We start from the raw sequence: 144179 nt of genomic DNA, 5'->3' as shown, positions 1-144179 counted from the left end.
TGAACCTTTGGTTTCTGAGAGCAGGACTTGAAATCTCAACAGTGGCTGAGGGAATGCTACCTGGGACCAGGGTGTATTAATTCCCCCTCCTACTCGACCAGTCCTCCTGCTGACCTCTGGAACTCTGGGGATCTAAGAAATAGAACGTGAGCAGTTCTACTCCAGAAAGGCATGACCAGGGGATGTTGTGTTGATGACAGACACCCTGACCAGGTCCACAAACACTTTACTGACTCAGAGGCAGTGCCAGTTTGCCCAAATGTGATGGCAATAGAGTTTTGTTTTCCTTTCCTCCTAGATAGGAGATTCACATACCCCTTTTCAGCTATTCCTACTCTTGACAGGACCCTCAGCAGGATTCAGGATTCCTTAAGATTCCAAAAGAGGCTGATTTGTGGCTTTGTCAGAGATTTCACTGAGGGTTGGGTTCTGTCCATCCACTATGGCCAGGATCAACTCATCTGTTCATGAGCTGACTTCCTTCCTCAGCTTTGGCTCAGTGTCCCAGGAGCGGTTGGCCTCCACTCATAGCCAGGATTGGTGTATCAAACCTCAGCGCTCAAGGTGGAAACCCACAGACAAGGAAGCTCTTCTCCCAGACTGGGAATCAGCAGGTGGGTAAATTCCAGCTCTGGCCCCCACGTCCTTGGAAATTATCCTCATGGAGTTGTTCTTCTGAGGTCCCAAGAAGGGAGCACTTCTTATGGATGGTAAAAACAAAATAGCAACCTATCCTTTTACCACCTGGTATTGGAAATAAGTCTCCTGTCCAGAAGAGAGAGGGACTAATGTTCTTGGGATTCAATCAGTTGTGAGTGTCAGGGATCTTTTAAAGTAGGGAACATAACCATTCTCCAAACATGCCCCAAATGACTCACTTCAGTTCCTCTTTCTCACTTAGATTCAGCCTTCAGAGAACATGCTGCCTCTGTCACTGAAGATTTACCAGAGTTACCATGAATGTAGATTTTTTTGCACACAAGTTTGGGGGAGGGGAGAGCATTCTCAGATTTCAGGGAAGAAGGAGCATTTGTGTGTGGTTCAGAGAGGTTATAAAATACACATAAGGGCTGACACCTTATTAAAAAAAAATCATAGCTCAAAGTGACTTTTTTGCTATCGGTAGCACATTTTTTGATATACTTGATACCTTCCTTTTTCTCAATCTTTATCAAATCCAACAACAGTACCTGTTACCCCAGCCTCTAAATCCCATGTGAAGTTCCTCCACTTCAATTGGTCTCCATTACTACCTCTCTGGCTCATCCCTCACCTAGACTAAGACAAACCCTTTTTTTTTTGCTGGTGCCTCTCCTTTCGCATTTAATCCTGTGAAACCCATTCTTTTCTCAGCCTCCTTTTGAAAACCCAATGTGTGGCTGATTTTTAAAACTTTGTATACATCAGAGTTTAGTATAATGAACACTCTTATTTAGTGTAACAAATGTAGAGTCTTACATCTACCACCAAAATGTCGTAGAGATCACTTCCTTTAGCCTAAAATTTTTCTTTGCTTTACCTCAGTAGTCAAACATCACCCCCTACCCAAATCCCAACAACAACAGTGTTTTCTTTATATACTTTTTTTTTTTTTACTATTTCCAGGTTTAAAATGAATAGATTCATACAATCCTGTTTCTACAGTGACTGTATGTTTTTTCCAATTAAAATCAGCAATGACTGAGGGTTCCTGCTCTTTAGACTCCTGTTGAGTGTTTGAAATTTTCAGTTGTTTTGATTTTAGCCACTCTAAAAGGTATGTGGTGGTATCTTGTTTCACTTCGTAATTCCCTAGTGACATATGTTGTGAATCATCTTTTTACATTATTATTTGCAATGTGGATATATCCTTTGACGTCACGTCTATCTATTCAGATCTTTTGTCCATTTTTATTGGATTGCTTTCTTGCTACTGAGTTGAGGGCTCTGAATAAATTTTTGGTACACATCTCTAGTCAGATTTATTTTTTGCAAAATTTTATCCTTGTTTCTGGTTTTTCCTTTCATTCCCTTAACAGAATCTTTTCATTTTTATTAAGCCAAACTTACCAAGTTTTTTCTTTCACGGATGCTCCTTTTTGGATTGTATCTAAAACATTATCCCAAACCACGGTCATTTAGGTTTCCTCCTATGTTATCTTCTGTGTGTTTCATAGGATTTTAAATGTTCCCTTTACATTTAGGTCTGTGACTGACTTGAAGAGTGCAAGCTTTGTGCCTCGCTTCATCTTCCTCCATGTGCATGTCCATTTGTTACAGTACAATTAGCTGAAAGGATTATTCTTCACTGAAATGCCTCTGATTCCTTGTCAAAATTTGGTTGACTATATTTCTGTACGTCTATTTCTGGGCTGTCTATTGCATTTTCTTGACCTTTTTGTCTGTTAGTTCTTCAGTAGCACACTGTCTTGATTACTGTAACTTTATAGTAAGACCTGAAGTTGGGAAGTGTTAGTCTTCCAACTTTCTTCTTCTTTAATGTTGTGTTGGCTATAGTTAATCTTTTTCTTTTCCACATAAAACATATTTTGGTCCTTAAAGTAAGTTTGTTGATATCCACAAAATAACTTGCTAAGATATTGATTGTGACTTTAGGTAATCCATAGATCAAGTTAGAATTGACATCTTGACAATAATGATTTTCTTATCCTTGACAATGGAATATCCCGTCATTCTATTCACAAGTCCTTTTTTATACATACCTTGTGCATACTGTGTTAGGTTTCTAAAATACTTTCAAGAAGATAATAAAGTTGAAGGAGTCACACAACCCAATTATGTTATTTACTATTGACAGAGCAGGAGCACCGTCATCTCGGACAAACACCGCCACTTTAAGTTCCAACTCCCTTTCTAGCCTCATGCATTTCAAGGAAATCATTTCTTTTTTAACAACAATCAGCCAGAAAGAGCAGAGATTATAACACAGATAAAACAGCTCTGGCACGGGTTGTGGGGTGGAGGGTGGGGTGGGAGTCTCTTAGGTAACTGCCAAACTTCAGCCTCATACAATGGGCCCCAGTAAAACAGTGGGCCTTAATAAGTACATCCCTTTTCCTTCAGGTGCACTAAAATAAGGAAGCTAAAAGCAGACTCTGGGAGTATGCCTGCAGCTTCAGGAAGACGTATGGGAACAAATACAAAACTTTTCCTCCGACATAAGCACAACAAAGAAACACAAAAGCAGTCCAAGCCTCTGATAAACTCTCCCTCCCTCAATCCTTAAGAACTCTTGGTCTGTAAGAAAGAGTGCCTCTGACCAAACTCAGCCAGATGCTCCTCTCAGGTTAATTTTCTCTAAAATAAACCTGTCCTTCCCTGTCAAGGTCACCCGGTACGGGTGTTGGGGCAAAGGCTCGCTTGCAACCCAGGAAGCAGTGGGCAACGGCAGCTCATCCTGAGTTAACTCCTGGATCCCAAGGGTCTCTAGCCTCCCATCCCGTCTTTCCTCTCACTTCATTTTTCAAATGATTTGCGTGAGGACAACTAACTTGAAGGGGACTGTGAGGCCCAGGCCAGGGCTACTCCCCAGTGGGCTCTCAAAACCCTCAGGTCTCAGGAGTCCACCTCCAATCACCGGCAACAGGTATTTTGCTCCCTAAACCTTGCTCCCTCTTCCTCTTTCCTCTCTCTCTCTCTTTCTCTCTCTCCCCGCCCCCCTCTCTCACTCTTCCTCATGTGGCTCGAATCTGGGAGGCCCTTTGCCAATTCAAACCAGAACATCCAACATTGGACACTAATTCAGCCAACTGGTAAAACCCGCCTTCTCCAGGCTTTCTGGAGAAAGCCTGGCCTGCCGTCCCGGTCCTCAGAGGGCCAGTGGGACTAAGCTAAATGAAATCTTGGGGACACACAGTTTCTTCTCAGATTAACTGTCCTCTTTCAGAAAGAGGATTCTGGGTCTCTGTCTTTTGTCTGAGGATGCTTAGAACAAAACAGAGACCCTCAGCTTTCTCTTAGCAGTCCACAGGGGTGCTAAGCAATCCCACAGGCCTATGTCCTCCCCACTGGGCTGTCTTCTTTGCAATCTCACCAAACTTGGCTTATGGGGACCCTAAAGCCAAAGCATTTAATTTTCTACTGCAACACAGATTGGCCCCAGTACAGATTAGATAAGGACAGCCGATGATCCAAAAATGGGTCATCAATTTCTCAGGGATCTTAACAACCTTATAACCAGGAATGGCAAATGGCAAGAGGTTCTCTATTTTCAGGCTTTTCTCTACCTTAAATCTCGACCCTCCCTATGTCAAGCTTCACCCCTCATAAAATCCTTCTTCTTAATGAAAACCCTCCCCAGGTCTCTCCTTCCTCTAAAACCCCTTCCTCCAAAACTCCTTTCAACCCTGCAGATGAAACCGGTCTATATTCTCAACCCCCTGCACCCACTCATTGCCTGTGTGAACCCTCTGCCCCAGTGGCCCCGCCTGCCCCCAAGCCTTTAGCCCCTAACCTCGTCCCCTCCTCCTTTTCCACCTGTTATCCGTTCAAAAACTACTCCAGCCAGCCAAACCACCTCTGCCATTCTTCCTCTCTGGGAAGTGGCTAGAGTTAAAGGCATTGCTCGAGTTCATGTCCCTTTCTCCATGTCTAATCTGTCACAAATCAAACAGCATTTGGAATGTTTCTCTGAAAATCCCTCTCATTATCACAGGAAATTCCTGTACATAATCCAATCCTTTAATTTAACTTGTCATAACATTTCTACAATTCTAACCTCTGCCTGTTAAAAAAGAGCGTTCAGCTCATTAAAATGACTACCCAAGCTATAATTATATTCAAAAGGCCTTTAAGTTTTTCTCTTCATAAGTCTTGTTTTCGGGAACAGGTTTTTTTCTCAGTCACCTGAATTACTTTTCTCCACTCTGTCCTGCCACACTCTTGGTGCATGCATTAAAAAACCCTAAAATGGCTTCTGGTGGCCTGGAACTCCTTGGGAGAACTGAAGAGACACCACAAATCCCATTTTGGGAAAAATCTCTGTTTTCTTATGCAACTGCTGAAATTAGAAGTAAATAAGTATCTCTCAAAATCTGTCTGTCTTCCATCTACGGCTGCTTATTAGGCCCCGTAAACTGTATTCCTAGCTCTGTTCTTAAAGGGCCTCACCTGAAGGCCAATAATCCAATTGGGAAATTGCCAAGTAAAAAGTCTTGTAACTACTGGATCTTCTTCTGGTTGTCTGTGTGGCTATATATGTGTTACCTGTGCAATGTCTATTGAAACAAGCTTTAATTAATTGGCCTAACAAAGATAAGCACTTCGATCAAAGATCTTTGAGGTAAAAATAAAAGTTGTGGTACCTTTCAGTTCATGTAACTTGAATATTTTAAAATAAAAACAGCCTTAGGAATTACTGGTAAAATACTAATGTCCTCAAGATGTAAAAATGTGGTCTACATTATGCAGGTCAAATACTAGGTTTGCTAAATGTTTTAAGGTTGTAAACTGCTTCTTTAGCCTTTAAAAAACTGTCAAGTTGCCTGCTTCACAATTGGTAAGGCCAGAAAAGTATGGAAGTAACTCTGCCCCTAACTATGCTGGAAAAGTCAAACTTGATCTGCATCTAGCGCTTAATTTTAAAAACGTAACACTTTTTACGTTGACGTTAAAAATTGCTAAAAGTTACCATTATAACATGTAATTCAAACTACTAAACGTGGATTTGCATGCAAGGTGTATAAAAACAGTAAAAAGTGTTTTTAGTGAAAAATTATAAGAAGGCATAAAATATACATTTTGCTTAAGAATAAAAAAATTGTCTTAAAATTAAATAAAAAGTGAATGGTTTAAGCAAATTAGAAAAACCTTGTAAAAATTATTCCTGCAAAAAAAAACTGTGGGTAAACATATTAACTAAACTCAAAAGGGTATTATATGGGTTTTTATTCTGTAAATTAACCACTCAAGTACAAGCACCACAAGGTTTTCTTAAAAGGCTAATATACTCTTTAGCAAAACTTGTCAAGGGTTTTAACAGGTATGTAAAAATCTCACTTCATGGTCAAACTGGTTAAACTTACATAGGATTGTCTATAAGGTTTCATTAAAATTTGGGTTAACGTTAATAGCAAACTAATGCAAGGGTAAAATTTAACTTTCTCTCTTAAACAGGAATTTCATGCAATAGAAAAGGCTGATAAACGGTTTCTGCTGTTCCAAATAATTAACTCATCATTTTGGCAAAACGAAACAAAAGAAACAAAGAAAAAACAACAGGGTAATTTAAAATTAAATTTCATAATATCAAGTGTTTTAAATTTTAAACATATTTAACGTGCTTCCCAAAATCAAACTTTAGTCTCAAGTTTGTCTCTCCTAACCCCTGGCTTTTGCATGCTGCACAGGGCCCCTGAGGCATGAAAAAAAACGGTAAACAGAATTATTTAACATGCTTAGGCACATCAAATTGCCAAAATGCGGTCTTATAGGTTATATTTTAGGGAATAATATTAACACATGTTCCAAAACTGTACGGTGTGTCTAAGGTTCTCCTGTCCAAATATGTGCTATTAATCACAATTAAGGTTGTTAGGTTAATGTAAAGCGCAAAAGTAATCACATTTCTTTGTCAATTGTGTTTCTAACTCTATCCAACCTAGACATTTCCTTATTCACAGACAAACGTTACTTTGTTTCAATTCTCTTCACAACATGGTTTATAATCAAGCACTTTAACAAGTGCTCTCAAAGGCAGGTTTCTCACATCAACAACAACAAAAAATGCACAGAACTCATGAAAAGCTAAGATATTTATAAATATCAAGTGAAACAGCAGTTAATAAAATGGACTAAACTAATAAAAAGCAAAAACAAGTTTTTACCTTTTGCTTAAAACACTGCTAATCCTTATTTTATTTTTCAGAGTCAAGAAAATTTGTTTTAAGCTAGCCACAGCCTTTAACAACTAAGTAAAGGATACTACCGTAAATAGAATTTAAAGCGTGTTTGTTTCTTTCTGCCTAGTTCCTCTAAAACTTAAAACCTAGTTATAAGTATTTTTAAATTACAATATAGTTGTTTGCATAAGCACAGTAAGAATCTATTTTCTTTTATAACAGAACACACACACACACACACACACACACACAGACACGCACACAAACTGGTTATTTTACCAAGGCATTAACTGGAATGGTATGCTATCCTTTAAAACAACAACAACAACAAAAACAACTGGCGCGAGGTGGCTCACGCCTGTAATCCCAGCACTTTGGGAGGCCGAGGCGGGGGATCACAAGGTCAGGAGTTCAAAACCAGCCTGGCGAACATAGTGAAATCCCATCTCTACTAAAAATACAAAAAATTATCTAGACGTGGTGATGCATGCCTGTAATCCCAGCTAATCCGGAGGCTGAGGCAGGAGAATCGCTTGAACCTGGGAGGCAGAGGTTGCAGTGAGCCAAGATTGTGTTATTGCACTCCAACCCCGGCGACAGCTCAAGACTCTGACTTGGAAAATAAATAAATAAATAAACTCATAAAGCCAATAAAGCCCTTGAAAAACTGGCCTCATATTTTGTGTACACAGTCCCTTTACAGGGTTTCGAATCTGTGGTAAGTAAAGAAAGTTACTTTCTAAAAGGCCAGGAACCCCAAGTTATCTTAGAATCTAAGAAAAAAAATTCTCCTCAACTCATAGGTATTTAATGGTACAAATCCACGGCTGGGCTTGGCTTTAAAATGTCTTATCTCAAATTTCTTCTATGAAACAAAGTTCCAACAAAGCCAGTTTGAAAGGCCTATGTAGCAAATAATGATTGTTGCTGCGCCGTACACAAAGAATTAAGCCAAGTATAATAAAGCAAACCAGTCCTACCATAATTTGTGCTTTAATAAAAATGGGAAGATGGAAAAAGAAAATTACATTTCAAAAACTATAGCAGTTTTTAAATTCCTGTTGTTAATTTCTAGTCTTGCCTAATGTTTTTCAGTTTTTATTATTTGCTACAGTTTAAATTATATCCATGACAGAAATCATCTCTTGGTATATCACACTCAAATCAAAGTCTAAAAAGCCAAGAAAGCAACCCGTCACGGCCCAGAAAAACATCCTAAATATTAATGTAAGTAAATAAAATATCTTAAGCTGAAAATAATACAAAATAAGTCATTGAGTAAAAATTACTCATCTTACTCAATCTCACCCCTACCTCACCAACTGTTTTTGCATTTCTACCTCTCCTTTTAAGCCAAATATTAAAACCTTCTTAATAAAAATGATTTCCTATGCCACTCTTGCAGAAATTGCTTTACTCACTCTACTATTTGCAGTAAGGCTATATACTGGAACACCCTCAAAGTAAAATATCGGACAGAAATCTCGGTTACCATAACATTTTGCTTAATTATTATCGTCATAGCAGCTGTAACAGTTACTAACAAAAAATAACGCATAGGCCTTTCCAGGTTTATTTTAGAGAAATACACCTGAGAGGGGCTTTTGGCGGAGTTAGGTTAGAGGCACTTTTTTAAGTTTTTTTTTAGAGTGAGCGTTTTTAAGTCAGGAAAGTTTATCAGTAGCCTGGGCGGCCTCTGTGTTTCTTCGTTGTGCTGGGAGGGAGAGCTCTGTATCTGTTCCTATACATCTTCCTGCAGCTGCAGGCAAACGTCTGCTTTTAGCTTCCCTATCCTAGTGCACCTGAAGGGAATGGAATGTGCTTATTAAGGCCACTGTTTTAATGGGACCCATTGTATGAGGGTGAAGTTAATAAACCTGTCTTTAACTGTCAAGCCACCTTTCCTGTTTCTTTTCCCTTTCTTTGATTCTTACAACTGTAAGGTTACAGTAATAATAAAGAAAGTTTGGCATTGGTTAAAGGATAGATAGATTCTTTTAGTGGAACAGAAGAGATCACCTAGAAGGAGGCCCCAATAAGGTCCATGAAGTGTTTACAAATGTCTCAAGACAACTGAATTGAGAAATTTTAGGGTTTTTTTCCTGAAAACCTTTCCTTTGTTTATAGTTTATTTCATTACTTTCTCTCTTCTTCATCTAACCTCACCTGGCTATTTTCCTTCACTCAAAGGTACCCATTCTTGCTTGTTTTATGAATGCCTATTTCACTATTCTTGTATTTCTTTACACATATGTGAAAGTACATAATATCATTGTGTGTGTGTTGAATGTACAGAAGTGGTATTTGGTCAGAAATGTTGCTTCATTTTTTATTTTGAAGGTAAGAATTATTTGAGCTTCATTTTCATTTCAGCATGTAAATTTGATTTATTTATCAGAAATCTGCATAAATTCCTTTGTTTGTGTGTATACTGTATTTTACTTACGAAATCCCCTAGTGGTTACTTCTTACTGTTTACTCTTTGAAATCATGCTTAATTAATATTCATTTAGATGTTTCCTTGTGCACTTATATGAGAATTTCTGTGGGCCCATATCTAGGAAGGAAATTACAAAGTTGTAGAGCACAGGCTCTGTAGGCTTGATTGCTTTCCAAAAAGGCTGTACTAGCTTGCATTTCTGCTAGCAATACAAGAGTGTTTTCGTTTTTGCACATTGTCATCAGCAGTTGATATTATTTGTTTTTTCTACATTTTGCCAATTAAACTGTGTGAAGTGGTATTTTTTCTTTTTTGTTTGAGATGGAGTTTCACTCTTGTTGCCCAGGCTGGAATCTTGGCTCACCAGAACCTCCACCTTCCAGATTCAAGCAATTCTCCTGCCTAAGCCTCCCAAGTAGCTGGGATTACAGGCATGTGCCACCACGCCTGGCTAATTTTTTTTTTTTTTTTTTTTTTGTATTTCTAATAGAGATGAGGTTTCTCTATGTTAGTCAGGCTGCTCTCAAACTACCGACCTCCAGTGATCCATCTGCCTCGGCCTCCCAAAATGCTGGGATTACCGGCATGAACCACTATGACTAGACTAAAGTGGTATTTTAATCAATGCTATTAGTACAACTGGACACCGATATGCAAAAATACAACATAAAATTTACCTGAATCACACACTTAATATAAAAATTATCTTAACATGGATTATAGCTCCATGGACTGTAATTAAATTAAAACCTGTAAAACTTATGAGAAAACATAGAAGGAAATCTTTGAACTGGACTTATGCAAAGAGATGTAATACCTGAAAATAAATCATGGTTCATTTAAGAAAATGATATATTAGACTTCATCAATTTTAAAAATCTTTTTTTCCCAGGGCTAAGAGTGGAGACAGACTGGATTCTGTGGGGTCCTTTGCGTACTTCTCAAGGTAATCATATTTACTCCCGATCAGGGTCTTCACACCCACCCTTCTGCTGACTTGAGGTTGTCTTCCTCAGGTCAAGGATATCATTCTCCATGAAATGCTCTAAAAGGATTTCAGGGGATGTTGCTACCTGATCCCATGTGTAGAGGCTCTCAGGATTCACACTAGGGGCTGGTTCTTTGAGGCTCAGTCCATCTATAGAGGAAGGTTACCTTGGTCATTTCTCTGGATTCTCCCCTTAATGCATGCTGGGGCTGGAACGCCTCTGTCTGCTGACTTGAGTCTAAGGTGAGGAAGCCTCACCTCCCTCAGGCCCCCAAAATAAAGTCTATGGACCTCACAACTGAGGAAACCTGCCTTGGGTTTCCCAGGGCTAACAGCACAGGGAGGGCAGGGCTAAAGCTTCTTGTATCTGTGGCAGGAGGTCCCCTAAGTACTCCTAAGAGTCCTTACCTTGAAGTATGTGGGGTGGAGGACAAGACTATCCATTTGTTGATCTGAAGTTGAACCCTTCAGAAAAAGCCTCACCTCCCTCAGATGCCCCAGAAGAAAGTCAGAAAAGTCCTTATCTGTGGACTTTTTCTGGGGCTCCTCAGGCCAAATAGCAGGGGCAGGACCAGGCTGGGGCAACCTCTACCTGTGATGGAAGGTCTAGTCTATCCTTCTTTAGTGCCTTTCCCTTTATGAGTGGATGCAATCAGAGAAAAGAAAAAGTCAAATTAAAAAGTATAACATTTTATAAGAAAACATATGGTAAATCTTTTGACCTAGAATTAGGAAAAGAGGTCTGAAAAATAAACCCAAAATTCAAAAAGAAACAATATATTAGACATCCTCAATAATTTTCAAAATTAGTTTTGAGAAAGACACTGTTGAGAGCAGAAAAAGTCAAACCATAGATTGGAAAAAATATTTATAAATTATATATCCAAAAAGCACCCATATCCAGAATACAGAAAGGGCTCTCAAAATTCAAAAATTAGAAAGCATGAAATCCAATATTTAAAATGGGCAAGATACATCAATAGACACTTTTCTAGAATTGACATACAAATGTTAAATAAGCACATGAAAAATGATCCTACATCATTAGTTTTTACAGAAAAACAAATTAAAATCAATGCATCATATTTCTGAGGACTGCTGAAAAATATACTGCAATTACTAACTGCTAGCAAGGATGAAGAACATCTTGAATTCTTTTGTGTTTGTGTGAATATAAAATTGTGCAGTCACTGTAGGAAATGATCTGGTGATTTCTATTTCCCCCAGACTTCTTTTTTCTAAGTAAATACTTTTATTTTAACTTCAGGGGTGCATGTGCAGGTTTGTTACATGTGTAAACTTGTGTCATGGGGGTTCGCTGTACAGGTTATTTCATCACCCAGGTATTAAACCTAGTACCCATTAGTTATCTTTCCTGATCCTCTCCCTCCTCCCAACCTCCACCCTCCGACAGGCTTCAGTTATAATTTAGCTCCCACTTATAAGTGAGAACATGTAGTATTTTGTTTTCGGTTCCTGTGTTAGCTTCCTAAGGATAATTGCCTACAGCTCCATTTTGTTCCTACAAAGAACATGATTTCATTATAAACATACACTTTCCATATGACTCAGAAATACCCTTACTGGGTGAAATAAATTTGAAAACCTTATGTTTACACAAAAACCTGCACATTAATTTTTATTATCTTTTAAATTTTACATTTTTTTTTTGTAGAGATGAAGTCTTACTATGTTGCCTAGGCTGGTCTTGAACCCCTGGGCTCAAGAGATCCTCCTGCTTTAGCCTCCCAGAATGCTGGGATTATAAGCATGGGCCACCATGCCCCAGCCAAAAACTTATACATGGATGTTTATAGTAGCTCTATTCATACTGCCAAAAGCTGAAAAATATGAAATGTCTTTCTGTAAGTGAATGGATTAGCAAAGTGAGGCGCATCCGCAAAATGGAATTCTACAGACCAACAAGAAGGAATAAACTATTGACACGCACAGCAATTTGGGTTGAATCCCCTATGCCTCACCTTTGCAGTCAACTAATAGCCTCCTCCAAGTCCCTAGTAACTGTGATCTGTTTTTTCTCTTTTTCAGAATGTCTATAAATTAGATTCTACAATGCTTTCATTGAATGAGCTCTATATATTTTTTCCAACCACCAATAAATGAGAGTTCTTTTTGTTTCACATTATCTCTTATATCTGATATTGTAGGATTTTTTACCCACTCTAATTAGTATGTAGTAGAATCTTACTGTGGTTTAATTTGCTCTTGCCTGATGACAAATGATGCTGAACATCTCTTCATATATTTTTGTGATCTGTGTATCTTTTTGACTGAAGTGTATTTTTAACAGCTTGCATATTATTAAATTAATAGGCTTTATGTTTTAGAATATTACATTTTACCAAAAAATTGATAAGAAAATACAGAGTTTTCATATCCACTACCCTCCCCACGGTTTTCCATATTGTTTCCATCTTGCAATGTGGTACATGTGCTGCAATTGATGAATGTATGTTAATATATTATTATTAACTAAAATTTACAATTTAGCTAGGATTCGCTCTTGCTTTACATTCTATAGAAAATGACAAATATATAATGTCATGTATCCACTCTTACAGTATCACACAGAATAGTTTCACCCTCCTAAAACGTCCCTGTGTCTCACCTAGTCATCCCTCTTTCTCCTTCCAATGAACCTTCAACAACAACTTATCCTTGCATTGTCTCCATAGTTTTGCTTGTTCTAAAATATCACAGATTTGGTATGACATACTCCATAGGATGTTTTTCATACTTTAAAAACCTTTGTAAATATTAAAAAAATAAACAAAATAGATAAGGTAGTAGTAAAACTCCATTTATCCATTACTCAGATTTGGCAACTTCAAGATTTTAAAAACTCATTTTAAAATTTTTTGACATGAAAGTATACATACATGTTTATGGGTACAAGTGAAATCTGGTTACATGTATGCAATGTGTAATAAACAAGTCTGGGTATTTGGGATATCTATCACCCACGTATTTATCATTTCTATGTGCCAGTACATTTCATGTTCTCTCTTCTAGCTGTTTTGAAAATTATAATACATTGCTTTTACTACAATCGCCCTACTCTGCAATAAACATTAGAAATTATTAAGTCTATCTAACTGTATGTTCGTACCCATTAACCAACCTCTCCTCACCATCCCCAACCCCTGATGAAGCCACTCATTCACACTTCCCAGTCTCTGGTATCCATCATTCCAGTTTTTATCTCCATGTGATCAACACTTTATCTCACACACATGAGGAAGAACATCTGATATTTGTCTTTCTGTGCCTGGTTTATGTCATTTAACATAAAGCCATGGAGTTCCATCCATATTGCTTCAAATAAAACTTCATTCTTTTTATGACTGAATAATATTCCATTGTAGATATATACCACGTTTTCCTTATCCAGTCATCCCTTGGTGGACATTTGGGTTGATTCTATATTTTTGCTGTTGTGAATGGTGCCTCAGTAAACATGAATATGCAGGTATCCCTTTGATATATTTATTTCTTCCCCTTTGGATAAATATCCAGTAGTGGATTTGCAGGTTCATATTATAGTTTTTTTTTCAGTTTTCTGAGAAATATCAATACTATTTTCCATAACATTTGTACTAGCTTACATTATAAGAGTTCCCTTTTCTCCACATCCTCACCAGCATCTGTTATTTTTTTGTCATATAATAATAGCCATTTTACCTAGGGTAAGATAATATCTCGTTGTTGTTTTGATTTGTGTGTTCCTGATGCTTAGAGGTGTTAGCTATTAGTATGTCTTCTTTGGAGAAATGTGTATTCTTGTCATTCGCCTACTTTTTATTAGGATTTTTGAAAATTGTTGAGCTGTTTGAGATCCTTATATATGGTCAGTAGTAGTCTCTTGATGTATAAATCATTTGCAAATATATCATCCCTTTCAAGAGGTTGTCTCTTCACTTTGTTGATTGTTTCCTTTGCTGTGCAAAAACTTTTTAGTGTAATATAGTCCCATTTGTCTATTTTTGTTTTTGTTGCATTTGCTTTTGAAATCTTAGCCATACTATCTTCGCCTGGACCAATGTCCTGAAGAGCTTTCCTTACTATCGTTCAGTAGTTTTATGCTTTCAGGTTTTATCTTTAAGTAAAATCTTGAGTTTGTCTTATCTTGAGTTGATTTTTGTATATGGTAAGAAATAGGGGTCCAGTTTCATTTTTCTGCATCTGGTTATCCACATTTTCCAGTATCATTATTGAAGAGGCTGTCCTTTCCCCATTGTATATCCTTTCCCCAATGCATGTTCTTGATGACCTTGTTGAAGATCAGATGGTTGTAAATATATGGATTTATTTTTGGGTTTTTCATTTCATTTCATTGTGTCTACTCACATCAATGGCACATTGTTTTGGTTACTATAGCTTATGCAGTATTTTGAATTCAGGTAGTGTTATGCCTACAACTTTGTTCTTTTTGCTGAGGATTGCTTTGGTTACTGTGGCTGTTTTGTGGTTCCATACAAATTTTCATATTTTATTTCTAATTCTGTGAAAAATGGCATTGGTATTTTGATGGAAATTGCACTGAATCTATAGATTTCTTTGGCACTTATGATTATTTTATTTACATTAATTCTTCTGGTGCATAAGCACGGGATGTTTTTCCATTTGTTTGTGTCCTTTGTAATTACTTTTAAAAGTGTTTTGTAGAGATATTTTGTCTTGTAAAGATTTTTAACTCAATTGTAATGACAAAATTTTAACGCCCTTTCAATTCAGTGTGTCTAAAAACCTTGGATGGTCTTAGGCATACCAAAATTAATAGACATCTTTGCTCATCACATCTATCCAGGGCATCAAATTCATCTGGCCAGATCACATCCATACATCCCTTCTTTAAATATAGAGTTTCAAAAATATCTTTGTATTTTTACAAATAAAGACATTTTAATTATGGTGAAATATACGTAATAACAATTTTACTATTATAATGGTCTCCAACTCAATCCAGGGTGATGCGAGTGTTATGATTTCTAAGTATAAGTTCATGGCATTAAGTACATTCACACTGTTATGCAACCATCAGCACCATCCATTTCCAGAACTATTTTGTCATTCCAAATTGACACTCTTTATCCATTCAATAACTCCACATTCCCCACCACCACTCCTACTACTTGGCATTTGCCATTTTACTTTCTGTCTGTATTAATGTCTAAGCTAGATACCTTACATATGTGGAATTATAAAGTATTTGTCCTTTTATGATTGGTTTATTTAATTGAGCATAATGTCTTCAAGGTTCATTCATGTGGTAGCGTGTATCAGAATTTCCTTCATATTTAAGGCTGAACAAATTCTATGGTTTGTCTGCACCACATCTTGTCTACTCACTCATCTTTCAGCAGACATTTGAGTTGTTTCCCTATTTTTGCTTACAGGAATAATGTTGCTATGTATGTGGGTGTACACATATCTGTTAGAGTTGCCATTTTCACTTCTTTTAGATATATACTCAGAAGTAGAGTTACTGGATCACATGGCAATTTTATGTTTAATTTTTTGTGGAATCATTCTTTTTTCCACATAAACTGTATCATCTTATGTTTGTAAACATAAACTGTCTTTCCATTTATTTGCATCAAGGGGAAGCAGAGTGCCAACTATACTTGTTTTGAACTGTCTAGATTAGTGTCATCACTGTGGTGGAACTGGATTGGCTTGTCACTGGATCCTGCTGCCACTACCCTGGTCCGGGAATCAGAGCTCATCCTACCTCTGCCAACTGGGGGATGGAAGATCAATTGTCTGCGAGGCTTATCTACACCATCCTTTGGGGAAATTGTTGCCTGCTTCTGCCAGGTACAGATGGAAGGCTATCTTCCTGCTAAACCTTTACAACATTACCCTGAGAAGGAAATTTGAATACCAGTTGCTTCAGCAACACAGGGGTTAGGAGATCATATCCTCAGTCCTCCCTGATAAAACTAAGTGGTAGGAGGGAAGGGGAGAAGAGATTATTTGCATTTGTCTTTTCATATTTGGCTAGAATAGGACACATATTGCAAAAAGGTTTTCTGTCATTAGGCCAAGCTGCTCCTTGTCTTTTGGCTTTGGGCAATACATTTTCCTTGGAAGATTTTTGTCTTTCTGTTGACAGTTTGGGGTCAGAAATGTCTGCAGTGCCTTATCTGGAATATAGGGAAGGCAATAAGAAAACCCCCAAAACTCACTGTCTTGTTGTTCCTTAAGTCCCCAAATCCTTCTGCAGCTAACCTTCTTTACTCCACCTTTTAGAGTCACTTGATGCTTGTTTGAAGTGTTATGTCGTCCAGGGTTTTTAAGTTGGAAGGTGGAGGAGGATATGAGATAAATGGGGCGACTCCATTTTGGTAGCAACAGAAGTTTTGTGGAATATATATTTTTTAAATACAGATAACAGACAAAAGATTAACATCTATAATGTCCAAGGTCTCCTACTGATGCTAATAAAAGCCAATTTAATAGATAAAAATTTAGTGAGTGTATGTGTATAGGGTCTTCATAAAAAAGCAAATCTAAACAGTTTGAAAGCATGTTCAGACTCATTAGTAGTCAGAGAAGTGCAAGTTAAAGCAATATGAATATCACTTTACACTCATCAAACAATTAAATAATCAGTAATGCCAGCTCTTGGTGGAAACACAAATCAAAAGAAAACTTTCAAAATAGAACAGATATATAATTCACTAAAATCTTTTTGGAAAGCTATCTGATAACACTTATTAATATAGAAAGATACAACCCTCCCTTCTTAGCAAACTAATTCACAGAAATCTATCTCATAGATACAAAATGCTCTAGGATTCTGGGATATCTTGGATGTTAATTTTAAAAAAACACAGAAACAAAGTGAATGGTCATTAATTTGGAAGCAGTCATATGACTTGTGATATATCATACTATATAATATTTTGTAGCCATTAAAATAACGAATGAGAGCTACACCAGGTGATTGAAAGTATTTCTACAAGGTAGTCTAATCTGAGAAACTACAAATATAGGAAAATGTATAGAATAATATTGCATTTTTAAAAACAAACCAAAAAACTACCCAGCCACACTCATTACTTATGAATGAAAGTTGTGTGTTGTTATACATATACGTATACACATACACACACACTATATTTATAGTTTTATATATGGGGGTGTGTGGGTACAAATCAATATGCAAGAATATGTATTAGGTTTTTAGCAAGGACTTCCATGGCGTGAGTGTGTGTGTGTGTGTGTGTATCTCATAAATACATACACACATATTTACTAATTTGGGTTACCGGGAAGGTACCAACTAAGTTGGGAGAATTGGAAATCAAACAACATGAAGAATAATTTTTAAAAATAAATATGTGAATAGGAGCACAGACAGTGCATTTATGTAAAATTATATATGTAAATAAGATAAATTCATAAAAATAAAACAAAATGGATTACTTGTAAGAAATGAGGTTTTAGAGATTGTTGATTATATGAGAAAGGCACCCATAGAAGATAATTCCCTCACTTCAATTAGAAATGAAACAAAATGAACTTCCCCATGACCTTAAATCAATAAATTTCACGTGGATTTGAGTGAACAATTAATAATTGGAATTACACAAACTAATATTTTTCAGCCTAAGAGAAGCTTGACTCTTCCGTTGCTGAAGAAGCATCAGATAATCCACCTGAGTTGTAAACGTGGATTCTTTAATCTCACCCAAAAAAGCTGCCTGCATTTTGACATTTTCTGGCAACAACAAACTTTAATGATATTGTTACTTGTTCTCTGTTGAATAATAATTCAATGAAATATCCAGGTTAACTTATATGCTTTTCTGAAAAAGCTTAAATAGTGAATTCACAAAGTATGACTATCACCCCAAATGGGAAATTAGTATCGTCCCTCAAATTAATTAATGTAAATTAATATTGCCCATCATAGTAGTCACTATGCATGTATTCATTCATTAATCATACATTTATTTTTTCAAGATATATACATTAAGAACCTACAATGTGATAGACTCTGTTTAAGGTGCTTAAAATACACCAGTGACTACCTCTCACTCTTTTGAATTGCATAGTATACTGGAGGGCAATACAATTAACAAATGAGCCAGAGAGTTATCAGAGAGCTATAAGTATTGTAAAGAAAAACCAAGGTGAGGAAAATATTGATGAAGTGAGGGTGGTGCCTGTGTCAGGTGTCAAGGAAAGGCTCTGTGGTAGTTAACATTGGAGCAGAGACTTGACTAAAGTGGGGTGGAGTCATCTGGAGTCTAGGGGGAGAACATTCCAGGCATTAAGATCAGCAAGGATCAAAGCTCTTAGGCAGGTACAAGCTTGACATGTTCAAGAAGCTGTGCAACATCTCTATAACTTAAACATCATGCAGGAAAGAGGGAGTTACAGCAGAGGATACAGGAAATAGACAAGATCTAGAAGAAGCAGACACTACTAGGGCATGGAAGGAGTTTGGTTTACATTCCAAACATGACAGGGTGCTACCAGAGACACTCAGAAAAAGAAATAAACTGAAGAGATTTTTATTATAAAAGGATCATATATTTCAAAGATGGGATTTAGAATTCTAAATCCTTTTTGAATTCCTCATTTGAAATTCCCTTCAGATCTTGCATCACATTCAAAATAATATTTTAACAATATCAGATGTTTTTACTTTGAGGATAAATTTGATTTTGAAGAAATATTATATTTCTGAAGGCTACTGAATAAGTTTGGCTAGTCTACCATTTGGTAGATAAATGTGTTTTGCTTTAAAGCAAAAAAAATAAGTTTCCAATGTGTGTATCATAGCCAACTATAACAAAGACTTCCAATTAAAGTCATGTTGATAGTTACTGTGTTTTCCGAGGTCCATATATTGTGTTGTCATGTACTACAAGAAAGAAGATGCATAAGGCACAGAAGTACACAGATGCCCAGACCATGGGTCAGAACCCAAGATCAGTAGAAGAGGTGCAAGCACCTATATGTTTTCTTAAGAGGAAAAGGGAGGCTGTCTAGGGGCAATCGAGATCTGGAAAGGTTGTCAGATGAGACAGAGATTTGGTATATGTTTTTAAGGTGAGTAGGACCTTGAAAGGGGAACTTGTGAACTGCTCAAAAACAGAGAGTTGGAAAATCAAAGGTCTATTAAAGGACAAAAGATAGTCCCAATACCTGAATTATAATTTCAGGGAAAAGGAAGGAAATGCAGTTGATAAGATGGTTGTAAGACATATTCTGAAGGGCCTTTAACATCATGCCAAATGATCTGTTCTTAATTTCTAAGGCAATTGGAAATCGTTGAATTTTTTTTTAAAAAAACAGGTGACTAAATGGAAATGCTACCTTGGAAAGAATAGCAGCTGAGTAAAATGAATGAAAGCAGGGAGAGTCCAGATAACAGACCATTTCTGTAGCTCAGACATGAGCAATCGTGAACCTAAACTGAGGTAATATTAGCAAGAAAGAGAAACAGGCAGAAATGGCAAAAGTTTTCACCACCATTGGCGTTTGATATGGTTTGGCTGTGTCCCCATCAAAATGTCATCTTGAATTCCTATGTGTTGTGGGAGGGACCCAGTGGGAGGTAACTGAATAATGGGAACAGGTCTTTCCCTTGCTGTTCTCGTGATAGTGAGTAATTAAATCATCAATCTAGGTTCATGCAAACTAGATTCAAATCCACTATCACGTTTTATATAAGGTTCGCACACATACAAAAGCAAAGTGACATACATCCTTATTGTGGGATGAATGAGTGACACTAATATAAGTTAGAACCCTCATGGTTTAAACATGGACTAGCCTTGTAACTAAATACACTTAGTCTATTGGCAAAAAAAAAATCATTAACTTCTATTTCTCAGGAAATGTAAGAGGAGGTTCAATTAATCACAACCACTTTTCCTCATCCATTTACCTTTCCTCAGCTCTTACCTCTCAAACCATCACCTTAAAACACCTAAAACCTTACCCTGCATGATTCTTTAAAATTACTTTTCTCTTTCTTTCTATAACAAATTTCTTATGTGCCACTTAATCTCTTAATTCTTCATAGTGAAAGTCCAGAAATTTGTCTCATAAAAACAAGTATCTCAGGAAGAGAAATAAATTTAACAGAAAAATATAATTTTCCTTAGCAGGAGGAATTCAAAGTTTGCCCCTTCCATATAAAATAAAAATAAATCACTAGATAAGAGGCAAATAAAAACATTACCAAAATGTTACTTCAGATGGAGGTCAGATACACAAAAATGGCTCAAATTAAATCTTTTGACAAGATGTCCACAATCAGCACCAAAATACTCCCTGGAGTTTGGTTTTCCAATAGACATTTGCTTCAAAGTACCCACATTTCTCTAAAGGCTTTAGTGTCATGTAAGTCTGTGCCAAGGTATATCAAAAGGAATATATAATTTTAATCAGTGTCTGTGGAAGCGTGTGATGCAAAAATTGACAGGCATCTTGGAGCAAGACTGAACAAGAACCTAGCCTTGCCACTTATTACCTTCAAAAACTTGGGCAAAAAATGTTATCTTTGTTTCTCTTTTGTTGAAAGGAGGACACAATCAGCATGCCACATACTACAAGGGTTGCCTTTAGAATTACAAATAACACATGAAACTCTGAATGAACTGTAATAAGTAAAGAGATTTATTTAGTCATAAAGAAATCCCAAGAGGAAAGGCCCAGGTCAAGTGACTTCACTAGTGAGTTTCACTCAAGATTTAAAAAAAAATTGCCATGAATGTTTTAGAAAATACTTTGTCAAGTAGAAACAGATGAAGTGCTACCTGTCTCATTCTATAATAATAAACCAAACAAAAAAAAATCACATGAAAAGAAAACTACAAACCAACAACTCATGTGACTATATATTCAAAAATCCTCAAAAAATGCTAACTAACAAAATCTAGCAATACAAAAATATAATACAACAAGACCAAATGGGATATATCCCAGGAACTCAAGATTGACTTAACATTCAAAAAGAAATTGATGCAATGCACTAAAAAATAGAATAAAAAATAATCACCTTAATAGAGGTGGAAAAATTTTCACCAAATCTAACACCCTTTCATGATGGAAAAAAAAAACTCAACAAAAGTAGGAATAGAGAGAAACTTTCTCAACTTGATAAAGAGTACATAAAAAACACCTGCAGCTAACATGATACCACAAGATAAGACTGAAATCTGTTCCCCTAATATGAGAAACAAGACAAGGACCATTTCTATTTAACATAGAGCTGAAAGTATAACCTAGTGCAATAAGGCAAGCAAAAGGAGGAAAAGGCATCCAAACTGGAAAGAAAGAAAGAAAACTCTCTATTGCAGACTGCATGATTTAATATATAGAAAACCCTAAAGAATCCACACATACACACAAAAATACCATTAGATATAATAAATGAGCTCAGTAAGGTTTCAGAATACAAGCTCAATATACAAAAACTCAGTTGTATTTCTATTAACTAGTAAAAAAAATTGTAAAATGAAATTAAGATAACAATTCCATTTACAATAGCAACAGTAAAATACATACTTAGGATTAAATTTAACCAAAGAAGTACAATGCTTATACAATGAAAACTATAATACTGATAAAAAAAAAAGACCTAAATAAGTGGAAAGGCATTCTATATTCATGGATTGGAATTAACAATATTGTTAAGAAGGCAATACTCCTCATATTGATCTATAGATACAATGCAACCTAACAAAATTCCAACTATTAATTTTTGCAGAAATGAATAAGCTGATCATAAATTCATATAGAAATGCAAGGGACCCAGAATTCCCATGACAATCTTAATAAAAAAGAACAAAGTTGGAATTTTCATACTTTCTGATTTTGAAACTTCCTACCATGTTACAGTAATGAAAACTGTATGATACTGATGTAAGTATAGACATACAGATCAATGGACTAGAAGTCAGAAATAAATTCATACACTTGTCAATTCATTGTCAACTAGGGTGCCAAGATAGTTCACAATAGGCAAATTCATAGGGATTAAAAAATAGATTAATGATTGTCAGGGTCTGGGACAAGCAGAAAATGGAGAGTGGTTGCTAACAGGTATAGAATGTCCTTTTGGGTTATTAAAATGTTCTGGAAATAGTGGTGATGGCTGAACAATCTTGTGAATATACCTCAAACCACTGAACTGTATACTTTTAATGATTAATTTCATGATAAATAAAGAAAATCTTAATAACAACATCAGCTTAATTTTTAATACTATTAAGCACAACCCACATAAGATAAACCTGCAGTTCAATTTTGGCATTAACAGGAAACACAGCCCCCACAATATGATGCAATTAATAGTACTTAAAATAATAATATTTACTATAATACATTAAAAGTGCCAAACAAGGAGTGCAGCACATAGTAAGAATTCAAGCTCTAAAGACAATTATTTTTATTTTTATTTTTATTTATTTATTTATTTATTTATTTATTTATTTATTTATTTATTTTTGAGACGGAGTTTCGCCCTTGTTACCCAGGCTGGAGTGCAAAGGTGCCATCTCGGCTCACTGCAACTTCTGCCTCCTGGGTTCAGGCAATTCTCCTGCCTCAGCCTCCTGAGTAGCTGGGATTACAGGCACGAGCCACAATGCCCAGCTAATTTTTTGTATTTTTAGTAGAGACGGGGTTTCACCATGTTGACCAGGATGGTCTCGATCTCTTCACCTCGTGATCCACCCACCTCGGCCTCCAAAAGTGCTGGGATTACAAGCTTGAGCCACCGCGCCTGGCCCAACAATTATTTTTATTATTAATTTACCTACCATGTTGACAGAGATGCTTCAATGATCTAGACAGACTGAGACAACTCCCAATATCCAACAGGCCAACTGTGAGAAGGAGTTACAATGGTTAAATTGGAAGTGATGGAGAAATAAAATGAAAACTGAAGAATCACAAGGATTGGAATCAAAACAAACTTTTTTACTTAGTATGTCAAGTCTCAATTTGTAATCACTAACTCTAGTTCTGTTTGTTGGATGACTTTGTGGTGAATTAATATTAATTTTTCTTAAAATACTTGATAAAATTTATTACTGAAGTAATCTGAGCTTCGTCTTTGTGTGTGTGTGACTTTTTCATTAGACACTCAATCACCTGTGGTAGATATATTCAGATTTTCTATTTCTTCTTGAGTCTGAGTCAACAATTTTGAGTCTTTCTGGGGAATTAATCATTTCATCTAAATGTTCCAATTTGGGGCATAAAGTTTTCATATTCTCATAATCTTTTTTATCTTCTTTAAAGTTAATAGTGATGCCTTCTTTACAGAACTGGCTTTGGTAATTTATCTGTGATGGTTGATTTTATATGTCAATTTGTCTGGGGCATGCTGCCCAGACATTTGGTCAAACATTATTCTGGATGTTTTTGTAAAGTTATTATTGGAAGAGATTAATACTTAAATTGGTGAACTTTGAGTTAAACAGATTACCCTCCACAATGTGTGTGGGTATTATTTAACCAGTGAAGGGTCTTGACAGAATAGAGATTGACTTCCTCTGAGTAAGAAGGTATTTTGCCAGCTAATTGTCTTTGAACTTGGCCTATAACACTTTCTTGCATCTCCAGCCTATTTGCCTATCCAGCAGATTTTGACCTTACATCTCCACATTTAAGTGAACCTTTTAAAACAATTTTCAACTTTTATTCTAGATATAGGCAGTACATGTGCGGACTTACTATGTGGATATATTGCACAATGCTGAGTTTGGGGTATAGATCCTATAACCCAAGTACTGAGCATAGTACCCAATAGGTGGTTTTCCCCCCATGCCTCCCTTCCTCCCTCCCTGCTCTAGTAGTCTGCTGTTTCTATTGTTTCCATGTTTATGTCCATGTGTGCACAATGTTTGTCTCCCACTTATAAGTGAGCATATGTACTATTTAGTTTCATGTTGCTACATTAACTCACTTAGGATAATGGATTCCAGCTCCATTCATGTTGCCATGAAGGAATGATATTGTCATTTTTTATGGCTTTGAGGTATTCCACGATGTATACATATTACATTTTTAGAAATCCAGTCCACCATTGATGGGCACCTAGGTTGATTGCATGTCTTTGCTATTGTGAATAGCACTGTGATGAACATATGAGTGCATGTGTCTTTTTGGTAAAATAATTTATTTTACTTGGGGTAGTTACCCAGTGATGGGATTGCTGGGTGGAATAGTAGCTCTGTTTTAAGTTCTTTGATAAATCTCCAAACTGCTTTCCACAGTAGCTGAAGAAATTTTCATTCCCAACAACAGGGAATAAGCCTTCCTTTTTCTCTGCAGTATTGCCAGCATCTGTTATTCGTTGATCATTTAATATTAGCCATCTGATTGGTGTGAGATGGTATCTCATTGTGGTTTTGATTTGTATTTCTCTGATGATTTGTGATGCTGAGCAATTATTAATGTTTGTTGGCCATTTGTACGTCTCCTTTTGAGAAATGTCCATTCATGTCCGTTACTCATTAATAGGGTTATTCAATTTTTGCTTATTAAGTTCCTTATAGATTATTGATTACACCTCTGTTAGATTCATAGTTTACAAATACGTTCTCCCATTCCATAGGCTGTTTACTCTGTTTAGCTCTGTAGTTTAATTAGGTTTTCTTTTATAATATTTATAGTCTGAGGTCTTCCATTTAAGTTTTTTATTCATCTTGAGTGAATTTTTATATACAGTGAAGGGTAGTGGTTCAGCTTCATCCTTCTTTTGCATATGGGTAGCCAGGTATCCCAGCATTGTTCATTGAACACGGAGTCCTTTCCCCATTGCTTGTTTTTGTTGGCCTTGTCAAATATCTGATGATTGAAGGTGTGTGACTTTATTCTGAGTTTTCTCTTCTGTAAGAGACACATTGGTCTGTGTGTCTGTTTTTATACCAGTACCATCCTGTTTCAGTTACCGTATCTTTATAGTATAGTTTGATTCTGGGTAATGTGAAGCCTCTGAATTTGTTCTTTCTATAAATTTATTTATTTTAATTTTTGTAGGTATACAGTAGGTGTATATATTTATGGGGTACATGAGATATTTTGATACAGACATGCAATACATAATAATCACATCAAAGTAAATGGGGTACACATCACCTCAGGCATTTGTCCTTTGCTTAGTATTGCTTTGTCTATTCAGGCTCTTATTGGGTTCCTTATGAATTTTAAAATAGTTTCATCTACTTCTGTAAAGAATGGGGTTGGCAGTTTGATAGGGATATCATTGAATCTGTAAACTGCTTTGGGCAGTATGGCCAACATAACAATATTAATTCTTTCAATCCTTGAACAAGGAATGTTTTCTTCATTTATTTGTGTTGTCATTGATTTCTTTTTGCTGTGCTTTGTAGTTCTCCTTACAGAGATCTTTCACCTACTTGCTTAGATATATTTCTAAGTATTTCACTTTCATTTGGCTGTTTTAAATGGAATTGTGTTCTTCATTTGACTCTCATCCTGGACATTATTGGTGTATAGAAATGCTACTAATTTTTTTACAGTGATTTTTGTATCCTGAAGCTTTACTAAAGCTGTTTATTAGTTCTAGGAGCCTTTTGTCAGAGCCTTCAGGGTTTTCTATTTATAGAATCATATTGTCAGTGAAGAGAGATAGGTTGACTTCTTATTTTTCTATTTGCATGTCTTTCATTTTTCTCTTTTCTGATTGTTCTGGCTAAGACTTTCAGTAATATGCTGAATAGGAGTTGTGAGAGTGGGCATCCTTGTCTTGTTCCAGTTCTGAGCATAAGTGAACCATTCATTAAAATAAATTTCTCTCTATATATCTGCCCCTATAGATATATATGTATGTGTATATATGTGTGTGTATATATTTATACATACATACTACACACACATATGTATGCATATACATAAACACATGCATAGCCTGTTGGTGGTTCTGTTTCTCTGGATAATCCTGACAGTACACTATCCTCTCTCTTAATGTCTTGCTCAGTCCAGCTACAAGGCTGTCAATTTTTTTTAAATTTTCAAAGAACCAACATTTAGCTTCATTGACTTTCTGTATTTACTTTTATTTTGTTTTTTTCTTTTATCAATTTCTGCTTTAATCTTTGTATTTACTTCTTCTGTGTGATTTGGATTTAATTTGCTCTTTTTTCTATTTCTTAAGGTAGAAGTTGAGATTAATTTACTTGAGATCTTTCTTCTTTTCTAATATAAGCATCACAGCTTTACATTTCCCTCTAAACACTGCTTTAGGGAGACTCCATAAATTCCGATATTTGGTTTTGTTTTTATTCAACTAAAGACATTTTTCTATCACCATGATTTATTTTTTAGCCTATGGGTTATTTGAAATGTGTAGCTTAATTTCAAATTGTGTATTTCACAAATTTCTTTTCTTTATTGATTTCTAATTTAACTTTATTGTTTTGGGGAACATACCTCTCAATATTATACATACTTGCTTTTGGAATGTTCAGTCTTCTCTGAAGCATTTGATATCTATAACTGTGACTGGACTATGGCAGTGCATGAGGTAAATCTGCCCAATAAGTGCTCTATAAGGTAATAAAATTATGATGTGAATGAAATCCACAATTCTTTTGGTTGAATCACATGAAAGAGCTTAACAAGTGCCTGTTCTCCTCTCATGCAACAGCCTCAGAAATCCAATGTGTCCAACACAGTTGGAAATCACTAGAATACAGAATTCCCAACATACTGCCCTACTTCTAAATTCTGTGATTCTAAAATTCATCTAATACATAATATAGGTAAATGGGATTTTATTCAGATAGTCTCACTTGTGTGAAACTACCATCTATCAAGTGTACGGTAAATAATGCACTGGGATATTTGCTTTTATTTTATTGTATTTAATTCCATAAGCTCAATGAATCAGGTACCATTATCATTATCTTATGAATGCAGAAAATGAGACTCAAGAATTTGTCCAGTGGAAGTAAACTACAGCTTCCCATAAATTGACAGTAATATGACCTATTCCAGAGCACTAAAGTTAGCAACAACAGTAGTTTATCATGATTTAACAATGGAGCTCATTAAATGACAACACCAGTCGAATTATATATAAAGTCAGTGCAAAAACTTAGGTGCACAGAGTTACATTCTTACTCTTCTAGGTAACACACTCATCTTTGTGTTGTTGAGATATTGTCGAACCAGAGTAGAATTAATATACTGTAAAAGTAAATGATGAGATGCCATTAGTTTTGCTACCATCTTGCAGAGTTGAGAAAGAGAAGGCACAGTAAATAATTAAAATGGGGTTGTGAGTTAAGTGAGAATTACAAGTCTTCTGAGAACATAGATAGCTTCTTTACCTACATTGTTAAATATTTTCATCTCATTGTCCTGTTAGTATCCCATAAGGAGGCAAGACAGTTAAAAACGGTGAGAGTCTCACAGTATTCTGTGATTGGCAGTATTCTGCCAATCATAGAGATTTGTATATTGTAGCAACTCGCTTATTGTTAGATCTCATCACCCACTGCCCCTCTTAGGCCAGGAAATTTAGATGTGTAATCAATCATAATAGAAAGCAACTGTAGACTTCTGAATGCATACATACATTATCCCATCAGTTGGAAAAGGAGTGGAAAGTAACTGAAACATATTTATTAAAAATACTGATGAGGAAGCAACAAGAATCTTTCAATATCTGGGAATTGGCTATTTATTAAATAATACAGATCTGAATCTGAAATGGAATAAATATCAAGGACCACTAAATAGGTGGAAATGAACTTAACCTATTATGTGCTAGGAGCTGTCTGTCCTCTCCATATCATAGCATCTAGTATTAGAACTGAAACACAATACATTTTCAATATATGATATTAGGCAGTTTTAGATGTTTAAAATGTATTATTTAGCTTACATTCACTATACCTCTATCACATAGGTATTATAATATCCACTTTACAAATGAGGGCATTTAAGTGCAGGAAGGATTCCTAGTCATACAGCTAATTTCTGCAAGTGCCAGGATTTAGTCATAAATAGACTTGACCATAAACCCTCTTTCAACTAAAGAATTCTACCTTACAGAGCTTTTTCTCTCCTTACAAGAGCTTCATACAACCATAACAAAATAAGTAACTCTTGCATAATAACTAATTCCATTAGTTTCTCAAAAATAATACAACATACAACATAGCAACTATGATAAAACATTGAATAAATGGGAGTCAGGTTTCTACTGGCAAATTTTTTAGTATTTAAAGATTAGCTAGGTCATAGAAGTTGAATGTCAGTACAGATATATTCACTTAATATATTTACACCTCAAGCATAAATTGCATTTTGTCACCATATAAATTTCTTTATTAAAAACATGACTGGAGCTGAAATAATGATATTTACAACTTTTATTTGGCAAAACTTAAAGCTTAATATTGGCATATAATACTTTAAGATAATTTATCATATATTTCTTACCAAAGCCTTATGAAAGTTTTGCTTTTATGTGTGGAAATCGTTTTCTACCATCATAAAGACTCTTCTCATTAATCACTATAAACATAGTTGTACACAACTAAAATCTGTATGGAAGTTTTACACTCCAAAGAAAATAAGCTTTTTAGCTGTCTTTTAATTTAGTTCTTTATTTGTGTCTAAATAAAATTATAAGTACATTTACAAAATGTCCTCGGCACTAACTGCACAACTTGGGAATTTATGTTTGAAATTTCCTGGAAATCATCACTTTACATTATTCATACATAAATTAAACCAAGTATGAAAAAGTGCCTCAGACTACCTTTTTGTATTGCTCAAAATGCTGATGCAGAAGAACCAGTGAAGGAAATATCAATGAAGCAAATATTGCATCAGTAAACATATACTGTCCTAGAATAGCTGAGAAAATGTTAGCATTTTTAAAAAATTACCGATTACTTTTGAGAAATAAAATGTCTTGCGAGCTAATGAGAAAAAAACATTCAATTATACTGGGGGTATTTCCAAAACTTTCCTGCAAGACTGAATCATACGCTTTGTAATGTTGGCATTGGTTTACATTGCTTCTAAATAAAAATTTCTAGTTAATGCAAATGCTATATATATATTTCAAATTGGAAAGAAAAATAATTTGAAGAAATTATCTCAAATACTGCCTAATAAAAACAGAGATTAAAATATGGAAAGGAAATTAAAAGATGTGGTGTATTGAGTGAGAAGGCCTCATATATATGTAATTAAAATTTCAATAGATAATAGAAAATGGGGATCAAGGAAATAGTCAAAGAGATCATGACTAACATTTTCCTACAATTTTTGAAGACATTAAACTTCAAATACAGAAAAACCAACAAATTTTAAGTGAAATAAAATGAAAATAAATGCACATCTAAACGCATAACTGAAACAGCAGAATACCAAAGACACACAGATGTTAAAAGAATTCAGAGGGAAAAGATAATTCACATATTCCAATTACACCAAGAGCTGACTTTTCACAAAAGGAATAGGAAGGGAGTAGGACCATCAAGCTGGAATCATACACCAAATTTAAATATTTTTCAAATGTGAGGGTTAAATAATGACATATTCAGACAATAGAATGTTTGAAAATTGCCACTAAGCAATGTAAATGCCCACTGAAAGAATATTAATACATAGATTTTAATGTATCATAAAATTGAATGCTGTACATCAGTAAAACTAAATGAACTATAATTGCATATATCCACAGGATTGAATTTCAAAACATTATATTGTACTGGAAAGAGTCAGAAGAACTTATACAGTATGACACAATATGTACAATGTTTAAAAGCAGGACAACTGCAAAATACATTGTTGAGAGATATTAACATCACACACTCCAAAGAGAAGAGCAGGGGACAAATATGACAAAACTCAAGGTGGTGGCAGTCTCTGGATAAGGCACATGCTCGGGGAGAGGATATAGAAAGCTTTTTAATGTAATGGTGATATTATATTTCTTAAGACTTCTGAAGATGTCTGTCTGCTTGTTTACATTGTACTTATATATACTCTTTTGAATATGTATTTGAAATGAAAACAAACTAACATCAAAAACCTTACAGGGGAACTCCTTGTATGTGGGCAAGGCTTACTAATCAGAGGGTTTTGCTTTGTCGGGGTTGGGAGAAGTCATCTAAATGGTAGTCTAGGTTTTGCTCTTGAGTCATTTGATTTCTTAAGAGAATGTCTGATTTTTCTTCTGGAGTTGTATGCCTGCTTGAGGAGCATTCTGTTCATACGGTGACATATATTTTGAAGGAAGTTTATTTTTCCCTCACAGGTATTTCTTTAGAGAAGATGAACTTTCTCTCCAGGTCAAGGTTGCTACAATTGGACAATGTATGCACAATAAACTTATTCAAGTCAGAAACAATACAAAAATATGTAGCTAGCCAGTACTAAGGAAGTATATGGGTTGTCTAAATTAGCTGATAGCAAGTTATTCTCCTGTGTGGAGACAAAAAAATGTACTCCAGTCTAGTTCCTTCTACATCACAGGTTGATGGCCTGACTCCTGGAGAGCAAGGGACAGCCTGCAGAGGCGGTGAATTCATACATTAAACTCAGATCACCCCTCCAACCATATTCTTTGAACTACATAGCCTTGAAAACTGTTGTATGTATAAAGATGGAATTTGTGTGTTTTCAGTTACTCTAATCATCTTGTGAACTAGAGACTTGCTGTCCTTCATTTACATGATAAAGCTTTTTATGAATAAATTCCACATTTCTCTATGCCTGCAAATGCAGGTGCAATAAATTTCAAGAACATAGATTTATTCTCAAAATTATAAATGAGAGAAAAGAGGCAATAATTTAATAAACTCCACAACGTGTGTGTCAAACAACCCTGGCTTTAACAAGTGAAGTTCGGATGACTTCTGTTGCCACCTAGAGTGATAGCAATCAAAGCGAAAACGTAAGACTTTTACTCTAATAAATGTAGAACTCTTCATTATATAGCTAACAATCTAGGAGAGATGAAGTGTTGTAGAGGTGTTTATGAAGTCTACGAGTGTAAATTGAGAGGTTTCATTCCCAGGTCTGCCAGTGATTCATTGTGTGAGCTAGAAGACGACACTTTCATGGAGGTAATTTAAGTCTTTATTTATATTTCCAGGGTGTGATACCTTGAGAGGAGAATCTACCTGTGGAATACATTAAACACAAAGGAAATCACAAGGGCCATGAATAATAGGGGATGTATTTCTTTCTTGAACAAAGAACTAACTTCTCTTTCTTGAACAAATGTGACACCACCTACAACTAACCTCTTCTAACATTTCAACACAAGTTCATTCCAAATTATACAAGATGCTAAAAGTGTATTCAGCTTTGAATTGTTTTTAAAATATATGAAAGTTAAAGGGCTACAGGGAATTCGGAAAAGTAAGAACAAAATCTGAAATCCCATAAAACGGCCCAGCTACTATTACAGTCTCTGTTATAGTTTTCATAATGAAACAAAATCATTGAAACGAAAAATTAGCAAGTTTCATTCCTTGCTAGTTTTCATTGTTGCATATGTTTTCTAAAGTTGTACTTATATTGTATGCATAATATTGTGTCATGCCTTGTTAACTTATGACAAATAATTTATCTTAATAATTATAATTTGTGTGTCCGGGGCAGTGGCTCACACCTGTAATCCTAGCATTTTGGGAGGCCGAAGCCAGCAGATCACGAGGTCAGGAGATTGAGACCATCCTGGACAACATGGTGAAGCCCCATCTCTACTAAAAATACAAAACTTAGCCGGGTGTGGTTGTGTGTGCCTGTAGTCCCAGCTACTCAGGAGGCTGAAACAGGAGAATTGCTTGAACCCAGGAGGTGGAGGCCGCAGTGAGCTGAGACTGCACCACTGCACTACAGCCTGAGCAACAGAGCAAGATTCTGTCTCAAAAAATATAATAATCATAATAATTTGCAATATAATTTTAATAGCTGCACAGCACTCAATCAAGTAATTGTACCGAACATGAACCATTTCCCTATTTCTGTACATTGTGGGGTTACTCATATTTGATTCATTTTAAGATCACCTTTTGTTGAAATAGCAGACCAAGTACCAAAACACTAGAGTTCATAGTGCTAAGCAATTTATATATTCATACACTTCCAAGTTTCTCAATACCTAATTATCATACCAGAAATATTTAGGCATGTCTGTGGCCCAAAAATAGTACTTCTTTCAATACACACCATTTTCAACACAAAATTCAGTTAAGATCTTTCATTCTGAATCCCAAATTGAAGGATGTTGCATGAGTGTTTTGCTAGTCTTCATGTGCCAGCAAATATGCTAATAGCAGTCCCTGTTCTCAAACAGATCACATCACATCGGAAAGTTAGCAAAAGAGACTGAAAAGGAAGGGGACTTTTTCAAAAGCTATGAAGGGAGCATCTAGAAGCAAATGGTCATCATCGATAAATGTTCCAGAGAGTTCATGTAAGAGGCAAATTGATCACTCCCAGTCAGTAAACAGATATTTCTTGAACGCTTAATATGCGTGTACTAAGTATGATTTAGGATCTGGTGGGCAAGGCTGAGTCCCTCCCCTCAATAGTCTTTTATTCTAGTGGGGACAGAAAGAAAATAAACACATAAACAAATATCTACAGTTGATTTCTTATTTTTTGACTGTTATCAGAGGTTCAAGGGTGTACGTGCAGGTTTGTTATATAGGTAACTGTGTGTGGTAGGGGTTTGGTGTACAGATTATTTCATCACCCAGGTAATATGTGTAATAACTGATAGGTAGTTTTCTCATCAAGTGCTAGGGACTATCGAGAATATAAAATACAGTAATATGTTTGAGAATGTCATGAGATTTAACTCAGGTGGTCAGGAATTCCTCCTCAGGAAGATGCAATTTATTTGGAGACCAGAAAGATCCAAAAGGAGACTTTGGATTTGATAATTAGAATGTCTTTGATGATCTTGGAAAGTACAGCTTTAGTTGAGTGGTAGAGATAGGAATCAGAGAGCATCAGATTGAAGGAAGAGTGATTGGTAAGAAGAGACAGACAAGAAGTTTCACTCTTGTGGGGCGTAAGTGGGGAAAAAAAGGGAGAGAAAAAAAGAAGTGAGAAGAAAAAGTAGGGTCACGTTATTATCACATTATTTTTTACAATTCGCCTTTTAAGTAGTGCCTGTTATTCCTCTTTCTTAAATTTTTATATAACATTAAACATATTTATATACTATGGTTAATCGGCCAGTAGAAAAGCAGATGTTGAAAATACAGAAAAAAAAAAAAAAAAGCAATGGAGCAAGGTCCATTCTCAAGCCCCGTGAATAGAATCATTTATTCATTAAATATTTACTGAGCATTTTTGTGTTTGTTTTGCTTTTGTTCTTGTGGGGGTTTTTTGATGTGAAAAACACACAAAAGCATAACTACCCATTGACTCCTTTTGCAGGAGGACTCCTGCTAACACATCAGGCTGGATTTGAGACAGAATGGTATAAGAAAATAAATGCTGAACAGACTACTTTAATATGGTAAGTTAGTGGGGAGAGGCACTCTCTCCCATTTAGAGACACAAGAAAATATTGCTTCTATGAAAATATTCTTAACACGGAGATGTTAGTAATGGTGCCAGATTTATGAAATCCTCTTAAAGAGGTCTGGACAAGGTTTGCTCCATAGAACAAATTCAAAATAATATGTTGTTATATGTTTTCCAATATCGTATACTTTTGAAAAGTGCAAAATCTTGTGCTAAATGTAACTATCACTTTCTTAAATCACTTTGATGTCATTAGTCTTATGAAAATAATTTCTTAAAAACTAAATGGTATTTTAAATTGCAAACTAAAAACTAATTAGCAAGATGAGGTAAAATATCATTTTTCTTTAGTGGTTTGCGATGCTATGAATGAATACTTTCCAGGTTGGGTATTTCCTGGCTGTTAAATATCAGTTAAGTTTTGGCTGACTTCACCTCCCTCTATCAACCTCCCTGCCAAGCACTATAGACAAGCTATAGAATAGGCCTTCTCACACAAATGCTTCAGGAAGTATTTCCAACATGTACATTCTGACCAGAAGGAAAAAATGCAGCAAATTTCTGAGAAGGTGAATCATTTCTAGAGTTCTGAGCATATTATGTTACACTCAGGGTTTCTCATTCTCAGCACCACCGTATTTTAGGCAGTATAATTCTTTCTTGTGGGAGGTCATCTTTTGTCCAATAAGATGCTTAGAAGCATCTCTGTCTCTGCTTATTAAATGCCAGTTGTATTCCCTGCTTCCACCAATTATGACAATTGACAGTATTTCTACATATTGCCAAATGTCACCTAAGTGGCAAAATCTCTTCCAATTAAGTACCACTGAGTTAAGAACAGTAATTATGGATCCAGGGAAAATGGATATAAAAATATGAAAAAGCTAGTAAAGCATTTTATATGTTAGAAATGCATGCAAACAATTCCTATTTAGAAAATAGAATCCACTGAAGATATAATGAATAAACACTTGTTTTAGTGAGCAAGCTTGGGATTGCAGCTGTGGAAGTGGCAGGAGCTGGAAAGCCTGCCCAGGATTAGCTGAAGCCAGAGCAGGAGGCCAAGACAATGGCAAAGATCAATTTGACCTCAAGATAAAATCAAATATGATAGCAGAGTAAATGAAGCTTTTATTTTGCTCCATTCTTCTCCACAATCCTTCTTCTTATGCCCATAATCATTATAATTACATAAAATATTTAAAAACCTTAAAAAATTATTTCTTGGAAATCAAGAATATGGCAGACTAGAATCATTTTGTACTCATTTTCTCCATTAAAAAGAACGAAACAGTGAGTCCATAATGACACTTTGAATACATAATTCAAAAGAAATCACTGGAATTCATTAGAAAAGTGACAGGCAATACTTAAAGTAGAGATGGAGAGGGAACCAAGAAGCCTGCTCATCCTGTGAGCTGAGAGAGACTCCAAAATACAGGGGAAGGATAGGTAAGAGAGCCTCAGTGGTCCACATTCTCACTGTAGACTCCTGTAATCCTAGCCACAGGAGATTCCCTCAACCATCATGTGTCCTGAAACTAACATAGGAAGCTGCCAGGAGACTGTATGATGGCACTGCCCCAGAGAGAAAGCCCCCACTGGTCCCTCACACTTCTTGAGACTTAAACAGCTACAACAAAGTACTATTTTAGAGCCCTGCCCTCAACAGACTGAGCACTGTCCTGGAACTCAGTAGCCCAGGGCTTAGGTATAAGAGAAGCACGAACTACTGTCCTAGGGACATAGGCACCAGTGACTACAGACTACAGCATCTCGTACAGAGGTGGGACTAAGGTGCGGGCTGCTGCTTTTAGGACTGGGGCACAAGTGAGGCACCACTGTAGAGCCTCATCCTGATGAATGACACACTATCCTGGAGCCCAGTGACGTTGAGGCTGAGGTGCAAAAGAAATGTCTGATGTTTCCCTGGAGGTTCCAACATGAGTGACCACAGGCTGCTGCAATCAAGGGAAAGACATGAACATTGAGGCTGGCCAAGATAGCATTTTAGGGCATCAACCCCTAACAGACTACACACTGTCTTGGAGCCAAGCAACACCGAGGCTGAGATGCACAAGAAGAGCTGGCTGTTAACCTTGGGCTTAGACATAAACATTCATGGGCTATCATACCTGGGGCTGAGGTGTGGGCACCACTGGGATTAAAGCACATGTGGCACATGTGTTTTTCACCCACTGGCCTGGACTGCCATCACTGAAGTGGCATCTAACACCCAGTGGCAGGGCAGCAGCATGGCCACTGCCACCCTCTGTTTACCAAAGAGATAGAGATCATACAAAAGAAACAAACAAATTCTGGAGCCACAGAATGCATTGAACAAACTAAAAAAATATATATGAAAGCTTCAACAATAAACTCAACCATATTTGACTCATTTTAAGATCATGTTTTGCTTGAAGATAGTTTTTTTTTAAATAACCCAGTCAGACAAAAATAAAGAAAAAAAAGGAAATAATAAAAGAAACCTTTGGAATATATCTGACAACATAAAGTGACCAAATACAAAAGTTGCTGATCTTTCAGGAGGCAAAGAGAGAAAGCATGCTTTCAAAAACCTGTTTATTGAAATAATAGATGACACTTCCTAAATCGAATAAGACACTTAGACATTCAGATACAGGAGGCCCATCAATTCCCAAACAGATAGAATGTGAAAAGGTCTCCAACACAGCACATTATAGTCAAAATATTTAACTTTTTTTTCTTTCTTCCAAGATAGCAGATTGGAAGCATTATAAGCATACTTATTCCATTTGGTAAGACAAATTGTGTGTAGAGATTCATGCTGTAAAATTTATTCGTAGAAACAACAGAAGAACCTAACAGAAGAACTGAAAGAAACCATAGACCCTTTGAAAGAAGCAGCAGACAACAGACAACACCATAAAACAGAGGGAAAACTGTTAGTCTCCAGAGCATGACAGAGGGACAGATTGCTGTCATGACATACACTCCCACAGGGGAGCCAGGCAACACAAGTCATGAGGGAGGACTTCAAGGCTATTCAACTTTAGACATGATTCAGTGAAAAGTAAGAAAGATATAAGAAGGAGGAGCATCGGGATATGCCTTGTGTGCATTTCCGGGTCCCAGCAGTAATGGATGGAAGACATTCCTGATCCCACCTCACAGGGGAGGTTGCTGAAGTCTAACTCAGGCTTCAGTCACAGGTTGAGAGAAGCGCCCAACTGGGATTTGTGATGTAATCCTTAGTAAGGACACCTGATTGGCCAGAACCGTGGGGCAAGTGAGAAGAGTGCTATGGCCACAGGCACATGAGCTGCATGCCCCTGCTTCACAGGTGGACTGGAAAGGATGTGGCCTAAAAGACATGGTTTCTGTATCCATAGGGAGAGCTTATAGCCTGGGACAGTTTTGAATTCTGAGCACAGGCCACTTGGAATCCAGTTAGCTGCTGCTAGCAGAACACTGAGGGTGTGAAAACTGACTTGCCAAGTGTGTGGGAGCTGAGTGGTGCTTATTGCAACCTGCTGTCTCCCACTTCTCATGCAGATTTTTGTGTGTGTGTGTGCAACAGAGGCATCTGTGTTCCTGCCTGGAACATTATCCCACCAGCCAGGGAACTGCCCTCTGATCCTTACTGGGGACACTGCTTGCACCAGCACATTGGGAACCAGAGTGCAGACTTGCCTGACCCAGCCACCATCCAGCTTTGGCCCCCTACGTGCCCTGGTAGTATAACACAATAAACAGTGACATTTGGAAACTCTACCGCCTTGCCCATTGCCCGAGACACCAGAATACCTGGTTATTACCCTGGGTAACATAAGAAAAGAACAAATTCCACTACTATTACCATAGATGGTGCTCTTTTGCAACACCTTCTGGCTGAAGGCCAACCAGAACAGTCCATTACAACATCTCCAGGCACAATAACACAGTGCTCAGGAAGGAGGAACCTTTTGCATGACCTCAGGTATTACCATTGTCTGCAACACTCTGGTTAACCAAGAGGTCTTGAGTCTGTCAACGTGCCCAGTACATTACTACTACAGCTGGAATTTGTGAAGGCCAACACAGGAGGCTATTTATAACCAAGGAAATCTCAGAGTATATGTCATTCTCTTCCTCCCCCTGTCAGAGTTGGTGCTGGTGTCCCCTGCTGGTAGGTTAGAGGACAGGTCACATCACTGAGTCCCTTGCAGACATTCTGCAACACAAGACTAAAATGTGACCGTCCCACTGTGTGACTAGACCCAGAGGAGTAGCAGGATTTACAGTAATATGACCCTCAGGGACTGCTACATCTAGGGGAAAGGGGAGTGCACCATATTAAGGGAGCACACTGTGGAACACACACACACACACAAAGCAGGCCTTGAGTCCATGGAATTTCCACTGTGGGAAGTTTCCTTCAGCAGAGGCACAGGTGCAGTGCTGGGATCTGTGGGGAAACTCTGCAGTTCTACCCAAATAGCCAGGATGCCCTGGTTTTATAAGGGGCTTTCTCCCCTTTGCTTGGCACTGCTTCTTCCTGCCACCATGTGAAGAAGGACATATTTGCTTCCCCTTCCACCACAATTGTAAGTTTCCTGAGGCCTTCCCACAGCATTGCAGAACTGTGAGTTACTTAAACTTCTTTCTTTTATAAATTACCCAGTCTTGAGGCTGGGCACAGTGGCTCATGCCTGTAATCCCAGCATTCTGGTAGGCCAAGGTAGGTGGATCACCTGAGGTCATGAGTTCGAGACCAACATGGTGAAACTTCACCTCTACTAAAAATACAAAATTAGCCAGGCATGGTGGTACATGCCGATAATCCCAGCTACTTGGAAGGCCAAGGAAGGAGAATTGCTTGAGCTTGAGAGGCGGAGGTTGCAGTGAGCTGAGATCACACCAGTGTACGCCAGCCTGGGCAACAAGAGCATAACTCCATCTCAGTGAATAAATAAATAACCCAGTTTGGGGTAGTTCTTTATAGCACCGTGAGAACAGAGTAATACATGGACCAAACAGATATTTACAGAACATTCTACCCCAAAACTTTGGAATATACATTCTTCTCATCAGCACACTGAACCCATGATATGCCACATATCATGTGACATATGGTAGGCCACAAAACAATTCTCAACAAAGTTTTAAAACTCGAAATCATATTAAGCATCTTTCCAGAACAAAATGGAATGAAACCAGAAGTAAATTCCAAGAGGAGCTCTCAAAACTATACGAATACATAGAAATCAAACAATCTGCCCCTGAATGATCTTTGGTTAAATGATAAAATCAAGATGTAAATTTTAAAATGTTTCACTACAACTGACATTACAACTGACACCACAAAAACACAAAAGATAATTCAAAACTACTGTGAACATTTTTACTCACAGAAACTAGAACACCTAGAGGAAATGAATAAATTCCTGGAAACATACGACTTTTCTAGATTGAAACAGGACTAATTAAAAACCTTGAACAGACCAAAACAAGCAATGAGATTGAATCAGTAACACAAAAAATCAGCCAACAAATATAAAGCAAACAGTGGCTGCTGCTATGCCTTGGTTTGTGTTGCATACAATGCACATTACTTAAGCTTCATCCCAGGCAACTGGGATTTCTACTTATCTCTTCCTTTCATGTTGCTCAGGTGTCACTCTCCTGGGCTCCTACATCACCCCCAGCACATCGTCCTATGTAAGTCTTAATACCACCATTGTAATTGTTCACATATATACTTGTTTGTGGACCCTGTGAGGGCCGAGATGTCATCTGGCCCCTCTTTTGATATCTGGCATGGGTTCTGAAGCAGTTGCTAAGTTATGGTTGAACTATCTACTTGAACTATGACTTTATATCTGGGCCCTGTGGCACACGCAAGGCTTTCTATTTTACATATCCCTTTTTAAAATCTCAGTTCACAAACTCAGTACAAAAAGCAAGATTAATTACTTTCTACAATAGACCTTTTAAATATTATTCTGCTATGGTAACAAAAGCCAATTCAGAGCTCTCTACCACTTTTCCAGGGCTGAAAATCAAGGTTTCTATGCTTCTGTATGTGTGTTTGTGTGTGAAGGCATCTTACTAATTATTTTTCCAGCATCATTTGAGACAACTAGCATCCTGTCTCTCAGTTACAACAGAGACATTCCTAGTGCCCATTCTTGTGGCCTTTTGACTCCTAATAACTTGTTTTATAAATTCTGAGGCATAATGAAATCATCCCCATAACTCCATGTTGTTCAATTTCAGGCACCAACAGGTTCCTGATGTTTTTAACGCATTGCTTTTCTGTGGTCTTGCCACCTCCAGGAGCTTACTAAGAAAATGAAAAAGAGCCACAATCACTACACTCGTCTCAATCAGCCTGTGTTTCTGGTCTTGAGAACACAAAAGTTTCGCATTTACACATGAGAGATCTGAAACTTCTGACATTGCCTGCATCTTTTCTATTCCCTTTACATAGAGAAAACTCTTCTCCTGCCTCCTACCTTCTGTTCTGACATCCATTCACTGACACGTAGGCACAGAAAGGCCTAGTTCACTCAATGGGAGAAAGGGCTAAGGTGGACCTCTCCCAAGCTATGAGCAACATTTCAAAGTGTAAGACCCTATCCTCTTCCAACATAATCTCCTTTTCATTTATCTAGCTCAGTACTGCTCAAATTATGGGTGGTTTTGTACCCCATCCCAAGAAGACATTTTACAGTCTGGAAATATTTTTGGTTGTCACAACTGGGGTGGTTCTTGGTGCTATCATCATCTATTGAATAGAAACTAGAAATGCTGCTAATCATTCTAAATTCAGCAGGCTAGCACTCCCTCAAAGAACTATTTGTCTCAAAATGTCAATAGTAATAAAGGTGAAAACCCCTGTAGCTCACTCCTTAATAGGCTACCCAAAGAGATTTTGGATGTTTTCATTTATAAAATTATGCATATGTTTTAGCAAATCAACACCTGTTTTCACCACTGATGGTTTAACAAGGGAAAGAAGAAGGAAATTGATATTATAATGAGTTCAATCTATGCCAGGAACAGTGCTCAAGATTTCACATTTATATTATCACATTTAATCTGTGTTAAAAATGTCACGACATGTAGTAACAGGGGTTATTTTCATTTTACAGAGTTAAAAAAACTGAATTTCAGAAAAACGGAAAGATTGATTCAGATTACAGCATCTGTAAATAGCAGAGCAGAAACTTACTATGAGACTGTATGGCTTCAGAGGGAATGCCATCTCAAACTCACAAAGATCTCCTGATTCACTCATCTTTTACCTTCAAGCATTGTCTTATGTAGAGATTCTTGACTTATTCCAATAGAAAGTCAAAAACAGAAATTTGACAGTCAACAAGTAATATCATGTGGGGTTTTGCTGTTATTTCCTGAAAAATTTTCAATATAGTGAATAAGCTATGAGTCTTTCTGGGAAAGCAAGCAGAAATAGTATGCACTTATAAAACCTCTCACCCTATGAATAACCAAAATGAACAGGAAGAATTCGTCAACGCTGAAACCTGAAACAAAACTGAGTCTTAATCAATATAATTCTTGGGGTATGATTCAGATACAGTGTAATTTGGACCAGATTGAAAGAAGACTCAAAAATCAATATATAACCCCTATCACTACCTTGGTCTGGATCTTCCAATTTGAAGAAACAAGGAAATTAGACTTGAGCAGATCTGGAGGAAGTATAGGCTGCACTGTATGTAGCTTGTTTCTTCACTGCAAATAAGCATTCCTGAGAATCCAAATGCTGGACAAGATGCAAAGCCATACAACCTGTGTGATCGCATACCTAACTACTTGCCAACCTGTAGTTTCTCTTCCTTCTAACCAGACAGAATGTCAGAGAGAGGTAGAAGCAATCTCTTGAGAATTAGAGCCACAGCCTCTGCACAGAAAAATTCATAGGTTCAAACAAAACAAAAGCCTCAACAACGTTGGACTTTTTACAAAAGTGAATTTCTGACTCTAAGAGGGAAGAAACTGAAACACAAAAAGGCCATCCTTCGTCAACAGATGAGAGTATGTCCCCCAACATGGCGCTGCTGATGCCAGTGCATCGGAGCCAAAAAATCAAACTAAGCAACTAAGAAACAAACCAACAACTAAGAAAAAACTTTCTGACTGCAGCTACTCACAGCCCCATATATCTACTCACTGCCCCCAAGACCCCTGTTTCCATAAAGGAGCTAAATTATTGAACAAAGAATAAAAACAATAAATGTGCAAGTTGTTCAGTGCATGTTGGGCATGTTCCAAGGCATTGTTCCAATCAGATATGCAGACCAGTTCTGGAAACTGGGCTAAAAAAACAGATTCTGAAGGTGCAACAAGATTTATTTAGTAGGTCTGGAGGGGGATTGATGCTCTGTATTTTTTGACATCCATGTTTGAGAATCACTCACTCTTCTCCAGTCTCTTCAAAGTAGAGAAAGAGGGTTAGTCAAAAACTTTCCTAGAACAGAGCTATCAAGGAAACCGTATTCATCTATTTTTGGCAGTGAGGACAATCCATGGCCCCAATACAAAATAAATGAGAAGAAAAGCAAATAACAACATAGGACCAATATGCAAAATGCTGTATAACACAGAAGGGAAGAGAACACCAATAGAGCAAGCAAAAACAGCTAAGTAGTATTTTTGGCCAGGTTCTGCAGTGGCTGAAGAAAACAAGCGACCACAGATGATATTTGACAAGAGAAAAAACTAAAAAATAACTCTAAAATCACTAGAAAAAAATAAGAAACATAACTCTATTAAAAATATAGTCAGTTATTTTAAGTATAGGACTGGGAAACATTAAAACAACACAGGAAATGAAGAGATTTTATAAATGTATAGATGTATTCACAAAAACATATTTCCATAAATATATGAAAACATACAACATTAGGATCACTGTTTTGGAATTAGGCTTCCTTACTCTGGGACTGAGATTGGGAAGAAGTAATTATTTCTTCACTTTAACTTAATTGTAATTTTGGCCTTCAGAATCAGCCAAAGCTTATTTTGAATGTAGCTTTGATAAGAAATATTTATGTGACCCTGGGTCAATGTGAGGTTCCTCTCAACTTCAGCTTTGTCCTCTGCAAACTGGAGATAAAATGCCTTCCTGTCTCAAAAAGTGGTGTGAGAGTTCTAGAAATCCCTGAGAAAATACAAAGACTTCAAGCATCAGCTGTAGCTATTAATATTTCACAGAGAAGAATTTAAAGAAACGCTTGTGATTCCAAAGTTAATATTTGAAATTTTTTAATTGAATATGCATATTAAAAATATAAAACAATATCTTACCAGAATAAAAATTAGTTGACATCTTTGGTATTCCTCAGATAGGAAATGAAACAAAACAGGCTAAATGAAATCAGATAAAAAATGTAATGTGATGATGAACAAGAACAAATATGTAAGTCCAATCAGCTCCCAATTTAATTAGAAGACTCATAAATTAATGACAATAACCAATAGCATTATATTTATACACACAGATACAAAGCTTCCAAAACAAAGTGACTCAGAAAAGTTGAAAGCAAAATTTTTGACTAAAATTTACCAGATGATATAAACAAAAATGGGAACAGACACATATTCCTTTAAAAGGCAAAATTTGGGAATGGCACATCTCAATTCACAACTCATTAGAACTCAGTCACGTGGCCAAGTCGAGTTGCAAAAGAAGCTGGGGAATGTAGTCTGGTCATTCACGCACCCAGTTAAACATCAAGCGTTCTAGTACTGAAGGAAGGATTGCAGAATAACTAGCAGTCTGTGACAAAGAGCATTGGTTTTAAGGAGGGAAAAACCAAGGGAGTTTGTGAGAACTAGTACTCCACCTTCCTGTGGAAGTGTCAGACAATGCATTCAATCAAGGGACAGAATAATAATCCCAGATGTCAGAAAGTAGAAGAAAAAATCATCCTTATTTGCAGATAATATAAAATGATACCTGCAGAACTCTAAAAATATCAACTGACGATGTCTCAGCATCAGGAAAAGAACAGAGTCAAATGGAAAATTATTTTAATAACTCTAATTTTATGTAGTTAAATAATTACTTAGTAACTACAATGAGAAAAATAGTCATATTTATACAAGAATCAGCAGCAGCAACACAGTGACAATAGTAACACTAAATTTAATGCTTAGAAATAAACCTGATATAAATTGGACAGAAATAATGTGAAATGGTTACAAATTCTCCATAGTAAAGCCAAAGTGAAACTTTAAAAATGCAAAGCAATTCAATCACCTCTGTTGCTTAAAACTCCCTGTCCACTCAAGTTAGAAAAAATTCAAGTTTCTTTCCATGGCTTAGGCAACTCTGACTTTATGTCCGATAACTTCTTCCTTTGCTTCAACTTGCCTCTTCAAGGCAGGAAATTCAGCCACATCACCGTCCTTTTAGACTCTGAATATACCAACCTATTTCTTGCCTTACGACACTTGTAGTATAGTAGCTACTTCCTCTTCCTGGAAGGTTCTTCCACCAGATTTTCTTATGCCGGGTTCCCTTCTGTCAATTTATGTTCTAGCTTAAAGATCACATAATTCAAAAACATCTCTGACCACTCTTTGTCAACAATAACCACATGCTCTGCTATGAAGTCATTGCCTATTACACTGTTACACGACAATATCAAATGGAAAACACTAAATTATGCCATATCAAAGAGTATAATTACAATAGTCCCAAGAGTATGTTGAATGCCATTATTAGGTAATTAGAATGTCATATTTGATATTTACATGTTAGATACTGGCTTTAGGTATTAGATACGTAGATACCAGATAGATTCTTACTGGATAATTAAAATGCCATTATTACATAATGATTTAAGTGATTATAAAATTATATTTGTATAATAGTGTATAGTCATATTATCACACATAAAAATAGATTATATTAACAGTACAGTATATGACAGTGGTATAGTTATATGAACACACTAAAAAATAAAAAACATATCATTGCATTGTATCTATACACAATATAGTCAACAAAATAATAGCCTGGTGAGATGCATAGATAATTGTTAATTTGTGTTTCATACTTTGCTTTGTTATTTGATTTTTAATATATACATGTAGATAGGCAGATAGATAGGTAGATAGATAGATAGATAGACACACTCAGGAGGGAAAGTTTAGTTAAGCTACAAGTATAGAAAACTTTCTCTCAAACTGACTTAAACAAAAATGAACATTATTAACTCACTTTCTCAAAATTTCTAAAAGCAGTGCTGTCTTTAGTCATGTAAGAAGACAATAGAAATGTATTAACTACATAATTATGTGCCTTTCCATTTCTGAAATGTAACAGTGAGAAAAACAGTGTCCTCATTTATCTCACATTCTAAAGTTAGAGAGAAAATAAATCTAAAAATAAATATGTTCAATATATTTGAATAAATTTCAGTTTCTGCTAGGCTCTACAAAAAAGCAAAATTAAGGAAATACGGTACAGAGTGGCAGTGAAGTTTGCTTTGGTGTGAGTGATCTGTAAAGTCCTTTCAGAAAAAGGTACCATTTCAGTTGAAGTTTAAATGGCAAGACAGCACTGTAATGATTTAGGCGCGTTCCATTCCAAGGGGAATAAACACCAAAGACAAAAAACCTGGAGGAAAGTATGGTTAGAGTGAAGAGAATGAGAAGGGGAATCAAATAGAAATGAGGATGGAGAGAAAAGCAGGGCCAGATACTAAAAGGCCTTGGGGATGAGGAAGGGGAAGAAGAGAATCAGATTTAGTTCCTCCTTTTCTAACTACCTTCTGAGGCCTCATACAGAGGCATAGGGTTGGAGGGCTGAATCATGCTCCCATCAATGTTCTCTGCACTTTAAGAGGATATCTCATGTACTGTTCCTTTATTTGCTAACTCCTTTGTCTGCATTCAAATCACTTATTTTTTCCATTAATTCCTCACATCAATTCTACTAGGTCACTAATAACTTATTTTACAAATAAAGAAGCTGTATTTGTTTTCTATTGCAGTTGTAAAAGTTTTCACAAACCCAGTGGCTTAAAACAGCACATTAAAACTATTGAAACAATAAAAATGGAAATAAATAATCTCATGATTCAAATCTCTGCCTCAATGTCACCCCCTCAGGGAGGCTTTATTTGACTACCTTATTTAAAGTACTACTCTTCTCAATGCCATTCACTTGTCCTCTTTTTCATAGCAACTATCACCATTGAAATCATTTATTTCCACATTTATTGTTTCTATAGTTAAATGTGTCCTCCAAAAAGCATGTGTTGAAAATGTAATTCCCAGGGCAACACTGCTGGGAGGTGGGACCTAATGGGAGGTATTTAAATCATGAGGGATATTACTGAAGTAAATAAATGAATGAATTTGCTTTGCAAATTGATGTAACTCACTGGACATCGTATGTTTATATAAAATAAAAACCTTACATTTACTATACATTGATCAAAAACTTCTACCTCTTAGGGAAAATTCTAAAGAGAAAATATGAACTGCAACCAAAAAAGGATTTGTATAGAAATGTTTACAGCACAGTTATGAAAATGTGGAAACAAATGTCTTACATAGGCAAATGCTACTTAAATACATGAAATTTCACACAGCCACTAAAATTATTTTATTTTGAGCCTTTAATGATATAACAGCATGAATATCTTCTTAAACTCTTAATGAAAATAAAAATATTAAAATGGTAAACATGCATTCCTAATTAACATATTAAATAAAAATAACAAGATAGATGTTTATTCCAGTGATTCCTAAATGCATTTAATTAACTCAAAAATTATTTATTTAGTACCTTACTGTAGGTGCTGGAGATGACAGTGAATGCAACAGACAAAATATAGTGCTAGCATGGACCTTATATTCTAGTGTGAATTAAAAGTCAATAAAATATGATATAATATCAGGTATTGTAAGTGCTGTGAAGAAAACAAAGTCGCCTTTGAGGGTAGAGAGGTATGGTAAGAGCCATAAAGAAAATTAAGTAGCCTGTAAGGGTAGAGAATGAAGAAGGTGCTACTTCAGAAATGATGGTCAGAGAAACTCTTTGGGAAGCTGGTATTTGAGTAATGACCAAGATAAACTCAGGGAGTGTCATACAAACTCCTAGAAGGAAATCCAGGCTATGAGAACAGCAACTGCAAAGACTCTAGTGTAAAAAACAAGTGTGGCATGTTGAAAGAGATACAAGAATGCCTCTGTAGCTAAAGCAGAGAGATCAAGATAAAGTGGTAAGAAATTACTTGGAAAGTTAGGCAGAGCTCAAATAAAGCAAAATTTTGTAAACTATGATAGAGAGTTTTGCATTTCATTTAGTTGTAATGGCTATCTAATGGAAAACTTTATACAAACGAGAGAAATTAATCATCTTATGATTTAAAGGATAACTGACATCTGGTTTGAATTTTAAACAATGGTAGCAAGAAAAGAAGCAGGAAGACTAGGTCTGGATGTTGCATACTATAGTCAACTGGTGATGCTGGTTTGGATAGTTATGTCACAGGTGAAAGATCACAATAAATAACAACATTCTGGATACCTTTTAAATATAGTAAATACAGCAATTGCTGATGAATTGGATACAGAAGGTAAGTGAAAAAGAATAACCAAAGACCAATTCTAGCTTCTAGTCTGAACAACTGAGTCAATAATTGTTTCAGTTTTTAATTTTTAATTTTATTTTTAAGTTTTTTACTTTTAACTTTGTGGGGCATATAGTAGGTGTAAATATTTATGGGGTGCATGGGATGTTTTGACACGGACATGCAGTGTGAAATAATCACATCATGAGAATGGGGTATTCATCCCCTCAAGCATTTACCCTTTGTGTTACAAACTATCCCATTACAGTCCTTCAATTATTTTTAAATATACAATTAACATACTATTGACTGTAGTCAGGTAATGGAAGCAATGGGAAAAATAGAGGAAGAGTAATTCTGTGCGTGGCTGTATGGGAGGGTCATTGGTGGGGTTCTATCTTACAGAATTGTAAGAAATCTTTCAGACATCCAAGTTATGTCAAACATGCAGTTTAATATAGATATCTTGATTGAAGGGGCTACATCTAGAATAGATCTATAAATTAGAAAGTCATTAGTATATTGGCAATAGTTAAATCTGGGAGACTGAATGAGATCACAAAGGGAGTGACTATAGACGGAGAAAATGATTGAGTGTTGGCTTTCTCTAACATTTAACGTCTAAGCAGAGAAGGAGCCCCAAAAGAGATGGAGGAACATCCGGCAGGACAGGAAGAAAATCATGATGATGAAGTATCCTGGAAGCCAAGTAAAGAGCACATTTTAAAGGAGAGTGGCAAACTGTTCCAAATGCTGCTTCGAAGCTCAAATAAGAGTGGAAGTAAAAATCAGCCATTTAATTCAGCAATGTAAAGATCGGTAAGTGTCATTGATAACAGTAAATTTGACAGGTGATGGTTATGAAAGTTGTTGAGTGACTTCAGATGAAAATGAAAGGGGAAGAAGTGGACATACAGTGCAGAGAAATGGGATTATGCCTGGTAGATAATGTAGGTTCACGAGAAGATTGTTTGAAGATGGGAGAAATTACGTTTCTATACTGAGATGGATGAACTGAAGGAGAAAATAATAATGCTGAAGAAAGGTTTTTTTTAAATGTCAACTCTCTTACATAAAGAAGAGAGAATGGGATTCTATGAACAAATAGAAGATGCTGATTGTAGCAATGGATATAGTTTATCTGAGTTAGAAGGCAAGACTCAACTCTGGAAGTGGGACTCAGACATGGAACCAAATTGAGGACTAGGTGAAACAGGAATGAGGTGGAATCACCTTTCCATAAGACATGCCCATCAGTGTGCCATGTCAGTTTACCATTGCCATGGCAACACCCAGAATTACTGCCTCTCTTTATGGCAACAACCCAAGAAGCTGGAAGTTACCAGACTTTTTCCAGAAATTTCTGCATAATCCACTTCTTAATTTGCATATAATTAAAATGGGTATAAATATAATTGCAGAACTGCCTCCGAGCTGCTATCCTGGGCACACTGCCTATGGTGTGGCTCTGCTCCACAAAGAGCAGTACCTCTGCTACTGCTGTACACTGTTGCTTCAATAAAAGTTACTATCTAACACCCCTTGCTTGCCCTTGCATTCTTTCCTGAGTGAAGTCAAGAATCGTCTCAGGTAAGCCCCAATTTGGGGGCTTGCTTGCCCTGTATCATTGGGTGACGAATGAAAGGACAAAGACAGCAAGTGACAGAATGGTGAGAGTTAACAAGAGATAGCAATTACAAGACGGCAAAAAAAAATGACAAGAGAATGGTGAGAGGGTGAAAGACAGCAGTTGGCAAGATGACAAGCAGAAAGATGGTGAAGCAGTCTGTGATCTAGCCTGCCAGAGATATAACACTGAGGCTGGAACAATGAAAAGCTGCTAACACAACAGAGATCTAACTCTAGTCAAAGGTTTGTCAAAGCCATCATTTTCCCTGGCAGGTGGCAGAGTTGAGCAGACAGGCAAGTAAGTGACTGTAATGCCGCTGCCTCATGTGGGTTACTGGTCCTTGTCCCAGCCCCCTATGTGACAGCCAAGCACACCCAAGCTGAAAAAACCTACAGAGACCTTCACCTGAGTCCAATTTCGAAGATCCATCAGCACCATTTTGGCTCCTACAATGACCTAGGGTAAGAGCCGGTGGCATTCGACCCATTCAATCATCGCAAGCTATGTAAAACCTTTGGCCTTCCGAAAAGGTTTGTGACAATACCCCAAAGCTATCTCTATTTTTCCTTTAATATTTTTGCCACCACCCTGAGTCAACACCCACATCCCTCCCTTCCACAGTCACCATTTGTTTAGCCCTCCTCTCTGCTTAACCTTCACTCTCTGTGAAATGTAGGCTCAACATTCTACTGCCCATTTTAGCTCATAATTTGCTTTTGTAACACCTTGATGCCTATATTTAAACCTTCACTTCAGGAAGTGAAAGTCTAAAAGGGAAAAGCAATAAGAGGCAAGTTGCTTTCCCTCTTATTAGACTTAGAAAAACTTCTGTATCTAGTAAAAATCCTTGTTAGTCATGGCAAAATGACGAGCATCCCAGAGGACTGATCGCTAGGATGTCTTTTCAGCTACTGGGGCAAATTCAAATTTAGCTTAAAGAAAAAGAAACTCACGTTCTATTGCAACACTGTTAGGATTAAATACAAATTAGAAAACCAACAGATTTGGCCTAAACATGATTCTACTCATTATAATGATACTTTACAATTTGATTTATTCTGTAAAAAAGAAGAAAAGAAGAGGTCCCTTACATATAGACTTTTATGGTTCTTTACTAGCTCACATTACTTCCAGGCATCAGAAAGTCTGGAAGCCAGAAAGCCTGGAAGTAATGTGATCCTAACGGATCACCTCCTTGCTGCTCCCCTTAGAAGGCCTATGCCTTCCCCAGGGTCTCTTCAGTCCCACAAATCTGAGGGTGTCCCACTAGTTCTTTAATGAAAGATTCTACCCAAAGGTTATCAGGTCCCCTCCCCCTTATTTGACTAGCCTCAGCCTATACCCCACCTTGACATAGGCCTTACCCATGCAGTACTACCAGAACTGGGGCCTTATATCAGCCCCTAATGTCAAACATATGCCCACTGTGTGAGGTGGTTGAAGGAAATGAGGAAACATTTCGAGTACATGTGACATTTTTCTATGTCTAATTTGAATTTATACCCCAAGGAAAAATTTGACCAGTTTTCAGAGAATTTTGTTAAATTGACCATATCCTTTGATTTAACTTATCATGATTTACAAATACTGTTGTCTGCTTGCTCTGCTGTGGGGAAAAAAGTGGAGGAAAAAGTAGCTGGTTAAGCCCATCAATTATGACAAGATTAGAGAAATAACTTAGGGAGAAGGCGAAAAGCCCACTTGTTCAGGGTCATTTAGTTGAGGCACTCAGGAAATACATTAATGTATACCCAGACTCCCCAAAAGGGCAAGCTCTCCTGAATATACATTCTATTAGTAAAAGTGTCCCTGACATTTGGAGGAAGCTACAAAAATCAGCAATGGGACCTCAAACTCTTCTGAGCCAACGCTTAAATGTAGTCATTAAAGTTTACATCATAGGGATACAGAAAAGGTGGTTAAAAAAAAAAAAAGAAAAAAAAAGACGAAATAGCCAAAAAGTGCAAATGCTTCAAGCCCCCATTCTCCTCTAGGTTACCCATTCAAAGAAAGTGTTGCAAGATCAGAGTCTGGGATGCCCAGACAATAGGCCCGAACTTGTCAGCCACTGGACCAGAACTAATGTGCCTACTATAAGTAAAAGGACCACTGGCAATAAGAATGTCCTAACTGATCCTGGTGAGAGAGATAAAGGAGCTCCCTATCAATCCTAGGGCTAACCTTTTCCCATGAGCCCCTGAAAGTTACCTTGCTCAAGTAATTTACTAGAAGTCTTGGACCCCTGACCTGACAGATAGCTTCCCACAGTGGCAGTCAAGTGTCCATCTGAATAATTTTCTTCAGTGTTTCCACTGCTGGGTGAGCTCTCCAGCAGCTTGGGAACTCTAGAGCCTCCCCTTAAGCAACCCAGTTGGCCCATTCCCTTGCTTGTTTGATGCCATGGGATCCCCTCCCCTGCCTCTTCCTATCTTTCACATCTATTGTGGCAAATAAAATTTGGTCAGGTAAATGGGCCCCAATTTTGTAAATAACATGAATCAAGTTATCTTGCATAGGTTGCTTTATTTAATGTGTTTGTTTAAGTGTATATACAGGTATTGTGATGAGTGTTGTGTCTAGCATGTTATCAAATTGGATTATAAATAAAAAAGCACTCATAAATTAAATGAGAATAATCTAAGCTTATTAGCTTAAAGAGAATATTGTGTCTTCTAAAATTCAACTTTAAGATTTGTACCTAGGTAAACCACTGATGTTCATAGGCTTTAAAATGATTAAGATGGCTTTAAATAGTGACAAGTGTTGTATGACATCTTGGTTCTTTGAGGTGGTCTAGACAAAACTGTTCAAAGTAAAAAAGTTAAATACATGTGACTGGAATAAGTGCTTAAATAGTGAGATTTTTGTGTGGTTTAAAATCTTAAAATGGTCCTTATCTAAAAATAGGCAAATATCTGGTGGGCAGTTCAGGATTTCTTGCTTCCCGGGTTTATATAAAATGTGTCAAAGAAATGTATTCGTTCTTGGAAAAAATATATTTTTGTCTAATTCAGAAGTTATTAAAAGGCAGGTTCAAAATATGAGGGAACCAATGAGTAGAGGACATAATTGCAAAAAAATAATAAATTTTCTATTTTTTATCAAATATCTTTAATTTGCAGAAAAATTCTGAAAATAGTCTTTGAATTACTTTCTATGCAACAGGCTATATTTTAGATACACTTTTCCAATATGAAGGTTTTCCAAGATTAAATTGGTCAAATTAGTATCTATTTGTAATTTTTTTTTCTGCCTTTTTAATAACTTGGACTGCCATGATGTTAAACTGATAGCAGATTTTTTTGGCTGTTTTCAGAGTTCATTGGAAACAATTTCAACTAACACTAACCAATAACAGTCCAAAATAGGCAAAGAAATAGAGTATGAAAAATTTGTTTATGACTGTTAGATCAAGAATATCTCATTAAAAGACTATAGAAAATGAAAGATAATTGAAAAAAATGATCTCTTATTGGTGAATGGTTGCTACTCTTGTCTTCTTAGGGGGTAGTTGGATGAATGGTATGCTTTTACTGAACACAGATTCATCAATTCCCTTTCTTACTACATTGTTGTCACTAATTCTACATGAAATGGTAATTAGGGACAGGGAAGACAGGGAAAGAGACTTCATTTGACTTTTTTTTTTAATTAAGAAAAACAGCCTTATAGGCACTTTCTCTTCCAATTTGCTCCTCCATTTTTATTTCTTAAATCTCATTTCAATCTATTTATGTAAGACTTTCCCCTTTTGAACACTATTGTCATTATCATTAGTAGCCCTACAAAATTTCTCAGATTAAATGAATCAATTCAGTAGTAGTAAGTATTAGGATCCAGTGTTTACAATCAAGTTTCTTTTTAGACAAAAAAATTGTATTTCAGCTCCAGAAGTTAAGTAATAAGTGTTTTTATCAAGTCTTGAGTACTATATTCTGTGTAGTTGAATGGCTTTTATTTGGATTTAACGTCTAAAGAGTTCACTGTTTAAATACTAGATGCTAGAAGAACAGTTAAATGTTTGATTTTAAATGATTTGCATCCAGTTACATGTAATAGTAAGCCAGGTTATCATTTAATGAGTGTTATACTAAATGTCAGAACTGTTCTAGGAAGCTTACAGCCATCTCATTTAATGCTCATCTCAACCTTAAGAGATAGACATTTTTAATCTCGGTTTTATATATAAGAAAATCAGTGACCAGAGAGATTAAGTCATTTGTCCACAGTGACATAGTTGGCAAGTAACAGAGGAATGCTTTTCTGTCTCTACTTTGGACTACTCTGATTCATGATGAGTAGTCATCCCAACAAATCCTGCAGGTACTTGGTGTACAGGTGGTGGTAGGGGTAGAAATTGAAACAGAAATCAACTTTATAAGTCACATAAAACCTTAAGTGGATAGTCCACAAAAAATTTAAAGCCCAACCTTATATATTCCTAACAACCATAGGTATGTTACTTACTCCTGGATTTATTGATGAGTGCCTTGGAGAAAAAAGCATTTGTTTTTTCTAAGACTGAATAAATGCAAATTTGTGTAGGATTATTTTAATTTTTCATTAGTGCATGCATATTTATATGAAATATATATATATTCAGAGAAGTTGCCCCCTCTACCTCCTTCATACATACTGCTTATCTGTTGTTAAAAAAATGTAGGTATGACATTGAATAATGATAGCTCAGGCGACACAACTGCTTCCCGGAGAGCTATCACCTGAAAATACCAAAGAACATTACAGGTCTATGTAAAAATGAGAAAAGGTGTACAGAAGGCTCACTATGCCTACCTTTCAAAGAATTTTGATAACAATGAGAATAATCATTGCATTCTTTTGAATAGAGGACACTATTGCCTTGAAATTCTCCTAAGTGAGGCATACAGTTATTTAGCTGTACACCAGTCCACTCCAACCAGAGGCAAAAATCAGCAATAGTAGTAAGTATTTATTAAAGGTCTGTGATATATCAGGCACTTTTCTATTTTTCTTGTCGGTGGATGGTTACTACGCTTGGATTAAACCATTTAATTGTCACAACTCCTTGCAGTGAGTTCTATTATTATCATCATATGATAAGTGAGAAAAGTAATATATAGAAAGATTCAGACACAATCCTGCAAGCTCATCTAGCTCATAGTTGATAACTGGCTTAACAGGACTAAGAACCCAGGCAGCCTGGCTTCAGAGCATTACTCTTCCTTTCCCACTATGCTCTCTTATGTCTTTGTGTATGAATGTTTACCCCTTCTCATATATATATATATATATATATTAAAAAAAGATAAACTGCAAATGTGGGCTATCAAGAGAACTAACAAGATTATATTCTTCTTTCTAAAACAAAGAGAGGATAAAGAGGAAACACATAAAGAGAAACATGCAAATAATGGAGTATATATCAAGGAAAAAGTAATAGGCTTTGGGTGAACTGGGTTTCCTGTAATTTTTAACAGAGAAAATACAAGTTTGTCCTTGTGCTTGCTTTAAACCACTTAGAGCAAATTGAGATACCAAAGTCCAGAACTGTGAATTACATTGTTCGTATGCCTTTTTGTCTTAAGTATGATGATCATTCTTTCTGAATTAAATGTTGAGACATAATATCTAACAAGTCCAAATAAAAAATCAGCAAGAAAACTCTACATGGATCTTGCAAAATCTAAGCTGTGTAACCATGTTGCCTATGTGAATGAAAAAATATATATAAAGCAGAGTATGAGGGTTTGGACAATTCATCTAGATTTATAAGTTTTCTATAATAAGTCATCTGAAAGCCCTCTTCATCATAATGATGATGAAGATGATGAAATGTCAAAAACAGGAGAGAAAAAGGCAGATTTAGATTGGTTGATATGTTCCAAGGATGGACTATCTTAAATGCCAGTTTCCACAGGTGTGCTAACATCTGCTGATCTATGTTGCTGAAAATAGCAGCAAAAACCAGACTTGGAGAACAGGAAGAGAAAGTATCCATATTGTCAAGCATCATGCTATGTTTTGTACATGAATTAATTTCACTTAGTATTATGTGAGGAATGTAATCATCCCCATTTTCCAGATAAGAGAGTTGAGACTCTCAATATATGTGAGATCCTGCTGTAACTAAGGAGGAGCTTCAGGATTATGGCAGAGAGAGAGAGAGAGAGAGAGAGAGAGAGAGAGAGAGAGAGAGAGAGAGAGAGAGAGAGAGAGAGAGAGAGAGAAGAAGAAGGAAGGAAGGAAGGAAGGAAGGAAGGAAGGAAGGAAGGAAGGAAGGAAGGAAGGAAGGAAGGAAGGAGAGAGAGAGAAAGAGAGAAAGAGAGAAAGAAAGAAAGAAAGAAGAAAGACAGAAAGAAAGAAACTGCGTGTATTGGAGAACAACTTCAGGTAGGTCCAGCATATCTGGATTGAATGAGATCACCTTCTTAAATGCTTTCAAAAATCCCTGTATGTTTAGCTCCTATTGAAATGGCAATTAATCATATGATGTTTAATGCTCATCTTCCCCAGTAGCCTAGCTTATAACTGCTATACAGGTGGGACCTTTTCTGTCTTATTTCTTCACCTCTAGCATTTATTACACTTCCTGGCACATAGCTGAAACTCAAATATTTGCTGAATGAATGAATGGAAACAGTAGATTAAGTATTAGACCAGAGGGCAAAGCAGAATGTATTATATAGACATTGCACAATAACTTATGTTCTCAAAAGCTGTATTCATCAAGTTCATGTCAACTTCCCACACTATCACCAACACTCACCCCATCAGCTGCAAACCCTGACACCACTATCCACTATTCGCCCAGTCACTTGAGGCAGAAAACTTGCAATCCCACTTGACTTCTCCCTGAAATCCCTTAATGAATTATTCGGCACATCATATAAGATCTACCTATCCTTCATTATCAAAATCCTGAGATGGAGTGGCACTGAAGATATAGGAAAAACAGTCTTGAGTTTTTAACTCTACTCCTTCCCTACCCCCAGCAGTGGTGACAAGGTGTACAGAACGTTTCTGGGAGCTGAGGGAGGGATGGCACAACAATTGTGAGATATTGAACTTCGTTTTCTCCTGTTACAGCAAAAAGGAAAACCTGACAAAATTCAGCTGACACCCACCCACCGAGAGGGCATTTAAACCAGACCTAGCCAGAGTGAAAGCACTGATCCTAGTGGATGGAAATTGTGCGCCTGAAAACCTTGCATCGAGGGCTAAACTGTTCTGAGTTTCTGAGTAAACTTGAAAGGCAGTCCAGGCCCTAAAGACCGCAACTCTTAGGTGAGTCCTAGTACTTAACTAGGCTCAGGGACAGTGGACTTGAGGAACATGCAGCCTACTGACAAACCAGCTGGGGTGGCTAAGGGAGTGCTGGCATCACCATTCCCTTAACACCAAGCTGCAAAGCTTATGGCTCCAAAACTGACCCCTTCCTTCTACTTTAGGAGAGGAGAGGAAAGAGTGGCAGGGACTTTGTCTTGCATATAGGATATCAACTCAGCAACAGAATAAGGCACCAGTCAGAGTCATGAGACCCCCGTTCCAGGCCCTAGGTCCCAGACCACTCCTAGACACTCCTGGAGTTAGAAGGGAACCCACTCCTTTGAAAGAAATGACTGTCTTAGCAGTATTCCTCACCTGCTAAATGAAGAGCTCTTGGACCCCAAATAACCAATAGCTATATCCAGGTACTACATCAAGGGCCTTGGGTGAGCCTCTGAAGCTTGCTGGCATCAGGTGAGGTTCAACACATTCCCAGCTATGGTGGCTATGGGGCAAAACTCCTTCTGCTTGAGAAAAGCAGAGGGAAAAGTAAAGAGGATGTTGTCTTATACCCTAGGTACCAGCACAGCCAGAGTGGGGCAGAGCAGCAAGTAGGCTCTTGGGGTCCCTAATTCCAGCACTTGACTCTTGCATGGCATTTCTGGAGCTGCCTGGGCCAGAGAAGGGCATTATTTCCCTGAAGATGCCCAAACTAGGCATCCTTCACCATAAGCTAACGTAAGAGCCTTGGGCCTTAAGGAAACATAAGCCATCATCTGGCAGTACTCCACATGGCTTGTGTTGGCAGTGGCTAAGGACTGGGGCTCCTCTGCCTTTGGAAAGGGGAGGGAAGAATGAGAAGGACTGCATTTCATGGTTTGAGTACAATAAAACACCAGGTAGACCTCAAAGTTTTCAGATCTTATTCCCTGACCTCCAGACAGCACCTTGGGACCCACCCAGGGCCTGTGGGAAATCACTCTCCTGAAGGGAAGAAAACAGGCCTGGCTAACTTTGTCACCTGCTGATTGTAGGCCCAGAGCCTTGAGCAAACATAGGCATTATCCAGGAAGTGATTAAAGTAGGTCTTGGAAGAGATCCAGTGCTATGCTTGCTTCAGGTCTCAACCAGGACAGTTGTAGTGATGGTAACCACAGGGGTGCTTGTGTCACTCCACCTAAGCTGCAGGGAGCTCAGAATAGAGAGAGAGAGATTGTATATGTTTGGGAGAAAATAAAGGAAGAGAAGCAGGGATTCTGCCTGGTAATCCGGAGAATTCTCCCGGATCTTGTTCCAGACATTACAGTGGCACCTCTAGAAGTCTGCAGAAATCATAGCATTAATGGGCATGTGTGTCCTCTAAAACAGATAGAGCTTAGATCACAACACTTAAGTCCTTTGCAACATCTGGAAAGCCTTCTCAAAAAGGGATGGCTACAAATAAGCCCGGCCAGTGATGACTACAATAAATAAGACCGGGCGCGGTGGCAGATTGATCACAAGGTCAGGAGATCAAAACCAGCCTGGCCAACATGGTGAAACCCCATCTCTACTAAAAATACAAAAATTGCTGGGCGTGGTGTGCATGCCTGTAATCCCAGCTACTCCAGATGCTGAGCCAGGAGAATCACTTGAACCCAGGAGGCAGAGATTGCAGTGAGCCAAGATCACACCACTCACTGCATTCCAGCCTGGTGACAGAGCGAGACTCCATCTCGAATAAATAAATAAATACCTATCTTTTCAATGCCGAGACACTGAAGAACATCTACTAGCATCAACACCAACCAGAAAAACATGACTTCATCAAATGAACTAAATAAGGCACCAGGGAACAATCCTGGAGAAAAACAGAGATACGTGACCTTTCAAACAGAAAATTCAAAATAGCTATGTTGAAGAAATACAAAGGAATTCATGATAATGCACAGAAGGAATTTAGAATTATGTCAGATAAATTCAATGAAGAGATTGAAATAATTATAAAGACTCAAACAGAATTATGGAGCTGAAAAAATGCAACTGGCATACCGAAGGATATGTAAGAGTCTCTTACTAGCAGAATTTATCCAGCAGAAGAATGAATTAGCTTGAAGACATGCTATTTGAAAGTACACAGTCAGAGGAGACAAAAGAAAAAAAATGTAAAACAATGACGCATGCCTATGGGATCTAGAAAATAGCCTCAAAAGGGAAAAACTAAGCATAATTGGCCTCAAGTGGAGGTAGAGAAAGATATGCGGTAGAAAGTCTATTCAAAGGGTAATAACAGAGAATTTCCAAAAGCCAGAGAAAGATATCAATATCTACATACAAGAAAGTTCTAGAACCCCAGGCATATTTAAACCGAACAAGCCTACCTCAAGGCATTTAATGATCAAACTCCCAAAGATCAATGATAAATAAGGGATCCTAAAAGCAGCAAAAGAAAAGAAACCAATGACAGGATGAAGCTTCAATATGTCTGGCAGCACATTTTTCAGTGAAATCTTACAGGCCAGGAGAGAATGGCATGACTGAGGAAAGAAAAAACTTTTATGCTAGAATAGTATATCCACTGAAAATATCCTTCAAACATAAAGGAGGAATAAACACTTTTCAAGCAAATAAAAACAGAGATTAAATCAACACCAGACCTGTCCTACAAGAAGAAATACTAAAGGGAGTACATCAATCAGAAAATGAAGGACATTAATGAGCAGTAAGTATCATGTGACGATACAAAACTCACTGGTAATAGTAAGTACACAGAACACATATTTTAGCCCTGTAATTCTGATGTGTAAACTACTCCTATTCTAAGTAGAAAGACTAATTGATGAACTAATAAAAATATTAACTATAACAACTTTTCAAACATAGTATAATAAGATATAAGTAGACAACAAGAAGTTACAAAGTGGGGGAACAAAGTTAAAGCACAGAGTTTTTATTAGTTTTCTTGTGTTTTTTTGCTTGTTTATTTAGACAAAGTGTTGTTATCAAGGTAAAATAGTGGGTTATAAGATAGTATTTGCAAGCTAATGGTAGCCTCAAACCAAAAGACATACAATGAATACACAGAAAAATGAAAAGCATAAAACTAAATCATGCCACCAGAGGAAATCACTTTCACTAAAAGAAGAGAGGAAAGGAAGAAAGAAGGATGAGAAGACCACAAAACAACCAGAAAACATACAACAAAATGCCACAAATATGTCCTTACTTATTTCATATTGCATGTCTGTATCAAAACATCTCATATACCTCATAAATATGTACATCTTACTCTGTATGCACAAAAATTAAATATTAAAAACATAAGCAAAAAATAATAAAAATTAAATGTAAATGAAGTAAACTCTAAAATTAAAAGAAAGAGAGAGTCTGACTGGATAAAAAAACAAGGCCTGCCAGGCACGGTGGCTCACACCTATAATTGCAGCACTCTGGGAGGCAGAGGTCAAGAGATCGAGACCATCCTGACCAACATGGCAAAACCGCGTCTCTAACAAAAATCCAAACATTAGCTGGGCGTGGTGGCGCATGCCTGTCATCCCAGCTTAACATCATTGATCATCAGAGAAATGGAAATCATTGATCATCAGAGAAATGGAAATCAAAACCGCAGTGAAATACTATCTCACCCCAGTTAAAAGGACTTATATCCAAAAGACAGGCAATAACAAATGCTGGTGAGGATGTGGAGACAAGGGTATTCTTGCACACTTTTGGCGGGAATGTAAATTAGTACAACTGCTGTGGAGAATCGTTTACAAGTTTCTCAAAAAACTAAAACTTGAACTGCTATGTAATTCAGCAGTCCCACTTCTGGGTATATACTCTCCCAAAAAGAAATCAGTATATGAAAGAGATATCTGCATGCCCATGTTTTTTGAAGCACTGTTCACCATAGTTAAGATTTGGAAGCAACCTAAGTAACCACCAACAGATGAATGGATAAAGAAAATGTGGTACATACACACAGACTATCCATTATAACTCTGGTAAGTATAAAATTTCCCCTTACTCTTGCTGGCTTTTAATAATAACTGTCTTGACATATTACTTATGGCACTGTTCAAGTTCATGCACTTTCATTTGTTTCTGTGTTTCTAGTAAAATTATGACATTAGAAGCTAATTATTCTAATTGCTTCTTCAAGCCCTGATGACACATATTTTTCTGAACACTATGAGTAATAACTTCATTCTCTTGTTTGCTTAGTCACCAAGGATTCTGACTTTTACTTTGTACAATGTAGACATTTAAGAAACAAGAGAATTAAAATGATTTTAAAATGTGTAGAACACATATATGTACATCTAGCTAGCTAGCTATCAGTAACGGGTAAATATTAATTTTTAAAGTTCTTTCAGAATTAAGTGGGACCAATTGAATAAGCATACAGTTATCCCCCACATAAGAAATAATTTCCCCAGCCAAATTACAACAGTTAATATGAGATTACCATAATTTCTCATGCAATGTGTTTTCAAGTTTACTGCTAATAGGTTTCTGAAAAATAGAGAAAAGCAGTGGGATAGCTAGGGCTAGTGAGAGAAGAGTCTGAGAATGATTACTTAGTGACATACTAAGTAACCTAAAAAGAAGAGAATCAGATACAAAGGCGTGAGGGAAGGTGGACTAGCTGGATTATTAGAATAATAAAGGCCAACTCTTAGATGTCACTACCTCATTAATCTGTCCATCTACCAATCCATCCATCCATTCACTACTAAATCACCTTCTATATATACACAAGGCAGTACAGTGCTACAGTGATTACCCATCCTTGTAAAGAAGAGCAAATGTCTAAGTAAATCGAATACAATAAAAGATATGCAAAGCTCATGACAGGATTAGGCTACATCTCTGCGGGTACAAAAGAGGGACAGTTTATAATAGATGCAATGGATCAAAGATAGTTTTATGAAAGATGTGGCATTTGAATTGAATCTTGAAGGATGATTAAGATTTTTATTAGGAGATACTGAAGGAATGTTGAAAGGACTTCTAGGTAGCAGATACAGTGAAACCATTGATAGGAAAATATATGCAGAGAAGTGCATGCTCAGAGAAGAGGGTGAATAAAAGCTTATAATTGAAGGTAAGACTGAAAAAGTGAATTGGAGGGAAACGTAGGAGTTCTCAAACACTAAACACTTTGATCTTTATTCAAGAGCCAAGACCAATTATGGCCACTGCTCTTTCGAGAGGACCTGGGTTAATATATACAGATAGAATATAAGCTATATGAGGCTGGAGGATCACTTGAGCCCAGGAGTTTGAAGCCAGTATGGGTAATATAGCGATACCCCATCTCAAAAATATAATTTAAAAATAAACTAACTTTTTGTTATTTCTGTGTGGCAAATTGACACAAACTTATTAGCTTAAAGGAACATAAATTTATCTCACAGTTCCTCTTAGGAGTCCAAAGATGGCTTAGTTGGATATTATGCTCAGGGTCTCACTAAGGCTAGAATCAAGGTGTGTTCTGGGGCTATAATCCTATTTGTGGGTTTGGATTCCCTTCCAAATTCACTCAGGTTTTGTCAGAATTCAGTAGTGCCTGGACTGAAGACCCTGTATTCTCGCTGACTGGTGACTAGTGAACCACTCTCAGCTCCTAGAAGCCACCTATATTCTTTACCTCCATCTCCAAGCTTGAAATGCAGACATCTTTCACGTGGAATCCATCTATTGAGTCTGTGACTTCTTCTATCTCTGACTTCTAGATCCAGATTTAAACTCTCGTCTGATTAAGTAAGGCTCACACATATTTTCTTTCTATCTTAAGGTCAACTGATTCGGAACTTTAATTACATCTGCAAAATCTCTTTATAGCAACACCCAAGTTAGTGTTTAGCTGAATAACTGGGAGAAAGTATATATAGTATACATACACGAGGTGCCAGAAATCTAAAGGGCTGTCAGAATTCTGCCTACTGTAATATCCAGAGAAGCCATTTACTTTCACTTGTTTTTACCTTGTTCAATATGTCTTGCCAGTTTTTATATGTACATACACACATGCACACATAAACACATATACTTATGCACCTTAAAATTATTCACTATATTGTAATAAATTCTTATATATAAGAATAACAATAATAGAAAATTCATGACATTATTCGGCTTATAGTTTCTAATACATTTAAATTAGGTACAAACTATATTTTCAACATTTAGAATGATTATTCACAATTGCTATTTCAAATTGTCAAAGTGTCTTCTGCAACATCTTATTTGAAAATGAAAAACAAGACATGCATAATATGTAATTGAACTAGATATTTATTGGCTTGAGAATCAAATACTGTAAAATACAAAAACAACTAAATTATATGAGACCATTCTTCAGCTTGTTAGTCTTATAAAAATATGATATGACTTAATAGGTATAGGGTAGTATCATAAAATGGACAATTGCATAAAAGCAGTAATTACAGGTACTTGTAAATTTGTTTCCTCCAAAGCAATGTACCACTTTCCATTCTGCATATTTATGGTGTCATTTGGATTTATAATTATGATCTAAATGATCTTCAGTTATTTCTCATAAAATCATCTGAGCTGTGATATGTATTCTTCTGAGGAAAAACTAAGAAAAATTATATGAAGAAGTGAACCGAATCTCTACATATACAGGATTAGAAAATGAGTGACAAAGTGTACCTCTTAGGGAGTATTCTGTTGTTTCTACTCACCATTTGCTTATGATTCAATAATGAATAGTTGATTTAAACAACATATTCCATTTATAAGACTGATTATATTATATAATATGTGACATCTTCCCACTTCTCACTTGCCTTATAAGTAGCAAAATAGTTAAGGTACATGAAATAATTAATGTCAAGTCATTTCCTAGATATGACCCTTTGGACACTGTGTCATCTGTCTTCCTAGTAAAGATTAGCTCTGCAGTTTTACCAATCAGGAAAATTGACATCAGGCATGAAAGTCCATAATCAAATAAGTGGGACTATATTCTATAGTTTTTAGATGTGGACACAGCTTATACATCATCAGCTAAATTCAGCATAATTTTTAATTTTTTAAAATCCCTAGTACTTATATTAGTATGCTTCATTGTTTGCAAATAAACATTAAAATTGTGATGTTATAATTTAGCATAAACATATTGTTCTAATTATGCCCTAAACAGAAAAAAAATGAAATAGTTTTTATTCATGTTTTATTTTGCGAACATGTTATTTAATTATTTCTGTGAACACAGCTATAAGGTATTACCCCTTGATGATGGACAGATAGTAGTTTTCAACTTTTATTACAAGATACCTTAATAATAATAATAATGAGGGTATAGATGTTGCAGGCAAAGAAAAAACATAACAAACAAAACAATGATAATGATAATGAACAACGGATCTGGAGGTTTAAAATAAACCATGGGTTTAAGTCACTGAGATTATTATGTGGAAAAGAATGAGACTTTGGATAATTCACTTAATTGAGCCTCATGTGAATGTCTGTCTTGTTTATGTGATGGAATTTTGAGGTTAAAGTGAAAATGTACGTAAAATTTTAGTTTTGGTTTCAGTTTATTTTAGTTCTATAATGGAGAAAATATGGTTTATATACTAGTTTATTTAACACGGATTTATCTGTTCCAAGTCTGAAATTATTAAGCAGAACTTATAAAACGTTTGTTCTATTGTGCAAACTGCAGAAATGATTAGATATTTGGTTCAAACTATAGGTTATTATATCACACAAAGGCAAAGTTCAAATCTACTTAGTACAGCCCCCTACTAGTGACACCAAAAAATTGTACAACGCTATTTCACAAATTGCAAAATAAGCACACAATTCTTCACTTGTTTAATATCATAGAGCACATTTAAACATTACATAGAGAGAAAGAATGAAGATGAAAATAAGCACTATCCAACAAGTCTTAAGTGAATAAGTGGTCTTAAAGTGTTTGCAAATTATGAGTCTAGATTTAAAACATTTTGAATGGCATATATAGGAGGAAAATATTTCAAGTGCATGTTCCATAATGTCTATTAAAAAGGAAAAGCAATGTAAATGACTTAAACATCAAAACCTTTTTATTTGTCATTATCTTAATATCCTATATATTCTCTTCTTAAGTGCATATCATCAATTAATTACCATTCAGGAATGTAAGTATTTTAAGGGATATTTTCATCTATTGTAAAATAATATTATTTGTCATAAGTGACAAGGATTATGAATAACAACAAAAAAATTATCCAAAGAAGTCAGTGCAGGTTTATAACAGACATGAGATACAGCAAGCTAAAAGGTTCAGAGGTAGAAGAACTTGGGTGATGCATATTTAAGTCCAGGACTAACAGTTGGGTAAGGATAAATTGGTAAGTAACCTGGATTCAGCAGTGTGCAGGATTTGAGATCAAAAATCAAAATACAATTTGTGGAGACAAATTACTCTGAATTAAAATACAATGCATAGCTAGGAGCTACAGATACTAGACTAAAATAAAGAATGTGAGTATGACCTAAAGAATATTTGGAGAGCCAGGAAAAAAGGCAGGTTGAGCAGAAGACATCAGAAGAGGCATGGTTAGGGTATATGGACAATGGTCCAAACCAACTAGATCTACCCCTAGGAGTGGAGTCTTTATGTTCAGTCCTGGGCTGTGTGCAAAGCCTTGAGGAAACAAATGAGACAAAATTGATGAAACAGGAGTCTGGAGACAGTACTATTTAATCTAAAGTAGGAAGATAGGTTCACATTAAAACTCAAAGTTTAAGGAGCATTATCATCAGTTGGATAACAGTCTTTGCCCAATCGCTTGCTGCTTTTATCCTACAACATATAGCACTTTTTCCTTTGGCCTGAAATTTGAATAGAAAGACACTCAACCTAGCCTAGACAATTAAACTCCATTGTCTGAAGAGCTCACTTTTTAATTCTATCTCAAGGATGATTTTCCTAATCTTTTGCATAAAAGAAAGCCTTGGCCAGCTTAACCAAATTTTGACTACAGTTTACTTGTCCTCCTATATGTTTATTTTAGCCTCTTATTTCCTATTATTTATAATTTATCCATCAATTTAATTTTATTGTGTTATTAAAACTGAAGGTATAAAATCCATAGTGCTAAAGAAATAGTCCTAAAGACAATGGGAGTCTGCTCAACTTCTGAATTTCTAGCTCTCCAAAAGCCCTTTAAGCTCCTTAAATAATTGTTACACTTGAAAACAAATAAAACCTGAAAAATAAGTGATTAAATGACTTAATTGAAGGTAGGCAAGATCACAACAAAAAAGGATAGTAGTTACAAGCCAGTAAGTTGCAAGCCAATATCACCCCTCTTGCCTCCATCAAGACTGTCAAGAAAAGGACTAGAATATGATTGCTGTAGAACCGTGTCCTTATTGTAAGAATTAGTAAATAACTCTGGGCTTCCCAACCAGTTCACATTAGAAGTTGTGGATTGGCTGTCATACCCAAGGAATAACGCTCAATAAAATGTCAAGAATTGAAGAATATTTTTGAGCATCTCCCAAAATAACAGCATTGAGCAAAAATGCAATCCTTGCTTCAGAGTTGAAAGCACATAGCTAATGGGGTCAGAGACTTATGGAGAAAATGAGGTTCAACATTAGCATTTTTATTTTACTGTAATACTTTATAAAATGGCCTTACTATATCTTATTTTATGGAACACACTTGGATTGTAATGCACAGAAGAAAAATATGAGCCTTCAATGTCTTACTGTTTTAGAAGAGAAGCTGGTGATGTATCCTGCATTGTATGGGAAGCATATAGAAATAAAGGCCCAAAGTAAACTAACTTCTTGGTGAATTTGCAGGTATTTTTTTAAAGTTTTGAAGTGAGACACCTATGATGATTCATTTGCTTTCCAACATCTCTCTTTAGGCATGAATACTTCTTTTTTTTTAATTGCATTTTAGGTTTTGGAGTACATGTGAAGAACATGCAAGATTGTTGCATAGGTACACACATGGCAGTGTGATTTGCTGCCTTCCTCCCCATCACCTATATCTGGCATTTCCCCCCATGCTATCTCTTCCCAACTCCCCACCCCCTGCTGTCCCTCCCCTATTTCCCCCTGACAGATCCCAGTGTCTGATGCTTCCCTCCCTGTGTCCATGTGCTCTCATTGTTCAACACCCACCTATGAGTGAGAACAGGTGGTGTTTGATTTTCTGTTCTTGTGTCAGTTTGCTGAGAATGATGGTTTCCAGGTTCATCCATGTCCCTACGAAGGACATGAACTCAATCGTTTTTGATGGCTGCATAATATTCCATGGTGTATATGTGCCACATTTTCCCTGTCCAGTCTATCATCGATGGGCATTTGGGTTGGTTCCAGGTCTTGGCTACTGTAAACAGTGCTGCAATGAACATTCGTGCGCATGTGTCCTTATAGTAGAACAATTTATAGTCCTTTGGATATATACCCAGTAATGGGAATGCTGGGTCAAATGGAATTTCTATTTCTAGGTCCCTGAGGAGTCCCCACATACTTCTGACATATTTGTGAGAGACAGATTCAGTGGGGGAAAATTGATCATAAGGATCAGACTAAATTTTTTAAAAATATCTAACACTTTTTGGACGTATATGGTTTAGTATCCACAAATATTTCAATTAGAAACCAACCCTTTTGCTTTCTGTAGATACATTTGGCTTTACTTTTATTCATAGTTAATGGATTGTATATTCATTGGAACAACTTTTTCATTTCTAAAACCACCAAATGACCAAATATGCTGCTCTTGTTATATACACCACTAATTAAAATGAAGATTTTTCTTCTTTATTATGGCTTATAAGAAGGAAAAAAGCTAAGGTAAAAGTGTACAGTAATAGCAATAAGTCAAAAAAACACTTCTATGAATAGGCAGTAACACCCTGGAGAGATGAGAATTAGGTATTCATCTTTAGCTGTATTACTATGATTTTATCTTTATTCTAATGATAATTAATACTGTTTTTTAAGGGGATAGCACATTTTAAAAATGAGAGATTTAATGGAAAGAGGCTATAGGTAGGCAGAAAGGGAAGGCTCTGTGGTTCAATGGTTAAAGGTATAAATTCTGGAGCCAGATTGCCTAAATTCAAAACCCAGTTCTGCCACTCACTCACTATCTGTGTGACACTGAATAAGACACATAACTCTCTGTGTCTCAGTTTCATCTTTTGTGGAGTGAGGAATACCAGATGGAATAAAGGCAGATAAGATTCGATTGAAAAGGAAACCACAATTCAAAATGAGAATAATCTGTTACAAAGATAGAAAAGAAGTAGGAAAGACCCCAGGGGTGTCCTAGATTGTGAAGTGGAGGAAGGGGTTTCAAATTAACTAACAGTGTTAATTTTTAGGGTACCATGATAGAAGCAGCAAGACAGGTGGCTCTTTCTCTACTTTCCTACTTCTCTCCCTTTCAGTCATGGCATAAGCAACAAAGATGTATAGCTCAAGAATGGAACGGTTAATAAATTAAAAAGTAAGAAGACTAGCAATAACCAGAAGGACAGGGTGGAATCCAGAAATTAGCACTCTAATACAGCATGCCCTTTCACAGTAATCACTTGAGGTCAGTAGTAGTTAAAAGGGAAAGAATGTAAAGGTAAGCGATTAGAGATTCTCAATACAAAGTTTAAATACATCATAAAGTATCACCAAATGTGAGGAAATTAGCATTGTAAGAGAGAAGAAATAAATATTAACTAAATATATATCTTAGAAAAATATACTTAAATGTGTGCAGTAATGTTTAAGGACAACACTTGAATAATATAAACATAAATATAATGTCCAAGCCTCAAGATAAATGAAAACTTTCATGGAAAATATGAAACCAAGCAAATACTTTGAAAGGGGAATATGAAGCAAATTGAAATCAACATAAGAAAACACAGAAAAGCTGAAAAGACTATGTCTCAGTCTGTTAATATCAGAATAATTTAATATTAAATTGTTACTAAAATATTGAGATACCCATATTGGTTTAAGAAATTAGAATTAAATTATGATTTTTAAAGCACAAAGAAAGCAAGTATGGTGATATTAACTTTAAGCAAAATAAATTTCAAGCAAAATCATTTATATAAACTATTTCAAATTAAATATTTTAAATTCATCAATAAGATGGGAATCATGAATCTTCATCCAATGACATCATAGCTTTGAAATAAATATAGCAAAAGCTAAGAGAAATATAATATGAGAAACTGAGAAAACAATAATCTGGGAGAATTTAATGCACCATTCTCAGAAAACAACAAATCAAGTAGTGAGGAAATATGCAGAGAAACTGAATAACTCATTTATAATATTAAACACAGAGGTAGCAAAAATTTTGTCCTCTTAGAGTCTGCATATTTGTTTTAAACAAGTGTGAGTGACTAAAATTGGCCATGTGTTAAGCCATAACTACCTCTCTACTGATTTCAAAAAGCCAACATCATATAGACCATACTTTCTAATTACAATGAAATAAAATTATAAAATGACATCACAAAAGCAGTCAGTAGAAATCAATATATTTGAAAATTAAGGTTCAGATAAACAATTCCATAACATATATATTTCTACACATGCACACATACTTCTAAATACCTCTGGTTTAAGAAGAAACAAAAAATATCTTAAGTAATAGAAATAAACAACAATGGGGGAATTATTTCAAAAGACGAGAAATATGGCCAAAGTAGTAACTGAGGTTTCTTACCTGGCATTTAATGCTGCTACTGGAAAATGAGAACAAATTAAATCAACTAAAGTTTCAATTATACAATGTAGAAAATAGGTTTAAAAAAATCTAAAAGAGTAGAGGAAATTAATAAATGGAATACAGAAAAATCAGTAGAGTTGATTAAAATAATTGAAGACTGTTTCTTGAAAATAACCAATAAAATAATCAATCCTTGAAGAAGAAAACAGAGAAGGCAAAAATAAACAACATTAGGGATATAAACAGAGTATTATTTTAATAAATCATGGAAAACTATGGATACAGAAGAAATGTGAAAACCTTAGAAATTATCAGAAGAACACCATATGCTTCTTTAAAACAACAAAATAAATGACTGTATTAAAAATGACATATACTAAAATTGTCCCCAAAGTTGGTTTGACTTGGAATTAAATTCTAATTGGACCACAAAGCAACATTGAGCAAGTTACCAAACTGCTCCAAATTTGCAGCTTTAACTAACTGGACATAATAATAGGGCCTAACTGTATTAGTTTTCTATTGCTGCCATAACAAATTGCCACATGTAGCATATTACACCAACACAGATTTATTTCCCACAGTTCTACAAGTCAGAAGTTCATGTGAACTTGGCTGGTTTCTCTGCTTTGGGTCATGGAAAGTCAATTTCAAGGCAACGGTGGCCTGGACTCTTATCTGAAGACTGTGGGCAAGAATCTATTTGTAAGTTCCTTCAGGTTGTTGACAGAATTCAGTTTCCTGTGGTTGTATGACTGAGGTTCTCGCTTCCTTTTTGACTCTCAGCCTGGAATTTCTCTCAGATCCTTAATACCACCTCTATTCCTTGTGACCTTGCCCCTCTGCTCTCAAATCCAGCAAAAATGTGTTGAGTCCTTCTCATACTTAGGATCCCTCTGACTTCTCCTTCTGCCATAACCTATTCCAGCCAGTGAAAGTTCTCTACTTTTAAGGGCTAATGTTGCTTACACAATGGGCTCACCCGCATCATCCAGAGTACTCTCCCTCTTTTAAGGTTTCTAGCTTTAATTATATTTTCAAAATGCCTTTGGTCATGTAAGGTATCATTATTGACAGGTTCTAGAGGTTAGAGTGAGGACATTTCGTTGGCGGGTATTGTGACTACCACCACATTACCTCACAAGATTTTTGCAAGAGTTAAATGAGATAATAAGTCAAATGCTTAATGCATAATTCAGTGCAGGAAATCTATTTCTGTATACTGTTCTGTTTGTTTGCTTGTTTGTACAGTTTTTGAGTCTGTGTTTTCTACTATAATATTGCTTCTATTATAATGCATCTCTTATCAGACCGATTTTTCTGGTCATGTACTCTTTCTTTTGATTTCATCACACTTATCCACATCAGATTCCCCCTTGTATACTCAGGCTAAGGCATCTGTGACCAGTTGAAATCTACGGCTTCTATTTCTTCGATGCATTATGTCTGAAGATGTTCACTGTTCCATCATGATAGTAAGAAATTGGAAATATCCCAGCACTTTGGGAGGCTGAGGTGGGCAGATCACCATCCTGGCCAACATGGTGAAACTCCATCTCTACTAAAAATACAAAAATTAGCTGGGCTTGGTTGCATGTGCCTGTAGTCCCAGCTACTCGGGAGGCTGAGGCAGGAGAATTGCTTGAAACCAGGAGGCGCAGGTTGCAGTGAGCGGAGATCCCACCACTGCACTCTAGCCTGGCACCTGGCGGCAGAGCAAGACTCTGTCTCAAAAAAAAAAAAAAAAAAAAAAAAAGAAAAAAAAAAGAAAGAAAGAAAGAAAGAAAGAAAGAAAGAAAGAAAGAAAGAAAGAAATTGGAAACAACTGCATGATACCTGAAAATATAGGAATGCCTAAATGACATGCAATGTGGCATTTGCAGGCCTTAAAATTAGGCTCATGAAGACAGTAATGACATGAGAAATAATTTAACACAATGTTATCTGAAAAATTACATTACATGTAGATATACTAGAAGGTTTAAGAATAAGTGTATGTATGTACATGTGTACCAGAAACAGTATATGCATAAAGAGAAACTTGAACATAAATATTTAAATTCAGTAAGTGGTGATTATTATTGCATAAGGATTAACAGTGATATTTCTTTATCATTGTATTGTAGTTTTAAACTCATTTACAATTAATATATATATTATTATAGCCCAAAAAACAATTATGTGCAAAAACATGGATGACTCTAAAAAGCAGTGTGTTAAGCAAAGTACACCTTTCATTTACACAAATCTATACATTGGAAGATTTGATTGATATGACATTCTGGAGAAAGTAAACTTACAGGAATGCAGACCAAACAGTGACTACTAGGGACTGTCTAAAGAGGACTGACTATAAAGGGACATTAAGGAACTTTTTAGTGTGATGGAAATCATCTACAGGTAGATTGCACATTTTTTAAAGCTCATAAAATTGTATAACTTAAAAGGGTGAAATTCATTTGATGTAAATTATACCTCAATAAACGCAACTTTAAAAAATATCATTTTACTTTGTTTCAATGGCCCAAATGTAGCATGCTTAAATGCCCAAAAAAAATAACATCTCAATTTACAGCTTAAAAAGAAGTATTTGTTTATCTGGTTCTTCAAGGCTGCAAAACTATTTTAGTATTTTTCCCATTAATAAACTTTGCTAAAACCAACCAAACAATCAACCATGTCAATTGGCCATACAATCAACAGAAGCAACAGTGGCTTAGAAGAAAACTGTTACCTGGAGTATCTTTATACACTGCTCTTGAATCACATCTTTTATCTGGTGTTGGAGTTTGCTTATGGCTCTTCCTCGCCTTTTTATCACATCACAATCTCCATTGTCTTCCCTGCTTTTTTTTTTTTTTTTTTTTGCAAATTTTAAACATCCCTCAGTAAGTTATCTACTCCATGTGACTTTTTGCCACATTGCAGTTTTTGGGCTTTTTAATAGAAAGTTATAGTATTAACATAACCCATTCAAAGAATATATGTTTGGACTCTTTGGAGTAGTTTCATCTGTCAACATTTTATACACCTGCATAAGCAATAAACCTACAAGAAGAATAACTCAGAATGCATCTCATTAGAGTTTTTATAATATTAAATTAGGAACACTCAGTTCACTATCAAGAAGAAAAAAGTTGTCTCCACTGGTATCCCAGTCATGACTATGATTCCAATGAATGTATCCAATTTCTCCTAGCTGCTTGCAGGGCTCTTCTGTCTTAGATGTCTGACAACCTGTAAGGTATTCAATTTCTCACTATCTGGAGATAGTAGTGTTCGTCATTCACTGGTAGACTGAAAAGCACCCAAAGAATCATATCCTAATAAAGGAAAGTGAAAAATGAAAGTGTCCTAAACTTATCTATACAACAATCTAGAAGACTGTGCAAAGGGTAACCTGCTCATGTGCTTCTAATATGATTTCTTAATTAAGAAAATGGTAGAGAAAGAGATAACCTTCCCATTTCATAAAAATTTAAATTCTAGTGTTCATGATCTAACTTCTTCATTTACCATTACTTTTTGAAAAAAAATGAAAACATTAGGTATATTCCTAATGTCTTCAATTTGTTTTGATGATGAATTTCAATATTAGGCCTAAAATACATCTGTAGAAGTTATTTTTTATCATAAAACTGGCTAAGAATATAAAGTTTTAAAAGTGTTTAACAAAGCCAGATTCTTTTTCTCAAGTAAGGATGAATGCATCCATTTGTATTCCCCTGGGCACAATTCACTGAACTTCATCTGAAAATGTCAAGAAAAAATATTCTTCAAATGCTTCCATTAAACAGACGATAACCATAGTAACAGTGTATGGTTTGATTTTACCTATATTTCTGAACTCCTCTCTTAAAAATAAAATGGTAATCAAAATGAGATTGCAAATGAGAACACTTATATGCTTTTTACACAGTGTTCATATAGGGATATTAAAAACATAGATATAATATACTACCTAATGCATTACATTTAGTGGTGCTTATTATAAAAAGGGCTTTTACAGTAGCCTTTTTATTGTAATATGTTCTAACTTGAAATATATGTGGGGACACAGTTCTTTTCTAACACAACAAAATATTAGTTATCTCCCTTTTAAAAATACATACCAAAAAAAGACAGATAAAATAGACTTAAATGTGCCCTAGGTCTAACCACGTGATATTGGATTGAGAAGAGAATTTACAGATCATTGATTTTTACATAGTGATTTTTTAAAGATAACAAAAGGGCCTGTAGCTATGCTTGAACCTACTTTATTTCAAAAATGAAAGTGGCATAAACATAGTAATTATCAAGTCATGTGTACTTGGTGATTATCTCACATTTTAGATTATACTAATGATATGAAATTGGAAACTGAGTAAGAGCCCATAAAATAGGGAGTACTAAAAGACACACAGCAGGAAATCAAAGATAATGGGGTGGAATTTTTTAATTTTTATAGGTGCAGAGTAGGTGTATGTATTTATATGGAGTACATGAGATATTCTGATACAGGCATACAATGTGTAATAATCATATCAAGGTGCACAGGTTATCTATCACTGGAAGCATTTATCACTTATTTGAATTACAAATACTTCGATGACATTCTTTTCATTATTTTTAAATGTACAATAAATTACTATTGACTGTAGTGACCCTGCTGTACTATTAATTACTAGATCTTATTCATTATAATTATATTTTTATACCCATTAACCATCCCCACTTCTACCCAATGGGATGGATTTTTATCAAAAGAGATGTTGCTTAGAAGTCCCTCCACAAAACCTGGCTCCATTAGTCAGAATTTTTAACGGCTACAGAAGCCCCTTTCCAACTACCAGCTGAGATAAGTAGCACATGTGGGGAATATTTCAATTGAGGTAAAGTGGTTTTTTTCCCTTCTCTTCCATCTAAATGTAAAGTTAAAACATTGCCAAAGGTGAAGTCCAATAATTTAAAATACAAAAGTTTAATTCCCAAAACAGGACATCCAAAATCTCTGTGTATTCTTTTTGGACTCTATAAGAGTAGTTTGTCAGATCAGATGAGTTGTAGAATACATGGACAGGGCTACAAAAGCTGGCAGTACCAATGAAAGCTGACTCTTCACAGATTCAAAACCTCTGTCGGTTTAAGAAGAAAAAAATATCTTACATAAACTGAAGCCTCCTGGCTGGGAATCATTATTCTGTAGAGACACTTTCTTAAAAATTAAACAATCTATCCATGGGGTGATTTTTTTCCCTGAAAACTTTATTACATGTAAACAGGGACTAAAAGCTCCAATTTTATAGTACCCAAAGTTTATATTTGGTCAGAAGTAAAATTATTTTAAGAGCTTTCAACCACTGGGTCTTGACTTTTCTTAGAGCCTGTAGAAAAAGTGTTACTCAGGTTTTCAAAACATTGCCCATTTTAACTGATGGCTATTAGTTAAGTCATAATACTCAAAATAAAAAGTCATTTTCATCGATTTTCAAAGCAATTAAACACTGAACTCTGCAGCCATTCCTGTGGGCAGGGTAGAGAATGTTCACATCACTTTCACTAACCCAACAATAACTGAGATGAACAAAGGCACTGGGCCCAGGGATTATAAGGAAGAAAGCATACAAAGTGGGCAAGAGTCCCGGTCTTATGTATAGGCTAGTTAATTTATGGTATTTGGTTTCTCAGCATCATTTTCTACAACTCCATTTTACCTGTATAAAGTTTGGGCACAAATCACAGGTCTATATTGAGACCACATGACAAACTTTGTCAGTTATATTTGTTTAATATTTTCTGTGTACAAAAATTCTGTGTTGAGACTACGTTCTCAAACAGTTCTCTGGAATGTTAAACTATTGCCATTAGTGTATTCCAAACAAACACTTTAAAAAGTGTCCTTGATAATTTAAAGAGAGTTCATTTACTGACTGTTGATCATTGAAATTATTTCTTCTGAACATTTTGTACAACAGACATGTGATGGGAGGAAACCACTGCGTTACTGGAAAGACCCTGGACTGAGATCTCAGAGGCTTGGGGAAATCTGAGGTCAGTGGGGAATTTGCTTTGTAACCCTAGACAAGTCACATCCCCTTTATGAACTGCATATTACTGGTTTGAGAAATGAGGAAGTTAAGCTATTATTGAAAGTAATCTTTGTCAAATTCTGATTTACATAAAAGATCACCCAGGAAGTTTATTCAACATGCAGGTTTCTGGGCTCCATCTTTACGGACTACTTCAGTCAGACTAGACAATGACCCTAAAATCTAGACCATAATAACAGGACATCTGAGATAGGTGCTCTCCAACCGCATTTTGAAAAATACTGTACTAAAATATTTTCTTGATTAAAAGCTCTATAATTCCATGAGGGACATTCAAAAAGTAATGATGCCTAAAGTAGATAGGAGAGAAAACTATTTTAATTTACTGTACTCTGCTATAAGTAGCTTGGAGAAGCAGCCTTGTATAATGTGCATTTATGTGCAAGACCAAATCTCAATGACAACAGACAATGCATTTATTCAACAATCTCCTGCTGAACTAAATGGCCATAACCATTTTGTCACTGCAGAAGGCTAAATATAAGTAAATTGACCTATAGAGTGCCACCACTGGCAGCTATCACAGCCTAGGATTAAATATGATATCCTTATGTGAGTACGGTACTGCCCTCTATTCACAGCATCAACATGATTAAGGGTTTAATTTTATTTATCAGAAAAGATGTTGGCTCCATCTCTTCATGGCTTTTCTGTGACCAGTGACCACTGAGGCCCTTGGACAGTGTTAGTGGCATTTCCTATCACTGCAGGACAAAATGGAGCTATTTATCTTAACCTTGGATCTTGGCCTCAACAGTGCTACACATTTGGGTGGTAGCAAATGACAATCATTCTGAAAAGTATCCCACTTATCTACAAAAAATACAGTGATAATACTTGACTGCTCAAACTCACTAAGGGAAGAAGAATCATGGCATGTTTTACAACATGGCCTTGATCTATGTATTTAAAAAAAATCATCTTTCCACCTTTAAGCCTTTGTTACTCTTCTCTTCACTGAGAATGTCATTTTTTCATCTGTGTAGTTCTTTCTCCTCAGGAGGTCCATCTCCTCAACACCCAAGATGGCTAATCTATCCCTCCTTTAAACTTTCATAGCCCTGAGATTTCACTTCCGGGAAGGAGTCACTTTAAACCTCTGTGAGCCTTACTCTGTTTTCCTGTGGAGTACCTTGAAGATCCAGCTTCGGACAACTATTTGTTATTTTAAGTTGTGTTTTTAAAAATGTTGCTGTAGTTATTGCTTTGTTGTTGTTGTTGTTGTTGTTTGAGACGGAGTTTCCCTCTTGTGACCCAGGCTGGAGTGCAATGGCGCGATCTCGGCTCACCGCAACCTCTGCCTCCTCGGTTCAGGCAATTCTCCTGCCTCAGCCTCCCGAGTAGCTAGGATTACAGGCACACGCCACCATGCCCAGCTAATTTTTTGTATTTTTAGTAGAGACGGGGTCTCACCATGTTGACCAAGATGGTCTCGAGCTCTTGACCTCATGATCCACCCACCTCGGCCTCCCAAAGTGCTGGGATTACAGGCATGAGCTACTGCGCCCAGCCAGTTATTGCTTTGTATTAATATTATTTATATTTCATTTTCTTCACTAGATTCTGAGCTCATTAAGGCAGGATTTTTTGTATTCTTTGTCATATCTGCAACATCTTACATAAAATCTGAACCATAATTGGTACTTAACAAATGTGTTTTGAAGGAAATAAATGAGTGACTGAATGATGATCACCGAGGAAGCTTATTAAACATGTGAATAAGTGAATCCAAGTGTCAGAAGCAAAACTCTTTCCAGAATCTTTCTTTGTTTAAAAGTTACCATTTCAAACTTGATATTTTCCCATTCAGCCACAAGGGATGAAAATACTGTCCAGATATGAAGCTGTCATGAGTCAGCAAATCGTCAGAAAAAGCAAACTGGGGAATGATTTCAAACACAAATATGGAAATATTCTCCAAAGTTAACTGAGCAAGCCTAAGGGAAAGCAATTTAACTTGCCTTTGACTGCTCTTCAGACCCACCCCAGAGTGACAGTTTTGCTGCACTGAGATATTGTGGTCCATATTGTGAAGCTTGCAGTGAAAATTCCTACAATTGTCCTGCTTCTGGAGGGGGTAAAAGAAAATTCACCTGAGACCATTTAACTGCCATGCAGGTAAACATTTAGCAGCATGATGCTCGCAAAGCTCTTCAAGTATACTACTCATTTTTCCCCAAACTGTGGAAAAAACTGTTTTGATATCCTGGGGTACTTTTGTAGTTGTTAAAGAATGAAGCATTCAAGTGTTTTATATATATATATGTACTATATATATTAAACTTTAATCTCATCAGAAATGATACACTAGTGGGTATATTTAGTTGTCTTTGCCAAATAATAGATCAAAAATATTACAAAGATGCATCTAGGATACACGCTTAGCCACGGCAGAATAGAGCACTGGTCAGTCATGAGACGCCTGTTCCAGCATGATGATTGTCATGTTGGGGTTACCACCTGAGACACTGATCATGTTAGGATCACCACCTGTGACCTGGATCACATCAGGGTCACCATCTGAGACATTGATCACCACCTGTGGAGGTCTGTCTTGCAGACCCTGACTCAATGATGGATGAATAAAATACACTCACACACACCAGAATACAGTGAATCTGAGTGGGCTAGGGATGGTCATCAGCTGCTTTCAGAGGGTGATTGCAGCTAACCAACCACGATTCCCTGTCCTCCTTACATTTATTGAGTATAGATTTAATAACAGAGGTTCTATGTCAACATGCTTGTGGATAATTAACATGGTTAAAAGAATGGTTTTATGAATGATAAAAAGTCTTGATTCAGGGCCCAGAATAAACACAATTAACGGGTAATTCCCCTTTGACCTCCCCCTGGGAGGACCATCCAGCACAAAGTTTACATGAGTAAACAAATTAGAGTAGGGACAAAGGAAGGTGGGGTAAACAGGCTTAACTGGGGAAGTTTTTTTGTCCCTATCTTTTACGCAATGACTTAAAGTTCTAACATAATGAACTGGCTGCCTTCAGCCCTTTCTATTAAAACCTTTTGGCCTTCCAAAAGGTTTGTGACTATAATCTTCTAACCTTCCTTAATATTTCCCTAACATTTTGCTAGCCACTCCAAGTGAATTCCAACATTCCAAGACCTAGCTCCTAGGTGACCTTTCTAGACACACTCTGAGCCAGAAGAGAACTTGCTGCCTTGAAGAAAAGGACACTGTCTTGGGAGCATTTATCACCTGCTAACTGAAGAGCCTTTGGGCCCTGAATAAGGAATAGTGATACCCAGGTACTACATCAAGGGCATTGGTGAACCTTTGAAAATTGCTGGCTTCAGGAGAGACTCAGCATATTACCAGGAAAACTCCTTCTGTTTGAGAAAAGGAAAGGGAAAAGCTAAGGTGACTTTGTCTTGCACCAGATACCAGCACAGCCAAAGAGTGTTAAAGCATCAAGTGGGCTCTTGGGGTTCCCGATTTTAGGACTCTTGGATGGCATTTATGAACCTGCCCTGACCCAAAGGGGAGCCCATTGCCTTAAAGAAGGAGTAACAGGCCAGGCAGTATTGACTGCAAGCTGACTTAAAAAACCACAGACCCTAAGTGACATCTGCTGTAGTCTGGCAGTGCTTCTTGTAGACTCTGGTGATGGTTATGGTGTGAGGCTCCTCAGCCTTTGAAAAGGGGAAAAAAGAGTGGGAGGATGACATCTTCCCACTCTTTAAGTTACAGCCCAGCTGCAATGCAATAGAACATCAGGTAGACTTCCAAGGTTTTTAACTCTAGTACCTGACTCGCAGACAGTACCTCCAGACCTATCCAGGCCCTGCCGGCCCTGGCTACCCTCAAGGGAAGGACACAAGCCCAACTGGCTTTTCAATCTTCTAACTGTAGGGCCCTGGGGCCTTCAGTAAACATAGGCAAGAGCCAGGGAGTGGTTACAGCAGGCCTTGAGTGAGACCCAGTGCTGTGCTGGCATCAGGTCTGAGTCAGTGCAATGAAAGTGGTGGTGGCAGCAGGGGTGCTAATGTCATCCCACCCCAAGCTTTAGGAGTTGCAGAACAGAGAGAGAGACTGTGTATGCTTGGGAGAAAATAAGTGAGGAGAATGAGAGTCTCTGCCTTATAACCTAGAGAATTCTCCTGGGTCTTGTACAAGGTATTAAGGCAGTACCTCTAGAAGTCTGCAGAAATCATAGCATTAATGGTCAGCATGGTATGTTCCCTAAAGCATATACAGCTTACATTACAACACCTACGTCCTTCCAAATATCAGGAAAGACTTTCCAAAAAGGATGCTACAAATAACCCCAGCCAGTGAAGACTACGATAAATATCTAATTCCTAGATCTTCAATGCCAAGACACTGAAGAACATCTACTAGCATCAACACCATCCAGAAAAACATGACCTCACCAAATGAACTAAATAAGGCACCAGGGAACAATCCTGGAGAAACAGACATATGTGACCTTTCAGACAGAAAATTTAAAATAGATATATTGAGGACTTTCAAAGAAATTCAAGATAACACACAGAATTTACAATTCTATCAGATGAATTTAATAAAGAGATTGAAATAATTATACTGAGTCAAACAGAAATTTTGATGTTGAAAAATGCAACTGACTTACTGAAGGATGCATAAAAGTCTTTTACCAGCAGAATTTATCAAGCAGAAGAATGAATTAGTTAGCTTGAAGACCAGATATTTGAACATACACAGTCAGAGAAAACAAACAAAAAAAGAACAAAAAAAACAATGAAGCATGCATATAGCTCTAGAAAATAGCCTCAAAAAGGCAAATATAAGAGTTATTGACCTTAAAGAGGAGGTAGGAAAAGACACACAGGCAGAAACTTTATTCAAAGCAATAATATCAGTGAACTTCCCAAACCTAGAGATAGAGATCAATATCCAAGTTCAAAAAATGATTATAGATCACCAAGCAGATTTAACCCAAAGAAGACTACCTCAAGGCATTTACTAATCAAACTCCCAAAGGTCAAAGATAAAGAAATAATCTTAAAAGCAGCAAGAATAAACAAACAAGTAACATACAAAAGAGCTCCAATAGGTGTGGCAGCAGACTTTTCATTAGAAACCTGACAGGCTAGGAGACAGTTTTATAACATATTTAAAAAGTGCCAAAGGGCAAAAAGCTGTTATCCTAGAATAACATACCTGACAAAAATATCCTTTAAACATGAAGGAGAAATAAACACCTTCTCAGATATACAAAAGCTGAGAAATTTAATCAATACCAGACCTGTTCTACAAAAAATCCTAAAGGAAGTACTTGAATTGGAAGGAAAGGGATATTAATGACCAATAAATAATAATTTGAAGGTACAAAACTCACTGGTAGTAGTAAGCACACAGAATAAGCCAGAATATTATAACAATGTAGTTGTGATGTGTAACTACACTTATTCTAAGTTGAAAGATTAAACAATGAACCAATCAAAATAATAATTACAACTTTTTAACATATAGTCAGTACAAGAGTATATAAATATAAATAACAAAAAGACTTAACACCATAAAAACTCTAGAAGAAAACCCAGGCAATACCATTCAGGACATAGGCATGGACAAAGACTTCTTGACTAAAACACCAAAAGCAATGGAAACAAAAGCCAAAATAAGCAAATGGGATCTAATTAAACTTAAGAGCTTCTGCACAGCAAAAGAAACAATCATTAGAGTGAAAGAGCAACGAACAGAATGAAAAATATTTTTGAAATCTACCCATCTGACAAAGGGCTAATATCTAGAACCTACAAAGAATGTAAACAAATTTACAAGAAAAACACAACCCCATCAAAAAGTGAGCAAAGGATATAAACAGACACTTTTGAAAAGAAGACATTTATGCAGCCAACAGAAGCACTGGCTTCTAACTATAAATGAACCACCCAAGAAGGTGAGGTAGACAAATGAAAATGGGCACTTGTAGTTTCTCCCATATGTTATTATGGTGCTCAATTAAAACCAACTATTATAATTTATGACAGTTTCTTCATTTCTTGGAAATTATTTCTGGGAATGTCAGCAGAGCCTTGAAATCTTACAACATTTTCTTGCACCAACAAAGTGACTCGTGGTTTCAAAAACAAGATTACATCCTGTTTTAAAACAATTTTGTAAATCTTGGCAGGGAGAGTCAACCTTATTCCCTCAATAGCACTTTGCACTGTCCTTTTAATAAGCTATATAATTTCTTTAGGCTGACAATACTCTCCTAGTTTTGGTGTATGATAAATAATCTACCTGTGAGCCTCGGCCACCCTCCATACGATGGAACATTCCTGAACAGCTATACATGTGCCTGTGGCACACTGCAAAAAAAAGATTTTCCTGTGGGGCAGGTACACAGAAAAGAGACAGGGGAAGGATGTTTAACTATAACTTTTTTTTCTCATCAGAGCTGGCATGTCCACAAAGTACCCTTCTTACCTCCTAGGCAGGTTTCAAGATTTTTTTGTTTTTTTAGAAATTCGTCTTCTTGTAGATCATTTGCAAAGTGATTTCTATAGTCTTTCCTTATCTACAAAGTTTATTAAGGAAAGATTGGCATTTGATCACCTACAAAAGCTCATTCATCTGTATTTGGGTTCAGTGCCCTGTTTCAAATAATGCATTTTATTAAAACCCTACTACAAATATCAAATAATAGGATGATTTCAAATAGGCTATATCTACCATAGGCTTACATCCCTAAAACAAGTATATTGTGTGACAAATTAGATTTTACTCTGCAGTCTATTTGGAAATATGTTGAGAATGTGGTGAGGATGCCCAGCATATGTATGGAAATGTCACGATTCAAAGTGTATATTCACATCAAAGTCTGTTATCACAGAGGAGCCAGGGAGAGGGATGGATCAGTCAGGGAACTTCTGCAGAGACAAAGAGTGGTCTATGTTAGGGGAAGGGTAGATGTCAATGGCGTCTTGCACTGAGAGCTGGGTACAGCCTTCAGAGTGGGAAACACGGTGACAAGTTAGTCAGCAGGCCAGGTTCCATAGTTGCACGAGAGCACACGGGAGATCGCAAGGACAGTGCTATAACGTGGGAAAGTCCTGGGGCTGGACAAAAGTACTGTGTTCAAGTGCACAAGAGCTGCAGGACACCTCCCATTATTTCCCCATGTGGAGACTCCTCTCTGCCTCATCCTTCACCCAGAGGGAACTGCTCAAGTAGCTTTCCATTCCAGGCTTTTCTCTCACCTTCTGAGAGTCTGGGCCCCGCCACCACCCAGCTTCATAAAAATCAGCTCCCACAGAAGCAAGTGCAGTTTCCCGAAGCCCAAAACTGCCTTAGCTCAGGGCCTTTTTGTTTGAAGGCTCCAACTGGAGTCTCACCGCCCCACTCCTTTTTAAACTTACTCTTTAGATTGAAGAGAAAAATCTTACCAAGTTCCCGATATGGCTTCTGTACCTATACTCTACCGTTTTATGAGTAGGTGTAAGTCTTGCTTTTAATAGTAACTTCACTACTAACCGTAACTTCCATGAGCAAATGCTGATATAATGTTCGTCAAATAAAGGAGTCCGTGATATTTTTATTTATTATCATTTAATCTCTGCTACTTTATTAAACAAGCCAAGAAAACCAGGTACGTATCTTTAATTTTCAAGAACAACAGACTAAAGGGTATGAGGAAATGCAAATATTAACAATCCTTTGTTTTGTTCCACTATTCAACTCCAGAGTTCTTTTACAGTTTAAAGAAAATTGCTACAGTAATACCATATTAACGTGTGACAGACCACAGATAGGCAGGTTTTCCCAATCGTGTGTGTGTGTGTGTGTGTGTGTGTGTGTGTGTGTTTTACAAACTATCAAACCGTTACCCCTAAACCACTTAAACAGCAGTACATGTGTGACTAATATTCATAAACTCCATAAACTAAGTTTCTGAAGCTATTTAAACCTGTTATTAAAAGGAAAAGCATTTGAAAAATACCCCAAAGTAAAAAAGGTAAATCTCTAAACTACCATATGGAACAGAAACGCAAACACTGTGTTCTCGCCAGCTTCACCCGGGCCCTCCATGGCATAGAAACTCGCCTGCCCTGTTCACACTCAAAAGGAAGATTCTGCCTTAGACTTTGCTCAGGGGAAGACGGGCTGGGAAACATTGGAGCTTGCACCGTCTGTGACAGTGGAGTCATCTGTGGTGTCAATTGTGGCCTGGGCTCTCTCTTCTAGATGTTTCAAAGCATCCTTGTACGAGGGTGAAAAGGAACGAGGGATGGTATTGTTTAGCATGGCCAAAAACTCTACTACTTTTGTCTTGCTGATTTCTGAATGGGCTCTGGGACCCCAAAGAAATTCATAACGTGGAGGAGAAGTGTTGGGCACCTCCCGGTACTCCAGGTAATGTTCCTGTACCCAAACTTTAGTGAGGAGCTCCCTGGGCTCCCCAAAGATGAAGTGCTCCCTCCCAGCACATACCCCTATTCCATTCAGCACATGCCAGATGACCTCCTCAGAGGCACAGGAGCCTTTTATGAAGATTATACTCAGAATAAGTGTCAGGAGGCGGTTCTGGGGCATGCCTTGCTCATCACTCAGACTCCCTTCACAGGTGAGGTCTAATGTATTTACAAAGACATAGGAGTGGTCGGGGCCCACTTCTGTCAGGGCAATGCCAAAAAGAATCTCTATGAACTCACGGGCTTTCCTGAAGATCATAGGAAAGTAGCCCCTGTACCTGTTGACGAAAATCGTCAGCATCTCTGCCTTTGTGACAGGCTCCTTCGCTTGATATTTGAGAAGAAGAAACTGCACCAACTCATCCACCTTTTCATCCAGTGTATGAGCAAACAAGGGCTCAGTGGCTGTCAGGGACTCATTATCTGTCAAGGACTCACTGTCTAGTAAGGTGTCTGAGGTTCTTGTATCTTCATCTGCTGGGCTGCTGGACTCTTCACTGGATGGGTTCCATAAAGTGGAGGAGTAGAATGAGCCCACAGGACCCTGGAGAGCAGACTGGGAAGGCCCCTCAGGAGGACTCTGGGGACACTCAGTGGAACTCAGGGGAAGACGGAATGGACAGGAGGAGAAGGTGCTCATGGGACCCTGGGGAGCAGACTGGGAAGGGTCCTCAGGAGGAATCTGGGGACACTCAGGGGAACTCTCGAGAAGACTCAAAAAGTAAGAGAAGAAGGAGCGCACAAAACTCTGGAGAGCAGACTGGGCAGGCCCCTCAGGATTCTGAGGACACTCAGGGGAACTCGGGGTAAGACTCAATGGACCAAAGGAGAAGGAGGTCACAGGACCCTGGAGGGCAGACTGGGAGGAGCCCTCAGGACAATGGGGACACACAGGGGAACTCGGGGGAAAACTCAATGGACTGAAGGAGAAGGAGGTCACAGGACCCTGGAGAGCAGACTGAGAAGGGCCCTCAGGAGGACTCTGGGGACACTCAGGGGAACTCGGGGGAAAACTCAATGGACTGAAGGAGGAGGAGGTCACAGGACCCTGGAGAGCAGACTGGGAAGGGCCCTCAGGAGGACTCTGGGGACACTCAGGGGAACTCTCGAGAAGACTCAAACAGTCAGAGAAGAAGGAGCGCACAAAACTCTGGAGAGCAGACTGGGCTGGCCCCTCAGAAGGATTCTGAGGACTCTCAGTGGAACTCTGGAGAAGACACAGGGGACTGTAAGAGAGGGAGGAGAAGGAGCTCACAGGACCCTGGGGAGGAGACTGGGCAGGGCCCTCAGAAGGACTCTGAGGACTCTCAGGGAAACTCTGGGGAAGACTCAGTGAAGTAGAGGAGGAGCTCACAGGACTCTGGAGAGGAGACTGGGAAGGCCACTCAGGAGGACTCTCAGGGAAACTCTGGAGAAGATTCAGTGAAGTGGAGGAGAAGAAGGACTCAAAGCTCGGGAGAGCAAACTCGGCAGGCCCCTCAGGAGGACTCTCAGGGGAACTCAGTGGAAGACGCAGTGAAATTGAGGAGGAGGAGCTCACAAAACTCAGGAGAGGAGATTGCGCAGGCCACTCAGGAGGACACTGAGGACTCTCAAGGGAACTTGGGGGAAGACATAGTGAAGTGGAGGAGGAGCTCACAGGACTCAGGAGAGGAGACTGCGCAGGCCCCTCAGGAGGACTCTGAGGACTCTCAGAAGAACTCTGGAGAAATCTCAATGAACTGGAGGAGGAGGAGGAGTAGGTAGAGGGGGAGAATAAGGAGGGGGAGGAGGAGGAGGGGTAGGAGGAGGAGGGGGAGGAGGAGGAAGAGGGGGAGGAGGAGGAAGAGAGGAAGGCGGGGGAGGAGAGGGAGGAGGGGGAGGAGGAGGAGAATGAGCTCACAGGACTCTGGAGAGGAGATTGGGAAAGCCCCTCAGGAGGAATCCGGGGACTCTCAGGGAAACTGTGGGGAAGACTCAGTGAAGTGGAGGAGCAGCTCACAGGACTCAGGAGAGGAGACTGTGCAGGCCCCTCAGGAGGACTCTGAGGGCTCTTGGGAAAACTCTGGAGAAGACTCAATGAACTGGAGGAGGAGGAGCTCACAGAACTCTGGGGAGGAGACTGCACAGGCCCCTCAGGAGAACTCCGATGACTCTCAGGGAAACTCTGGAGAAGACTCAGTGAAGTGGAGAAGGAGCATACAAAACTCTGGAAAATAGACTGGGCAGGCCCCTCAGGAGGACTCTGAGGACTCTCAGGGAAGCTCTGGAGAAGACTCAGTGAAGTGGAGGAGAAGGACCACACAGAACTTTGGAAAGCAGGCTGGGCAGGCCCCTCAGAAGGACTCTGAGGACCCTCAGGGAAACTCTGGGAAAGATTCAATGAAATGGAAGCAACGAAGGGGCTCAGAGCACTCTGGAGAGGAGACTGGGCAGGCCCCTCAGGAGGACTCTGGGGATACTCAGGGGAACTCAGGGGAAGACTCAGTGAAGTGGAAGAGGAGCTCACAGGATTCAGGAGAGGAGACTGTACAGGACCCTCAGGTGGACTCTGAGGAGGACTCTGAAGACTCAATGAAGTGGAGGAGATGAAGGCGCTCACAGGACTCTGGGGATCCTCAGGGGAACTCAGGGGAAGACTCAGTGAAGTGGAGGAGGAGCTCACAGGACTCAGGAGAGGAGACTGTACAGGCCCCTCAGGTGAACTCTGAGGACTCTCAGGAGGACTCTGAAGACTCAATGAAGTGAAGGAGATGAAGGCGCTCACAGGACTCTGGAGAGGAGACTGGTCAGGCCCCTCGGGTGCACTCTGAGGATTCTCAGGAGAACTCTGGAGAAGACTCGGCATCCCAGCAGCAGGCATCTCCTCGTCTGCTTGAACATCCAAAATCAGAGAAAAAAATTAGAATGAGGAGAAGGAAGAAGATGAGGAGGAGGAGAAGGAGGAAGAGGAGGAGAATAAAAAGTAGAAAGACGAAGATAAATGGAGGAGGTTTCCTCCTGTTCCTCGTCTCTGGGATCCTGTGAATCTACCAACTCCAGTATTAAAATTGGGCTCTGGAAGTCTTGCTCAAAGCTGGGGCATGAAAGGTTTGGAAAGAGAGGCATGATGAATATTGTTCAGGAGCAGCAGGTAAACGTGTGACTGAGCACAAATGGGAATGATGGGGTCCCACAGGCCTGAGGGAGATAGGGACCGTGTGAGCGGTCTCAGCTGAGCAACTCACCCATGATGGCTCTGACAAAGGCTGCCTTACAACTCTCCTTCTCTTAAGATGGTACTCTAGGCCTCACAGATCGCCTGTCTTCCTAGGGCGTTTGCTCTGTGGGAACCTGTAGGAGAATGTGAGAAAGCACCTCAGGGCACAGTTGGCTGGCAGAGCTTGGGGCACCAGGAATGGCAGTAGGTGGTTAGGACTGGGTGCTGCCATGTCTGCTCTGTTTGTGGGAGTAGGGCCCTTGGTACACTGTCAGGGTGTGCACTCACCTTGACTCCTAGCTTTGCCTGGGCCTCCTCTGCTGTGCTGAGTTTAGAAGTGGAACTCAGACCCTGGTCTTCAACTCCTGGTTCCTGGATCCCCTGCAAGAAGAAGTGAGAGAGGGCTGAGCACTCTGGCTCATGCCTGTAATCCCAGCACTTTGGGAGGCCAAGGCGGGTGGACAACCTAAGGTCAGAAGATTGAGAGCAGCCTGGACAACATGTATTTCTGTCTTACTGAAAATACAAAAATCAGCCAGGCATGATGGTGGGCACCTGTAATCCCAGCTACCTGGGAGGCAGAAGCAGGACAATCACTTGAACCCAGGAGGTGGAGGTTGCAGTGAGCTGAAACCATACCCCTGCATGCCAGCCTGGGTGACAAGACACAAACGTCTCCCAAAACAAAAAAAAAAAGGAGCAGCAGCAGCAACAGAGCCCCTCTGGCTAAAGATTGCAGCTGGGGCTGCCGAGACATCCGGAGCCCCACAGTTCTGGGGTTTGTGGCCCACTGACAATTCTATTAGCGTTGTCACATTTTCTCAAACCAGGCCACATCTCCTACCACTCTGCCGGCCTGAGGCAAAAACCTCAGGGCAACCTCCACATCCCTGAGAGCAGAGGGAGGTAGTGAGGAGGCAGCCACATCCCATACTCTACCACGGGGACAGTCGGGGCAGCCTCACATCTGCTCTGAAGCACATATGACACTTCAGTCCTCCCTCTTATCCCCAGCAGGCCTGGGAATCTTCCCTCTGCCAACCGGAGGCAGCTGCCTCTGCTGACTTGCCGTGGGACCCTCAGACCAAGGCCTCCCCGTCCCTGATACCCTTCACTCAGAAATGAGGGGGCTGCGGCTGAGCTTGAGCCAACTGGGGAGCTCTGCCAGGGCTGATACGGGGAGCAGGGTGGGAATCTGTCCTCTGAGAGGGTTCCCTCAGTCCTCCTCAAAGTCTTCCTATTTATTCCCTACAGGGCTGGTACCTCCTCCCTTCTTCGGTCCTGGGGATGCGTGGCTCAGCTCTCGGCAGACATTTCCCGCTAAGGCTGATATGAGGGGTAGGGTTGGAATCTGTCCTCTGAGGTGGGGGTTCCCTCAGTTCTCCTCAAAGTCTCCTTATTTATTCCCTACAGAGCCACCTAGCCGCCCACCCCGATGGCAGGATCTGAAAGGGTGGGGGTAGCAAAAGGCGGGAAAGAGAGGATTTATTTAAAAAAATAAACCAGAGGAAGATACTCACCTGAACCAGCACTGCCTGCTGGCTTTCAGGGGAGCCCCTGCAGACGTCTGGTCCTGGCGGAGGGCTGCAGGCCAACCTTGGCCCTTCCTGCGTCGTGAATAGGCCCTGCCTGTGACGGGCTCCCCAGGAAGCCCAGTGCCACCTCCCTGGCTGCAGCCCCGGTTCAGCCTCCTCTGTTGCCAGAAGACTCCTAGGCCCTCGGTGTGGTGCGCCTGTCTTTTCTAGTTTTAGACAAAGACAGACACTTTTAGTTACTGCTTACAGATTCCCACCCTGACCCTCATATCAGCCTTGGCAGGAAAATGGCTGCCGAGAGCTGAGCGACGCATCCCCACGACTGAAGGGAGGAGGTGCCGGCCCTGTAGGGAATAAACAGTAAGACTTTGAGGAGGACTGAGGGAACCCCCACCTCAGAGGACTGATTCCAATCCTGCCCCTCGTATCAGCCTTGGCAGGAAAATGGCTGCCGCGAGCTGAGCGACGCATCCCCACGACCAAAAAAGGGAGGAGGTGCCGGCCCCGTAGGGAATAAATAGGGACACTTTGAGGACTAAGGGAACCCCCACCTCAGAGGACAGATTCCAACCCTGCCCCTCTTATCAGCCTTGGCAGGAAAATTGCTCTGGTGGGGACGAGTCCCTCAGCCCACGGCTGCCATACTTCTTTCAGGAAGACGAATATCTCAGCCCTCGTTTGCCCTATTCCCGTCAGGAGGACCCATCCCTGAGCCCTCGGTTACCGTATTCCCGTCAGGAGGACCCGTCCTTCAGCCCCCGGTTGCCGTATTCCTGTCCCTCCGCCCTTCGTTGCCGTATTCCCGTCAGGAGGACCCGTCCCTCAGCCCTCGGTTGTCCTATTCCCATCAGGAGGACCCGTCCCTCACCCTCGGTTGCCCTATTCCCGTCAGGAGGACCAGTCCCTCAGCCCTCGGTTGTCGTATTCCTGTACCTCAGCCCTCGGTTGCTCTCTTACCCTCTGTGACCTCCAAGTCCCAAAGCAGGGGTAGGGCGGGCCGGGGGTTTTTCTCTTTGTGGTGGTAGGTCCCTCAGTTCTCCCTCGGGGCCCTTACCTTGAGAACTGGTTGGATCTAAGACTTCCCTCGGCTGACCTAGATCGCGCCTCCTCACAAAATGCCTTCCAAGACTTAGAAGATGGAGGCTGGGAAAGCACATCCGGGAACCCTGCGGGGGTTGACCAGGCTTGACGGCAGGGGCAGCGTGGGGTGTGGCCTCCTCTCTGCGGAGGAACAGCCCCACCCCTTCTCAGCCTCGTTTTCATCCCCCACCCCTCCTCCTGTTTTTCACGTCTTCCTTCCCATTTCTCGGATGCGCTGCAAGCCTCCTTGCTTACTCCCTAAACCTTACCAACCTCTTCCCTCCCACCTCCGCAGTCCTTCACACTCATAGCCCACCTTTTTCCAGGGCTGACAGCAGGGAGTGTGGCTAGGTGCAGCCTGTGACTCCCCTCTGTGTTGGGAGGTTACCGTCTGTCAACAAAGTTCTCTTTTTATTCAGTGGCCAGCCCTGGGGCTTCTCCCTCTGCTTAACTGAAACTGCCCTCCTCCGAGAAAACCTGTCCTTTTTGCTTACTCCCAAAATGGAAGTCAGAAAGTTGTACATCTGGGGACCCTGATGGGGTCCTCCGGAGCTGGCAGCAGGTACAGGGACAGTGGAGGGACACTACCAGCCTTGGGTGTTCCCTTCCAGCCTTCCCGAGGGGCTGCGCCTGGACTCACTGACTCTGTGGGTCGGAGTCTTTCACCTCCAAATAAGCCCCTCCCATCCCTGAGACCTGCAGGGTGCAAGAGAGGTAGCAACACATCCAACCACAGTGGGATAGGGCCTCCCAGGCCCCAGGCAGGGCTCCACTGCCCTCCGTCTGAAATGCGGTGGGAAGGCCCCTCAGTCTTCTTTAGCATATTATTCCTGACAGGGCCTCCACTCTGTCGCCCTCCTCTCCAGAGACTGTGCCTCAGATCCAGGTTCCTATTTCCATGAAACCCCCAAGAGGAAATGAATCACGCTAGCATCTCTCCCTAATGGTCCTGACCAAGGCCTCCTAGGGGTGAAAACAAGGGCTGGTTATTGTGGGTCCTTCTGTGTCTGGGGTGGGATACCTCGCCGGTTCTTCCTCTGTATCATCCTGGGGATGCCTGGAAGGTCCTGCGTCCCTTCCCCCTTCGTGATCTGAAATGAAAGTCACCTGAGCACAGCCCTCTCCTCTTTCTGCCCACTAAGATGTCAGGGGACATCACAGTGGGCCACCAGCCCCAGGGCCTCCCAGGGATGACAGCAGGTGGGAAGCTGGTTTCTGTGGATCCTCCTCTTCATGGGCAGTGAATCTCTGCAGTTTTCCCTCAGAGGTCTCATCTGACTACTGGTTGGTCCTGGGTCTTCCCGTCCTTCCCAATATGACAGTATGATACAGGGGGGAAAAAAAATCATATGACTTTACCCCGAAGAAAACTGTAAAACACTATGTCACCATGGGAATGAAATTAACAGCATCAGTGATAAATTATGTTGCTACTATGTGCTGTCAGTATATGATAACAATGACACTTCATCGTCCAAGGAAACAAAACCTACATCAAATCAAAACAAAATTATCACATAATTCATAATCAAAGGCAACCTGATGATATACCTCTAAACTGTCAATGTTTTCCAAATCAAGAAAAGTGTCAGTGAATTGGCACAGCCAAAGGGCATGTAAAGAGGCATGATGAATAAATGTAATGGAGTATCCTCAGGGGATCCTGGGACAGAAAACAGAATTTTGTTACAAGGAAATAAATATCAGTAAAGTATGTTTATTAATAAACAGTGGATGTTTGTGTGTCAATATTGGTTTATTAGTTTTAGGATAACTTACCAATGTAAGACCTTAATAACAGAAGCAATAGATTATGGGGCATATAAGAATATTCTTGAACACTGTCATAATTTTCTTGTAAATCTAAAATTATTCTAAAATAAAGTTTATTAAATATGAAAAGTTACCAATCTAGATAAAAGATATGTATGAAAAACCTATAGCAGATGTATCTTTTAAATATTTTAAATGTTGAAAGCTTCTAGTTTGAACTTGGGACTTAACCTAGAGTGTCTGCTATGAGTATTTCTATTACTTTTTATAGTAGAGGTAGTAGCAAGGGTAGTAATGCAAAAAGAAATAAATGAAGGGATGGGGATTGGCCAGTTGGAAACAAGCTTATGTGATTAATGGATGCTTTGACTGTGCGTGAAAAGAACCCAGAAGAACTAAAGATAATTTGGGCCTGGCGCAGTGGCTCAAGCCTGTAATCCCATCTACTCAGGAGGCTGAGGCAGGAGAATTGCCTGAACCCGGGAGGCGAAGGTTGCGGTGAGCCGAGATTGCGCCATTGCGCGCCAGCCTGGGTAACAAGAGCTAAACTCCGTCTCAAAAAAAAAAAGAACTAAAGATAATTTATTCAATATACAATAATATATCAGTTTGCTAATATCAGATCGGTATTCCAAAGAATGTCAACTTTGTTTTCTGTCAGGGAGAGAGTATGAAAATAAAAGTAAAGAATATATAATTTTTAACCTATCATACTACCGTATCAAGTATCTTAGAAAAATACTTAACCAAAAATAATTTTACGGATGAAAATTGTAAAATGTTGTTGAGACATATTAATGAAGACTTACATAAATATAAAATAAAATAAATTCATAGGTATGAAGTTTCAATATTTTAAATATGTTAGTTCTTCCAGAAAAAAGAATCTATAGATTGATTGCAATCCCAAATCAAAACAACCAAATGGCTTTGGACATGTGTGAATCACCTGATTCTAAATATAAAGATATGCAAATGGTCAAGCACAGTCAACACATCCTTGAAAAAGAGTAATTAGTCTACCAGATAGTAAGAATTACAAAGCAGCTAATGTAATGAAGAGTTTGAGATTTAGATGCAGGAATTGGTCCATAGGCCAATGGAACTGAGTGGACAGTCCTGAGAAAACAAAAGCAACAAAACCAGCCTAAATATGCCCTTAACTGATAAGAAAAAATCACAGCCTTAGAACGTGGAACAGTCTTGCAGAAATAGGTGTCAGTGGAACAACTGAGTATCCATATAAAAATCCTAATTTAAGTGGAACCCTTCTTCACACCATACACAAAACTATCACTAGGAGATGCAAAGCCTACTTAAAAAATACTAGATTACAAAAAATCTTCAAATATACACGGACATATACAGAATAATAAATAAGTGTCTGTTTAGATTACTTTTTTGGCGAGTCAGCAGTAAAAATATATTACAGAATCAGTAAGGATAGAGGTGAAAGGATTGAAAGAGGCTGGGGTCATTGGTCATGTCAGTAACAGAAGGAAGCAAGATAATATGAGTCAAAGGGGAAGAGAGGAAATGGCTGCTCCTTCTGCCCCTTGTCTCAGCCTATAGAAGGCCTTGCTACTTTCATGATCCTGTTGCTTTCTCAGAGTAGGACTTAAAACTCAACAGTGGCTAGAGGAAGGCTACCTGGGACAATGATGTATTTATTCCCCCTCCTATTTGACCAGTCTTTCTGCTGACCTCTGTAACTCTGGGGATCTAAGAAATAGAACGTGAGTAGTTCTTTTCCAGAAAATCATGAACGGGCTATATTGTGTTGATGACAGAAACCTGACCAGGTCCACAAACACTTTGTCAACTTAAATCCAGTGCCAGGTTGCCCAAATGTGATTGGAGTAGAGGCCTGTCTCCCTCTACACATGGATTGGCGATCCACATGAAAGGAATTTCTGCTTCTCTTACTCTTAACAGGACCCTCAGAAAGATTCAGGAGCCCTGAGACTCCAAAAGAGGTTGACCTGTGGCTGAGCCAGAGATTTTACTGACGCTTGGGGTTCTGTTTATCCACTATGGCCAGAATCAACTCAGCTGTTGATGAGCTGACGTCCTTCTTCAGCTTTGGCTCAGTGTCCCAGGGGCAGATGGCCCCTGCTCATAGCCAGAAATGGTGTATCGAACCTCAGTGTTCAAGGTGGAAATCCACAGACAACGAAGCTTTCTCCAAGACTGGGAGGCAGCTGGTGGCTTATTTCCAGCTCTGGCTCCCATGTCCTTGGTAATTATCCTCATGGAGTTGTTCTTCTGAGGTCCCAAAAAGGGAGCACTTCTTATGGAAGTGAAAAGAAAATGACAATCTATCTTTTGACCTCCTGACATTGGAAGTAAATGTCTCTCTTCCTGTCCAGAAGAGAGAGGGACTAATGCTCTTGGAATTGAATCAGTGGGACAGTGTCAGGGACCTTTTAAAAGGAGTGAAGACAACCTTTCTCCAAACATGACTCATCTTCAGTTCCTTTTTCTCACTTTAGTTTCAGCCTTCAGTGAACATGCTGCCACTGCCAGTGAAGTTGTACCATAGTTGCCATGAATGAGGACATTCCCAGATTTTAAGGAAGAAGTAGCAATTATGTGTGTATCAGAGAGGTTATAAAATAGACATAAATTCTAACAATAAACTGAACCAAATCACGGTTCAATTTTGCTTTTGCTAATAGAAAAGGTGGCAAGATTTGTGTGCACGTGCGCACGCGCGTGTGTGTGTGTATGTGCTTGATGCCTCTATTTCTTTCTCTTAATCCCCATCCAGTGCAATAGCATCTCTGTTCTCTCAACCACTAAAGTTCATTCCAAATCCATCTATTTCAGTAAATCTCTGTTACTACTGCTTTGGGTGAAACTAAGAGCATCTCTTCCCTAGACTATGGCAACAGCTTCCTTACTGTTGCTTTCTTGTTTTATCATCACTGTAAAATCCATTGTCTTTTCAGTAGCCAATAACTTTTTAAAAATCCCAAACCATGGTTAATTTTCAAAGCTTACATATATCATATTTATTATGTAAAGTTATAAGCATTGTAACAAATGCATGGAGTCCTGTATCATTGACCAGTTTCATCAGTCTAAAATTCCCCTGTGTATCTCCTGTGAAGTCAATCTCTGTACTTCTCCCAAGCCCCTAGCAACTATGCTCTGTTTTTATTAATAGTTCCTAGAGTTGTAACTTCCCCAGAATGTCATATGAATAGGCTCATACAATACTCACTTCTCAAAGAGTGGGTGTATCATTTTTCATTTTAATTAGCAAGGAATGGGAATGCCTGTTGTTCTAATAAATACCCCTGTTACATTTGATATTTTTAGATTTTTGGATTTAAGTCATTCTAATAAGTGTGTAGTGGAATATTTTCTGGTTTTCATTTGCATTTCTCTAATGACAAATGACGTTGATCATCTTTTCACATGCCTCTTAGCAATTGGTGTATTCTCTTTTGTGAAGCGTCTGTTCAAATCATTTGCGTCTTTTTAAAATTAACAGAATGTTGAGAGTATTGCTGATTGGAAAATGCAGAGAGCAAACTTAATAAAAAATACAGAGTTCCCACATATCTCCACTAACCCACCCCCTGTGCCTGTGCACACACACACTCCTATTTACATTTTGTAATAATGTTGCACACTTACTCCAACTGATTGACCTGACACTACTACATCATTAACAAAAGTCCACAGTTTACATCAAGACTCAGTTTTAGTGTGGTGCGTGCTGTTGCTTAAGGCAAATGTGTAACAAGCATTCAGCATTACAGTAACATACAGAATTGTTTCACCGTCTCAAATCTGTGTGCTTCACTTATTCATATATGCCCTTCCAAATCCCACCCGCTCTGAGGGCCCAGAAACCACTGAACTTTTCATTGTATCCACAGTTACCTGTTCCAGAATACAGGTGGAATCATAAATTATGCTCCATTTGTATATTTTCTGTTTTCAGAAATATATCTGCTTTCAAGATTCCTCTATGTGATACAACTAACAATGACTGAGAGTTCCCGTTGCTCCACATACTTGTCAATATTTGCTATTTCAGTGTTGTGGATTTCAGCCATTCTCATGGGTATCTAGTGCTATCTCCTAGTTGTTCTAATTCGCAATTTCCTAATGACATATAATATTAAAAATCTTCTCGCGTGTTTAATTGTCATTCATATATATTCTTTGCTGAGGTGCCTGTTCAGATTTTTTTTGCCCATTTTAAATCAGATTTTTTGTTTTCTTACAGTTGATCTTAAGAGTTTTGTGTATATTTTAATGCATGTCTTTTGTCAGATACTAGTTTCACAAATCTTTTATAACTGTTTCTGGCTTGCTTTTCATTCTCCTAGCAATGTGTGTGTTGCAGAATAGAATTGGTAAGTTTTAATGAAATTCAACTTATCTCTTTTTTTCATAGATGGTTGGTACTTTAGGTGCTGCATCTAAAATAGTTTGGTGACCAAACCCAAGGTCACCTAAAGACTGCACTCATAAGTCTGACAAAAATTTAAAAGATGATAAAATATGTGTGTAAAAATATAAGGTATTCATATACATTTATTTTAGAGGAAACGAATCGCTGAAACATTTTGGGAAATAAGTCAGCAACATGTTAAAAAATATGAAATATTCATGTCCTGTTTACTTTGACTCACTTTCCACATTCATATGCCTTTCCTATAAGAAATTGCATGCATGTGCCCAATAATTTGTGTTCACAGTTGTTGACTGTAGTTCTATTAATTACAGCCACAAGGGAGAAACAAACACATGTTCATCAGGAGAAGATTTGTTCAACTTGTTACTTCACTGAAATAAATTATAATTCTAGGGAGTAATTACAAAAGCAATACAAATCTATATGTGTTTTCATGGAAAGCTTCTGCATCCATTGTAATAAGTGAGTAGTTTGGTTTGTTAGGATGCCATAGCAGTGCCACAAGCTGGGTGATAGAAACAGAAATTTCTTGTCTCACAGTTTTGGATTCTGGTAGACCAAGAGCAAGGTGTATACAAGGTTGGTTCCCTCTGAGGGCTATGAGGGAAGGATGTTTTCCCGGCTTCTTTCCTTGTCTTGTAGATAGCTGTCTTCACCCCATGTCTGTTCACATTATCCTATCGGGATACATATCTTTGTGTCCAAAATTCTCCTTTTTATAAGGACTCCAGTCATATCAGATTAAGGCCCACATCCATAACCTCATGTTAACTTGTTTGCCTCTAAAATGATCCTATCTCCAAATAATGCCACATTTTGATATTGACATAGGATTTTGGAGAGGATGCAGATGAACTTAGAATAGTGGTACAGGCGAGTGGCAGATCTATACTATATTATTTCCCATGTATAGATGTATAGTGTGTGTGTGTGTGTGTGTGTGTGTGTGTGTATGCAGATCTATGTTTATAAAAGCCTGAAGTCAGGTTTTAACTTCTGAGTAGAAGGCTGAATTTTAGAGGAACTTTGTAAAGGGGAAAATTGTGAGTTGTATTTTTAGAATTTTTTTTGCAAGAAGAATACATGTACTATCTTCTTTTAAGTAAAATATTAAAGTAAGCCTAAGAACAGGAGTAGGAGCAGTGCAGTAGTCAGATAAAGCAACAGAAATCTGAAGGAACGGAAAAAAATATCCCTGAAATTTCAATGGCTTTACACAGCAAGGTTATTTTTACGCACATAAATTCTGATTCGAGTTGGCAAGGTGTTATGGACTGAATTGTGCCCCTCCCCCTAAATTCATACAGTACTGCAGAACATCACTGTATTTGGAGATGGAACCTTTGAAGAGGCAATCAAGGTAAAGTAAGGTCATATGTGTAGGACCTTATTCAATATGACTGATGCCATTATAAGAATTAGAAATTAGGACACAGACACTCACACCAAGAAACAACCACGTAAGAATTCAGTCAGAAGGAAGCCGTCTACAAACCATAGAACAAAGCCACAGACTAAATCAAATCAGCCAACAACTTGATCTTGGATTTTCAGCCTCCAGAAAGATGAGAAAATAAGTTTCTATTGTTTAAGCCACCCAGTCGGTGGCATTTTGTTATGGGATAATAAACAAATGCACAACGAGTCTCGGCTCTCACGTGATTCAGGAACTGAAGCTGCTTTCATCTTTTAGCTGCACATCACAACATGGTAGCTGCTGAAATGAAAAGAAAGCATGGGAATTTTGCCCTGGCTTCGGCCTAACTACAAATATGCAGCCAGGAAAGAGAGGTAGAAGAGATAGAAATGGGCACTTGCACTGTTACCCAGAAACTATTACAGTGCTCAGTTACAAGCAACTATTGACATTTATGGCAATAAGTCCCTTCATTTCTTGGAATCGTTTCTGGAAAGGCAAACATTGCCTTGATATCTTCCAACTGTTTTTGGATCCTATAAGAAACTGCGGTTTCAAATACAGTATTACATCTAGTTTTAAAACAATTATTTAACTCTTGGCAGGGAGGGCTCCACCTTTTTCCCTCAATAGCACTTTTCTGCACTGCCATTTTAATAACCTGTAAAGTATCTTAAGGTTGAGAATGTTCTCATTCCTTTTGATGTACAGTATATATCTTACCCTGTGAACTTCTGCTACCTTCCAATGACTGAACATTCCTGAGTTGTACAGGTCTCAAACTTCCAACCTCAGGTGATCCGCCTGCCTCAGCCTCCCAAAGTGCTGGGATTACAGGCGTTAGCCACTGAGCCTGGCCTCCTACAGTTGTACAGGTGTCTGTGACACACTGCAAATCAGGATTTTCCTGCGGTGCAGGAACACAGACAAGAGACACCGGAAGGATGGATAACTATTGCTTTCTTTTTAAATCACACCTAGCATGTCCACCAAGGAACCCTTGTTCATATCATAGGTGGACTTCAGAATTTTGTGTGTTTTGTTTTTTAGAAATTTGGCTTGTTGGCCAGGCACGGTGGCTCATACTTGTAATCCCAGCATTTTGGGAGGCCGAGGCAGGCAGATCACCTGAAGTTGAAAGTTAAAAGCCAGCCTGATAAACATGGAAAAACCCCATCTCTGGGCACTGTGGCACATGCCTGTAATCCCAGCTACTCAGGAGGCTGATACAGGAGAATCACTTGAACCCAGGAAGAGGAGGTTGCGGTGAGTGGGGATCACGCCATTGCACTCCAGCCTGGGCAACAAGAGCAAAACTCCGCCTCAAAAAAAAAAAGGAGAAAAAAAGAAATTTGGCTTCTTGTGGTTGTTTATTTACAAAGTGATTTCTATAGTCTTTTCTCACCTACAAAGTTTTTGAGGGAAGCTTTGGTTTTGGATCACCTATGAGAACTCATTCATCTTTGTATGTGTTCAGTGGCCTGTTTCACATAAATCTTTTTACAGTCCTACTCCTAATATCAAATAGCACGATGATTTCAAAAACTCTGTTTCTGACTTCAGCATTACATCCCTAAAACCAGTATATTATGTGGCAAATAAGATTCTACTCACCAGCTTATGTGGCTATGCTTTGAGGGTGTGTTGAAGATGCCCATGGTAGGTACTGAAACATCCCTGTCCAAAATGCACATTTACATCAAAAAGCTGTTGGTATCATAGAGGATCCAGGGTGAGGGATTAAACAGTCAGGGAACTTCTGCAGGGAGTAGGAATGGCTTCTGTCAGGGGAAGGGCAGTTGACTCCAGGCTACTACCCTGGGAGCTGGGCCCAGTCTTCACAAGAAGAAACCTTAGTGACAAGCTGATCAGCAGGCCACGTTCCAGATTTAGGTAAGAGCGCATGCAGAGAAGGTCAAAAGGAGGGTCCTATAATGTGGGAAAGAGCTGGGACTGAACAAAACTGCTGACCCCTGGAGAGAGGCAGCTCTGAGGAAATCTAGGGTTCATGACAGGAGGAATTTAAGTAAAGAAAGGCCACAACAATTCCTGAATTGTATTTCGTTTTTATTGTCACCTTCCTTCTTGAGGCTGAACCTAATATCTTAGCCATGTGGCTATCTTTAGGTCACCGCAAAGATATTAAGAATAGTGAAGAGAACTGACGTAAGAGGCAGAAGGCCTCCCTCAGGCTGGGGAGCAGTGGGAACAGGATGGACCTAGATGAATTCATACCAGGGTTCAAGTACCAGCCCTGCCACATTCTAGCCATGCAATCTTGGGGAAATTATCAAACACTGTGAGCCTCAGGTTCCCCTATGTAAAATAGGCTTGGTAAGTCCTGTCTTGTAGAAGTGCTGGAACATATATAACGTGAGTAAAGCATGTGGCACAGTGTCTGACATACTTTGGATCGTAATGAATGGTAGTTGTAATCAAATATGATTATAACCCCAGAGGCTGCTGCTACCTTTATTTAAAAATTCAGCTCTTATTTTTATGATTCAAAAATCTGGGAAAATATGTAGCTGAATACATCACAGAATAAGTACTCAACCAATAATTCAGCTTCCTAAATAAAACTCAGTACATTGTGTTTCCGAAAGGATATATTGTATACTTTGGGTAAGGTAAGACTTTTGTAGCTGGAATGCAACTGAAACATCACAGATTTTGAGTGACGGACAAACTCCTTTTCACCTTCCCCATTGCTCATCCATCCAAACCACTATTTCTATTTATGCTTCACTAAAAACCTAGCCCTTGTTTACAGTTCCCATATTACATTCAACATAACCCAATTAAAAGTCCCGTCAATGGAATGGGCTCTGGCTCTCCCTGGCCAGGCAAATGAGTTCCAGCCTAGAGGCTTCTGGGCACCACTTCAAGGAATTATCACCATGTTGCTCAGGAAACCCTTGCAGATGATGGGGACCAATCACCTAGTCCTTGCACTGTGTTCAAGTGCACCAGTACAAGAGCTGCAAGACACCTTCTGTTACTTCCCCATGTGGAGACTCCTCTCTGCCTCATCCTTCACCCAGAGGGACCTGCTCAGAGCAATTTTCCATTCCAGGCTTTTCTCTCACCTTCAGAGAGTATGAGCCCTGCCACCACCCAGATTCTTTTTTTTTTTTTGAGACGGAGTTTCGCTCTTGTTACCCAGGCTGGAGTGCAATGGCGCGATCTTGGCTCACCGCTACCTCCGCCTCCTGGGTTCAGGCAATTCTCCTGCCTCAGCCTCCCGAGTAGCTGGGATTACAGGCACGCACCACTATGCCCAGCTAATTGTTTTGTATTTTTAGTAGAGACGGGGTTTCACCATGTTGACCAGGATGGTCTCGATCTCTTGACCTCGTTATTCACCCGCCTCGGCCTCCCAAAGTGTTGGGATTACAGGCGTGAGCCACCGCGCCCAGATTCTGAACAATCAGCTCCCACAGAAGCACCTGCAGTTTCCTGAAGCCCAAAACTGCCTTAGTTTAGGGCCTTCATACTTGAAGGCTCCAAGAGGAGTCTCACCTCCCCACTGTTTTAACTCATTCTTTAGATTGTAGAGAAAATCTTACCCTTCCTGATATGGTTTCTGCACCTAGACTTTACCATGTTATGGGTAGGAATAAACCTTGTTTTGTTAATATCCCCACTACTAACAGAGCCTTCCACAAGCAAATGCTGAAATAATGTTCAGCAGGTAAAGGAGTTGGTGATGCTCTTATTTATTCAGATTTAAATTCTGTTGATTCTTTAATAAGCCAAACAAACCCAAATATATATCTTTAATTTTCAAGAACAACAGAATAAAGGGGATGAGGAAAGTCAAAAATTAACAATTCCTTATTTTGTTCCACTATTTAAATGATGAGTCCTTTCACATTTTAAAGGAAATTCCAATCCCAACACCACATTGCACTGTTTCAGATCATTAGACAGAAGGGTTTCATTTTTTCCTTGCAAATTATCAAATTCTTACTCTTAAACCAGATAAACAGCAGTATATGTGTGATGAATATTCATAAACTAAGATTCTGAAGTGAATTAAGCCAATCAAAAGGAGAAGCATGTAAAAAATCCCCCCACCCCATCCAAAGCCGTTAAAATCTAAGTCACTCATATGAAACAGGAACACAAAGAAGACTGTAGTCCCTCCAGCTCCACTCTGGCCCTCCGCTGCATAGAACCTCGACTGCCCTCTTCAAACACAGAGGGGGAATCTGCCTCAGACTTCACTCAGGACAGAAGTTGGAGGACATAACACTGGAGCTTGCACTGGGATGGCAGTAGCATCATCTGTGGTGTCAATTATGGCCTGGGCTCTGTCTTCCACATCTTTCAAAGCATCCATGTACCAGAATGGAAAGGAACTAGGGATGGTATTGGATAGCTTGGCTAAAAACTTGAGGACTAATAAAGGGAGATGCATTCTTTCTGGAAGTTGAACAAAAGCACCTATTACATAGCTTCAAACACTGTAACAGAGGCACTCAAATTGTACTGCCTTTCTGGGCTTTAATTAAAATGTAATGAAAGATTAAAAAAAAAAACTCTAGGACTAAACAAGAAAGCACAAAGGGAAGATGAAACGGAGGGGGGCTGTAATCTGAAAAATGCTGGGGATGGACAAATCTGCCAGCACCTGAACAGCCAGCTCTCAAGAAACCTAGGGCTCAGAACAAGAGGACTTCAGATATAGAAAGCCAATAATATTCCCTGAATTATACTTTATTCCCATTTTTATCTTCCATCTTTAGGCCTAACTTAATATCTTAGCCACATAGTTCAAATTTATTTCACCTGAGAGACAGTAAGAAGTGTGAAAAGGGCCAGGCACGTGGCTCATGCCTGTAATCCTAGCAGTTTGGGAGGCCGAGGCGGGTGGATCACGAGGTCAAGAGATCGAGACCATCCTGACTAACGTGGTGAAACCCCAGAGGCCGAGGTGGGTGGATCACGAGGTCAAGAGATAGAGATTAACCTGGCCAACATGGTGAAACCCCGTCTCTACTTAAAAAAAAAAAAAAAAACATTAGCTGGGGGTGGTGGTGTGCACCTGTAGTCCCAGCTACTTGGGAGGCTGAGGCAGGAGCATTGCTTGAACCCGGGAGGCGGGAGGTTGCGGTGAGCTGAGCTCACACCACTGCACTCCAGCCTGGCGCCTTGCGACAAAGGGAGACTCTGTCTCAAGAAAAAAAGAAGTGTGAAAAGAATTAACAGGCTACGGCCTTCCTCAAGCTAGGTGGGGACAGTGTGGGCCTAAATGAATTCAGATCAGGGCTCAAGTCGCAACTTTGCCACAGTCCAGCCACGTAATCTTGGGAATTTATCACGCATCATGAGCCTTGGGTTCTTCATCTGTAAAATGGGTTTGATAAGCCCTGTCTTGTAGAATTGCAGGAATGCATGTAAATGTGAGTAAAATGCCTGCCACAGTGCCTGGCATATATTGGAATTGTAATAAATCGCAGTTGTTATCAATGATTATAACACCAAAGGTTGCCACAGTCTTTTGGGCAAAATGCAGCTCTTAGTTTTCTTATTCAAAACATCTCAGAGAATATGTAGGTGAATGCGTCTTGGAAAACCAACTTAACCAAAACTTTGATTTCATAAATAAAACTCAGTGCATTTTTTTCTGAAAGGTTATACTGTATAATTTGCAAGAGGGAAGGCATCTTCAGCTGGAATGCAACTCAAAGATGCTAGAATTTGAGTCACAGACCAACTCCTTCACATCTTCCCCACTGCTCATCCATCCAAACCACTATTTTTATTTATCCTTCACTAATAATCTAGTCCTTGCTTACAGGTTGCTCACATTACATTCAAAATACCCTAATTAAATGTCTTTCAATGGAGTGGGAGCTGGCTCTCCCAGGCCAGGCAAATAAGTGCCAGCCTAGGGGCTTCTGAGCAACACTTCAAGGGATTATCATCCTATTTCTCAGGAAATCCTTGCAGATGATGGGTATCAATCACCGAGTTCTTGCACTGTGTTAAAGCTCACCAGTTAGAGAGCTGCAGGACACCTCCCATTACTTCCCCATGTGGGGACTCCTCTCTGCCTCATCCTTCACCCAGAGGGAACTGCTCAAGTAGCTTTCCATTCCAGGCTTTTCTCTCACCTTCTAAGAGTCTGGCCCCTGCCACCACCCAGCTTCATGACAATCAGCTCCCACAGAAGCAACTGCAGTTTCCCAAAGCTCAAAACTGCCTTAACTCATTTGAAGGTTCACATCCGGAGTCCCACTTCCCCAGTATTTTTAAGATGTTCCTTAGATTATAGGGAATATCTTACCACCTTCCTGACATGGCTTCTCTCCTAGACTCTACCATTTTATGGGTAGAGATAAGTCTCGCTTTTCATAGTGTCCCCACTACTAAGAGCACCATCCACAAGTAAATGCTCAAAGAATGTTTAGCAAATAGCCACTGAGGCTTTTATTTATTAAGATTGAATTTCTGCTGCTTTCTTGAATAAGCCAAGCAATTCAAGGTATGAATCTTTAATTTGGAAGCGCAACACAGTAACAGGATAAGGTCATGCGAATATATCAACCATACTTTATTTTGTTCCACCAGTTAACTGCAGAGTTATTTCACGTTTTAAAGAAAATTCTTACCGAACATCACAATATACTGTTTCGGTTCACAGAATAAGACAGGTTTTCCCTTTTTTCCTTATGAAATATCACTCTTTCTCTTAAACCAGACAAACAGCAACACAAGTGGAAATAATAATCATAAACTAAGATTACAACTCAAAGATGTTAGAATTTGAGTCAAAGACCAACTCCTTTATTGGAAGGAGAAGCATTTGTAAAATACACCCCCACACAGACACACTAACTGTTAAACTCTAAGTCACTCATATGAAACAAGAACACAAAAAACACTGTGGTCCCTCTGGCTCCACTCTGGCCCTCCGCTGCCTAGAACCTAGACTGCCCTCTTCAAACACAGGGAAGACTGTGCCTCAGACTTCACTCAGGACAGAAGTTGGAGGACACGACACTGGGGCTTGCACTGGCCATGGCAGTACTATCATCTGCGGTGTCAGTCATGGCCTGGGCTCTGCCTTCCACATCTTTCAAAGCATCCGTGTGCCAGGACGGAAAGGAATTAGGGATGGTAGCGGATAGCTTGTCCAAAAACTCTAGGACTTTTCTCTTGCTGACTTCTGAATGGGCTCTTGTACCCCACAAGAATTCGTAATGTGGAGGAGCACTGTTGGGCACCTCCCGGTACTCCAGGTACTTTCTCTGCACCCAATCTTTAGTGAGGAGCTCTCTCGGCTCCCCATATATAAAGTGCTCCCTCCCAGGATACACCCCTATTGCACACAACACTTCCCAGATGGCCTCCTCGGGGACACAGTTGCCCTTTATGAAGATCGTACTGAGAATAAGAATCAGGAGACAGTTCTGCGGCATGCCCTGGTCATCAAGCAGGCTTCCCTCACAGGTGAGGTCTAATGTGTCTTCAAAGAAATAGCAGTGGTTCCCAGGGTCCATATCAGTCAGGGAAATGCCAAAAATTAGCTCTATGAACTGATGGGCTTTCCCAAAGATCATAGGAAAATAGTCCTTATATTCCTCGGTGACAGTAGTCAGCATCTCTGCCTTTGTGACAGGCTCCTTTTTTTGATACTTGAGGAGAAAAAACTGCACCAACTCAGTCACTTTTTCATCCAGCACATACCTGCTCAAGGACTGACTATCTGGGAAAGCCTGCCATACAGGTGTTTCCTGCTCTTCTTCACTGCTAGACTCCTCCTCCAATGGGGTCCACAAGAAAGGGGAGGAGCAGGAGTTCAGAGAACTCTGGGGAGGATTCTGCAGAGGACTCGGGGGATGATTCTGCAGATGACTCTGGGGAGAACTCTGTGGAACACCCTGGGGAGACATCTCAGGAGAACCTTGCGGAGGAATCTCGGGAGGACTCTGGGGAAGAGGTGGTATCCCAGCAACAGGCACCTCCTCATCTTCTGAAGCACTCAGAAATAGAGTACAGAGTGAGGATGAGGACGAAGAAGAGGAGGGGAATAAAAAGTGGAAAGAGGAAGAGGAGGAGGCATCCTCCTCTTCCTCATCTATGGAATCCTGTGCCTCTACCAAGTCCTCTATCACAGTCGGGTTCTGTAAGTCTTGCTCAAAGCCAAGGTGTGAAAGGTTTGGAAAGAGAGGCATAAGGCCTGTTGTTCAGGAGCAGCAGGTAAACGTGTGAGCAGGAACGGAGATGATGGGATCCAGCACGCCTGAGGGAGAGAGTGACAGTGTGAGTGACCTCGGCTGAGAGAGGCACACATAATTGGTCTGACAAAGGCGGCCTTACATCTCTCCTTCTCTTAAAGTGGTCCTCTAGGGCCTGACAGGTCTCCTGTCTTCCTAGGGGGGTTGTTCCCTGGGAACCTGTAAGAGGATGTGAGGAAGCAGCTCGGGGCACAGCTGGTAGGCAGAACCCCAGGCTTCGGGACTGACAGTAGGTGGTTAGGACTGGGTGCTGCCGGGTCTGCTCTGTTTGTGGGGGTAGGACCCTTGGTACACCATCAGGGTGTGCACTCACCTTGACTCCTGGCACTGCCTGGGCCTCCTCTGCTGTGCTGGCTTTAGCAAGTGCAACTGAGACCCAGTTCGTCACCACCTGGTTCCTGGAGCGCCTGTAAGAGGAAGTGAAGGAGCACCTCAGGCTAAAGACTGCAAGCAGAGGCTTGGGCCTCCCAGGGCTGACAGCCGGGGCTGGCCAGACTCCGAGAGCCCCACAGCTCCGGACTGCATGGTCCCCTGAGAATTTAATTAGCATTCTCACCGCTTCTCAGAGAGGGTCAGGCCCCACCACTCTGCCGGCCTGAGGCAAAACCTCAGAGCAACCTCCACATCCCTGAGAGCAGAGGGAGGTAGTGAGGAGGCAGCCACGTCCCATACACTACCACGGGGCAGTCGGGGCAGCCTCACATCTGCTCTGAAGCACATGTGACACTTCAGTCCTCCCTCTTATCCCCAGCAGGGCCTGGGACTCTTGTCTCTGCCTACCGGAGGCAGCTGCCTCTGCTGACTTGCCGTGGGACACTCAGACCAAGGCCTCCCCGTCCCTTACCTTGAGGACCGCCCATTTCTGACTTCCCTCTGCTGACCTGACTCCAGAGTTTTCACAAAACGCCGCAGGTCCTTCGGACTCACAAGATGGAGGCCGGCAAGCACATCCGGGAACCTTGCGGGGGTTGACCAGCGCTGAAGGCAGGGGCAGCGTGGGGCGGGGCCTCCTCTCTGCGGAGGAACCACCCCGCCACCTCTCTGCCTCCTTCCACCTTTTCCTGACCACTTTCCCCAACTCCTGCTCCACTTCTTCCTGCCCTCCTCAGCGCCCCCGTCTCAGTCCATTATGCCGGCTTCCCTAACCCCCTCCAACCCCTTTCCATCCAGCTCCCGGTCCTCTTTCACAGATTCCTCCCTCTTCCCTGACCCCTCTCATCCCTTCCTGCCCTCCTCCCTGTCTTCTCCCACACCATTCTGTCCGCCCTGACCCCTCTCTCCCCTTAATGTCCACCTCCCCGCCCCTTCCTAACCTTTCCTGTTCACCTTACACCCCCTTTCACTATTTATTGCCCACCTTTCCATTCCTTCCCACCCCTTCCTATCCACCTCCCAAGTTACTCCGACCTCTTCGTGCTCACCAACCTGCCCTCTTCCACCCTTTCCTGCCTACCTCCCCACTGCCTCACACCTATTTCTATTAACTTCCTCACCCTTCACCCACCTCTCCCTGCCCACATTTCCGTTTTTACCTCTCCAAGTCTTTTGTCTATGGGTGTCAGCAGGGAGTGGCTGGGCGACGCTTGGGCCTCCCCTCCATGTTGGGAGGTCACTGTCCTTCCACAGAGTTCTCATCTTGTTAGTTGGCCAGTCCTGGGGCTCCTCTCTCTGCATAAGTGAAACTGCCCCCCTCAGAGAAATCTTTCCCTCCAGCTGACTCCCAAAATGGAAGTCAGAAAGCTGTACATCTGGGGACCCTGATGGGCTCCGCCAGAGCTGGCAGCAGGCACAGGGACAGGGAAGGGCCACTACCATCCTTGGTTGTTCCCTTCCAGCCTTCCTCAGAGGCTGTGCCTGGACTCTTGAAACTGCCTGGACTCACTGACTCTGCATCTGAGTCTTTCACCTCCGAATTAGCCCCTCCCATCCCTGAGACCTGCGAGGTGCAAGAGAGGTAGCGACGCATTCAACCACCGTGGGATAGGGCCTCCCAGGCCCCAGGCAGGGCTCCACTGCCCTCCGTCTGAAATGGGGTGGAAAGGCCCCTCAGTATTCATTACCATATTATTCCTGACAGGGCCTGCACTCCCCACTTGTCCTGTCCAGACAGCAACACTTCTTCTGTCATCCACTAACATCCATTCCAAAACCTACCACTTTAAGTACTGCTGTGTGTGAAATTAATATAATCTCTCGCCTAACGTATGTCAACGGCTTCCTTAGTTTTGCTTCTTTTCCTTCCCTTGTCCCAGAAAAATCCATTGTCTTTTCAGCAGCCTGTGAGTGATCCTTTTAAAAACCAATACATTATTGATTTTTTAAAATACACTCATCAGATTTAGCTATTATGTGAAGTTATACGTATTTTGGCAAATGCATGGAGTCCCATATCTACCAACCAAATATTATACCAACCACTTCTATCACCCTTAAAGTCCCCTGCGCATCTCCTTTGAGGTCGATCAAGGCACTTCTCCAAAGACTCTGGCAACTATACTGTTTTCAGTTCACATGATTTTAACTTTCACAATTTGTCATATGAGTAGGTTCACAAAATACGGATTTCAAAGTGTGGCTATACCATTTTTCAGTTCAAGTATCAAGGAATGAGAATTCCTCTTGTTCCATATCCTCTCATACATTTAGTATTTTATATTTTCAGATGCTAGCCGTTCTAATAAGCCTGTATTTGAATCTCATTTCGTTTTTGTTTGCATCTTCCTAATGACAGATGACGTTGGTCATCTTTTTATATGCCTTTTGCTGATTGGTATATTCTTTTCAGTAAAGTGTCAGTTCAAATCATTTGCATCTTTTAAAAAGTTAATAGACATCATTTTTAGAGCATTGCTAATCCCAAAATACAAAGAGAAAACTTATTTCATCAAAGTTATAGAGTTCCCACATATATATGCCACCCCCAATTCCTGCCCTGCCCTACGCACACACACACAGTGTCTCCTAGTATTTATATTTTGTATTATTACGGCCTGTTTGCAACAACTGATGGGCCTGTGTTTATACCGCATTATTAGGTAAAGTTCACAGTTTACATCAGAACTCACTCAACGTTGGGGATGCTACAGGTTTTGATAAGTGTGTAATGGTGAGCATTCATCATTACAGTATCACACAGAATTGTTTCACCATCCTAAATCTCCTGTGTGCTTCACCTATCAATTCCCTTTGCCTCAAACCTAACCCTTCAGCCTCTGGAAACCAGATATTTTTAGTGTATTCATAGTTACCTGTTCCAGAATATTGTATGATTGGAATCATACATAATGTAGCCTTTGAAGATTTTATTCTTTCACTTAGCCTTATGCTTTTATGATTCCTCCAGGTCTATCCCACTAACAATGACTGAAAGTTCCTGTTGCTCAACATATGGGTCAATATTTGATGGTTCGGTGTTTTGAATGTCAGCCGTTCTCCAGGGTGTGTAGTGCTATCTCCTAGTTGTTTTAGTTCGCAATTCTCAAATGGCATATGACATTGAACAGTTTTATATGCTTATTTTAAATTCCTATATATTCATTGGTTGTGTACCTGTTTATGGTTTTCATCCACTTGAAATTGGGTTGTCTTCTTATGGTTGGATTTTCAGAGTTCTGAACATATTTAAAGGTATATCTTTTATCAGATACGTGTTTCACAAAACATTTATTCCAGTCTCTGGATTGTCTTTTCAGGATCTTAACAGTGACTTTTCAGAGTTGAAGTTTTTCGTTTTGACAAAGTCTGATTTGTCTCTTTTTTCTTAGATAGCTGGTGCTTTCTGTGTTGCATCTGAAAAAGTCATCATCAAAATTAAGGTTACCTAGGGTTTGCACTCATAAGTTTAACCACATTTTGGTGTTGCATCTAAGAGCCAGCACCAAACCCAAAGTCACCTAGGATTTGTCCCCATAAGTTTGACCAACATGTAAAACTCTGATAAAATATGTTTGCAAATACATGAATCATTTCCCCATAGACAAATATGGCGAATAATAATTATTATTATTAAATAATAATAATTTCCTCTGTTAATGTGAGATAATTAATTGGTGAAATATTTTAGGGAAAAAAGTCAGTAACATTCAAAAAATATAAAATATTCATACTGACTCAGTTTCCTCATTAAAATGCATTCCCTATAAGTAATTATAAGCACTTGTTCAAGAATTTATGCTCAGAGATGTTGATTGTATTTATATAAATTATAGCCACAAAAGATAAACAAATATTTGTTCATCAAGAGGAGATTTGTTCAATTCATTATTGCATAGAAATCACAAGTTCTCACTAATCTGTGGGAGCTAAGAATTAAAAGAATTGATCTCATGAACATAGAGAGTAGAAGAATGATTACCAGAGGCTGGAAAGGGTAGTTAGTGGGTACAGCAGGAGTGGGCATGGTTAGTGGGTACAGAAGTATACTTAGAATGATGAATTGGACCTAGTATTGGCTAGCACAACAGGATGACTATAGTAAAAAGTGATTTAATTGTGCATTTAAAATAACTAAAGGAGTATAATCGGATTGTTTGAAACACAAAGGATAAACTCTTGAGGTGATAGATACCCCATTTGCCCTGATTTGACTTTTAAGCATTGCGAGCCTGCATCAAGATATTTCATGGAATCCAGAAATATGTACATACATCTACTATATGTCCACAAGATATATAAAAAAAAGTTAAAGAAACATTTCCATAAGCAGAAAACAGATTAATTGTCCCTCTCAGAGCACCATATTCTCTTGATTTCCAGAAGCAGTGACTTTGGTAAATGTAACTTTGGTAGGTCATCCTTGGTGAGAACACTCTCTTTCATGTTGGTTTTGTTGGGTAATTGTGATTACGCACTAAACCAAAGATTATAGCTTAGTCAAAATAAAGCAATAAATGTAGTGCACACACTGAATTTGGCATTGTGAACAAAATGAGAAGCAGTGAACAGACTGCAATTATTCAATACCCAAAAATTCCAAATTGCCGAATCTTTTTTGCAAGTTAAAGAAATATTTCAGGAATTTCATTTATACAAGCAGAATGTCAAAAGCTGTCCATGATAATTACTAGCTTTGTGACCTTGAAGTTATTTAACTTCTTTCTGATTCATTGTTTTATATACAAAAGCAATGATAATAGTATTGCCACATAAAGTGGTGATGAAACTTCAATGGAATTGTATATATAATGACTTGATCACAGTGTCTGACACATCAACTATGCTCAAGAATATTGTTAGTATTCCATAATCATTACCTCGTTACCATTATCTGAACTCTATAAAGAAGTAAAAGATATGGTCCCTGTTCTTCAAGAGCTTTGAATCAACCTTGGGAGAAAATTATGTTAAATTGAAATAATAGTTTTTGTCTACACTTCAAATAACTAAAGAAATAGTAAGCTTGAGGCGTACTATTAATTGTAACACAAAACACATGGAAAATCATTGCCCTGGCAAGTCAGAAGGATATGGCTTGGAATAATTAATACAATACTCCCTTGAAAACTTTGTTTTATTCTCTCTTGCATCTGTTACTTAATATCCATGTCTTTAAGCAAATCACACTACTTCTCCAGGCCTGGTTTTACCCACCTGTAAAATGAAGTGATCAGAATTTTCTAGAAATAACCTTCTAGGAGCCTTTGTCAGAATTAGGGAATGATTCAGACACGAATAAACAGGCATCAGACCACAAACTTAGAGGAAGTTATTAAAGATGGAAAGTATCACATGTATCAAGGATAGAGTGAATAAAACACAATGTTCAAATGGGAAAATACTGGAAAACGAAGCAGACAATTTCGTTTCTGGAGGCATTTGAATATCTTTCTAAGAAGTTTGGACTTCATTTCATATGCAGTGGGCAGAATTTTAGGAAGATGAATTCATATTGGTAAAAAAGTATTTGGGCCAGGAAATTGGCAGGAAATAAAAACAGCCGTGAAGTCATTATCATAGTCTGAACCTAGGCTGGAACTAAGTGAGCAACAGGAAAATATAAAGACAGTCATGGAAGGTATTAGGAAGTGATATGCACTTGATTGTTGACTGGATAGAACTGACATGGTAGAGCTGACAGCAGATGACAGAAGATTGGAGGTAGGGAACTGCTGGTTTGGAGAAAGGGGAAAGCGATGAATAATTAAAGCTTAGAAATGTTTGACTTTTTCAGTCAAAAACGTGATCCCAGTAAACATAGACCAAAGACAAGTAGAGAATAGAAAATAGAAGAAGGTTTAATAGAACTGTGAAGTTGGGAGTTATCTGCATAGAGATGGTAGCTTAAATAAAATTAATAGGATAAATCTCCAAAAAGACATTAGCAAATGATTATGCACACGCAGTACAGTCAGCTATATTTTTAATTATTCAAATGAAAGGGGCATTATTTAGCTAAATTGGTGAATGCAATAAAATTAAAATACTACACCTTAGGGATCTAGAATGAGAATTTTTCACTAGGTATTTGTCTTCATTATTTTATTGGCTAAACTCGATGTCTTAATTTGCGTTCCTACAAAAGTTAACCCTGAGGCAAAGATTTAACTCTAAGTTAAACTTAGCATTAAAACACTAAGTTGTTTATTTGGGCAGTCATCACAGAAAGCACGGAAGACAGTGGGAATAGAGAAAGGGAAAGGAGGCGAGTCACTATGTCGATGATGAGGTTACTACTGCAGGCAAATGGGACTCCATTGCGTTGGCAATCCTCTGAGAAGCTGTGTAGATCATGTCTCAGAATTATTCTACCAAGGAGTGAGGAAGCTGGGATATTTATTTCATTATTTCTGTTCCTCATTTTTTGAGGGTAGCTCCTGGGATGATACTGTTACAGCACTTCCAGTCTGTCCCCATCCAGGGTGGTCAGAGAACACTTCCAAATGGAGAGAAGAATACGTACCTGTATTGTAACTCTTCAGGAGACTCCAATGTAAGTCAAGGTGACATGAGTGAAGTGCCAACATCTGCTAGAGACAATTGTTAGTGTTTGTATGTTTTACCCACGTAAAACTGACACAGAAATAAGATGATAACAGCATTTGTCTCGATAGCAAGAAATCTCATGGTTATGTTGTAGTCACAAAAGGTAAGATCATTGTGGCTTTTTAGTTTTTAATGAATGTTTGTAAGATACCCACTCAATAAATCATACAATCAAATGTACACTTTAAAAACATGTCCATAACAGGAGTCCATTTTTTTCTTTGAAAATAAACACAAATGTATGGATATGTTTGCGTGCACACACGTTAAAGCATCACAGTAGTCTGTAGTAACATGTTCATACCTTTTCTAAAAAAAGATTTTCTCTTAATATCAAAAGAAGCCATACTTAGATGATACACAGGGTTGTGGAGTGTAACAACACTGATTTTGTTTTGACATGTGTTTTAGTTCCTTTTCACACTGCTAATAAACATATACCCAAGACTGGGTAATTTATAAAGGAAAGAGGTTTAATGAACTCACAGTTCCACATAGCTTGGGAGGCTTCACAATCAGAATGGAAGATGAAGGAGGAGCAAAGGGACTCCCATATATAAAACCATCAGATCTAGTGAGATTTATTTACTGCCAGGAGAACAATATGGAGTAAACCACCCCCATGATTCAATTATTTCCACCTAGCCCCACCCTTGACATGTGGGGATTATTACAATTCAAGTTGAGATTTGGGTGGAGACAGAGTCAGACCATATCAACATGACTTTATTGGGTGTGGAGACACAGAAACAATTCTCCCAGGGAAAGGAATATAATGGCTTCCTTACTGGCATCTGGTCATGATATTCTGATTGTTGCATGCCCATAAATGTTAGTCACAAGCTGTAGAATAGCTCAGAGATTATGATTCTGACAAGACATCTATTTAATATTAGTGTTGCCCCAGAGATAAACAAATAACCATCCTTTCCTCACTTGTTAGGCTGGCAATCTGCTAGCCTTTCCTGACAAACTAAAAATAGTTTTCCACAAAGTGAGAAGAAAATGCCTTCATGTGAAAATGGAGCTTCAAGCAGTATAATCACTCTGCATATAAGTGTGATATCACTCAGCTGAAAATGAAGCACGGCCACAGTTCACAAGCAGTTTGTGTATTCATTAATGTGGACCAGCTGGCAAGATACCCTGCCAAGCCCCCAGAAGACTAAATGTGGAAATAATTATTTACCAAGGTAAAAACTGACAAGGCTGCTATAGTGATGAATTGACACACATGGAGCTCATAGAGGATGAATTGCAGTAAGCCTTGTTTCGCTACAAAATGCTTAATATCCACATAATTTGATTTATAATTTTTTTGGCATATTGGTTGATCCATATGTCATATAATTTGAAGGACTCCATTGAAGAAAAATGAGATAAAAAAGAGTCAAAATGATATGTCAAAATGGAATCCAAAGTAATTCACAAAATAATAGAAAATCAACATGTTCATGAGGCAGTATGACCACTAATCTAGGACTAGAGCATTAAGAAATCATCACAGAAGGCACATGAAAACAGACCGTGTAGGGATGTTTTATCAATCCTAAAGTCTCTTCAATAAATGCTATTGAACATTTATGAAGAGTCAACTGTCAAAAAGCTACATTCTCTGAAGCAGAAATCAACATTCATATGTAAAAAATGTACATATAGAAAAGCAAGCTTTTCTTTTGAGGACAAATTATCTCTGGGTATAAATATGGCATGCTGAAAAACATGTATATCCAGGTCGCCAGTGAAATCTTTCTTTTTTTTAACTTATGAAACCTTTGTGATTAGCACTACTGAGTAAAATCAACATATTCATTGTGATGATAGCCACACAGGTGTTTAAGTATTTTCATTTAATTTAATACAGTCCACTCATTCATCTCTTTTAGATCATCTATAAGTGTGCTGTTGTCAACAAGAGGATGGCTTCACCTTCTGATGCTTATAACACTTTTGAGAATTACAGAAAAGTTACGGCTTCTTTAATCTCTGAAAGTCAATCAACCCTAATTATAATTGACTGTGGGAAACGCAGGCACCTTAAAAGAAGTTTTTCAAGCTTAGATTGTCTCCAAGCATTGTAAGGCAACTAAATATCTCGATGATTTAATTTCTCCAACCCTGGCTCCTGCTTCCCAAATAGGAGCCATAGTTCTCAGGAGCCTGAAATATCTCAAATATTGATTGCAATTCATTTCCTCCTGAGAAAAATGGGTCCAGGAAACAATTATTCACACTTAAGAAGTACAGTAATCAAAAACATTTAAAAAACAAAATTTTTTAAAAGAAAAATTTGTTTGCAGATTTTTTGGTGGAATATCATATCACCAGTCTTTCCTTTTCTCAGCTACGAGGATTTCATCTACACTATTATTACCTCAAAACATAGCTATAGAGAGAATATGTATCTGTTTTTAAATATGCTTTCAAAGAATTATACAAAAATGTTAAAGGTTACAATAATTGATAAGAGGATATGGCTCAGGAGAAAGTCCATAGAAAATTTAAAATATATACAAATGTAAGAAAACTAAAGATAAAAACTAGAAGAAAAGAAATTCAAGCATTGAATTGTTTGTAATATAAAGGATAGGTGCTTAAGGTGATGGTTACACATTTACCTTGATGTGATTATTATGCATTGCATGCCTATATCAAAATATCTCATGCAATCCATTAGTATATACACCTATATGCACCTACAAAAAATAGAAATAAAAATTAAAATTTGAAATCTAAAAAAGGCCTATGATTATAGGAAAGAGGGTAGAAGAGAGAGGGAGGGTGATTTAGCAAAATACTGTTGGATAATAGCGGCCTGAAGTCCTGTTAAGTACATTGCACTGGAAGTCCACAGAAATTGGATTTTAATTTAGACTCTGTGCATCTAAGCAGACAAAACATTCACATCACCGCTCTGGTCTTTGTTTCTCAATCAGCAAAATGATGGAGTATATAGAGTCAGATTTTCTTTTCGACTCAAAAGAAAATTTCTGATAATAGAAGACTTCATTCATCAAATGCCTGTTTCATGAAGAGCACTGTAAAGGGTTGGAGATAAATAATAGAAAATAAAAACTTCCAGCCACCGAGGATCTTGGTCTGATGGAAATTGACAAGAAATCTGGCCTCAAGGTGGGCCTGGTTTTGAGCCGGGATGTGCCAAAAGCTCTGTTCACTACTGGATTACTTAAGAGGGAGTAGCTGCGCACCAGGAATGGTAAGAAATGGCGTCAGAAAAGCAAGAATTACTGCTGAGACGCTGATAGGTCTAAGTCACAAGTTTGGCACAGCTTCATCATCCAATTTGCCATGCTAGAACAGAGTCTGGTTTGAGCTGATAATGAGGAGCTTCTCCAGTTTTCAGTGGAGGAAAAAACAAGAAAAGGTTGAGAACATACATTTTGACATCAGAAAATCGATTAAAACACATTAGTTGAATGTGGAATGTCATGTCATGAAAAACTTTCTTTTTCTTTAAGTTCTCTTTTTTGAGGGGAGAATTAAACTTGACAAATAGGCCTAAAATGTTACAAAGTAGTATTCATATCCTTTAGGTCAATCATTTGACATTCAGCAATCAACTGATACTTGAGAGTCTACTGCTATGTGCCAGGCAGTTGTCAATACGCAATAGTAAAAAAAATAAAGTTTCTGCTCTGCTCTCAGGGATCTCGGGGGTCTAGTAAAATTGACCATTATTTATGTTTTATACTGAGTAGCTGATAATGCATTTTAATTACCATTGAAGGTAAAGTACTATTATCCTGCTTTACGTAAGAGATGAAAAAGCTCTCCCAGTAAGCTTCTAGCTCTAGCAGCTAGAGCAAAGGCAGAGCTAAAGGCATCTGAAAGTGTAACATGCAGACTGTCACCTGACACTATTTCCTCTCTTTAGTCGGTGGAGAATTCTGTACTTTTAAGTAATCTTGGAATGACATCTTCCACGACTGACCCTTCCACACATTTGGAGTTAAGCAGGGTGCGTCAGCCTGGGCAGAGGCCACAAGCTGAAGGTTCAAATGCTCAAATGAATGTTTTTTAATCGAAAAGAGAGCCTGCTGCTTGCCCTGTAGAGGCAAGCCTTCAACCAGCAGATATGATAGCTCCAAGACCTGTAACGCTGTTATGTAGAGCTACCTGCCCTACCCTGCTCCAACACACAGATGAAGACAGGAAACAAAACACAAAGTTTTCACTCACGTCATTGACTTTGCTAAACATTTTAAATGCAAATCCAGTTTTGCGTCTTATGTAAAATATCTGCCAAAACACATTTTTTTTTTTACAAAATGAAGTCATTAATATTGGCAAACTGAACAACATTTGATCCAACCATACTGTTTTGCTTGCATCTGTTTCCTTTGTGTTGTTTTTCTTTTTCGCTAATGTGTGAAGCAAAGTCCCTACCATTAAGGCTGCAGACGTGGAAGGCAACATCTATGTATCATAAAATGCATCATGAAAATATAAACCCTCCCATAATTAATATATAACTGCAAACTTTTTTTTTGAAATGGAGTCTCACTGTGATGCCCAGGCTGGAGTGCAGTGATGCGATCTCAGCTCACTGCAAACTCCGCCTCCCAGGTCTAAGTGATTCTCCTGCCTCAGTGTCCCAAGTAGCTGTGATTATAGGTGCTTGCCGCCATGCCCCGCTAATTTTTGTATTTTTAGTAGAGACGGGAGTTTCACCACCTTGGCCAGGCTGGTCTTGAACTCCTGACCTCAGGTGATCTGCCCACCTCAGCCTCCCAAAGTGTTGGGATTACAGCTGTGAGCCACCACGCCCAGCCTACAAACATTTTCAAATGTAAGCCAAATAAAATACTTCAATTAGAGGAAATGGTTTAAATGATTATTTGAAAACAAAAATGAATGCTCGAGATAAGCCAAAGGAAAGTGTTGCATAAAAAGTAGAAGGGAAAGGGTACAAGATGATTACTTCGATAAAAGCGGCTTGTCCTGCTTGATGTCCTTGTGGAAAAACAAATAGATTCATATATTAAAGCGTTCTCCCAAATGAATTCCAGCTGTACCAATTGATTCTTAGAAGAAAGCTGAGGAGACCATATGTAGAATCTAAGGATGAACCCGTAATAAGACTTCAAACCCAGAATGATAATCGAAAGATAGATACAGAAAACTCTGCAAATAAATATCATCAAATTTATAAACAAACTATAGAGATTAAGCATATCTAATTGAATTCAATAGTAGCATGTTGTGAAACTATAGTACAATGTCACAGGCAGGATATTAACATTGATAAAGTCAGGGTACAAAATAGTTCTATCACCACAAAGACCCTGGCGATTTAGTCAAAGGAGAATGATTTCTTTTCCTTTAGTTATATATCTAATAATCGAACTATTGGGTCAAATGGTGGCTCTGTTTTGAGTTCTTTGAGAAATCTCCAGACTACTTTCCACAGTGTTTTGTCTAATTTACATTCTCATCAAACTGTAGAGTCACTGACAGCCTGCAACCTGCACATAGGATAGCTGCAGGCACCAATGTACAACTCCAATCTGTAAGAGCATCCATGTGGGCTGAACCCAGCAAAGTCATAGCAGCGAGGTTGCCTGACATCTTGGGAGACACACTGCCTACCCCAGTGTCTGTGGAATACCAGATATGAAGTTAAAAGTGATCATTCTCCAGCTTTAAGATTTAATAACTGCCCAATTGAGTTTCAAATTTGCTTGGAGCCTGTTACTCATTTCTTATGGCTTATTTCTCCCTTTGGGAATGTGTAATCTATACTTGTCTTACCATTGTATCTTGGAAGTAGCTATCTTGCTTTGATTTTTCAGGCTTACAGATGAGTTTGGACTTCTAAATTGATACTGGAAGTTGTTAAGATGTTGGAACTATGCAGATGGAATGAATGCATTTGTATATGAGAAGGAAATGAATTTTGGAAGGTTAGGGGTAGAATGTCATGATTTGAAGGTTTGTCCCCTCTGACACTTATATTGAAACTTAACCCTCAATGTAATGGTGTTAAGAGGTAGGGCCTCTAAGAGGTCATTGGGTCATGAGGGCTCAGCCCTCATGAATGGAGTTATCTATTCATAGATTGATGGGTTATCATGAAGCAGGTTAGTTATTAGTTATTATAAGAGTGTTCTGTAGTTCTCCTTGAAGAGGTCCTTCACCTCCCTTGTAAGTTGTACTCCTAAGTATTTTATTCTCTTTGTAGCAATTGCAAATGGGAGTTCATTCATGATTTGGCTCGCTAGTTATCTATTGTTGGTGTATAGGAATGCTTCTTCATTGGAGGAATCTAACAAACCCTACATTTATCCATGTGGCCAAAGTTAACTTCAACTCTCAATATAATGTTGAAAGAATGGAAATTAAGTCCTCTAGTCTTGCTTCCCAAAAACAGTAATTTCAGTCTAATCATAAAACAATCAGACAAATTAAAATAGAGAGTCATTCTACAAAATACTCAGTGTACTTCTGAAAACTGTCAAGTTTATAAAACCAAAGTAAGTCTGATAAATGGTCACAGACTAGTTAAACATAAAGAGATATGAAGAAAAAATGGACTACAGTATTCCAGATGACATCCTTGTACAGAGAATCATGTTAGGCAAAAACTAAGGAAATTTGAATGAAATATGAAATCTAGTTAATTGTAATGTATCAATATAGGTTAATTAGTTACAAAAATCTGTCATACTAATAGAGGTGTTAATAATATGGGACACTGGGTCTGTGTATATGGGAACTCTATATTATCTTTGTAAGTTTTCTGTAAATCTACAACTATTCTAAAGCTAAAGCTGTATAAAAATAGTAAGCAGAAGCAGGATAATTAGGGAAGGAAACTAGAATTCAAAGTAATATTTTGATATTGTGGGTAGTTTTCTTTACTTTTTTTCCTTCTCTGTCTTCCCGCTTGGACTTAAAGGCATATAAAACTGAAGAATTTCACATGATATAGAGATAAAGTGTTCTAAGGAAAGGCCTCCAATTTACTTTTCATTTTTTTCTAGGAAAACTTTGTGTTTGAATAAATAGGATAGGAGATTCCTAAAAGACAAAGAGAACATGAGAAATTCCTTTCTTCTTCCAGGTTTGCCTCCAGGCAAGCCAGCCCCATTCGTGAAGGTGTAATCCTCCAAGGAGAGCACTAGCAAGAGCTGGTCAGGCATCTAAAACTCTGAGTAGGAACATCCTTTTCTCTGACAAGAAGATCGTTGTTCCGAAGGGGGTGAGAGAAAACTTCTCTGTTATTTTTCTCTCCCCTCACTATTTAGCCAGGGAGGGAGCAGATCATTCAAAGTAAGTGGATGGCATAGTGGAAAATACTAGAAGCCCACTTGCTAGGGAGAGTACCAGAAAGAGAGTCAGAGAATATAGAGGACTGTGGTAGTCATTTTGGGTTGCCATAACAAAATATACTGACATAATGAAAATATAATAATATTCGGGATTAGGTTACAACCTATGAGTTTTGACATGGGAGGTTCCCAAACAATAAAGTCAATATGAGAATGAGACTGTATCAAATATAATTGATGTTACTGGATCAATCCAACCTTGTCATGCAGGAATCTTTTTTTCTTTTTTAACTTGAGAGAAAGTCTCACACTGTTACCCAGACTGGAGTGCAATGGTGCTATCTTGGCTCCCTATAACCTCTGCCTTCCAGATTCAAGCAATTCTTGTGCCTCTGCTTCCTGAGTGTCTAGGATTACAGGTTCGTGCCACCATGCCCAGCTATTTTTATTTTTATTTTATTTTTATTAGAGATGGGGTTTCACCATGTTGGACAGGCTCATCTTGAATTCCTGACCTCTGGTGAGTTACCCTCCTCAGCCTCCCAAAGTGCAGGGATTACGGCATGAGGTATTGTGTCTGGTCAGGAATCTTAACATAAAAAGGGCACCATCGTTTGGATAATTGAAATAGGAGTAAACGATAACCAAGGTATCAGATTAACTTATTTCACTTAGCAACATGCTTTTTATGTTCATCCCTGTCTTTCCATGGCTTGATAGGTCTTTTCATTTTATGGCTGCATAGTATTCCATTGTATAGATGTACCCCAGTTTGTTTATACTGTTGATGGGAATGTACACTGATAAAACCACTATGGATAACAGCTTGGAGATTCCTCCAGAAATGAAAACAAAGCTACCATACTATCCAGTTATCTCACTCCCAGGTATTTACCCAAAATGAAGAAAATCAGTCAATGGAGAAAATCAGTACACTGAAGAGATATCTGCACGACCCTGTTTGCTGCAGCACCATTCACAATAGCCAAGATTAGGAAGCAACCCAAGTGTCCATCAGCAGATGAATAGATAAAGAAATTGTATTACAATGGAGTACTATTCAGCCATAAAAAACAATGAGATCCTGTCATTTGTATCAACATGGATGGCACTGGAGGTCATTATGGTAAGTGAAATAAGCCAGGCACAGAGAGGCAAATTTCACACGTTCTTGCATATTTGTGGAAGCTAAAAATCAAAACAACTGAATTCATGGAGATAGTGTAGAAGGATGATTACCTGAGACTGAGAAATGTAGATGGGGGCTGGGGGAGAAATGAGGATGTTAGAGGGAAAAAACAGTTAGAGAGAATCAATAAGACCTAGTATTTGCTATCGCAACAGGATGTCCATAGTCAAAATGATTTAATTTTACATTTTGAAATAACTAAAAGAGTATAATCGGACTGCAACACAAAGGATCAATGTCTGTCCTGATGGATAACCCATTTACCCTGATATGATTATCACACATAGCAAGCCTATATCAAAATATCTCATGTAACCCATAAACATATGCAACTACTATGTAAATGATTATTCATTCAGAGAGTGATGTTGCTGCTTACCAGCCTAAATATTACCTGGTATTTATCCATCCAGATGTCCACTCTGATGGGGTTCCCTTTGTTGGTGACCTGTTCCTTCTCTCTAGCTGCCTTTAATATTTTTTTCTTTCATGTTGACGTTGAAGAATATGACAACTATGTGACTTGGGGATGCTTGTCTTATATAGCATCTCACAGGGCTTCTCTGGATTTCCTGAATTTGAATGCTGACCATCCAGTAAGGGCAGAGTAATTTTTGTGAATGATACCCTTAAATTTGTTTAACAAGTTGCTTGTTCTTTCTCCCTCCCTTTTAGGGATGTCAATGTGTTGCAGGATTGGTCTCACTACATAATCTCAAGTTTCTCAGAGGTTTGAGTCATTATTTCTTATTCCTTTTTCTATATACATTTTTTCTGACTGAGTTGATTCGGAGAACTGGTTTTCCAGCTCAGAGATTTTTCCTCTGCTGAGTCTATTCTGTTTTTAATACTTTTAATTGTAATATGAGATTCCTTAGGTGAGATTTTAAGCCTTATCAGCTCTGCTTGGTTCCTTCTTAAAATGAAGATGTCATCTTTCAGCTTTTATATCATTTTATTGGATTCCTTAGATTCCTTGATTTTGACTTTTTACTGAATCTCAATTATCTGTGTCCATATCCGGATTCTAAATTCTCTGTCATTGTAGCCATTTCACCCTGGTTTAGAACCATTGCTAGAGAACTAGTGTGGTAGTGTGGAGGGAAGAATATGCTCTGGTTTTTGGAGTTGCTAGAGTTCTCGTGCTGGTTCTTTCTTATCTGCGTGGGCTGATGTTCCTTTATTAATTGAATTTGCTATAAGTTGAATGGGTTTTTTATTCTTTTTACTCTTTGATGCCTTTGAGGGTTTGACAGTGCTGGGTTCTATCAAGTGGCTTCATGTCTGAAAGATTTTAGTGGGCAAAAGCTCAGGTCAGGACTCTTGAGCTGTGCACTCCAACTTTGGGGACTGGTACCAAGCCCACATCATTGTTCTCTCTCTCTCTGTGAGGTAAAGCAACTGCTGTGCTACAGATGCTGAGGTGTTCCCTGTCCACTGACAACACTCTGATGGAGGTTGTTGTCTAAAGCGCTTCACTGGGGCAGCAGCAGCAGAGTCTATGCTCAAATGGGCATACCATCGGCAACAGTGGAACGGCCAAGCTTATCGATAGATGAAAATACATAAGTTTCCTAGGTATAAAGTCAACATAGAAAAAAATGAACTTTATTTTCTTGTGGCAAAAATGAATTTGAAAATAAGGATGGGCACGGTGGCTCATGCCTGTAATCCCAGCACTTTGGGAGGCCAAAGGTCAGGAGTTCAAGACTAGCCTGACCAACATGGTGAAATCCCATCTCTACCAAAAATACAAAAATTAGCCAGGCATGATGGTGGGTGCCTGTAATCCCATGTATTCGGGAGGCTGAGGCAGAAGAACTGCTCGAACCTGGAAGGTGGAGGATGTAAGCTGAGATAACACCATTACACTCCAGCCTGGGCGACAGAGTGAGACTCTATCAAAAAAGGAACAAAAGAAAGAAAGAAAGAGAGAGAGAAAGAAACAAGAAAGAAAGAAAGAGAAATAAAATATAACCTCTAACCTATCATTCCAAACATTAAGTACATTAAAAATTTTTAAACAAAAAAATTAAAACATTACAGAAAAACTGTGAAAATGTTATTTAAAATATTAATGAAGACCCACAAGAACATAAAATAAAATAAATTCATGGGAATGAAGTTCCAATAGTTTGTGTTAAAATGGAATCTATAGTTTAATCGTGATCCCAAATCAAAACAACAAAATGCCTTTGGACATGAAGGCATGTATGAATTACCTGATTCTTTTTTTTTCTTTTTTGAGATGGAGTTTCGCTAGCCTCTTACCCAGGCTGCAGTGCAATGGAGCGATCTCGGCTTACCACAACCTCCACCTGCTGAGTTCAAGCAATTCTCCTGCCTCAGCCTCCTGAGTAGCTGGGATTATAGGCACGCGCCACCATGCCCAGCTAATTTTTTGTATTTTTAGTAAAGACGGGGTTTCACCATGTTGACCAGGATGGTCTCGATCTCTTGACCTCGTGATCCACCCACCTCAGCCTCCCAAAGTGCTGGGATTACAGGCGTGAGCCACCGCGCCCGGACTGAATCACCTGACTCTAAACTATGAAGACATGCAAATAGCAAAGCATAGTCAAAGCACTCTTGAAAACGAGCAATCTGTCCACCAGATAGTAAGAATTACAAACAAGCCGTTGTAACAAAGAGTTTGAGATCTGGGTGCATGGATTAACAGATAGACCAATGGAACTGAATGGAAAGTCCTGAAAAACAAAACCAACAAAACATGTCTAAATGCAAGCTTAACTGATTTAAAAACTTTGCAGCTTTAGAACAGGAGACTGTCTTGTTAAAATACTATCAGTGGAATAACTGAATATCCATATAAAAAACCTAACGTAAGTGGAACCCTTTTTCATATTATTAAAAAAAATGCAATTACAGGGAAATTCAAAAGCTACTTTAAAAATGTTTATTATAAATACTTCAAAAACACAGAAATGCACAGAATAATAAATAAGTCTTCGTATAGATTATCTTTTAGTGGGTCAGCAGTATGAGTAAATCAGAGCATCAGTAAGGCTAGAGTTGAAAGAACTGAAAGAGGTTGGGGTCATTGGTCACTTCAGTAACAAGAGGAGTGAGATGATATGAGTCAAAGAGGAACAGACGAGATGGCACTTCCTCTCTTCCCCTTGTCTCAGCCATAGAAGGCCTAGCTGCTTTCACAAGCCTTTGCTTTTTGAGGGTAAGACTTGGATCTCAACAGTAGCTAGGGAAAGGCTACCCGGGACAATGATGGATTTATTCCCCCTCTTACTTGACCAGTCCTCCTGCTGACCATTGGAACTCTGAGATTTCAAGACATATAACCCGAGCAGTTCTATTCCAGAAAGTCATGACGGAGGGATGTTGTGTTGATGATAGACACCCTGACCAGGTCCACAAACACTTTACTGACTTCGTGGCATTGCCAGGTTGCTGACCTGATAGGCGTAGAGGACTGTCTCCCTTTCCACATGGATAACAGCTCCACATATTTCCTTTCAACAATTCTTACTCCTGACAGGACCCTCAGAAAGATTCAGGAGCCCTAAGATTCCAAAAAAGGTTGACTTGTGGCTTTGCCAGAGATTTCCCTGAGGATTAGAGTTCTCTCCACCCACTATGGCCAGGATCAATTCAGCTGTTCATGTGCTGACTTCCTTCCTTAGCTTTGTTGCCACATCCCAGGGGCAGATGGCCTCTGCTCATAGCCAGGATTGGTGTATCAAACCTCAGAGCTCAAGGTGGAAACCCACAGATATTTGCCTAAATAAATAAAACTTTACAGAGCAGTTAAATTTGATGTATGTATCTAAAATTTTTATTTAATTTTAAATTCAGAGATGCAAGTGTAGGTTTGTTACATATCCCCTTTTTGTGATTTCCATTGAGGCCAGCATTAATAACCTCATTTTAACTTGATTGCCTTTGAAATAATCCTATCTACAAGTCATGTCACATTTTAATTTTAAAAATGTAGAATTTTGCAGAAGAGGCAATTGAACCTATAATAGTGGCAAAGGCAAGTGTCACAGATCTATATGTATATCATTATATCATTACATACGTGTGTGTATACATACATGTGTATATACAAAATAGCACATCTATCTTTATAAAAGCCAGAAATCAAAAATCATCTTTCAAAATTTACACAGCCACATTATTACTTGTGGAAACTTCTGAGTAGGAGGCTGAATTTTGAAAATTTTAAAGGAAAAAATGCAATTTCTATGTATTTTTGGAATTTTTTGCCACAAAAATACATGTGCTATTTACTTTTAACTAAAATACTGAGATAACCCTAAGAAAAGCAAGAGGAGTACTGTAGTAGTCAGATTAAGTGAAAGCAAGCTGATGGAACAGAAAAAAATCTCCTGAAAGTTAAATGGCTTAACACAAGTTGATTTTTGTACACATAAATTCCGGTTTGAGTTGGCAGGGTGTTATGGGCTGAATTGTGCCCCCTCTCCCCAAAATGATATATCCACGTCTTAACCCCAGTACTACAGAATGTCATTGTATTTGGAGACAGAACCTTTGAAGAGGCAATTAAGGTAAAATGAGATTTTACGGTTAGGATCATATTCAATATGACTGGTGTCCTCATAAGCAGAGCAGATTAAGATACAGACACACAGACTAAGGAACAACCATGTAAGAATTCACTGAGAAAGTAGCAATCAGCAAGCCACGGAGAGGCCAGGGAAGAAATCAAACTGGCCAACATCTTCACCTTAGATATCTAGCCTCCAGAAATGTGAGAAAATAATTTCTGTTTTTTCAGTCACCCAGTTTGTGGTATTCTGTTATGGTATAATAGACTAATACACAGTCCATCCTGGCTTTCGCCTGACCCAAGAATCCAAGCTGCTTTCCACTTGTAGCTCCACATCACAACACATGTCAACTGCTCAACAGAAACAAAAGCACGGGAATGATGCACTGGCTTCTAACTATAAATGAACCACCCAAGAAGGTGAGGTAGACAAATGAAAATGGGCACTTGTAGTTTCTCCCATATGTTATTATGGTGCTCAATTAAAACCAACTACTATAATTTATGACAGTTTCTTCATTTCTTGGAATTATTTCTGGGAATGTCAGCATAGCCTTGAAATCTTCCAACATTTTCTTGCACCAACAAAGTGACTCGTGGTTTTAAAAACAAGATTACATCCTGTTTTAAAACAATTTTGTAAATCTTGGCAGGGAGAGTCAACCTTATTCCCTCAATAGCACTTTGCACTGTCCTTTTAATAAGCTATATAATTTCTTTAGGCTGACAATACTCTCCTAGTTTTGGTGTATGATAAATAATCTACCTGTGAGCCTCGTCACCCTCCATACGATGGAACATTCCTGAACAGCTATACATGTGCCTGTGGCACACTGCAAAAAAAAGATTTTCCTGTGGGGCAGGTACACAGAAAAGAGACAGGGGAAGGATGTTTAACTATAACTTTTTTTTTCTCATCAGAGCTGGCATGTCCACAAAGTACCCTTGTTACCTCCGAGGCAGGTTTCAAGATTTTTTTGTTTTTTTAAAAATTCGTCTTCTTGTAGAACATTTGCAAAGTGATTTCTATAGTCTTTCCTTATCTACAAAGTTTATTAAGGAAAGATTGGCATTTGATCACCTACAAAAGCTCATTCATCTGTATTTGGGTTCAGTGCCCTGTTTCAAATAATGCATTTTATTAAAACCCTACTACAAATATCAAATAATAGGATGATTTAAAATAGGCTATATCTACCTTAGGCTTACATCCCTAAAACAAGTATATTTTGTAAAAAATTAGATTTTACTCTGCAGTCTATTTGGAAATATGTTGAGAATGTGGTGAGGATGCCCAGCATATGTATGGAAATGTCACTATTCAAAGTGTATATTCACATCAAAGTTTGTTATCACAGAGGAGCCAGGGAGAGGGATGGATCAGTCAGGGAACTTCTGCAGAGACAAAGAGTGGTCTATGTTAGCGGAAGGGTCGATGTCAATGGCGTCTGGCACTGAGAGCTGGGTACAGCCTTCAGAGTGGGAAACACGGTGACAAGTTAGTCAGCAGGCCAGGTTCCATAGTTGCACGAGAGCACACGGGAGATCGAAAGGACAGTGCTATAACGTGGGAAAGTCCTGGGGCTGGACAAAAGTACTGTGTTCAAGTGCACAAGAGCTGCAGGACACCTCCCATTACTTCCCCATGTGGAGACTCCTCTCTGCCTCATCCTTCACCCAGAGGGAACTGCTCAAGTAGCTTTCCATTCCAGGCTTTTCTCTCACCTTCTGAGAGTCTGGGCCCCGCCACCACCCAGCTTCATAAAAATCAGCTCCCACAGAAGCAAGTGCAGTTTCCCAAAGCCCAAAACTGCCTTAGCTCAGGGCATTTTTGTTTGAAGGCTCCAACTGGAGTCTCACCGCCCCACTCCTTTTTAAACTTACTCTTTAGATTGAAGAGAAAAATCTTACCAAGTTCCCGATATGGCTTCTGTACCTATACTCTACCGTTTTATGAGTAGGTGTAAGTCTTGCTTTTAATAGTAACTTCACTACTAAACGTAACTTCCATGAGCAATGCTGATATAATGTTCGTCAAATAAAGGAGTCCGTGATATTTTTATTTATTGTCATTTAATCTCTGCTACTTTATTAAACAAGCCAAGAAAACCAGGTACGTATCTTTAATTTTCAAGAACAACAGACTAAAGGGTATGAGGAAATGCAAATATTAACAATCCTTTGTTTTGTTCCACTATTTAACTCCAGAGTTCTTTTACAGTTTAAAGAAAATTGCTACAGTAATACCATATTAACGTGTGACAGACCACAGATAAGGCAGGTTTTCCCAATCGTGTGTGTGTGTGTGTGTGTGTTTTACAAACTATCAAACCGTTACCCCTAAACCAGTTAAACAGCAGTACATGTGTGACTAATATTCATAAACTCCATAAACTAAGTTTCTGAAGCTATTTAAACCTGTTATTAAAAGGAAAAGCATTTGAAAAATACCCCAAAGTAAAATAGGTAAATCCCTAAACTACCATATGGAACAGAAACGCAAACACTGTGTTCTCGCCAGCTTCACGCAGGCCCTCCATGGCATAGACACTCGCCTGCCCTGTTCACACTCAAAAGGAAGATTCTGCCTTAGACTTTGCTCAGGGGAAGACGGGCTGGGAAACATCGGAGCTTGCAGCGTCTGTGACAGTGGAGTCATCTGTGGTGTCAATTGTGGCCTGGGCTCTCTCTTCTAGATGTTTCAAAGCATCCTTGTATGAGGGTGAAAAGGAACGAGGGACGGTATTGTTTAGCATGGCCAAAAACTCTACTACTTTTCTCTTGCTGATTTCTGAATGGGCTCTGGGACCCCAAAGAAATTCATAACGTGGAGGAGAAGTGTTGGGCACCTCCCGGTACTCCAGGTAATGTTCCTGTACCCAAACTTTAGTGAGGAGCTCCCTGGGCTCCCCAAAGATGAAGTGCTCCCTCCCAGCACATACCCCTATTCCATTCAGCACATGCCAGATGACCTCCTCAGAGGCACAGGAGCCTTTTATGAAGATTATACTCAGAATAAGTGTCAGGAGGTGGTTCTGGGGCATGCCTTGCTCATCACTCAGACTCCCTTCACAGGTGAAGTCTAATGTATTTACAAAGACATAGGAGTGGTCGGGGCCCACTTCTGTCAGGGCAATGCCAAAAAGAATCTCTATGAACTCACGGGCTTTCCTGAAGATCATAGGAAAGTAGCCCCTGTACCTGTTGACGAAAATCGTCAGCATCTCTGCCTTTGTGACAGGCTCCTTCGCTTGATATTTTAGAAGAAGAAACCGCACCAACTCATCCACCTTTTCATCCAGTGTATGAGCAAACAAGGGCTCAGTGGCTGTCAGGGACTCATTATCTGTCAAGGACTCACTGTCTAGTAAGGAGTCTGAGGTTCTTGTATCTTCATCTGCTGGGCTGCTGGACTCTTCACTGGATGGGTTCCATAAAGTGGAGGAGTAGAAAGAGCCCACAGGACCCTGGAGAGCAGACTGGGAAGGCCCCTCAGGAGGACTCTGGGGACACTCAGGGGAACTCAGTGGAAGAGGGAATGGACAGGAGGAAAAGGTGCTCACGGGACCCTTGGGAGCAGACTGGGAAGGCCCCTCAGGAGGACTCTGGGGACACTCAGGGGAACTCGGGGTAAGACTCAATGGACCAAAGGAGAAGGAGGTCACAGGACTCTGGAGGGCAGACTGGGAAGAGCCCTCAGGACTCTGGGGACACACAGGGGAACTCGGGGGAAAACTCAATGGACTAAAGGAGAAGGAGGTCACAGGACCCTGGAGGGCAGACTGGGAAGGGCCCTCAGGACTCTGGGGACACACAGGGGAACTCAGAGGAAAACTCAATGGACTGAAGGAGAAGGAGGTCACAGGACCCTGGAGGGCAGACTGGGAAGGGCCCTCAGGAGGACTCTGAGGACTCTCATAAGAACTCTGGAGAAATCTCAATGAACTGGAGGAGGAGGAAAAGGAGCGGGAGGGGGAGGAGAGGGAGGAGGAGGGGGAGGTGGGGGATGAGGCCGGGGAGGAGGAGGAGAGTGAGGAGGAGGGGGAGGGGGAGGAGGAGGAGGGGGAGGGGGAGGAGACAAGGGACGGGGGGGATGGAGAGCGGGAGGGGAAGAAGGAGGGGGAGGCGTACAAGGGGGAGGGGGAGGGGGAGCAGGAGGGGAAGAAGGAGGGGGAGGGGTTCGAGGAGGGGGAGGGGGAGGTGGGGGAAGGGGAGAGGTAGGAGGGGGAGGGGTAGGTGGGGGAGGGAGAAGGGTAGGCGGGGGAGGGGTAGGTGGGGGAGGGGTAGGAGGGGGTGGGGTAGGAGGGGGAGGGGGAGACGGAAGTGGGGGAGGAGGAGGAGGAGGAAGGAGAGTAGGAGGAAGAGGCAGAGGAGGAGGAAGAGGGGGAGGAGCGGGAGGAGCAGGAGGAGAGGGAGGAGTGGGAGGAGGCGGAGAATGAGCTCACAGGACTCTGGAAAGGAGATTGGGACAGCCCCTCAGGAGGAATCCCAGGACTCTCAGGGAAACTCTGCGGAAGACTCAGTGAAGTGGAGGAGCAGCTCACAGGACTCAGGAGAGCAGACTGTGCAGGCCCCTCAGGAGGACTCTGAGGACTCTCAGGGAATGAAGTGGAAAAGGAGCACACAAAACTCTGGAAAATAGGCTGGGCAGGCCCCTCAAGAGGACTCTGAGGACTCTCAGGAAAGCTCTGGAGAAGACTCAGTGAAGTGGAGGAGAAGGACCACACAGAACTTTGGAAAGCAGGCTGGTCAGGCCCCTCAGAAGGACTCTCAGGACTCTCAAGGAAATTCTGGAAAAGATTCAACAAAGTGGAAGAGATCAAGCGGCTCAGAGCACTCTGGAGAGGAGACTGGGCAGGCCCCTCAGGAGGACTCTGAGGGCTCTCGGGAGAACTCTGCAGAAGACTCAATGAACTGGAGGAGGAGGAGCTCACAGGACTCTGGGGAGGAGACTGCACAGGCCCCTCGGAAGAACTCCGAGAACTCTCAGGGAAACTCTGGAGAAGACTCAGTGAAGTGGAGAAGGAGCACACAAAACTCTGGAAAATAGGCTGAGTAGGCCCCACAGGAGGGCTCTGAGGACTCTCAGGGAAGCTCTGGAGAAGACTCAGTGAAGTGGAGGAGAAGGACCACACAGAACTTTGGAAAGCAGGCTGGTCAGGCCCCTCAGAAGGACTCTGAGGACTCTCCGGGAAACTCTGGGAAAGATTCAACAAAGTGAAAGAGAGGAAGGGGCTCAGAGTACTCTGGAGAGGAGACTGGGCAGGCCCCTCAGGAGGACTCTGGGGATACTCAGGGGAACTCAGGGGAAGACTCAGTGAAGTGGAAGAGGAGCTCACAGGACTCAGGAGAGGAGACTGTACAGGCCCCTCAGGTGGACTCTGAGGACTCTCAGGAGGACTCTGAAGACTCAATGAAGTGGACGAGACGAAGGTGCTCACAGGACTCTGGAGAGGAGACTGGGCAGGTCCCTCAGGAGGACTCTGGGGATCCTCAGGGGAACTCAGGGTAAGACTCAGTGAAGTGGAGGAGGAGCTCACAGGACTCAGGAGACGAGACTGTACAGGCCCCTCAGGTGGACTCTGAGGACTCTCAGGAGGACTCTGAAGACTCAATGAAGTGGAGGAGACGAAGGTGCTCACAGGACTCTGGAGAGGAGACTGGGCAGGTCCCTCAGGAGGACTCTGGGGATCCTCAGGGGAACTCAGGGGAAGACTCAGTGAAGTGGAGGAGGAGCTCACAGGACTCAGGAGAGGAGACTGTACAGGCCACTCAGGTGGACTCTGAGGACTCTCAGGAGAACTCTGAAGACTCAATGAAGTGGAGGAGACGAAGGTGCTCACAGGACTCTGGAGAGGAGACTGGGCAGGCCCCTCAGGAGGACTCTGGGGATACTCAGGGCAACTCAGGGGAAGACTCAGTGAAGTGGAGGAGGAGCTCACAGGACTCAGGAGAGGAGACTGTACAGGCCCCACAGGTGGACTCTGAGGACTCTCAGGAGGACTCTGAAGACTCAATGAAGTGGAGGAGACGAAGGTGCTCACAGGACTCTGGAGAGGAGACTGGGCGGGCCCCTCAGGAGGACTCTGGGGATACTCAGGGGAACTCAGGGGAAGACTCAGTGAAGTGGAGGAGGAGCTCACAGGACTCAGGAGAGGAGACTGCACAGGCCCTACAGGTGGACTCTGAGGACTCTCAGGAGGACTCTCAGGAGGACTCTGAAGACTCAATGAAGTCGAGGAGACGAAGGTGCTCACAGGACTCTGGAGAGGAGACTGGGCAGGCCCCTCAGGAGGAATCTTGGGATACTCAGGGGACCTTAGGGGAAGACTCAGTGAAGTGGAGGAGGAGCGCACAGGACTCAGGAGAGGAGACTGTACAGGCCCCTCAGGTGGACTCTGAGGACTCTCAGGAGGACTCTCAGGAGCACTCTGAAGACTCAATGAAGTGGAGGAGACGAAGGGGCTTACAGGACTCTGGAGAGGAGACTGGTCAGGCCCCTCCGGTGGACTCTGAGGATTCTCAGGAGAACTCTGGAGAAGACTCGGCATCCCAGCAGCAGCCATCTCCTTGTCTGCTTGAACATCCAAAATCAGAGAAAAAAATGAGAATGAGGAGAAGGAAGAAGATGAGGAGGAGGAGGAGGAGGAAGAGGAGGAGAATTAAATGTAGAAAGAGGAAGAGAAAATGGAGGAGGTTTCCTCCTGTTCCTCGTCTCTGGGATCCTGTGAATCTACCAACTCCAGTATTAAAATTGGGCTCTGGAAGTCTTGCTCAAAGCTGGGGCATGAAAGGTTTGGAAAGAGAGGCATGATGAATATTGTTCAGGAGCAGCAGGTAAACGTGTGACTGAGCACAAATGGGAATGATGGGGTCCCACAGGCCTGAGGGAGATAGGGACCGTGTGAGCGGTCTCAGCTGAGCAACTCACCCATGATGGCTCTGACAAAGGCTGCCTTACAACTCTCCTTCTCTTAAGATGGTACTCTAGGCCTCACAGATTGCCTGTCTTCCTAGGGCGTTTGCTCTGTGGGAACCTGTAGGAGAATGTGAGAAAGCACCTCAGGGCACAGTTGGCTGGCAGAGCCTGGGGCACCAGGAATGGCAGTAGGTGGTTAGGACTGGGTGCTGCCATGTCTGCTCTGTTTGTGGGAGTAGGGCCCTTGATACACTGTCAGGGTGTGCACTCACCTTGACTCCTACCTTTGCCTGGGCCTCCTCTGCTGTGCTGAGTTTAGAAGTGGAACTCAGACCCTGGTCTTCAACTCCTGGTTACTGGACCCCCTGCAAGAAGAAGTGAGAGAGGTCTGGGCACTCTGGCTCATGCCTGTAATCCCAGCCCTTTGGGAGGCCAAGGCGGGTGGACCACCTAAGGTCAGAAGATCGACAGCAGCCTGGACAACATGTATTTCTGTCTTACTGAAAATACAAAAATCAGCCAGGCACGGTGGTGGACACCTGTAATCCCAGCTACTTGGGAGGCAGAAGCAGGACAATCCCTTGAACCCGGGAGGTGGAGGTTGCAGTGAGCTGAAACCATGCCATTGCACGCCAGCCTGGGTGACAAGACAGAAACTTCTCCCAAAACAAACAAACAAAAGGAGCAGCAGCAGCAACAGAGCCCCTCTGGCTAAAGATTGCAGCTGGGGCTGGCGAGACATCCAGAGCCCCACAGTTCTGGGGTTTGTGGCCCACTGAGAGTTGTATTAGCGTTGTCACATTTTCTCAGACCGGGCCACATCTCCTACCACTCTGCCGGCCTGAGGCAAAACCTCAGAGCAACCTCCACATCCCTGAGAGCAGAGGGAGGTAGTGAAGAGGCAGCCACATCCCATACTCTACCACAGGGACAGTCGGGGCAGCCTCACATCTGCTCTGAAGCACATATGACACTTCAGTCCTCCCTCTTATCCCCAGCAGGGCCTGGGAATCTTCCCTCTGCCAACCGGAGGCAGCTGCCTCTGCTGACTTGCCATGGGACCCTCAGACCAAGGCCTCCCCGTCCCTGATACCCTTCACTCAGAAATGAGGGGGCTGCGGCTGAGCTTGAGCCAACTGGGGAGCTCTGCCAGGGCTGATACGAGGAGTAGGGTGGGAATCTGTCCTCTGAGGGGGTTCCCTCAGTTCTCCTCAAAGTCTCCTTATTTATTCCCTAAAGAGCCACCTAGCCGCCCCCCCCGATGGCAGGATCTGAAAGGGTGGGGGTAGCAAAAGGCGGGAAAGAGAGGATTTATTTAAAAAAATAAACCAGAGGAAGATACTCACCTGAACCAGCACTGCCGGCTTTCAGGGGAGCCCCTGCAGACGTCTGGTCCTGGCGGAGGGCTGCAGGCCAACCTTGGGCATTCCTGCTTCCTGAAGAGGCCCTGCCTGTGACGGGATCCCCAGGAAGCCCAGTGCCACCTCCCTGACTGCAGCCCCGGTTCAGCCTCCTCTGTTGCCAGAAGACTCCTAGGCCCTCGGGGTGGTGCGCGTGCCTTTTCTAGTTTTAGACAAAGACAGACACTTTTAGCTACTGCTTACAGATTCCCACCCTGACCCTCATATCACCCTTGGCAAGAAAATGGCTGCTGAGAGCTGAGCTCCGCATCCCCACGACCGAAGAAGGGAGGAGGTGCCGGCCCTGTAGCGAATAAATAGAAAGAGCTTGAGGAGGACTGAGGAAACCCCCACCTCAGAGGACAGATTCCAACCCTGCCCCTCATATCAGCCTTGGCGGGAAAATGGCTGCCTCTGCTGACTTGCCATGGGACCCTCAGACCAAGGCCTCCCTGTCCCTGACACCCTTCACTCAGAATTGAGGGGCTGCGGCTGAGCTTGAGCCAACTGGGGAGCTCTGCCACGGCTGATACGGGGAGCAGGGTGGGAATCTGTCCTCTGAGGGGGTTCCCTCAGTCCTCCTCAAAGTCTCCCTATTTATTCCCTACAGGGCCGGCACCTCCTCCTTTCTTTGGTCCTGGGGATGCGTCGTTCAGCTCTCGGCAGCCATTTTCCTGCCAAGGCTGATATGAGGAGGAGGGTTGGAATCTGTCCTCTGAGGTGGGGGTTCCCTCAGTCCTCCTCAAAGTCTCCTTATTTATTCCCTACAGGGCCACCTAGCTGCCCGCCCCGATGGCAGGATCTGAAAGGGTGCGGGGAGCAAAAGGCGGAGAGGATTTATTTAAAACAATAAACCAGAGGAAGATACTCACCTGAACCAGCACTGCCGGATTTCAGGGGTGCCCCTGTAGACGTCTGGTCCCAGGGGAGGGCTGCAGGCCAACCTTGGCCCTTCCTGCGTCGTGAATAGGCCCTGCCTGTGACGGGCTCCCCAGGAAGCCCAGTGCCGCCTCCCTGACTGCAGCCCCGGTTCAGCCTCCTCTGTCGCCAGAAGACTCCTAGGCCCTCGGGGTGGCGCGCCTGTCTTTTCTAGTTTTAGACAAAGACAGACACTTTTAGCTACTGCTTACAGATTCCCACCCTGACCCTCATATCAGCCTTGGCAGGAAAATGGCTGCTGAGAGCTGAGCTCCGCATCCCCACGACCGAAGGGAGGAGGTGCCGGCCCTGTAGGGAATAAATAGGGAGACTTCGAAGAGGACTGAGGGAACCTCCACCTTAGAGGACAGATTACAACCCCGCCCCTCATATCAGCCTTGGCGGGAAAATGGCTGCCGAGAGCTGAGCGCCACAACCCCAGGACCGAAAAAGGGAAGCGGTGCTTGCCCTGCAGGGAATAAATAGGGAGACTTTAAGGACTGACAGAACTCCCACCTCAGAGGACAGATTATAACCGCGCCCCTCATATCAGCCTTGGCGGGAAAATGGCTGCCAAGAGCTGAGCGCAGCATCCCCACAACCGAAGAAGGGAGGAGGTGCCGGCCCAGTAGGGAATAAACAGTAAGACTTTGAGGAAGACTGAGGGAACCCCCACCTCAGAGGACAGATTCCCACCCTGCTCCCCGTATCAGCCCTCGGTTGCCGTATTCCCGTCAGGAGGACCCGTCCCTCAGCCCTCGGTTGCCCTATTCCCGTCAGGAGGACCCGTCCCTCAGCCCTCCGTTGCCCTATTCCCGTCAGGTGGACCCGTCCCTCAGCCCTCGGTTGCCGTATTCCCGTCAGGAGGACCCGTCCCTCAGCCCTCGGTTGCCCTATTCCCATGAAAAGGACCAGTCCCTCAGCATTCGGTTGCCCTATTCCCGTGAAAAGGACCAGTCCCTCAGCACTCGGTTGCCCTATTCCCGTCAGGAGGACCCGTCCCTCAGCCCTCGGTTGCCCTATTCCCGTCAGGAGGACCCGTCCCTCACCCTCGGTTGCCCTATTCCCGTCAGGAGGACCCGTCCCTCAGCCCTCGGTTGCCGTATTCCTGTACCTCAGCCCTCGGTTGCTCTCTTACTCTCTGTGACCTCCAAGTCCCACAGCAGAGGCAGGGCGGGCCAGGGGGTTTTTCTCTTTGTGGTGGTAGGTCCCTCAGTTCTCCCTCGGGGCCCTTACCTTGAGAACTGGTTGGATCTAAGACTTCCCTCGGCTGACCTAGATCGCTCCTCCTCACAAAATGCCTTCCAAGACTTAGAAGATGGAGGCTGGGAAAGCACATCCGGGAACCCTGCGGGGGTTGACCAGGCTTGACGGCAGAGGCAGCGTGGGGTGTGGCCTCCTCTCTGCAGAGGAACAGCCCCACCCCTTCTCAGCCTCGTTTTCATCCCCCACCCCTCCTCCTGTTTTTCACGTCTTCCTTCCCATTTCTCGGATGCGCTGCAAGCCTTCTTGCTTACTCCCTAAACCTTACCAACCTCTTCCCTCCCACCTCCGCAGTCCTTCACACTCATAGCCCACCTTTTTCCAGGGCTGACAGCAGGGAGTGTGGCTAGGTGCAGCCTGTGACTCCCCTCTGTGTTGGGAGGTTACCGTCTGTCAACAAAGTTCTCTTTTTATTCAGTGGCCAGCCCTGGGGCTTCTCCCTCTGCTTAACTGAAACTGCCCTCCTCCGAGAAAACGTCTCCTTTTTGCTGACTCCCAAAATGGAAGTCAGAAAGTTGTACATCTGGGGACCCTGATGGGGTCCTCCGGAGCTGGCAGCAGGTACAGGGACAGTGGAGGGACACTACCAGCCTTGGGTGTTCCCTTCCAGCCTTCCCGAGGGGCTGCGCCTGGACTCACTGACTCTGTGGGTCGGAGTCTTTCACCTCCAAATAAGCCCCTCCCATCCCTGAGACCTGCAGGGTGCAAGAGAGGTAGCAACACATCCAACCACAGTGGGATAGGGCCTCCCAGGCCCCAGGCAGGGCTCCACTGCCCTCCGTCTGAAATGCGGTGGGAAGGCCCCTCAGTCTTCTTTAGCATATTATTCCTGACAGGGCCTCCACTCTGTCGCCCTCCTCTCCAGAGACTGTTCCTCAGATCCAGGTTCCTATTTCCATGAAACCCCCAAGAGGAAATGAATCACGCTAGCATCTCTCCCTAATGGTCCTGACCAAGGCCTCCTAGGGGTGAAAACAAGGGCTGGTTATTGTGGGTCCTTCTGTGTCTGGGGTGGGATACCTCGCCGGTTCTTCCTCTGTATCATCCTGGGGATGCCTGGAAGGTCCTGCGTCCCTTCCCCCTTCGTGATCTGAAATGAAAGTCACCTGAGCACAGCCCTCTCCTCTTTCTGCCCACTAAGATGTCAGGGGACATCACAGTGGGCCACCAGCCCCAGGGCCTCCCAGGGATGACAGCAGGTGGGAAGCTGGTTTCTGTGGATCCTCCTCTTCATGGGCAAGGAATCTCTGCAGTTTTCCCTCAGAGGTCTCATCTGACTACTGGCTGGTCTTGGGTCTTCCCGTCCTTCCCAATATGACAGTATGACACCGGGAAAAAAAAATATCATGTGACTTTACCCTGAAGAAAACTGTAAAACACTATGTCACCATGGGAATGAAATTAACAGCATCAGTGATAAATTATGTTGGTACTATGTGCTGTCAGTATATAAGAATGACACTTCATCGTCCAAGAAAACATAACCTACATCAAATCAAAACAAAATTATCACATAATTCACAATCAAAGGCAACCTGACCATATACCTCCAAACTGTCAAGGTTTTCAAAATCAAGAAAAGTGTCAGTGAATTGGCACAGCCAAAGGGCATCTAAAGAGACATGATGAATAAATGTAATGGAGTATCCTCAGGGGATCCTGGGACAGAAAACAGAATTTTGTTACAAGGAATTAAATATGAGTAAAGTATGTTTATTAATAAACAGTGGATGTTTGTGTATCAATATTGGTTTATTAGTTTTAGGATAACTTACCAATGTAAGACCTTAATAACAGAAGTAATAGATTATGGGGCATATAAGAATATTCTTGAACATTGTCATAATTTTCTTGTAAATCTAAAATTATTTTAAAATAAAGTTTATTAAATATGAAAAAAGTTACCAATCTAGATAAAAGATATGTATGAAAAACCTATAGCAGATGTATCTTTTAAATATTTTAAATGTTGAAAGCTTCTAGTTTGAATTTGGGACTTCACCTAGAGTGTCTGCTATGAGTATTTCTATTACTTTTTATAGTAGAGGTAGTAGCAAGGGTAGTAATGCAAAAAGAAATAAATGAAGGGATGGGGATTGGCCAGTTGGAAACAAGCTTATGTGATTAATGGATGCTTTGACTGTGCTTGAAAAGAACCCAGAAGAACTAAAGATAATTTGGTCCAGGCACAGTGGCTCAAGCCTGTAATCCCATCTACTCAGGAGACTGAGGCAGGAGAATTGCCTGAACCCGGGAGGCGAAGGTTGCGGTGAGCCGAGATTGCGCCATTGCGCGCCAGCCTGGGTAACAAGAGCTAAACTCCGTCTCAAAAAAAAAAAAGAACTAAAGGTAATTTATTCAATATACAATAATATATCAGTTTGCTAATATCAGATCTGTATTCCAAAGAATGTCAACTTTGTTTTCTGTCAGGGAGAGGGTATGAAAATGAAAGTAAAGAATATATAATTTTTAACCTATCATACTACCGTATCAAGTATCTTAGAAAAATGCTTAACCAAAAATAATTTTACAGATGAAAATTGTAAAATGTTGTTGAGACATATTAATGAAGACTTACATAAATATAAAATAAAATAAATTCATAGGTATGAAGTTTCAATATTTTAAATATGTTAGTTCTTCCAGAAAAAAGAATCTATAGATTGATTGCAATCCCAAATCAAAACAACCAAATGGCTTTGGACATGTGTGAATCACCTGATTCTAAATATAAAGACGTGCAAATGGTCAAGCACAGTCAACACATCCTTGAAAAAGAGTAATTAGTCTACCAGATAGTAAGAATTACAAAGCAGCTAATGTAATGAAGAGTTTGAGATTTAGATGCAGGAATTGGTCCATAGGCCAATGGAACTGAGTGGACAGTCCTGAGAAAACAAAAGCAACAAAACCAGCCTAAATATGCCCTTAACTGATAAGAAAAAAATCACAGCCTTAGAACGTGGAACAGTCTTGCAGAAATAGGTGTCAGTGGAACAACTGAGTATCCATATAAAAATCCTAATTTAAGTGGAACCCTTCTTCACACCATACACAAAACTATCACTAGGAGATGCAAAGCCTACTTAAAAAATACTAGATTACAAAAAATCTTCAAATATACACGGACATATACAGAATAATAAATAAGGGTCTGTTTAAGATTACTTTTTTGGCGAGTCAGCAGTAAAAATATATTACAGCATCAGTAAGGATAGAGGTGAAAGGATTGAAAGAGGCTGGGGTCATTGGTCATGTCAGTAACAGAAGGAAGCAAGATAATATGAGTCAAAGGGGAAGAGAGGAAATGGCTGCTCCTTCTGCCCCTTGTCTCAGCCTATAGAAGGCCTTGCTACTTTCATGATCCTGTTGCTTTCTCAGAGTAGGACTTAAACTCAACAGTGGCTAGAGGAAGGCTACCTGGGACAATGATGTATTTATTCCCCCTCCTATTTGACCAGTCTTTCTGCTGACCTCTGTAACTCTGGGGATCTAAGAAATAGAACGTGAGTAGTTCTTTTCCAGAAAATCATGAACGGGCTATATTGTGTTGATGACAGAAACCTGACCAGGTCCACAAACACTTTGTCAACTTAAATCCAGTGCCAGGTTGCCCAAATGTGATTGGAGTAGAGGCCTGTCTCCCTCTACACATGGATTGGCGATCCACATGAAAGGAATTTCTGCTTCTCTTACTCTTAACAGGACCCTCAGAAAGATTCAGGAGCCCTGAGACTCCAAAAGAGGTTGACTTGAATTCAGAGTAATATTTTGATATTGTGGGTAGTTTTCTTTACTTTTTTTCCTTCTCTGTCTTCCCACTTGGACTTAAAGGCATATAAAACTGAAGAATTTCACATGATATAGAGATAAAGTGTTCTAAGGAAAGGCCTCCAATTTACTTTTCATTTTTTTCTAGGAAAACTTTGTGTTTGAATAAATAGGATAGGAGATGCCTAAAAGACAAAGAGAACATGAGAAATTCCTTTCTTCTTCCAGGTTTGCCTCCAGGCAAGCCAGCCCCATTTGTGAAGGTGTAATCCTCCAAGGAGAGCACTAGCAAGAGCTGGTCAGGCATCTAAAACTCTGAGTAGGAACATTCCTTTTCTCTGACAAGAAGATCTTTGTTCCGAAGAGGGTGAGAAAACTTCTCTGTTATCTTTCTCTCCCCTCACTATTTAGCCAGGGAGGGAGCAGACCATTCAAAGTAAGTGGATGGCATAGTGGAAAATACTAGAAGCCCACTTGCTAGGGAGAGTACCAGAAAGAGAGTCAGAGAATATAGAGGACTGTGGTAGTCATTTTGGGTTGCCATAACAAAATATACTGATATAATGAAATATAATAATATTCGGGATTAGGTTACAACCTATGAGTTTTGACATGGGAGGTCCCCAAACAAAAAAGTCAATATGAGAATGAGACTGTATCAAATATAATTGATGTTACTGGATCAATCCAACCTTGTCACGCAGGAATCTTTTTTTTTCTTTTTTAACTTGAGAGGGAGTCTCACTCTGTTACCTAGACTGGAGTGCAATGGTGCTATCTTGGCTCCCTATAACCTCTGCCTTCCAGATTCAAGCAATTCTTGTGCCTCCGCTTCCTGAGTGCCTAGGATTACAGGTTCGTGCCACCATGCCCAGCTATTTTTATTTTTATTTTATTTTTATTAGAGATGGGGTTTCACCATGTTGGACAGGCTCATCTTGAACTCCTGACCTCTGGTGAGTTACCCTCCTCAGCCTCCCAAAGTGCAGGGATTACGGCACGAGGTATTGTGTCTGGCCAGGAATCTTAACATAAAAAGGGCACCATCGTTTGGATAATTGAAATAGGAGTAAACGATAACCAAGGTATCAGATTAACTTATTTCACTTAGCAACATGCTTTTTATGTTCATCCCTGTCTTTCCATGGCTTGATAGGTCTTTTCATTTTATGGCTGCATAGTATTCCATTGTATAGATGTATCAATGGGAATGTACATTGATAAAACCACTATGGATAACAGCTTGGAGATTCCTCCAGAAATGAAAACAAAGCTACCATACTATCCAGTTATCTCACTCCCAGGTATTTACCCAAAATGAAGAAAATCAGTCAATGGAGAAAATCAGTACACTGAAGAGATATCTGCACGACCCTGTTTGCTGCAGCACCATTCACAATAGCCAAGATTAGGAAGCAACCCAAGTGTCCATCAGCAGACGAATAGATAAAGAAATTGTTTTACAATGGAGTACTATTCAGCCATAAAAAACAATGAGATCCTGTCATTTGTATCAACATGGATGGCACTGGAGGTCATTATGGTAAGTGAAATAAGCCAGGCACAGAGAGGCAAATTTCACACGTTCTTGCATATTTGTGGAAGCTAAAATTCAAAACAACTGAATTCATGGAGATAGTGTAGAAGGATGATTACCTGAGACTGAGAAATGTAGATGGGGGCTGGGGGAGAAATGAGGATGTTAGAGGGAAAAAACAGTTAGAGAGAATCAATAAGACCTAGTATTTGCTATTGCAACAGGATGTCCATAGTCAAAATGATTTAATTTTACATTTTGAAATAACTAAAAGAGTATAATCGGATTGCAACACAAAGGATCAATGTCTGTCCTGATGGATAACCCATTTACCCTGATATGATTATCACACATAGCAAGCCTATATCAAAATATCTCATGTAACCCATAAACATATGCAACTACTATGTAAATGATTATTCATTCAGAGAGTGATGTTGCTGCTTACCAGCTTAAATATTACCTGGTATTTATCCATCCTGATGTCCACTCTGATAGGGTTCCCTTTGTTGGTGACCTGTTCCTTCTCTCTAGCTGCCTTAATATTTTTTTCTTTCATGTTGACGTTGAAGAATATGACAACTATGTGACTTGGGGACGCTTGTCTTATATAGCATCTCACAGGGCTTCTCTGGTTTTCCTGAATTTGAATGCTGACCATCCAGTAAGGGCAGAGTAATTTTTGTGAATGATACCCTTAAATTTGTTTAACAAGTTGCTTGTTCTTTCTCCCTCCCTTTTAGGGATGTCAATGTGTTGCAGGATTGGTCTCACTACATAATCTCAAGTTTCTCAGAGGTTTGAGTCATTATTTCTTATTCCTTTTTCTATATACATTTTTTCTGACTGAGTTGATTCGGAGAACTGGTTTTCCAGCTCAGAGATTTTTCCTCTGCTGAGTCTATTCTGTTTTTAATACTTTTAATTGTAATATGAGATTCCTTAGGTGAGATTTTAAGCCTTATCAGCTCTGCTTGGTTCCTTCTTAAAATGAAGATGTCATCTTTCAGCTTTTATATCATTTTATTGGATTCCTTAGATTCCTTGGTTTTGACTTTTTACTGAATCTCAATTATCTGTGTCCATATCCGGATTCTAAATTCTCTGTCATTGTAGCCATTTCACCCTGGTTTAGAACCATTGCTAGAGAACTAGTGTGGTAGTGTGGAGGGAAGAATATGCTCTGGTTTTTGGAGTTGCTAGAGTTCTCGTGCTGGTTCTTTCTTATCTGCGTGGGCTGATGTTCCTTTATTAATTGAATTTGCTATAAGTTGAATGGGTTTTTTATTCTTTTTACTCTTTGATGCCTTTGAGGGTTTGACAGTGGTGGGTTCTATCAAGTGGCTTCATTTCTGAAAGATTTTAGTGGGCAAAAGCTCAGGTCAGGACTCTTGAGCTGTGCACTCCAACTTTGGGGACTGGTACCAAGCCCACATCATTGTTCTCTCTCTCTCTGTGAGGTAAAGCAACTGCTGTGCTACAGAGGCTGAGGTGTTCCCTGTCCACTGACAACACTCTGATGGAGGTTGTTGTCTAAAGCGCTTCACTGGGACAGCAGCAGCAGAGTCTATGCTCAAATGGGCATACCATCGGCAACAGTGGAACGGCCAAGCTTATCGATAGATGAAAATACATAAGTTTCCTAGGTATAAAGTCAACATAGAAAAAATGAACTTATTTTCTTGTGGCAAAAATGAATTTGAAAATAAGGATGGGCACAGTGGCTCATGCCTGTAATCCCAGCACTTTGGGAGGCCAAAGGTCAGGAGTTCAAGACTAGCCTGACCAACATGGTGAAATCCCATCTCTACCAAAAATACAAAAATTAGCCAGGCATGATGGTGGGTGCCTGTAATCCCATGTATTCGGGAGGCTGAGGCAGAAGAACTGCTCGAACCTGGAAGGTGGAGGATGTAAGCTGAGATAACACCATTACACTCCAGCCTGGGCGACAGAGTGAGACTCTATCAAAAAAGGAACAAAAGAAAGAAAGAAAGAGAGAGAGAAAGAAACAAGAAAGAAAGAAAGAGAAATAAAATATAACCTCTAACCTATCATTCCAAACATTAAGTACATTAAAAATTTTTAAACAAAAAAATTAAAACATTACAGAAAAACTGTGAAAATGTTATTTAAAATATTAATGAAGACCCACAAGAACATAAAATAAAATAAATTCATGGGAATGAAGTTCCAATAGTTTGTGTTAAAATGGAATCTATAGTTTAATCGTGATCCCAAATCAAAACAACAAAATGCCTTTGGACATGAAGGCATGTATGAATTACCTGATTCTTTTTTTTTTTTTTTTTGAGATGGAGTTTCGCTAGCCTGTTACCCAGGCTGGAGTGCAACGGAGCGATCTCGGCTTACCACAACCTCCGCCTGCTGGGTTCAAGCAATTCTCCTGCCTCAGCCTCCTGAGTAGCTGGGATTATAGGCACGCGCCACCATGCCCAGCTAATTTTTTGTATTTTTAGTAAAGACGGGGTTTCACCATGTTGACCAGGATGGTCTCGATCTCTTGACCTCGTGATCCACCCACCTCAGCCTCCCAAAGTGCTGGGATTACAGGCGTGAGCCACCGCGCCCGGACTGAATCACCTGACTCTAAACTATGAAGACATGCAAATAGCAAAGCATAGTCAAAGCACTCTTGAAAACGAGCAATCTGTCCACCAGATAGTAAGAATTACAAACAAGCCGTTGTAACAAAGAGTTTGAGATTTGGGTGCATGGATTAACAGATAGACCAATGGAACTGAATGGAAAGTCCTGAAAAACAAAACCAACAAAACATGTCTAAATGCAAGCTTAACTGATTTTAAAATGTTGCAGCTTTAGAACAAGAGACTGTCTTGTTAAAATACTATCAGTGGAATAACTGAATATCCATATAAAGAACCTAACGTAAGTGGAACCCTTTTTCATATTATTAAAAAAAAACGCAATTACAGGGAAATTCAATAGCTACTTTAAAAATGTTTATTATAAATACTTCAAAAACACAGAAATGCACAGAATAATAAATAAGTCTTCGTATAGATTATCTTTTAGTGGGTCAGCAGTATGAGTAAATCAGAGCATCAGTAAGGCTAGAGTTGAAAGAACTGAAAGAGGTCGGGGTCATTGGTCACTTCAGTAACAAGAGGAGTGAGATGATATGAGTCAAAGAGGAACAGACGAGATGGCACTTCCTCTCTTC

At 39.7% G+C, this 144179-nt stretch overlaps 3 protein-coding genes across 5 annotated transcripts; all 3 read right to left on the bottom strand.

Moving 5' to 3' along the window:
- Positions 1 to 82211: 82211 nt before the first annotated feature.
- LOC118150490 (uncharacterized) lies at positions 82212 to 135750 on the bottom strand. Of its 2 annotated transcripts, XM_078363886.1 has the most exons (7): positions 135637 to 135750; positions 134355 to 134571; positions 133429 to 133645; positions 88184 to 88404; positions 86952 to 87044; positions 86692 to 86797; positions 82212 to 86335 (listed from the first exon to the last, which is right to left on the bottom strand). In XM_078363886.1, the coding sequence occupies exons 6-7, from the start codon at positions 86693 to 86695 to the stop codon at positions 83163 to 83165; spliced, it is 3177 nt and encodes a 1058-aa protein (XP_078220012.1). In that variant the 5' UTR covers positions 86696 to 86797; positions 86952 to 87044; positions 88184 to 88404; positions 133429 to 133645; positions 134355 to 134571; positions 135637 to 135750; the 3' UTR covers positions 82212 to 83162. The 2 variants fall into 2 exon arrangements, with proteins under 2 accessions (XP_078220012.1, XP_078220014.1); XM_078363888.1 differs by lacking the exons at positions 133429 to 133645; positions 134355 to 134571; positions 135637 to 135750 and adding an exon at positions 89253 to 89351.
- Positions 103766 to 106091, bottom strand: LOC100400527 (melanoma-associated antigen C3). 2 transcript variants are annotated; one of them, XM_008990697.6, is made up of 3 exons: positions 105997 to 106091; positions 105466 to 105559; positions 103766 to 105157 (listed from the first exon to the last, which is right to left on the bottom strand). In XM_008990697.6, exon 3 carries the CDS (start codon positions 105087 to 105089, stop codon positions 103884 to 103886), a length of 1206 nt encoding a protein of 401 aa, XP_008988945.6. In that variant the 5' UTR covers positions 105090 to 105157; positions 105466 to 105559; positions 105997 to 106091; the 3' UTR covers positions 103766 to 103883. The 2 variants fall into 2 exon arrangements, with proteins under 2 accessions (XP_008988945.6, XP_017824634.5); XM_017969145.5 differs by having other exon boundaries at positions 106034 to 106091.
- Positions 127227 to 132335, bottom strand: LOC144581068 (uncharacterized). The gene is made up of 3 exons (XM_078363059.1): positions 132095 to 132335; positions 129483 to 131737; positions 127227 to 129089 (listed from the first exon to the last, which is right to left on the bottom strand). The coding sequence occupies exons 1-3, from the start codon at positions 132096 to 132098 to the stop codon at positions 127764 to 127766; spliced, it is 3585 nt and encodes a 1194-aa protein (XP_078219185.1). The 5' UTR covers positions 132099 to 132335; the 3' UTR covers positions 127227 to 127763.
- Positions 135751 to 144179: the final 8429 nt, after the last annotated feature.

Source organism: Callithrix jacchus, chromosome X (assembly GCF_049354715.1).
Source record: "Callithrix jacchus isolate 240 chromosome X, calJac240_pri, whole genome shotgun sequence".
Lineage (NCBI taxonomy): Eukaryota > Metazoa > Chordata > Mammalia > Primates > Cebidae > Callithrix > Callithrix jacchus.
The sequence above is the reverse complement of the archived record's forward strand: the minus strand, read 5'-3'. Positions and strand labels throughout refer to the sequence as shown.

Bases quoted from the DNA above. Each gene is read 5' to 3' on its own strand.
- LOC100400527 (XM_008990697.6), bottom strand. From the start codon at position 105,089: ATGCCTCTCTTTCCAAACCTTTCACACCTTGGCTTTGAGCAAGACTTA.
- LOC144581068 (XM_078363059.1), bottom strand. The intron at 129,090-129,482 runs GTCTCCCCCTCC...AGATTTCTCCAG, and splicing joins CCTCCTCCTCCCCCACTTCC to AGTTCTTATGAGAGTCCTCA.